The 144,179-nt window shown below is 30.9% G+C and overlaps 2 protein-coding genes and 3 long non-coding RNA genes across 6 annotated transcripts in view; 3 read left to right on the top strand and 2 right to left on the bottom strand.

Annotated features, from left to right (window-relative positions):
* LOC147806496 (uncharacterized) overlaps window positions 1-1,497 on the top strand; it is an 18,022-nt gene extending 16,525 nt beyond the window's left edge. Inside the window, exon 4 of the long non-coding RNA XR_015428561.1 lies at window positions 1,373-1,497. This is a non-coding gene — a long non-coding RNA (uncharacterized LOC147806496). The remainder of the gene's footprint in view (window positions 1-1,372) is intronic.
* A 3,864-nt stretch (window positions 1,498-5,361) lies between these two features.
* On the top strand, window positions 5,362-25,540 carry LOC122270294 (uncharacterized). The gene is made up of 7 exons (XM_071180897.2): window positions 5,362-5,547; window positions 8,275-8,373; window positions 11,867-11,966; window positions 14,877-14,952; window positions 17,646-17,694; window positions 19,302-19,379; window positions 25,097-25,540. The coding sequence occupies exons 1-5, from the start codon at window positions 5,362-5,364 to the stop codon at window positions 17,656-17,658; spliced, it is 474 nt and encodes a 157-aa protein (XP_071036998.2). The 3' UTR covers window positions 17,659-17,694; window positions 19,302-19,379; window positions 25,097-25,540.
* An 8,225-nt stretch (window positions 25,541-33,765) lies between these two features.
* Window positions 33,766-90,157, bottom strand: LOC107442477 (epithelial sodium channel subunit gamma). 2 transcript variants are annotated; one of them, XM_087169278.1, is made up of 13 exons: window positions 89,919-90,157; window positions 76,601-76,872; window positions 71,658-71,781; window positions 65,402-65,514; window positions 64,549-64,667; window positions 61,341-61,522; window positions 59,188-59,286; window positions 49,969-50,062; window positions 45,752-45,833; window positions 42,076-42,124; window positions 40,502-40,521; window positions 38,254-38,329; window positions 33,766-34,021 (listed from the first exon to the last, which is right to left on the bottom strand). In XM_087169278.1, exons 2-13 carry the CDS (start codon window positions 76,747-76,749, stop codon window positions 33,854-33,856), a joined length of 1,275 nt encoding a protein of 424 aa, XP_087025404.1. In that variant the 5' UTR covers window positions 76,750-76,872; window positions 89,919-90,157; the 3' UTR covers window positions 33,766-33,853. The 2 variants fall into 2 exon arrangements, with proteins under 2 accessions (XP_087025404.1, XP_071037218.2); XM_071181117.2 differs by lacking the exon at window positions 89,919-90,157 and adding an exon at window positions 88,951-89,195.
* A 34,217-nt stretch (window positions 90,158-124,374) lies between these two features.
* LOC139425575 (uncharacterized) lies at window positions 124,375-129,531 on the top strand. Its single transcript, XR_011636782.2, has 3 exons — window positions 124,375-124,400; window positions 127,017-127,092; window positions 129,042-129,531. It is a non-coding gene; the product is annotated as an uncharacterized LOC139425575 (long non-coding RNA).
* Window positions 129,532-133,756: 4,225 nt separating this feature from the next.
* LOC147806497 (uncharacterized) lies at window positions 133,757-136,712 on the bottom strand. The gene is made up of 3 exons (XR_015428562.1): window positions 136,508-136,712; window positions 136,295-136,405; window positions 133,757-134,042 (listed from the first exon to the last, which is right to left on the bottom strand). It is a non-coding gene; the product is annotated as an uncharacterized LOC147806497 (long non-coding RNA).
* Between the last annotated feature and the right edge of the window lie 7,467 nt (window positions 136,713-144,179).

Raw genomic sequence — 144,179 nt, forward strand, 5'->3', positions numbered from 1 at the left:
AATATTTTCGTAAGAAGATTGCCAGATTACAAAAGTTGAAAACAGAAGCGCAAATTCAGGTAAAAGCGTAAATAGAGGCGTTTTGTTTTATAGTGTGTTCTTACTACAGTGCTGATGTGCGTTCGATTCGTACGCTACCAAGGGTGGGCCCGAAAATGGATGTGCGCAAGCCAATATTATACTGGATAATATAAAGAAGTTGACAATTAATAATTTTAGAAAATTAATAATTTTAGAAATTTAACTTTTATTTAAGAAAAAAATATAAGGTGAATTAGAAAAGAGAAATAAATTCTTTTAAAATGAAAGAGTGATTTCCCCTACTCAAAAAAGAGTGAAATTTTTTTAACTCAACTTGAATGAAATACACCTGTATTTGAACGAAATTTTTCCTTTGCGTTTAACCGAACTTAAGCGGTATATATTTGAGCGATATTTGTGCGGTTTTCTCTCAAACTTGAGTGAGTTATTTATTATTTAATCATGTGCGAGCTATAAGATGGAATTTCCATCGTTTTATTTTAAAAAGCAAACGATAATAAATCTAAATAAAAAAAATTTGTTCTGTGATCTAAATAGATTACGTCTTTGCTTTAATTTTACGTTAATTTTTTTTTCTGGAGAATATGTCACTTAATATTTTAAATTGAGAAGAATTAAAACAACTTTTAGTTAACAGCGGTATTTAAAAAACTTAAATAGCATTTTGAATTTTTCTGTTTTCATCCGGTGTTAAGATTTTATTTAATTGGAATTCAGAATTGATACTATTTTCGTATTTCATAAAGTATTTATCACATTATACAACATATTTTTCTGTTGTTCCTAGCATAAAATTTCTTACAACTTTTCTTCGAGTTCAGTTTTCGAGGCGAAATTGAAAAGAATTAATTTTTGATTAAAAGTACAATGCTAATTAAAGTATTTTATAGTACAAATAAATTAGAATTTCACAATAGTTATAGATTAATAGTAAAAAAAGGGGAGCAGTATGAAAAATAATATTTATTAGGAGATTGAATTCAATATATATATACACACATACTCACTGTTAATAAAAAATTTGTTACATTTTAAAAAGTTAAAAATGTTTAAAATTTTGTACTTAAGTCTGCCACAAAGCTTAGATTATTTATTAATTTTTACATGTTCATGCTTACTTCTTTCATTCTGAGTTTTGACACTGACGAATATTCTTCATTTCAGAATTGAAATTATATTATGTCTATTTAGGTTACATTATTTGTGATCTTTTCACAATGATTAACTGTATTCATAGGTAAAATAATGAAAGAACTTTGAGAACATTTTGTAAAACATATTTTATGAATGAAATAAATCAGATAACTATTAATTTTTTTAACATTAATAGGTTTCGTCTTGTTCCTTTTCCAAGTTTGAAAAATCACCCTACCTATTGCACTACTATTAATTCAAAAGTTGGTGATCCTGAAGCCAAAGATGTTATTTATCCGAAATCACTGGGCAAGTAAATTTTTTTTCCATAACGCTTAATACCTATCGTACACTTATAAGAAGTTTCTGGATTCTCAGACGTCAGTTTGCAACGTGTCAGGTTAATTAAAAATGTTCTAGTATTTTCTATCCGGATCGAAATTTTTAGGCTTGTTATAATAAGTCTCAACGCCTTTTGACTATTTAAAAAATTAGTTACTATAATCCTAGAATTACAGGGGTTTATTACAATGAGCTTTGGCCTCTGCCGTTTCTTTGAATTGAGAGTCAATGTAAAATAAAATTTTTTAAATTATATATTTCGTTTGAATTCTTTTTTTATAGGTTGTTTGAATTTTTTACTTCGCTCGGTTCATTTCTATAAAATTTCCCGATTTTGTAGACTCATTTGAAATGTGAGCACAGTAAGAGAGAGTGGGGTCAATTGTAACATTTTTTACTTAACTATTTTTAACTAACAAAAATTCCAATATATTATTAGTATTAATTGACAGACGAGTAAAGTAAACTATCCTCTACTAGAAAAAAAAAACCTTATTTTAAATGTTATTATATTAGTTATTAACAATTTTTGACAGTCGTGCACTTGTTACAATTGTCCCCACTTACAGGGTCAATTGTAAAAGTTCATAAATTCCACTAAAACATAGTTAATTATACATATTATCATAGTTGTGAAATATTTTTTTATTAATCAAAATAGTAGTGATATTTTAGGAGTAAAAATAACAATGAGCAAAGACCTAAAGGGTTAAACTTTTTACTTTAAGGGGTTAAAATTTTTAATTTATGCTGTGAAAGGTAACAAATAAAATAATGCACATGCAACATAATATAAAAGATATAAGAAACTAATGGTGGTTCTTAAAGAGTTAAGTAATGGTTTGTAAACATAAGATTATTTATTTTCAGCTGTTACAACCGTCCCCAAGACGCCATTTCAGCTTCATTTGTTAAAAAAAATGCTAGTTAATTAACAAAACTAATCTTTTCTTTTTAAATATTAATTAAGGTGTCCACTTGCATATTCGGTTAAAAATTTTTATTTGTTTAAGCAAAATTACTTTGTTACAAATGTAATATTCTAATACCAAAAAAAAGTACTTACGTAGCGTGAAAATATCTTTTGTGATGTAACTCTTTTAAAAGTACATAAAAGTGGTAGGCAACAGGGGTGTATATGTTGATTTACTAAATACACCTTGTGTGCCACCTAGGAACCAAATCTAGAACCCGACACTCGAAATTTTTGCTCTGTTACAATCGTTTAAACCTTAGAAAGTTAACAAAATTTTGATTGAATTAAAAAGTTCACATTCTATGTTTATCTCTAATTTAGCTTTGGCATTAATTGAATTTACAAAAATATTTTTCTGATATAAATCTGCAAAACGCAGAACTTCAGAGTCGAATATAGTTTTGTAGAGTTTAAGACGAAAAGATTTATCGATTCCAAAGCTGCTTAGTTAAAAGCTATTACTTACAGGTAAAAGAGAAAGTCAATAAATTTTTAATCTTATAAAAATTGTTTAGACAAATATTTATACTCCTGTAAATAAAATATTACTCAAATGATTATTATGAAAATTATCTTTTTTGTAGTTCTTTTTTCAAAATTAACATGCTACATTTGTAAATGTTTGAATCTTTGCTTGATTGAAATATTGAAAAAAAATACGGAAAATTGTATAAACTATTAAAAACATTTATGTTAATGAATAAGTTATTAATTAATTTCAATTTGAATATTTTTAGAATTGAGTAATAAATACCAAAATGAAATTTATTAGCTAAGTTTCCGATGACCCTCAGAAATCAACCTCTCTTAGATCAACCCCATTGAAAATTTAATAAAAATAATTTTAAAAAAAAATTAACAAACAACAGCTTTTCTAACAGTTTGAACGAAACTGCATGAAAAAAAAAACACTTGGGGAAACTTATAAGAATCAAGCTTATATAGTCTTGGCTATTTTTGCATTTACACATTATGTTTATTTTATCTAAAGTATTTTCGAAAACCACCAAATTTTCATTTGCTTAAAAATTTTTTATGGAAAATTCTCGTAACACTTTTTATTGTTCAGTAGTGTAGGAAAATTTTTTTTACCTCTGACCTCATCATTATTGTGTGAAAATAACATTTCTTTAAATGCCAACATTCATTTTTATTTTCGGTACCTTTTTTGTTCAGATCGGTATTTGTCGATTACAGCAAGACATTACAGTTCTCTTTTGACCTCTATGCGGCCACAAGAAGCCGAAATTCATGGGTAGCCATTTCCAGAAAGCTTTATGAGAGACTGCTGTTTGCAAGAAGACCCGCTGTTTGAGTCCTTGCTGACTTCTAACAGAAGAGTCATTTTTTGGATGGTGCAGGAATAACAGAAACAGGAGCATGGATTAATGATCAAATGTTTTATTCACCGATGAGTTCCGTTTCAGCCTAACCACTGACTCTAGACGTACTTTTATATGTATAGAGATCCAGAGACTCGATACCAGCTCTCCAGTATCCGAAAGAGTGACTGACTTTTTCTGGTCTGGGCAGGCATAATTCTGGATACCCTCACTCCTCTTCATGTCATTGTAAGAAGCAATTTCCTCAAGAAATTGCAATAGCACAAAAAAACTGGTTGGGACATTGAAATTATTTTCTTCTACTCTCCTCTGCTCATGGATAACTTTCAACGTGAACAACTGTTCAACTTTCTTATATTGCAAAATTTCTGTTTTATATATAAAACGAAACAGTATATAAAAAAAGGTAAAATCTTCTTCAATGAACAAGGTAAGAGCTTATTGATAGTATATGGGCGTGCTTTATTATGGTGGTAAATAAATTTATTATAGTATCACTTTGTTTTTCTTCTGTGTCACACAAATGTTATTCATTACCAAAGAAAAAAATGCTAGAATCTCATTTACTGATTTTCAACAGAGGGAACTGGTAGACCAAGTTTGATTTTCCAACAGAAAAACCCCTTTATTCATATTTCTAAATATTGCTATTATTTTTATGTTATAATATGTTCTTTCCCTTGACCATAATCCCGTACAATACTTGAAGAGGCATCCTTAGTAAGACTCTATATGTAAAAAGAAATAGTTTCCATCTGAGTCAGAATCGAACGCTGACATCAAGACATGGCATAATATTGGTACTACTGTCCTTCAGGTATCAGTAAACTGTGTACAATATCGAATATTTCAAGCTATCAACAAATATGGAGCATATTTTAGCTATTCTCAAAATTGGCTTTATTTCGGAGGGACTTTCTTCCTCCTTTTGAGTATCGGATTTTGTTTTTATACAGATAGAGAAGGTGAGTTACACCCTTGGAATGTGTATTTATATATACACTTCCTGAATGTACATATTTCGATCTTATTAATATTCTTTGTGTCTAGGTGAAGTACAAAATCAATGCAGATTTGTTTCATTGGGACACACAGTAATATTTATTTTTTATCCACTTCTGTTAAGCCTTTTCGAATTTGTCTTCATATGTTAATTCAGAAATTTAAATTGATTTTAAAAATTAGTGGATAAATGCATCTTAAACTAACTGTTCTTGATATTAATTGCATCGTAAAAATAACAAACTGACTTTTACATGCGTTACATCATGGATTATTACAAATATCGAACACCAAAATTGGGGAAACTTAACTGCTTTCCTCTAATATGTGAACAATCCTGGACTTTCACGGAGCTAAAAACTGTCATTGAAGTTCGATTACACAAAGAAGTTTCCCTGACTTTTTATAACAATACTTTTGGGGTAAAAACCATAATTTATAATGATAAGATACTCTAAAAAATTATACTTTGAACCCACGTGTTTCAATTGGGAATTTTCATTGTTATTATGAGTGAATTAAATGTATTTTTTACTCACTTCTGCAGATATTGATATCTCTCTTCTCACACATCCTGAGGACTACTATCTGTATGAGGATGAAGTTTTTTTCTACGCAACGGTACAGGAGAGCAGACAGTTAATCAATCCTTTCAAAGAAGGTTACGAATTGTACGGAGGACAGGTATATGAGGCCAGCGTTGCAATGGTAATATTTTTTTTTTAATCTTAGTAATACCGTTCAACTTTGTGACGCAATCAAGCATATTAAAAAAATAAGAGTTTGAATGTTTGTCTTTTTTTTATTACCAAAACCTCTTGTGCCAGACTCCTGAAATATGGCCAGCAGATGCGACAATGATCATTATTCTTCCGTCCCTAAACATTTCACATATTTCAAATGGATCATTTAGGATAATTGTATGAGAAATGTACTTTTTTCATAGGTTTAGCATTAATTATTGGTTTGTTTTTTATTTTCAAACATTTAAAACACAATATTAGTAATGTTTGCTATTTCTAATAAACTTTATACTCAACTCTAGTCTTAACTCCAGTTAATAAAAAAAAGGAGTTTATTTCACGTTCATATCACATATATAATTATCTTTATCCAATGTCAGATCAGCTCAATGATCAACAAGAATAGGGTGTCATGTACGAAATACGTCAACAAAATGTTCTTCAATGGTTATCAGAATTCACAAGCAATATATTAATATTGATGGCAACGCATTTAAAATTATTTTTTTTTAAAACTATGTAATTTAAATTTAATGGAATTTAAATTAAGAATAAAACTGGTTCAGTGCTAAAAATAAAATAAATGCAGAAAAAGTATAGTTTGTTTACTGTAAAATCTTCCACCGCCACGAAGTCTGAGACCATCTGCTGTTATTTAAACAAGAATAGCGCATTTCAGGGAGAGTAGTTTCTCTTCACTCTTAAAGACTAATACAATAGACCGATGAAAAATATTCCCTTTCCCTCATCGAAGTGCCGAAACCTGTCCTAAACAACGAGCCCAAGTCTCTACTTAAAACAGTTATACCTCGGTAGATACTGTCACGGGTCTAGCCGACTAGCTAGGGGAGTTATTACTTTAGATACTTTTCGGAGAACTTTAAGATATAGCCATAGAATTATTGCCGCTGATGACGCTTAATTAATTTTGATAACCATGTTATTATAGTATGTTATTATAGTACCAAATCATTATGTTAGGTACTAATAAAGGAACTTAATTTAATTAAAGATACTTAAAAATACTTACCTAATTGTCTGATATGGGTAATGAACTAGACTTTTCTTGGTTTCCCATAAAAGATAAAATTCCGGAAAAATGTCTTGATTATGGCAAATGTGAACTATCATTAAATAGGCTCGAGCTATAGTATTGCGGCACACGAATGTATTGAACTTTAATTTGATAGAGTGAACATGTTTTGCTCAATCCAATAACGCAGAACCACCCTAAGGAACAACAAATAAAAATAATAAAAAATAGCAATTATTTTATCTTCATCTATTATGTTGGTTTCAGTTTTGTGCAAGATTAAGTATTTTCAGAAAATATCTCCTGTCAAAAACGGATTTTAAGTTAGTCCTAAAGTGAATGAAGCATCGATATTGTTACTTCAATAGCAACCAGCAAAATCTTTTTTTTCCTTTTTTTTTGTAAAAAAAAAACAGAATAAGGTAACTGACAAACGATGCAGGAAAAAAATATGGAACAAACGAAAATATGGAAATCCACGAAATTACAGATATTAAACCAAACATTTAATAATTATTTAAAGCAGAAAAAAGTGAAAATTCTCTAATTATTTTGTTTTTAATTTTATACACAAAACAGAAAATGTTCAAATTGCTGTTAAAAAAACTATTAGATGCGGTGATCTACGAACTTACAGTCTCAGTACCGACTTTCTAAAACAACATTATGAAAAATTTCAATTTTAACACCAAATGGGAAATGGCACATTTTAAGTTAAAAATAATCGAAAATTAAATATTATCTCTAAGTTTAAAAACAATTTGCATTTGCATATTTTGAACCATTACATTATAATTAAGTAACAGTCTTAAAATTGTATTATGCATAGATAAGATGTCTAAATGAAAAATAAGACTTTCCAAAAGTTGGAAAAGTTTTGCAGTTATTTAATTTTTAGTGAGTGACTTCATGCGAAGCTTTCATATGCACTGCATCTTTTTCTATTACTATAAGAAGAGAAGTAAAGTTTCACCCCTAGCCTCAAAAGTGTAAAAATGCAGAAAGTATGTATTCTCTGCACAATCTACGTTAATGTCGGAATTACTTTTAAACTTTATCGGGGAAGTTAAACTTTGCAGTAAAATATATAAATAATAACAAAAAAAAATAATAAAATATCAGTTACATCTTTAAACGAAAAATTACTACTTTACTAGGATTTAAAACAAAGAAGAGAAGAAAAAAATGTTGAAGTTTCAATCTGCAGAAATGAATAATTTGAGAGATTCGTTGGCATCAAACTTAAATCAGTAATTGACATTCCTAGATATCATTGTTTTTTAAGTGCCTAATCTTGACTTTCATTTAATGAAAAAGAAATTTGATAGATTTTTTTTTTATTACAAAGCAATTTGCCAGATTCCTTTTTTATTACAAGGCAATTTGCACGATTTTTCTTTTTTGCGTAATAGTTTTTGAGGTTAGTGGGTTTTTCTACTTAATAGAAATTTTTTGTTGGTTACTTTATTACAAAGTTCTTAAAATGAGTATTTTTTTAAAGAAAAAATTAGACTGTGCAGGAAACTTTTATTGCAGTGAAAATAAGTAGGCTCTATTATAAAAATCAAGTAACACAACGCATATGTTTTAATCATGCGAGTATATATCTTTCTTTTCATTATTATATTTTTAATTTCATCAAAATAATTTTATTTTCAGACTCAAATTGAAAGGCTTCCACCTCCATACAGTACCAATTGTTTTGACTATATCAAAGCGTGGAAAGAAAATAATGGCAGTGGACCGACAACTCAAGCAGTAAGTTAGATAATCGAATGAAAAATTAAGTAACCCCTAAAGAAATCTGGAATATTATATTATATTGCATTCGTTGAACAGCCGACCCAATTTAGAATTAACGGCTACTAATGTTCCACATCACAGCCTTGTCATTTTGAACCCGACCTAGAAGACAAGGGAACTCCCGGATCAAGTATTGGGAGAAATTTGCCTTCGTAGAGGACATTTTGATGGAACTAACCGGCATTCGCGTTACATGGAAAGGAAAATCACCAAAACCTTATGAGGTTAATCTGACGGCAAAGGGACTCTTACCTATGATACGTGTACCACTGAGGATATTTTACGTCAGCACAGAGGTCGGTGCGAGCCGGGTGCGGATTTCGAATTGACCAGCTATTGCTGCTTTCGAACCCGGATCACCTCATTGGGATGAGAGTGCTCTATCCCCTGAGCCACCACGGCTTAGAAATATGGAATAGTTTAATTTAATACCATTCGCATTTGGACTTCTTGGCAACCAAAATTCTGTTAGACAGTGATTTCACGCGGCTTTGTAGGTACTGCGCATCCAGTTTTAACCACTCTCTGAGACTGTTGATTGCGTAAATCCATAAATTTTCAGGTATAACGTCGTTTTCGTGGTTCTAATAAGTATTACAGATGAAAGAGAGACTATTGATGCAGCTCAAGTCAGGTAATTATTCACGTTGATCGAGCTGTTATTGGATGAGCGTGAGTGCCAATAAAAACAGTTAACTCTCCTTTCGGTCCGATGAACTTTGCTGTTGTCATCTTGAAAATCTAGAGGTATCAATAACGTATTCATTCTGAAGACGTTGATGGAAAGACAAAACACCTTTATCCATAATGATAAAATAAACAGTATTTCATCAACTAAGTGAGTAAGCCCAATCCATAATAATTAGAACACCCCCAAAACATCACAGACTTCATGATGCTTTTCACAATTTCTGCAGGTGGGACATTAAAAAACTACAATTTTCGACAGGTATTTTCTTGAAAGGGAAATTTTTTTTTATATTTGTAAAAAAGATATTTCAAGCATTGGTACGTGCTTACGGTGTGTTTTTTGAGGAATATTTTAATAACAACTGTTGTAGTGTGATAAAATTGGTGGAGCCGTTTTGAGTGATTTCCTTTACTTTAAGTAATGCGTTATGGAATCCTCAAATATCCACACAAAGCTTTTTCAAGCCAATTAGTTAAATTATGATGGATGACAACGTTACTTACTTATAATTTCAAAAGTCTTCATTTTCTAAATGATAGTCTATTTTATAACAAATAATTTTCTTAGAGTTTACATCATAAAATCAATTTTGCAGCTAATTGTTTTGATGAAGCAATTATTTCTCCACTACTAACTCGCAATGGATTGAACACCTTAAACAAATTTTTAACTTTTCCAAGAAAAAATACTTAAAATTAAAAAAAATATCTAAATGCATTGTATAGCTCTCATGCTGCAAGATTTCTCGGGTCCAATAATGTCAATAAAAAATTTATCATTGATTATGCACAAATATCGAATCTAATAAATATTTTGTTACAACAGATTATACTCTTTAGCAATGGACTAAAATATACTTGTTAAAAACATCATTAATTTATAAACACATACACACATTGAAACTTTCTCATCCATGTCATGTTATATTTAATTGAGTCTGTAAAAGTGGTGTTAGAGCAGTTAGTTTAAAAAAGGTGATATATCTGGTGTGTGTTATTTATGCTGTGACTGACACTATTTATGAAAAAAATGGTACTTCTGAGCTGGAATGAGGGTTCTATTTCTACAGATACTGAAGAGGATTCGTTAAACAAATTTCATCATAAACTATTCGGGTAAATTTAAAGCCGTGGTGGCTCAAGGAATAATTCGAATTCCAGCGATGGTTAGTCGAAAAGTATTAAGCACCCGTACCACGACGACCACAGTTCTGATTCAAAATATTTTCAGCGGTAGACGGATCATGGGTTAGAATCCCCCTGTCACCAGGCTAATATTGACAAGTTTTCCTTTCTATGTAATGGAAATTCATCAAAAATTCTTCTACGATGGCAAATTTGTCTGAATACTTTATTCACGGGTTCCCTTGTCTTCCGAATTGGGTTCAAAGTTACAAGGCTACGAAGTTTAACATCGGTAGTCGTTAACTCAAAATTGGGTAGGTTCTTTAACGACTGTTATAAAATATACACACGGATCATGCAACATTAGTTGGGCTTAATTACGTAAAAATATTTAAAATAAAGTTTGCTTCAATGGTCCTTACGTTTACGCTCGTATGATAATAATAACAAATATGCAAAATGATCGACAAATATTGAAACAGATATGTTTTTGCAAAGAGACACCAGATCAAAAATTGAGTGCAAATAATGGTGAAAGTCAGGCATTACATCGTTTCCAATTAAGTTAAATTACTACGGCTTAAAAAAAAATTTCAGGAAATTTTATAGAAATTAAAAAATTCTTATGCCATCGTAAAAATGGTTTACAAAAACTGTAGTACATTTTTTATTGGGACTAACTTTTTTTAAAGCTACTCGTAAAAATTTAAATTTCCTTGTATATCATTATGAAACAATTATTATGTCATTATGGTCAATTATGAAGCAATTAAAAAATATTTTCCTAACATATACAAAATGTGATCTTGACCAAATTTCAATAATGAAAAGAAACAACTTAAAAAAATCAGAACTGGTAAAAAATTTCAAACAGTTTATCGTAAATTAGTAAAATATCAAAAGAAGTGTGAATTAATAGAATCTGAAAACAAATCCATACAGGTACATTTTACTTTAAACGTTTAAGTTTACAATAGCCCAGCAGCAAAATGGGGAAAACCGATAAAATTTTATTTGAATAAAAGTAAATTATTGACGTTCACAAGCATACTGCTTGTTTTGGAGCTCAAAAAAATTTAATCTAAAGAAAAAGAAAATCAGTTCAAAATAATAATGAAGAACTCAAGATTCGTGTATTTTAAAGCAAACATTATAATTAGTTTTGAATATGTTTCGAATTACAGTTTATATTTTTTGTAATATATCATTCTTTTTGAGGGAATTAGAAAGTTTTATTTCGAAAATGAGGCTTATTTTGTAAATGTGTTTACAAACATGGACGCAACAAGGTTGCTACGGGTTATTACTAGGCAGCTACGGTGGAATTTACATTTTTAAAATTCGCGTCATCGCTCAGTGTTCTGAATAACGAAGACATCACTTGAAAAGTTTCAACTCTAATACAAAGTTAGAAAACGAGTAATAGCTCTGACCCCGAAGGCAGAAACTCTTCGTTAACATGCATTTCGAGTTGCATTCATCTTCGTAAACATGCATTTCGAGCAATGGTAAGCTTCTTAAATACGCTTGAATGCTTACAAAATTAAAAAAAAGCTCTATGACGAATTAAACTAGACTTCTGTATTTTATGATATGTTATTTATACATCGATATTTTCTAATTTTTGTTAAAGGAATGTATTCAGTATTGCAATTTGGAAACAGCCTCTACAGAAGACCTCTGTATAACTGAACGAATTTACATTTCACATACTAACAGAGTTTGTCCTTTTTGTAAGTATCAATAGTGTTGCCATTCTACGATTTTTTTATGTTGTAATTGTTGCAATGCTCAACAAAAACACTCGAATTCATTTTCATGGATGTCGCAGATTGTAAATAAACATGTTGCTCTCATATTTACAATTGTTAATATCCTAGTGTTGATATTTGAGTAATATTGATTTCGCTTTTATTTGCTGTGAATTTGCACAGTCAGTAAATAATGCGTGATTATAGTAAAATTTATCATAAATAGAGTGCTTTCATGATTTTGCTTTATTCTACCAAAAACACTATCTATTTTTAAAACAAGCAAGTTATTAAAAATAATACGATTTTGCATATAGTTTGATTTATATTGTAAAATGAATTGTTCATGAGTCTAATTATGTAGTGATTCCAGTGAAAAAAATTGTTTTCTTAACTTTTAAGTAAAAATTATCTCAAATACATACTGTCCCCTCTGTTACAATTATTCTTTTAAGTTTATTTTATTCATTACACAAAAAACTTTTTAACTTAATATTTGTTTTTTGCAATAAAATCTATTAGTACAATCACGTTTTGTTACATTTTTGAAAAAATTTAAACATTTTAAAGTCTGTCATACAACAGAGGGGACGTAACAGAGACGACAAAACTAAATGTCCCCTCAGTTACACAGAATTGATAGGCTGACCATTAAAGACAAACTGTAGGAATGTATACAAGTGCTTATGAATCTTGATTTAACTAGTTTCAAATAGTTCCTCTACTTTTAAAGCACACCTTTTTACACAAAGCTGTGCCATTTTTATTTAATATTAGTATTTGAATTTAAAAAAAGGGGGGTTGGAATTTTAAAAGTCTTATAAAACTTTATTTTACCTTGAAATGTGATAATTTAAAAAAAAATTACAGATAATGTTTAGGATGGTCCAAATCACAGAATTTAGAATAAATAACAGTGCCTGTCAAAAATGTGGGATTTTATTTGTCCCCTCTGTTTCAAGTACTTTTACTTAACTTGCAATTTAATTATGAGGTTCGTTTATTATTCTATGCCAATTAATAAAACATTGCACCCTGAAGTAGCATATTCCAGTAGAATTTTTGTTTTCAAAAACATTTAATATATTTTTTAGAATGAAATACTTGTGCGATTTCCCCTCTGTTACACTTGGAATTAAACTAAGATTATTGGAAGAAGTTCTAAAATTTGAATAAACAGTATTTACAGTCAAGTGTCAAATCGATTCTTTCAGAGAGTGAAGGAAGCTAAATTTAAAAGCTCTCTCAATAAGAGTAACGGGTATGTGTAATGTTATGTAGACTAAAGAACGAAAACAACGTAACTAAAGTACGAATGGAAATAAGCATACTATAGTTTCGGTTCTATAAACAAGAATATCACCGCAACTTGTTCAAACAGTTTTCTCCACAATGAAGATCTTTTTTAGCTTAAAATAGACATGGTTTTCCTACAAATATTGCTGATTTTAAATGTAGAAAAGTAATCTCGCAATCCACTATATAGCTCGTATTCGAATTAATAGTTTGATTGTTTCGCTTTGTTATCCGAATACTAGTTCGTAAATTGTATCTGGAATACATAAGAGTTAAAAGTCGCTTTGACCCTTTAAATAATGAAATTTTAATAACATTAAAGACCCTAGTGCTGAAATTACTAAATGTTTTTTTCCTTACCAAACTTTGTGTTAATGTGGCGTTGCGTAGATTGGAAAAACATAACCTACCCTTAAACTTCAGTTTAAAGAACACGAAAGATACTTAAAAAATCAGGACATTAACCGATCTTCCCCCAGCTTACATGCTTACACTGTTACTTCGTCAGTGACCAAACTTAATTTCTGAGAATCATGCAATATTTGGAAAAATTCTAATTTTTAACTTAATGATCTTTCTAGTATCTCAACGTTTCCAAATATGTGGAAAAGTATTCCAATTTAATCTTTTGCCTTCTGGAGCTCCATCAAATCCACTTTCACCTGTTTTTCCTTCTCCATTTTTTCATTAGCTTGTTCCCCTGTCCCTATTGGGTTAAACCAGCTTGCGCGTGATTGCGTCTTTGCTTCTCGTCTAACATTTGGTGTTCAGATACCAAAGACTGTTTACAGATGCGAAACTATAGTATGTTTTTTTCGGCACTTTAAGTTGTGCTTTTTTCTGCGTCGTTGTTGTTTGCTGAGGTTTTCATAGAATAAAGTATACCGTATAATAATTTGACGTAATATAATTACTGTACAATAATTTGACGGTATTGTCCTAAAATTTTATAGTGGAAGTGAACAATAACACATGTTTAACACATTTATAACAGCCACAATTTATTATATTTTAAAGAAAAATATGTTATCTTAAGAAAGGAGATTCCTACTCGGGTAAACGCGAATTTATTACTTAATTTACGACTTAAATGTTTCATTGAACATTGGGTTCTCTGGTAATATTGAACTGTTCACGCTTTCTCCATGTAATTATTTGTTCTTATAAATTAATTAAAGGTAAATTAGAGATTAACATACCAAAGTGATTATTAAAATATGTGACACTTTATCTCCCATAGTAAAAAAAATGAATAAAAATAGTCTATTAGTCTAAAGCAAAAATTAAGAAGTTGCTTTTCCACTAGAAAAACCTCGTTTTTTAGTCTGCTTTTTCAGTTTCTAGAGTTTCGTATTGTAAATATATATGAAAGTGTAAAATAGTTTTGCGAATCAACTAAAATTTACATAGAATGATAGACAACAGAAATATTCCTACTCTAGCTCAGTCTGCCTAACTTATACAGTTTGGTAGAAGCCATTTTTAAGTACTTACGGAAAATTAAATTCTTGAGTTTCTCCCCTTACAGACATTTTGTTGATTACATTATTTTTTTAAATATCTTATAAGTAATTAATTTAACGGAAATATTTTCAGGGTTAATAGCTACACCGGTAACATCAGAAGATGATATTATTAAAAAATGTACCCAGCGTTGTCAGCCAGCTTGTTTGTAAGTATCAATCTATAAAGTTGCTTCCTTATAATGTTTCAAAAATCATTATTTGAGTTTATCCCCCAATCACAATTTTTTATACCTTAAGCAATCTATTAGAAGAAACCTGCCCATTCGAATGAATTATCACAAAACACCATAAAGATGCATTTTGCAGTGTAGATGGCTTTTTCTTACACGAAATGTAAAATTTTTTTATATAACTTAGTCATTAAGTTAGGAGTCTTCAGAATTGTACTTCCCTATATACCTTTACATGCTAGTATTAATATAGAAAAGCAATCGCGTTGGTTATTTTAAACCAAATAGATATTACATTTTGGTGATCTCACAATACCGTAATATTTGCTGATGCAGATGGAATGGTTAGATATAGATTTATAAACTGAAACTTAACCCTTGCCATTGGGCTAATCATGGGATGTTTGGGCGGTTTTCCTCTTTATTTAAATCAAATGCTAATTAGTTCCATCAAAAAGTCCTCAACGAAAGCAAGATTTGCCCCAGTGCTTGATCCAGAAGTTTCCTTGTCTTCTGAGTGAGGTTCCAAATTACAAAGTTTAACATTGATCGTCATACTCAGAATTGAGTCAGCCGTTCAACACCAGTTATAATATATATATATATATATATATATATATATATATATATATATATATATATATATATATATATATATATATATATATATATATATATATATATATATATATATATATATATATATATATATATATATATATATATATATATATATATATTTATATATATATATATATATATATTGTTTTATGATTTTGCATCAATAAAGCCAAAGCAAAATATATTAATACAACAGTGTTAGGAGCACTCAAAAAATTTTTTATAAAAATTACAACAAATAAAATAGAGCACAAAAAGTAAAAATAAGTAAAAATAACATGTAAAAACAGAAAATAAAAGAAAAAGAAAAAACAGTAAAATTGGACTGTAAAGCGAGTAGCGAAATCAGATCAACTTACATGGACGGAAATTTTTCAAGAATGATTTAATAATGTTTTCGCAGGAAGATTGCCAGATCACAAAATATGAAAACAAAAGCGCAAATTGAGTGTAACAAGAGGGTTTTAAAGTGTCGTTCTTACTGCACTGCTGAAGTGATTTGTTATTCTGTGCAATGATTTGCTAGTTACTAAGGATGGGCCCGAAATGGATGTGCGCAAGGTAATATTATACTGGATAATTTTAAAAATTGACCATAAATAGTTTTAGAAAATAGATGTTTATTTAAGAAAAAATATAAAATAGAAAAGAAAAAGTATAAAACGGAAAAGGGAAACATAAATTGCCTGTTTCGCAAATAATTTTAGTCACGGATTTGCACGAAATGGATTAGCGCATGGAAAAATTATATAAATTATCAAAGAAAAAATTTTAATAAATAATTTTAACACGGAATTGCCCGAAATGGATTTGCACGTGGAAAAATTAACAAAGAAAAAATTTTAGTAGATAATTTTAGCCACAGATTTGCCCGAAATGGATTTGCACATGGAAAAATTTTATAAATTAATAAAGAAATTTTTTCCCCTGATGTCGATGTTTGGGTCGGCATACACTCGCTCCGTTCTTTTAATTCCACCTTGTGTGAGATGTTGCGCCATTACCTGGTGTGAGATCACTTCGGTACATCTAACTTTTGGTCTTAAAATGTACTACAACATTGATCTAGCACTTAATACACCTTCTTGATATTGAAAAAATTAATATTAACTTTTTAATAAAAGTAAAAAGAATCAAAATAAAAGTTTTAATTTATTTTTATAATTTTGATTTAATGTTTTAATCTTAATCTCTGCCTCTGGTGCTAAGGCGTCTGGAAAAACATTTTCTACACCTTTTTTACCTTCATTGTCAAGATTAATGCCTGTATTATGGGTCAAAACATAACCGAAAACCGAACTAAATTCATCACACCGGGAGTAGTATTTTTGGCTTTCATAATTTGCAAAAGAAATTAAAACTTGAAGGTTTATAAATAACAAATAAAAATTCGGTCTTTTTATTAGAAATATGAATGCAATATATGATGATTAGATTATGATATATGATGTTAAGTTTATGATATCAGATTAGAGTTTATAAATATTTTATAAATATTTTTGCAGATCAACATGTATATTATATAAATGACAGCTGTTTCACAATCTAATACTGTCCTTGAGACTAGTACTGCCCTTGAGAGCAAAAAAATGCTAGAATAAATATTTTTTTTTGTTATTTTAGAAGTCATTTAACTCAGAAAACTTGCGGGTCAAAAAGTAGCCCCATTTCACAGGAGTTCTATGTATGCTGGTAAAGTTTGAAAAATAGAATCAATGGATAACTATGGGATTTATCAAATTTTTCTTGATAAAAATTTTCAGGTTTTTGAAAACCCTACATAATTGTGTGTGCATATAAAAATTCAATATAGATCCGAAATAGAAAACTTTTTTAAAACCTTTTTTCGTTATTTGCACATTTTCTCACTAGAGTTTAATTTATCCTTCAAAAATAATAATGAATGCATGTTTGCAAAGTATAAGGAATAATAAAACTGATTTTATTGAAAAAAAGTTTTTGTTGTGTACTCTTTAAAGTATTAATGAATTTTTAGATCCGTTTTAGTATTGCAAAGTTAAAATAACTATTATGTTTATTTTTTTAAGGGAGAGAATATAAGAAATCGAGTATCGAAATTTACATGAACGCCAACAAGTAAGTGATTACCATCTTATAATTTTTCGTAACAGGAATCATCTTGATTCATTGTGCATTTCTTTGCATCTAAAATATTCTGCATACTCGTCAGAAGAAAGCATTGGTTAGTACAACAAATGAAAGAATGCAAAATTATCTTACTGTCTAAAATTCGATAAAATGTTTGGAAGCAATAAAATTTCAGATGTAGCAAAACGAAGCATATAGTTGAAGCAAACTTACAAAGGAAGTGGGCATCTTAAACCTATTAAAACAAAACCAAGCTTAAATCAAGGAACATGATTAAAAACAAAGGATGGATGAAACAAATTGCAAGAATTGTGGTCTATGGGTCTAGATACGACATCACAAAGCTCTAGTTTATGGAACATTGAAATTAGAAGAAAAGGCGAAAGATGCCTGGTTAAGGCATCTGACTCATAGTTTAAATGACACGGGGTTTATTCCGACAGGCGATTATTTAAATCATCTTCTTAATTAAAGCGTATATTTCTACAATTTTAAGTTCAAATACTTTCGCTAAATTAATACTTTCGAAACTAAAATTACGCGATTTCAAGTACTTACGAAATTTTCGGGTTTCTTCCATTTTAATGATATCGGCAATTCATTAAAAAAACGTAAAATCAGTTTTCAAAAACTTCAAACTTTTAAGGCAGACATTGTTAAATTTTAGGAAACGAAATTTATATGATTTCAAAAATCTGTTAAACTTTGGAAACCTCACAATTCTTTTACATTTTTTAACTCTTCAATGAAGATGTGGTCTTACATTAGAGTCATGAATTCAAGACTATATGGTTTTTCTAATGCATCGCGTCCTACAAATGCGTTCAACACAAATAATATCAAAGCATTCCAAGACATAAAGACATGGGAAAACCTATAAAAAAAAATTCAATGAATAAAAAAAAAAGTTGTATTAAAAACTTGGCATCGAACTTAATTGGATTGAAGACTAAAATTCTATAATGGTAAATGACTAGAAAATAAAGTCTCGACTTAAATAAGGAATATTTAATCTCAACCTGACTGCTATGCAAGATTTATACCGACTACTAATGCAAAGTACAAGCTTACCATAGAGTTATTTCCTGTTGAAGTACTATTCGAAGCTCTGAGAACCTCTGTAATGTACCTCTAAGATTCTTCGTAGAGTCTCACACACCTGTTCAATTCATTTAGATCCGGGAACCTTACCGGCAATCAAAGGTTAAGCAACCGGTTCTTTAAAAATTGAAAAAACGATTTATTTCCAGAATAAACTGCACAAATATTGTAACTAAAAAATTCTATAATTAGCAAAATAACTATATATTAGTATTAAACTATTGACTATTAATTATTTAACTGTGAACTATTTTAAAATATACATTTACTATATGTCTCAAATTCAATATTTTTTAGTTGCGTATCTTTTTAGTTACCATTGTCAAACCCTCTTCAGTTTCTATTGCACACAGATATCATTTTCTTACAAAAAGTATTTTAAAAGATAAAGTTTTAAAAGTAAGATCTATCAATACAATCATTTCAATACAATCAATACAATATCAATACAATCATTTGTCGCAAATATATTAATTCTCATTTATTTATTTCAGAGTGTAAGCTTAATACAGATTAAATATTCCTTTCTGCAGTTTAAACTGAAACGACAAATTTACCAGCCACAGTATAATGTAAGTATAAAAGTTTTAAAATATTATATAAATTACAATTTTATATATATATATATATATATATATATATATATATATATATATATATATATATATATATATATATATATATATATATATATATATATATATATATATATATATATATATATATATATATACAGTAGAACCCGTTTAAGAAGTTTTTCAAGGGAGTGGAAAGAAACGACTTATTAAACGGGAAAACTTATTAAACGGTGAAACTTAAAAACACATTAATAAAAAACTAAAAAATTTGAAATTGTGTAACTTATATTAAATTCTCAGCCTAATGAAATAAATATTGAATTTTAATATTCATTTAGAAAAAAATTGCTAATAAATAAAAACAAAGTAACCTACTTTATTTTTTGTTTCATACAATGTAATATACGTTGTTACAATAATTGACTAGATTTCTGTGAGAAAAAATCGTGTAAAGTGGTTTGTTTTTGTCTTTTCTCACCTACCTTTAAGTGAAAATTGTCCAACTGCTGTAAAAATTTAAACATTTCCGGGGGTACATTTTCAACAGTGTAAATAAATTTCCTAAAAGTATCCAGCCCTTTCCTGGCATCAGAAAAGCTAGGTGGTTTAGCAATATCTTCTTCAGTTTCACTGAATTCTTCTGTATCATTTGTAACATCACAAATATCCTCTAATGTCCTCGCAATGTAACGCATATCACAAGGTAAAATTTCGTCGTCAACGGATACATATTCTTCAAACGATGCTGTGAAATTAAGTTTATTTTTGAATGACTTCCAATCATTAACAAAATTTACGTTTGTTTCTTCGTCTTCATCTGATATTTCATATTCAGCTTCTAAGAGATATTCTTCAGTTGTATCTCCGTCAGAGAATCCAGCTTTCCGAAAACAGTTAGCAATGGCAGATGGTGTTATTAATTCCCATGCTGATACAATTAACTCAATCGCTACTAACATATTGACTTTTTTTAGCTCTCCAGTATTTTCAAGTCCTTCCAGCATCCGTTTCACAAGTCGCATTTTATAATGCTGCTTAAATACCTTAATAACTCCCTGATCCATTGGTTGTAGAACAGAAGTAGAATTTGGTGGTAAGAACTGCAACTTGATGTTAGTGTACTTATTCTCCTTGGAATGAGCAGCGCAGTTGTCTACGAAGATTATGATGTTTCGTTTTTCTTTTCGCATCTTACTGTCTAATTTTTTCAAATACGTTTCAAAAATTTTAATTGTCATCCAGGATTTTTGATTACTGTCATAATCACAAGGCAGTGACTTAACATTTCGAAAGCATCTTGGTTTTTTCGATTTACCGATAACTAAAATCGGTAATTTTTCTATACCATTCATACTGGCCCCAACTAAAATTGTCAAACGTTTTTTACTGTTTTTTCCGCCATGACAGGGTTCACCTTTAAAGGCAAAAGTTTTATCTGGTAAAAGATTGAAAAACAGTCCACATTCATCCATGTTAAAAATGTTCTTTGGTTGATACCCTGAAATAATTTCAGGTAATTTAGCTTTCCATTCTTCAGCTTCTTGTAAATCAACGCTGTTACAATCTCCTTTAATTGTTTTATAAACTAGACCAGCTCTTTTTTTCATCCGATCAATCCATCCATTGGAAGGCGTAAAATCAACATTCAATTTCTCCGCAATCTCTAATGCTTTTCCTCTAAGAAGAGTTCCGTTGACAGGTATGTTGGCGGATCTTGCTTGTTTAAACCATATCATCAGTTTCTCTTCAATATTTTCGTATTTTCCTTTCTTCACTTTTTTTACTTTATGGGATGCACCGGAACAAGAAGAGTTTAAGATGATGTCTTTCTTAGCAATAATGCCATTTAACGTAGTAACAGGAAGATCTAAATATTTTGCTATTTGAACTCGTGTTAATTGAGGATAGCTGTCAACAGCTTTTAAAATTTTTACTTTGTCATCAATAGATAGAGCTTTACGCTTAATGCCTTTACAGGACATTTTCCACAAAAATCAAACTTTTTACGATGATTTTTAAGATAACATAAGCGCCTACACTAAGAAAATTTTCAACGAAATGCTGCTAAATGTTTAGATGTATCTTTCTCTTCAGTTATTGAATGGGTGTGGACAGCAGTGAAGTTCGTGAGTCACCAGGCTATTCATTTAAGGTGGACACAATGACAAAGCTATTCCCTACATTCTTATCAGTTTCATAGTTCATCTAAAGGTTCACATTCCTTTGCTCACACCTGTTCCTGATAAGTCACCTTTCTTTGTAACAAAGGAGTGATGGAGGTCAGTGGTCAGTACCCATACATGTGTTTGTAAGGGCAAGTTAAAACTAAATAAGACATTTTAAATAAAATTTTAAAAAATTGAAATTAGGAGTGGAAACTTCTTAAACGGGAAAAAAACTTCTTATAAAAGTAAATTTAACATTATGGTAATTGGTTTTTTTAAAAAATAACTTCTTACGCGGGAAAACTTCTTAAAAGGGAACTTTTTAAGCGGGTTCCACTGTATATATATATATATATATATATATATATATATATATATATATATATATATATATATATATATATATATATATATATATATATATATATATATATATATATATATATATATATCCAAGATCTAATACTATACTACTAGAAGAACTTTTTTAAAAAAAAAAAATTATAAATAGCATTGCTGTTAGCATTTTAAAATGACTTTGCACTAACATTGAGTGTTTTGTATAATTTAAAAATTTAATTGAATATCAAAATTACGTGTTGTAATTTTCCTGTCCTTTTGAAATCATTGATTTAATAAATAATAATTACATTTACCTTTGTTATTTCGAGAAAACCTGATGTCTTCTGTCGAAAGTAAACGTCTTGAGCCAAAATGTTAAATTAAAGTAATGTTAAATACTGTATGTAGTGTGTCAACCACTACAAAAATACAATTTAAATTCACTAGTGTATAAGACATGTTAACTCGATTCTATGGTGGAGTACCTTTTCATAGATGAAGGTAGTCATTGTCGTTAACAACTATTCCCCACATTGGTGACCCGCACGTGATATGAACAAGCCTGCCATGAAGGTAATTTTCACTTTGATAAGAACACGACTATCTTGACAGTATCGCCCACTTCTATGGATGGCCCATATTGAACAGTTGACTTACTACTTGTGACTGCGACATTATCAATGACCACTATCTCCACATTGGTGACCTCCTGGACGTGATGTGAACATGCCTACCTTGACTGAAACTCCTACTTTGATATGAACACCCCCAATCTTTACAGTTGCGCCCACTTCTATGGATGGTCCACATTGAACAGTTGACGTGCTACTTGTGACTGCGACATTATCCACCTCCTCGCGCAGTTGCTACTCAGTCTCGATCACATTCAACGTCGGCCTGTATACACTCGACTTCTAATGGCAACATAGGAACGACCACGACCGTGAACTTAATACAGCTCTCACGATCAGCACTCAAAAGTATGGTGATCTTAATACAGCTCTTCCGGCTTCTCACAAAATAGTAATGAATAAACTATTGGTATCCATTTATCAAATTCTATCACATATATAATTCTGGTGGAGTACTGTAGTGTATCTACCACTACAAAAATATAATTCTAATTCACTAGTATATAAGACACGTTAACTCCATTCTATGGTGAAGTATCTTTTCATAGACGACGGTTGACATGGTCGATATTAACTCTCCTAACACTGTAAAATGGCAAAATTTGCATTATCCTGACTGTCATTTTCCTGACTTATAAATTCCAGTACATTAACACAGTAATAAGAAAAATTTTTAAGCACTATAATGTGAAGAGGGAAAGCAAATATTAACCTAATACCCAGTTCATTGTGATATGTTCCTATGTAATTAAAGTTATTTATTGATTGATTAGTATTCACAATTTTATTCTGTGCATATCAACAATAAAAACATTTTTGATTCTTTCTGCAGTGGTTAAACGAATTAATTTCAACAATTCATGGTCCATCGAACGCAAAGGCGTTAGAGTATTTTTTTTCAAAACATAGATAGTTAAAAATATAAAGGATAAACTAAGAACATTACTGTACAATTTAATTCTGACATAGTCTTTGAGCCATGCTTGGTAGTACGTATAAATTAAGGAATGTAAGAAATGTTGTAAAATAAAATGATTTGAAATAATTTAAATTTAAACAATATTATTAAACAATTTCCGATGCAAATTATTGTAAAAATAATTTTAGTGAAAAGTTGTATAAAATTAATAAAAAATTCCTCAGATTATTAATTTAATTGCAGGAGAAGTTTTTGAAGTCCTTTATAAAGATATTAAAGTTAACTTTACTATTCCTGCTGGCTAACAGACTGCTAATCACTTGAAGCAGCCCGGGAATAAAGAATGTGTCAAAATTTCTTAGAATATTACATATTCAACAATGTCTGCTCCTTACCCAATATCTTCCAGGCATTTTACTACCTCTGAAAGCTTCAAGATTAATGAGATTTTACAAAATTATTTTGCTTTCCGTGTTTTAACTGTTTCTTTGCAAATTAAAGTGAAGTAAAATTAAAAATTGTGTCTCATGGATAGAAAATTTCATTGTGCGTGTTACTCTCTAACTTTCATTACACTTAACTAATTTGTTAAAATTGTTCACTACAATCATTTTTGGAATTTATTTAGATAAAAAGCTTAAATTAACTTCTCAACTTTGTCTTTTTTCTGTTTCTTAAGTTGAGTTACTTGCTAATTCTATTTTTTTTTCTTCAGCAAATATCAATAAACTATACTGTACTATACTATACTATATATATATATATATATATATATATATATATATATATATATATATATATATATATATATATATATATATATATATATATATATATATATATATATATATATATATATATATATATATATATATATATATATATATATATATATAACGTGTCATGAAATATTGCTTTATTTTCGCTTCGATTTTCATAATTTGAAATCGAGCAAATTTATTGCAAAATTATTTTAAATCATTCTTGAAAGATTCCGGAACGTGTAAGTTCATTTGAATTCTCTACTTGCTTTTCTTATACTTTTTACTTAATGCGTCCTATTTTCGTTTAAATTTTCTTCGGGTGATCCTCATACTATTATTTTGATGTATTTTGCTTTGGCTATATTCATAAAAAATCGGCAAGCACTCCTTTTCACGGATATAATTGTGTGCTCTGATGATGAGAGTATGCCTTTTCATTATTCTGTTTTTCGACTTTTTAATTTTTATAAAAGTAAAAATCATTATTTTCTTAAAAATTATTTTTTTAAATAATTTTTATCCTTCTTTTTTCCTTAATCTTTATATTATTTCCCATGTTTTCTCTATATCTTCAACTTATTTTATGAGTTCGATATGCTTGCAACCTAAGAGCTGTTAGTAATATTATTATTTTTCTTATCTTTCTTATTTTTTTTCCTTAATTTTTTTTCGTTTTTATCTCGTTTGACTCTTTTCACTGAAACCTTCAATGCAAATTTTCTAGTAATCTCTTATCTTTCCAGTAACAATATTTTCTAACCTTGTGCTTCATCCTCATTCATTGCATTTTCACTTTAGTTTTTAGAAAATAGCTTATTTTTTATATTTTTTAAGAGAGTTAAATGATGCATTTTAACCATGACTTGAATAATGTTTTTATTTTTTATAGAGTGTTGAACTATTCAGCTACATAGGAGGCTATTTGGGACTATGGCTTGGAATAAGTCTAGTTTCAGTATTTGATTTAGGTGAATCGTTAATCAGAGTTTTATGCTTTTCACTTAAAAAGAAAACTTCAAGAAGAGTCACTAAAACCTCTTAATGGAATAAAATCGTTTAAATAAGCTCCCTATTTAATCCCCAGTATGTTGTAATATAAAGTCGTCTAGTAGGAGCTTTTTGTCTAGAAAATAAACAATGTTCGTGTAGATTACAGTTATAAAGAACTATTTAATTCCTTCACGTATTCAACCATTTTTTTCTGCACTTTTGCCATGTATGCAGCAAATTGTAACATAATGTGAGGCGAAAAAAATGAATTAATTCGAATGAAATAAATATAAATGAATTAGGCATACGGAAAATTAAGAATAGCTTAATTTCTTCCGTTCATGCATAGAACTAATAATTAATGAAATTATTAAAACGAATGCGTTTTTTTTTACATTTTTAACATTTAATTATAAAAATGTTTTAATATGTAATAATACAAAATATTTGAAATAAATATGTAGATATAGTCCTTTCATGGCTTGAATAAAATAAATAAATACCGATTAATAGTTAAAATGTCTACGTTTGTGCAACGTTTTGAAATAATAAGATGTTTACCAATTTATTCTTCAGTTTCACTGTATATATATTCGTTCATTTTGTTAGATCAGAACAACTGGGTTAGGGGCCGCTGCGCGGCCCAGGCACCCAGCTTGATTTAAATAAAGAAAGAAAGATCAGAACAACCTAAAGTGCATCAGCTCGAGGTGATTGTATATCGAACTCTACCCACACTCTACCCAGCCAACTCACCAATTTTCTGCTGGCAACTCATCAGATTTTCCCAGAAGGTTTTATTTTTATATTTAAAATGGTAGCGAAACTCATGTTATTCCATTAAACTTTTTGAATGACAGTAACAATTATAAGTGAGTTTAGCCACCACTATATATATATAATTATAATAAATATATAAAAATATAATAGTCCTTATCAAACGCAAAATTTTAATCCGGTTAAAGTATAAATAAATTTAAGAAAAGATTGTTTTTCAATAATAGTTTTACTACCACTTGGAAAAGCCATTCTCGGAAAGAGTGAAAGTTATCAGGTATGCATTTACATTATATTTACAGCTATTAATAAAGATTTTCAACTGCGCAAGATTCTTCTTTTGTATAATTAAGGTTATTGTTTATGCCTTCAACGTATTAAAAAATCTTTTGAAGAGAAGTTGCATAACTAATCTAGACTTAAGAGTTTCTCGAATATATTGCTAGCTTCACAGCCACATACTCTATTCTTGAGTTGATAAGTGATTTAATATTATCTTCAACCTTCACAGCCCCACATACGAATTTCAATTATTAATTTCAAAGTAATCCAAAAGTTGAAAGATTTGAGTGAAGATGATATATTAAATTACTCATCAATTGAGACGTTAGGTGTCAGAGCTAATGTCTCTCTGTTACTCTCAGACAATTGAAATGTGTGTCAAATTTGAGACAATGAGTAAATGATTATCTAGTCATACATTCGAGCAACACAAAAGCCTTGACGTCACATTTCTTCAAGAAATCAGACTTTAAATTTATAGTGGATGAAAAAAAGGAAATTTTAACAATTTGGTGAGCCCAAGAATGCTACTTAATTGAAATTTTTAGTAAATAGTAGTTATGATACGCAAATACCATTCCTGAAAATTGGACGATTTGTAGGTTTGGGTGTGGTTAGAATTGGACAAGCAACCATCTTCTGTTCTAACAAAACTTTTTAATGGATCATTCGACAAAATGACTGTTCTTTTCTAACAAAATACACAAAGAGTATTATACCAAAAATTAATAGGAAGTTGCGAACTTCTGCTTTTCTGTCCTTGGTTTTCGGAGGTTACTAAAAAAAATATAATGTTGTTATTTCAAATGGTTTAGCTAACGTATAACAAATAATTAAAAATAAAGCACGTTTTTCAATGCGGTGCGTGAAAGAAAAATAGCTCATTTAAATTTTTTGTGCCATTTATATTATTTTTTACAGTAAACATCTCCTCCCATAAGAGCGTTCCGAAACTGAAATTTTTTTTTTTCGATGAACCTATTTGAAACAAGTTGAAGAAATCCCTAGCGGATAAGTTTACCATTTGACAGTTTTTCAGGAATTCAATTGTTTTTCCGTTAAGAAGTTGTTCAAATTGAGAAAGAAGGGAGTGTCAGTAGGGACAAGGTAAAGTGCATATGGAATTCCAATTCGTGTAGTTTTGCCGTAATTATCATAAAGGATCACATTTGTTTCAGAACACAAAACACCAAACTTCCGGTTCATAGGTGAATATTTTGCTTTGAGGCTTTGGGTTATCTGGTGAATCATTCTCGCTCAACCGACACTAATGACTTCCAACACTAGTGGCTAATGCTCTAATAATATTTTGTGTGTTGTACTTTTATCAGCTAATTTTCTAAATATGTTTCTACAATTATAGTTCAGTTGTGTTCAAATTTGTTCAAAATGTAAAAAAATAAATGCTTTCTTCTGTTTCCAAGAAAATGTCTTTACTTGAAATTTGTTTGTTTAGATTTAAATAAATATTTATAAACCATTAGTTGTTTTCCTTTTATTTGATATTTTAATCCTGAGTCTGTTTAAATTTCGAACATTAAATCATTCAGTGAAACAATTGATAGGAATTGGAAATGAAAGCAGATAAAATATTCCAAAAAAAGTACCACTTCCTTCTATTGCAGTTTCATAACAAAAAGTCCCATTTGTTACATATATTAAATAAGAATGCTTGAGAAAAATTAATTTACAATTAACAGTTTGCTTCACACGTAAATTTACTTTTTGCATGTGTTGCAGCACGGCAAGAAAAGTGACACAAGTAAAAAAACAGCAATTTTGCAATTAATGAATATGTATGAAGTGCTCCATCCAGCTCAAAAAGTGACTCATCTCTAGATTGTGCTATTTCAGATTGTGCTCAGGATTGTGCTATTTCATAATAGGTTTTATATTATTCTTTAAGTTTATTTTTCTCAAATGCCGTTTTTTTTTTACTTGTGTAACTTTTTCCTGACGGAGTGCAATATTTATTTCATATTTTACTTAATTACCATCGTTAAACAAAAAACACATTTTTGAACTTACGATTTGCAATGTCCAACTCTGCAACCTTATAAATTCTAACCCCATCCCTGAAGGCAAGGAAACTCCTGGATCATGAATTGGAGCAAACTGACAGACGTGAAGGACATTTTGAAGGAGCAATGGTATTCGTCAACCACTGAAGATATACGTCAACACTGTGTTTTAATGTACTCAAAAATAATAATATAGTATATTTTAATGAGTTGATATTATATTGTGGACATTAATGAACAGTTTTTCGTAAAGTTCGCCTTTTTTTATGCATTTTTAGAACCCATATTTAAAAAAAATAGTGCGTGGAGTCCCTCCGCGCGGAAGAAGTTAAACTTCGCAAACTACGACGTTAATTGTTGAAGAATCAGCAGTCGTAGAAGGATCACTAGTTCTATTCAATGACTCTTTTTCCTGCTCCGCTGGCTTCCGTGCTCTGTAATAACGGTAATATTGTGCATTTTTCCCTCGTGGACCACTTGAACCAGTGGAAGTGCTTGTGGTTGCCTCATCGTCTCGCCCTGGAAAATGTATTAATAATGTATGTGAATGCGTCATAATGTGATTTCAGAAGAGAAACAATCAATTGATGTTCACAAGAGACGTACCTTGACATAATCTTAAATCCGTCGCATTGTCCGTGGGATTGTTTTCACTCATTTTTATACAAGTGTTATCCATTAAATTTGAAAATAAAAAATACTACCCTATTAAATTATATGTGTATCAAAACAAACTAAAAAAATATTTATAGAAAAACAATACTTTTATTATTTTTATGCTAGTCAGAACGAAAACAATATGGAAATGAATGAGGGGAAACTGGATCCTACCACGTGATTTCCCGGCCAGTAAAAATGTAGCGTTAAACGTTTAACGCAACCTTGTTGGAAGTCGCATTAGAAGTATAACTTCAAAAAAAGTAACACGTCAGGACATTTTAAAGGAGTAAAAGGATCCGTTAACCACTGATGGTATTTTGCGCCAGCTCAGTGATTTCAGGCATAGTTTTAAATAATAATTTCGTTCATATTTGTAATATTGAATTACAATTTGCCAATGAAAAAAACAAAAAAGTCTATCACAGCACAGAAAGACAAATTATGTAAGATAGAATTGATTGTGGTAAGAAACAGTTATTAACAGAAACATTATAACCTCCAATTATAACCTCCAATTAAATCTCTTTTATTACATTCGCATTCTTCAACTGGAATTTTTTCTTAGATTTCAGTTGTGTTTCTGTATTTCTTCACTGAAATATTAATTTTCTACCCTTAAAACTGTATATATTTTTTATTCTCCTCTTTAATGAGGATTAAAAAATTATTAATTACATAAAATTACTTTGAGGGCGTTATTTGCCAATTAACCAACATTTACATAAGAATGCATATGCTGCAAATATTTTTGATGCATACACAAAGCTACCAACTTGTACGGCCATTAAAAAAGATTTTATGAATTTGTAAACTAACAATAATAAGAGTAGCAAGAAATTTCTAAAAAATAAACTACTTCGCCGTTACTTAAAAAAAAATTCTCATTTTATTCGTTTGACACAGCACTTAGTCCCTTAATGGATGTTGATTTGAATCTTGAAAATCATGACTGTGAAACAACTATACATAGCATACTTATGATTAAATTATTAATTGATTCTAGCCCGTCAAATATTTTTTTAATAAAAATCATTTTTCCAAAACTGTTGCTATTTTATGAAAAATGCTTTCCAATGATCGTAAACTTTGACAGCTATGCCTGAGATCACATTTTGCATTGATGATACTATCACATGCTTGTACAATGAGTGGAAAAAAAGCTAATATCACACTGAATAACTTAAGTTTGAATGATCGGATTTTCACAAATTAAGTGACAATCTTATTTATTCCAAGGGATGACCCAAAATACGCTAATTGATTAGTAATAATTATCAAATTAGCCACTTAAGTACATACGAAAACATTATTTCTCCAAATAACCATGAATTTTTTTATCGAAGGATTTGGACTTTTAACCATTGAAATAGTTGGTTATCCTTAATCTGTAATACATGGTCTTAAGAGTTTAGTTAGGAGAGCGGTAGAAAATTAGAATGATAATTTCTCATCTCACTTTGCAATAATCAAGACATTTTCGAAACAAATCGAAAAATTTTTGCACTTAATTATAAAATTCATTTGTCAAAATATAATACTGTAAAACAACATTTATTGTTGTTGCTAGTGATTAACTTTTAATAATACTTTTATATAGGTGATTTAAAATCCGCAATCGGTGTCTCTTTCCAATCTATAGTTGTTGTTTTTTTTTTAAATTGACATTTTTATAAAATTTTTTGTTGAAAAGTAAAAGTTTACTATACGGGACTTTTATTTACGTCACATTAGAACTGCGCAATGGGCTATTGCCAACCACCTGGAAAACATCCTTGTGGGCTATTGCCATCCGAAGACTACATACATATGTCACATGCCGTTTTACATGGAGGACCCATTCACACACCCTCCATGCATCCGCAGATCGTAATTTTGACATGAACCAGATCACGATCAATCTCCAATCCAATACTTCCAGAGGTATTGTTTTATTATGGGAACTTCGTGGACTCAGTGACTCCGACATATTTAACGTGCGCTAGTCACAATTTTGTACACGGAGAGTAGTCGGCAGTCGGAGATCGAACTCACAACTTCTCGGACATGGATCCAACGCCCTACCCTCCAGGCTTTCCCAGCCTTTGCATTAGCTTAATAACAGGGTGTTGTCCCTACACCCGAATCCGACGAGATTAAGTATTTGTATTAATGCAACAAAAAATTTGTTCCCTAGTGTAATTCTATGTTAAAAAAAATTCAACCATTACTTATTTTTTATTTTATTTTATTTGAAATTTGTCAAAGAAGTTATAAATTGTTAGGAGTACAAATTTTTTTTAGCATTAAACTTTATAATATAAAAAGATAAAATACAAAACTTGGAAGAAATTAGTTGAACAGCTCTTGAGAATTTCAAGTTTAAAAGTGCAACTGTTACGAAAATTTGTAATTCATAAGCCGATTATATTCAAATTATGTTTTTTGTCATAGATAATTGGATTATAAGCTATTAATGAAGTAAAAATTTGCATACATTGCTATTTAAAGATTTCTCGACTCTTAATAAATTGAGTAAAAATTATAAAAAATTACTAAAAGTATTTTTCACATTATTTTTCATTCAAAAAATTTTAAAAATTTATTTTACATTATATTTTATATTATTAAAAATTATTTTTCCCATTTCATTTTCGGATAAACGACATTTATAATTGTGAGAAATTTTTTTCTCGATTAGTTTGAAAAGTTTCTCTGATACGGTGAAATAAGCAAACGTTTATATTGTCTTTTTCCAGTCTAGGTGCTTTTGCACCCTTTAAATTGCATATGAGTGCTCTATTTAATATTAATTTGAAATAGAATTGTTGTTTTACACAATAATTCGGATTGATCAACATCAGATTCGAATAGATATTACACTACAGTTTCTTTTGGGTAGATACATTAACTTAATAATTAGAATTAAAAAACGAATTCTATATTTATATCACTAACTATTGAACTATTCTAATAATCGGTGAAATTATTAAACAATCTTACTACTTACAATTTGTTATAAATATGATTATGTATACCAAGAAAAGATTGCAAGCACTGGCATTCAAAAAAATAATCGTAGTGAAACAAGTACCATCTCAAAGACTTGAAACTAATGGCCCAATTTATCTTGCAGTGGTTGTTTGAATGGCTAGTTTGATTGCCAAGCACGGAAATCATCTTGGTCATTATCATCTTGGAGTGCACAGGCAGAAGTGAGTGGGGTTCGTAATCTTAAGTTTATAAATTATGAAGCATATTATAAAAACATACTGTGGATCTCAGGGCAAGTGCCGAGTAGCTTTAGGTGACCAAACACGCAATGACACCAAGCAAACGGTACACTTTATGAACTGCTTTACAACAAGTCTAACCAGCTGCGTTCATCACTCTCGTCTCCAGATCTTTACCCAATAGAGAATTTATGGTGAGTCAAGATGCATGGAATGCTTAACGAAATGCTTAAAATTCTTGTAGTGGTAAAGTGGAAGCAAAATAACCCCCAAAAAGATATCTGAATTTGTTTAACAATGTATCCTTACACTATTGTATTGATAAGTTTTGCTTTTGCTACATTAATACGATATCAGAAAGCACTATTTTTAAGGATATAATCGCGTGAGTTGATGGAGATGATTATATCTTTTTGTTACCAATTGCTCTAATTTTAATTTAATTAACTAGTTAATTAATCGAACAGAAAAGGACATGAGAAATGCTTACGTAAAACGGTCATGTCACGAATTTTTCAGTTTTTTATCGCAAAAAAGGTGCCGACAGAGCTATGTAAGATTCAGGGAACTAACCTTGCGCCAGAAAGGTTCCTTGTTTGAATCTCGGGCAAGGCATAGATATTCTTTTATTCTCTGTACCATCTGTCCTTACTGTGCGAGCAACGTTGGCCCATCTAATTTGGTGCCCCTGCAAGAGTGGCGTACAAATCTGCCCTTCAGAAGCCTGTATGATGAAAGGTCATTCTCCTGGTGGTCATTGGGAAAAATTTATTAATTACTGTTTTTTTTAAAGATTTAAAATTTTTTTTTTTAATTTTAATTCTTTTTGGGGTAATTTTTTTCTAATTTTGTTTCGTTAAAATATTTTTGAAATTTAAAATGATTTATAAAATGATTTATAAAAAGAAATTCAGATAGCTTATTACTTAAAATTAGTCTGATTCTTATGACCATTTTTTAGATGAGAAGTTGGATGGGATATACAACTGTTTACCTTCTGTAAAGAATTTGAATATTTATGCTTATATATATAACTGGATTTATAAAATAATTATGCTTATAATTAAAAATAAAATCGCTGACAAATAATCAAATGGAAGAAGCTATAACGCAACAGAGAAAATATCTCCTCAGTGCTGGTTTATCATCTTGATTCCACGCCAACCTTTACTTTTACCCTCATTTATGTAAAAAGGCCCTTTATTGCTTTTTATCTTTTGTATTTTCTGGAGTCTCTCTCAGCAGATGGCCTTACCAGAGCTTTGCAAACAATAAGTGAAGAAATAGCTTCCTATAACTAAAACATACTTTCAAGAAATTAATTGTTATATAAATATTTTTCTTTGTGCGTTTTTTTTTGAACAATGTAGAAAATAATATTGCATTACTGTCTCGTCATTTTCATGTAGCCTGGAATAATGAAACTAGCTGTTTTAAAATATAAAAATTTATTTAAAAAATGTAGACCACTATTTTCTTGACATGTAAAATTTTTCAAGAAAATGTAACAGCATTTTTGTAAGCCGAAAAATTCTATACATTTTAAATGTTTTCTACATTTTTATCGATGCGTTGAAAAGAACTTTGTTATTATGTAACACAAGAGACAATTCTGGAAATAGGGCAAATCTAATTCTATTCCAAGTGCAAGAAATTCATAAAAAGTTTTCCTTTTGAAAATATTCCTGAGACATGCATTTAAAATTTTTAATTCATCCATAAATCCTTATCTTCCTTCGTTTCCTCCTCTTTCGCTTTTTTCCATATAGCTTTAAAACGATTCAAAATTTCAAAAGCAGAAGAAGACGATGACCAAATAGAAATTCCCAGCCAGCATCCCAGAAATCCTCCGATGTAACTAAATAATTCAATAGCCTAAAAATAAAAGAAATGAAAACAATGACATCTTTAATAACATATCTAACTAAAAAACAACATACCTGAAAATACGCTTAATTGAAGGAATGAGCAATAAACTTCATTGAATTACTGCTTTCCTTAAATACCATGTTTTTCACAAAGAAACTTTATTTTATAAAGCTAATTTCATTGAATATGCAGCACATTTTAAAAAGTAATCGAGCATCTATAATGATATAAAGAGCATTTCGTGTGCTTTTCTTTGAATCTCATTTAAGCAAAATTTGTGCAAAGAGGGTACAAGGGATAGTATTACTCTTCTGTTCTGAAAATCGTACATAAACTTCTATTACTCTAGTTTGAAATGGGAATGTTTCGCTTAGCACTGAGCATCGTTGCAAATTATTTGTTTCCAAGGTTTGCCTCCAAGGTTCCAAGATATTTTTGCTAGCTTTCAACTTTTTTTTAATACAAAACGGAGTTTAATATCAAATTTTTTAATAATTATTTAGCTTGGACCAAAGATGCCAACTTGATTCGCGTCGTTGAAAAATATTTTCTAGTGGGGACCTTATTCAATTTCTACTATTAGTTCAAACTTTCATTATGTATGTTTGTATATCTTGTTCAAATTTTCAATTGTTAATAAAATACTTTTTACCACGTTTATATTAACTTGCCTTCGTGTATGTCTGACCGGGTGGAATTTTGTAATCGATTTTAAACTAACTTCCCGAGTAGCTACAGACTTCAAATTTGGCACATGGTTCAGAATCGGATGACAATGCATGAAAATGAAGAGAAAGAAGACATACAAAGTAAAATAAAATTAAAATTAACCCCTTAACTGCCGAGCAAAATTAACGTGATTCACTCCCCAGTGCCACCGTTTTTCGCTCAAGTGCACTTTCTTACACGGTGTTTTGGTGGGAGAAAGGATGCAGGCTTTGCAATTTAAAAACAGTTTAATTTTACAAGACAAGAAAAAGGAAGGAAAGAAAATACAAAATTTAAATTAAATAATAAAAATTCAATATAAAACATGTTAAAACTTAGCTGTTGTATGATAAATCCTGAAACAGGGTTGGACACATTCATCGCACTGATAGTGGGATTCACGACGATTTTTTTTTCTTGAACAAACAGCACATTTTCGCGATGAATTTTTCTTTGAAGACGTTGATGGAAAGAATAAAAACCGCCAAATACATACGGGAAACAAAAGCGAAAAAAGTATAAACCCGACCTTACTCAAATAAATACAAGCGATTAATACGATATCACTTTTCCATAACATCCTTTTCCCATTCCCCCTCCTCCGAAATGAGTAATACATTCGCAAAGCAAATACTTTCAAGGCCATTTTACTGCATTCTGAAGTAGGGGGTGTAGTTCTATTTATAGCAGAGCAATGCAAAGCATCGTACTTCGGAAAAGCGTATATATACGCCTGCGGCAGTTAACGCATCGTCTGGCCGAGACGTATATATACGCCCGCGGCAGTTAAGGGGTTAAGGAAACATTAGTATTTTCGCGATTGTCTTTTGTTGTCGATTCGATTATTTCAAATTAGTGTCGCATATCAGTTGAAAAGTTTTGTGTACAGTGAGTGAAAAAATTGAGATTTTGGAAGCGAGTACAAAAAAAATCAAAATAAAAAATAATATTTTTAAAAACCCGGTTTTAGTAGTGGAAAATAATAATTAAAAAATAAAAATTTGAAAAACGAAATACGTGGGGCGCATGAAATATATAACAGTACATATGCACATACATACACACATTTTCTTACTCATGCACATGCACAGCCACATCCACATATACATCCACTTACACATGCATGTACACAAACATATTCCTCATACACATCCACATTCAGATACAATTACAATTACAGATATACCATACACATATTCTCAAGAGCACACATACACACACTAATATAACATTACTGTTATGTATTTCATGCGCCCCACGTTTTTCGTTTCTCAAATTTTTATTTTTTAATTATTATTCTCCACTACAAAAACGTGGTTTTTAAAAATATTATTTTTGATTTTTTCTATTCATTCAATCAAGTTCAAATACAGTTTTTCGAACATGTAGTGGATGACAATTGATGTTAATACAGTTTTTTTTTCAAATATTAATTCATTAATTAAATTTAATTAATCAAGTTTAGTTTTTAATAGAAGAAAAAATTGTAATCATTTAACAAAAAGTAACTAAAATAAAATTTTCCTTTGTTGACTTAAGTAGGAATTCACGTTAGAAATACTTTTTTTCATATTAGTACTTCATACCTGCCTAGTCCTAGTGTTTTGATTTTATTGGGCACCTGGGCCGCGAAGCGGCCCCTATCCCATTCATCTGGAATTTTAGAACAGTTTTGGTTGAGCAATGAGGTAAGCAGGCAATGGAGTTGCTTTTATGAATGTTTCAAGCTCTTTGCTTGAATACTTCATATCTGCCAACTCTTCCGGATTTTCCGGAAGATTTTATTTTCATATTTAAAGTGGTAGTAGTTATATACTATTTTTTGTTCTTTTATAATCTTAATTTTTAAATGATATTGATCACCACTATTCTCACAAAAATTAAGCACATATATTAATATGCGTTACTGTCATGGTTGTTAACTTAAGTTTTCTCAAATACAACGTATTTGTTTGCTTAAAATTGAAGTTTTAATTCCATTTTAATACCACTGGGAAAAATAATAATGGAAGGGATTAAAAGTTGGCAGGTATGGTACTTGCTTTTCGTTTAGTAATTCTTATTTGAAGTAGTTTTTCTACCGCTTGATGTGGGGATCGGTAGTTATTGACCATGCCAACCTTCATCTATGAAAAGGTACCCCCGCCTAGATTCCAGTTAAACACGTCTTATATACTAGTGAATTGTAATTGTAATTTTGTAGTGGTAGATATCCTACAGTACTCCCCCACCAGAATTATATCTGTGATAGAATTCGATGAACGGATTACACTAGTTGATTCATTGCTGTTTAGTGAGAAGCCGGGAGAGCTGTATTAAGAACACCGTACTTTTTGAGTGCTGAATGTGAGAGGTGTATTAACTTCACGATCGTAGTCACTCCTGTGCTGCCGTTAGCTGTCGAGTGTATGCAAGACGACGTTGTGTTTAATCGAGACGAGACTGAGCAGCAGCAGTGCGAGGAGGTGGATAATGTCGCAGTCACAAGTAGCAAGTTAACTGTTCAATGTGGACCATCCAACGAAGTAGGCGTTACAAATCGAAGTGGGCGTTACTGTCAAGATAGGCGTGTTCATATCGAAGCGGGCGTTACTGCCAAGCTAGGCGTGTTCACTTCACGTCCATAGGTCACCAATGTGGAAATAGGTAGTTATTGACCCTGCCAACCGTCATCTATGAAAATCGTTTGAATATTACTTCAATTATGTGTTTGCCGAGGTCAATAAAGTTATTTTCAGTACCGGAAAATAGTGAGTAAAATACAATTTTACTTTAATTTAATTAAAAGACGAATCTCACTTAATACAAAACGCTAATTCACCAAAAAGGCAGCAAATAATTGAAGGATTTTGCAAGATGGAAAGTTTTCCCACAGAGTCATTTGAGCTCTGCTGAGCATGCGTCAATATTTCTTATCAAAATTGTTAAGGAGTAGAAAAAAAAGACTAGCGTTAGATGAGTTGAGAAAAAAAGGTTTAAATATGACAAACACTATGCAAAAACTCCCTAGTACATAAAAAATGGATTTTTCATTACTTTTTTAATTGTAAGACAGCGTCTAAGTCTGATACTAAAAAGCCTAAAAAATTATCTGGCAGCATTTAAAAAGATATATTTACAAATTGATATATGCTATTAATGAGTTTCGGTAATAAGGTATCATCTCACTAAGGTTTGCATCTCTCAAAAACAAGCAAGATATAAAATTCTTTACCAGTTGTATATCTTTCTAGGTTCACAAACAGCCCATTTTTAATTTATTTCTCATCACTCTTACAAATTTGCAATAAATGTTTTTCGGAATTTTATGATTCGATACTGATTATTTTATTTAAATTCTACGGGTTTATCCTTAACTACACAGTTTTTTTTTTCTAGATCAGCAAAAATTACAATTTATCATACCTTTTTATTTACTTTTATAAATAAACCTCATAGTATTCTCAGTTTTTTTAAAAAAGTAATGAACATAAAATTATTAGTGAGAAATTTTTTTAATTAATCTGAATTGACTAGTTTTTATTACTTACTAAATATTGAGGTTTGTGAGCAAGCACTAGAATTTCTGGTTCATCGACGACCAGACCAACTTGAATTCTTGCAAGTCTGAAATAAAAAGTTTTTGCTAATTAAGTTAAACGAACACTACAAAAACTGTGGTGTAATATTTCGCCGAATAACCCCCCAAAAATGTGTGAAGAAACACTTTATTACCAAGTAACACTGAATCGACCTTTCATATACGATTTAAAAACTGTGATTTAAATCTGAACAGTCATAAGATCGTTCACCAGGAGTTAGCACTTGACTCCGCCTGCATCCCGTGGAATGCGACGATACTATTTCGCTGTTTTTGGAAGAAGGTTGCGATCAAGGTTGCTATTTGGCGATCGTATGGTAAAAATATTTATTTCGCAAACTTTATCTGCATTTTTCTAACATTGAATATTTCATAAATTTGATAATATTTCGCGCTATTTTTTATGGTATTTCACTCTTTTAAGTGAACGAACTATTGGCAGTCGCAACGCTCGAATACACCATCTGGGGAGAGGCGGGTTTCATCATACCTTTGGCCCTTCTCCCTTCCCTCTCCTCCTCTTTTCAGTTTCTTAGGAATGTACTACGATATTTTCCCTTTTCTTAATGTTTTTCCTTTTCATTTAATGAAAATATCTTTTTAAATTTCCGTTATACTTTTCTTCAGAACTATGTTAAATGAAATTTTCAGTTCCATATAGTTTTCCAACTTAAAAGATTTTAATCTATTTGAAAATCAAGAGAGAAACTAACGTACTTCCTTCCTCTATGACTCTCCACACGCTAATGGTGAAAGCATGCAATGTCTTGCCATAGGTAGAGAGTTCTGCTCCACGCCACCTGCAGCCCATTTCGATCGCCAATAGCTTGCACCAAATTCTCACCCATTTACACAAAACGAGAACTATTTTTCCTTCTGAAAACACCAATGTGTCGGAACGTTTTTTTTTTCTTCTTCTTTTTTTTTTTTTTTTTTAATCGATAGAAGTTTGTAATCGAAAACAAGTTAGTATAGTGGTATAGCGGAACATCACGTTGATGCGTAAAATTTGGTGTAAAGTGTAAAATGTTTAAACTGAAAATTTAAATATTTAAGAAATTATCACGCTAATGAAAAGAAATTACGTAAAAAAATCAATTACGCCAATGAGCAATGATTATCTAAAGAATGTTTCTTTAAGCAAATTAAATGATTGAATTTTGTAGACACAGAGTGTTCTCTAATGACTGTTATTAAATTCTTGTCAAAATTTAAGTCAGAAAAGGAAATAATATTGGAGATCGCAACAAAAACTCGCAATAGTATGAAACAATAACATATTGTTTATAATAAGCGTCATTCCATGCAGTAGTTGAGCTTTCGAATATTATTGTATACATATTAGAGATTGCAACAAAAACTAGCAATAGTAGAAAACAATAGCATGCTGTTTATACTAAGCATCATTCTATGCAGTAACTGAGCTTTCGAATATTATTATATAAATATTATATAATTTTTAGAGATCGTAGCAAAATTAGCAATAGTAAAAAACAATAACATGTTGTTTAAAAATAGCATCATTCCATTTAGCAATTGTGATTTCGAATATTATTGTATAAATATTACGGTGATATACTATATGGATGATATTATGGAACACCTCAAATAAATATTTTAATAGTGGAACCGGTAAAGCTGAACACCTGTCAAGATTGAGCACTATTAAAAAGAACCGGATTTATCCTATATTACAAACGGGTATCTAAACCATAAAAAACTTACAACCTATCAATCTTGTATGTTGAACGCTGAAGTAAATCAAACTTGTTAAATAGGTATAGTATGAGCTATTCAAAATCTCTTATAAGTTGACTAGCAAAAAAATCACATTTTTGTTTTAGCAATACAGTGAATTGCTAGAAAAATTGAACAATGTATACCAGGTATGCATCACAAACTAACTATGCATATTATTGTGGATGGGTTTTTAAATCTGGAAGCTGCTCGTAAACACTCATTTCAAGCTAAGTCCTAATTTAAAAATTCACACACGTAATGTGTGCTTTAGAACTATATTCGATAAATATTAAATTTCTATAACAACTGTTTTACACACACAATTTTAAATAGATCACCTTTCTCAATAAATATTAAATGTCTGTAAAACTGTTTTACACGCGCCATTTTAAATAGATCACTTTTCGAAATAAATATTTTATAAACATTGGACCATCTTAATACGAAAAATTACTTACTCTCCGTCCCAATCTTTAAACTTCACAAAAGCAGCATATAGAATATAAAAAATAAAATTAAATGTGTAAGATAAACACAAAAGGCTATGAAACTTTAAAAACAAACAACATACTCGATTTTTCGTAAAATATTTTAAAAAACGTAGAAAAATAAAATCATTTTATAACATATATAATTTTTTTTAAATATTAATGTGTATACATATATTTTTTAAAAAGTTTGCTTTCAGTTAGTATAATATTTTATTAATGCAATACGCTCACTGTAGAACAATTAAACAGTTACATGTTCAAAATATAGGATTATGTTCTAAATCATAAGTTACTAAATCTAGGAATCAGTTCACGAAAATCAGTCAAAAAATGAATTTACCATCTTTTCCAGATTCTTAAAACACAGATACAGATTAATGTACATCTATTCCTGTTACAATTGTATACATATTAATATATATTCGGAACTGTTCCGTTAAAGTGAGGCCGTAAAAAAAACACTAAAAATTCTCGCGAATTTGGAGCAGCAAAGGTAACCCTTAACTTCAACAATTCAGCGAAAATTGTTGACAAAGGCAATTGGAACAAATGGATTAAAATTGGACAATGACACTTAACCTTAAAAAATAATTAGTGTTGGGTGTACCGAATAAACGTATATCGGGTAGGGACACTTTACCTTACAAAAAATCAGTGCAGGTTATACCGAGCGAATGTATATCAAGCACCTTAAAATAAAACATCAGTGTAAGGTATACCGAGCAATTGAACTTAAACTTAATCATCAGTGAAGGACATACCGGAAAGTGGCACTTGACCATTAAAAATATCAGAGTAGAGTATGCCGGGCAAATGTATACTCGGCAACTGCACTTAATCTTAAACATCATTATAGGGTTGACGAACAATAGCCCTCACATCTCTAGATTAAACAGATACTTGAAATACTTAAACATCGATTATTATTCTTTATTTATTATGTTTGCGACTTGATATGGAGAAAAAAGTTTAACCATAGCGAACGGCCCCCTTTAAAGGAAAAGTACCACATATTATACACAGTGTCTCAAAATTTAATTTGTTTTCAATGAAAATATAAATTGTAAAAGAAATCAAAGTAAGGTATGATTTAAAACTTTGTAAATGACATTTTCTTACAATTATTTTCCAAAGAGAAGAAATTTAAAAAAAAAAATTTATCACAAAAAATATCTCACGCTAAAAATATGCAAAATTCTCTCTCCATATTTGCTGATATCAATAATTTCTAAAAATAATTTTGGTAATAGAAAAAATAAGTCTCTCGTTTCGGGATTTTATAGGAAGACATTGGTTATTCCTATGTTTAACCGCAAAGGCTCAGTAAATATTCAAAATGGAAATGATTAATTCACACTCCGAACTTATATGAAAAATTTATAGAAAAACAGCAATAAAACAATACGAAATGGAGCTGAAAAGGCCGAAATTTAAATGAATAAAGAAACAGATACTACGCTAATTTTTTTGCATGGAAAGGAGTCTCTATCACAAGAACTAAATAATTTTAGAAAAACTAGAGAATAATTTAGATTAATTACCCTGTTCACATACGGCTGCTGTTGAACTTTGTAAATGTATTTCCTCTCCCTATAAAATCAATAAAATTTGCATCTATTAAGAATTTTTATAAAAGTTTAAAATCATTTTCATTGCTTTTAAATATAAATCTCTGCTTTTATTCAATAAAAATAACCAATCAAATGCAAAATTCTGTAACTGTAAAGTTCTGCTAGGATATGGAAGAAGTATTATGTTTTGCAAAGTTTTTTTTAACCTAGGTTCAGGGCAGCGACTGTTTTTTCTAAGATGTGGAAAACGTTAAATTATTATACTTTTTTTACATTTTTAATAATCAATGTTTAGTGCTGCTAACAAAAATGTATTGAAACGTGGAATCGGTTTCTTTGCTGTCGAGTCCATGGCTGAGAGTTGTTCACTTGATGCCATTAAAGGAGCTTTTGACTGCAACCACCAGCTCTGGCACCTCGGAGCTTTTAAAAGGATTTCCTGAAATGGTAGCATACCTATCCTTAAGACTCTTGAAGTAAAAATTGGGCATTCAAAGATTTGTTTTGGTGTTAGTTGGGAATCTGGGAAAATCTTTCAGTTGATCTTGTATTATCAGGATGGATTTTCATCCCCTTATAATGTTTTGTCTTTAGCCTGAATAATTGAGAAGTAACATCTCTAGAACAATCAAAAAAGGGTAGAATTAAAATTAATTATTGAATTTTTTAAGTTTCCATAGCCTGGAATTAGGGCTCCGAAATGTGATGAGTGCTTTAAATTATTATATTTTTCAAAACCTGAGTTTAGTGTTACAAAAATTGTATTGATACGCTGAGAACAAATGATACTTTATGATAATTAAAAAACTAAATGATCTTTTTAACTTTTCATATTGCATGGTTTTAGTGTGGCAAAACATTTTGTTTGTAAATGGGAGACGTTCATTTTTTGTCCCTTCTATTCTTGATTTGGTGCTCTAAATTTGGTGTTCATAAATCGGTGCCATTGCTGAGAAAATTAAAATATTTATTGCATTTTCTAATTTTTTTATGATATACATTCGGTGCTACAAAATATTTTCTGATTAAAAAGGGATATTAAACCAAATTGATATATTTTAAACTTTTTATGTAAAGAAAAATCTTATTAATTGTCTTATTAAATGTGAATAACATGAAAGTTTACAATCTCTTGAATCATAAGTAATAAATTAAGAGAAGCGATTTCCAAGAACACATTTCAATTATTCCAAATCCATGTCTCTCAGTGGACTCTTCATAAGACACGGTTCCCACACTTTAAGAACTGTGGTGTCCGAATTTGATGTTGAACAAAGTTGTGTGAAAGCCCAACACCAAATCGTACTTTGATATACAAAAGGGTGTATGAAAGTTCTTAAAGGGTAGTAGAAATGGTGTATGAAAGTTCTTAATCAAAAAATATACATTGGGGGAGAAGTAATGATGTAAGCCAGTCTCCCAGAATTAGGTGTGGTCCCTGCGTATAAAGGAAAAAAACATTTAGGGGCGCAACAACAAAGGTTCTTTAAATTGGGTTTGAACCCTTCTCTCTGAGAAAAAAGTTTTCCTTTTTATATACAGTTGGTTTGCTTTGCATTTTTACTCAATTGCAAACAGCATTGTACTATTAATTAAAATATTTCCTTGAGAATACATCTTTATCATCCATCTTGATTAAATCTGCTAACATATTTGCATAAAGAGAAAGAATAAAATGGCGGTTGGTGGAAAATAGTGTACCCAACCAAGTAGTGTCTAACAACCAGTTCACAGTTGACGTACCTCTTGACTGTCACCTTGCTTCTTATGCTCATTTCCTGGATCTTAGTTCAAATGACACCCTGCTAAATCTTAGTATGCTGCTCACCCTGTAAGTTGTTTTTCTGGTACTGCGCACCATACCGATAAGTTCGCCAAGTTAGTTACGTATCAGGACTAATACTATTTCTCCTTTCCATATTCTTTATCTAAATAGCCGAATATTCGAAAAGTTTAAAACAAATTTACGCGGTTTTGACTTCGCTTTCGATCAAGGTTTCGCTTTTCGCTTTCGAGGACTCCCAATTTTGGCAAGTTTTGATTTAATCTATGGTTGTTTACTATCGATACCAAGTTGCCGAGTGTTTGCGGATGGCTTCAGAGTTATTTTCCATCTGAGGAAATTAAAGTATACTGTTTAAAAAATATGTATTACTGTTTTTAGTTGTGTGAGAAGGATATTTACAATTTACTTTAACTTCTGCTTCATTGAGCCACTCTCGAACTCGTCTTATTATTCTCTCGCGTTTATTTGATTGACAAACTCATTATATTTTAAGAATCAGTGTATGTATGCAAATTAAATTACTAATTCTTACTTTATATTGTCTCGTTAAAATAATTTTACTGATTCTCATGTGTATCAGATCTTAATGTAATTATAAATTTTAGTGCTACTAAAAAATAAACTTGATGGTTGGTTACTTTATACCAAGTGAATGTATACCAGGTACCAACTTTATACCAGGGGTTTCACCGCACCAGGAACTATCCTTGAGTTTTGGTGCAGTAAAACACTACTTTGGTAGAATGAATAGGAAATTATACACGCGAAATTTTTTACAGTGCAGTAGATCATCTACATCAACGGCTGCGGTCAGCCTGCGAAAGGATAAGGGATAGTTATTATTCTCATTCTACCGTAAATTACCGTATACTCGGGCTAACTAAGTGGAAGAGTCATCCCCTCAGCAGAGGACCAAAATTGTGATGGCGTCTTCTGATCATCCTCAATATCCCCAACAGTCACTGATAGCCTGTTGTGCAGCTCTAGTGTGAGTACTACTAAACAGCCAATAAAGGACTCCTACTAGTACAACGTACTACTACTAGTACTAATACTATTAATAGTAGTATACTAATACTAAGGTACTACTATTAATACAAATATATTTATATATTAACTTTGCTAGTATGACAGCGACATTTACTGTGTTACAATGCGTAATGTATTTAAGGTTTTTCTCTACAAAAAGTACATCTTTCGTATATACATAACGAAATATATATGATACTACTATTAAACTAAATATTAAACGAAATATATATGATACTGCTCTGGGGTGCAGGCGCAGATGTTCCGGTCAGGTGGTCTGACTATACGGGTAAGGGTTTTGCAAACCTAGGTACGTGTCCACATCTGGAGGAAAGGAAAAGAAAGGCCAGGTGGTCAGCTGAACGCGGAACCCCCAGTGTTTAATTACCAAGCATGCTTGGTACCATTTTTCGCCCCACTGAAGGGACGAAAGGGTGAGTCAACCTTTGCCCGGCCTGAGGATCGAACCCAGGACCTGTGGTACGGGAGCACGAAGAGCCCCCACTCAGCCGGCGGGGGTCATATAAATGGTATATCTATTTTTAAATTATTCCCCCTTACTCACAAATAACTTGATGTTTTTAATCGAATAGATAAATATCTTATCCTTTTGTCTGTAGAAAGATTAATATCTGGGTATACATATATCTCTTTTATTATATAGTATATGGAATTTTGAATTGAAGTTAAATAAAATATTAGTCCATAACCCTAGCAATAGCCATACCAGAAGGAAGAAGTGCAATTCTTTAAAAAAATAATTGGTATTTATTTATGATCGAAAAGATAAAATATTATTTTCAAATTCAATGAATAACGAACGAAACTTACTTGCAGGCATTCTTACAAGCTGCTAAACATTCTTTTACAATATTTCCGGCTTTCTCAAGGTCACAAGACGTTTGAACCAGAGCTATAAAACGGAAAGTTTAAATTACAAAATAATATAATACTATGCCCCCATTCATTACCGGCCAGAGTAATATTTTTTCTTTCTTCTCACAAAATGTTTTTGAATGCTTATAAAATAGATTGAATACGGCTTAAAAACTAATAAATAAAATTAGTAAAAAATAACAATTGTTGGAAAAAATGAATAGGTGCATACTTTGCATAGTCTAAAGTAATTACACATTACGAAAAAATTCTAAAATAATGAGACACAAGATAATGTGCATGCATTTCACTCATATTACATCGGAAAAAAATATTTACAGTTATAATATATATTATATATTTTATATTATATATTATTTATATGAATTGAAGATACTGAAAGTTAATGTATAGAAACATAATTTTTTTAAAAGGTTTCAGGTGATTAAAATATGCTACATAATCATTATTCTTGTTTACGTATTTTTATTTTTAATTAAAAAGAATGTTCATAATTTCGAAAAAAAAACATTGTTATTAGAAAAAAGTTCTGTACCCGTGACTTCGAAAAACATATTCAGAAAGTTAAGTTCACGCATCTTTGACCAGACATTTGTTAAATAAAAAGGAAAACAAATAAATGAATGAAATAAAAACTAAAATAAAACTCGTAGTTTCATTCAATATCTGGTATTTTTGGGTTAAAATTTGTATTAAATATTATTGGTTATAATTTTTGCATGCTTCACCTGATTTGTTTTAGCTTATGTAGACTACAAGAAAGAATATGTTTTAGTTGCCTAAATATCTAAATTCAGCAGTCTAACCAGCAGTGTTAGAAAAAAAAGTATTCAAAGTGAGTGCTATTCAAGAAGTAACATTTAATGGTTCAAAGCACCATGGTGTGCTTTTGACCAATTCTTTTTATTATCCATTGGCAAAATGGGTGTTTTTTCGGGTTTGATGGCGTGCACACCTAATTTGGACGTCATCACACTTTTCAATTGTGTTCAAGAGTAATAGTAAACAGTGCACATGCGTCGTCACTGCATGCGTTGCTGTGGTGACAGCTGTTTGATATTTTTTTTTAGAATTCTTTTTTGTCTGTTAATTTTGTTATGCATTAAGTTCGTGAATTTATTTCTTAGATATGGGACCAAAAAGAATCCATAAATACCTCTTGAGTTATGAATAAAAGAGAGTTTAATAATTTGAATGATATTTCTGTTTTTATTGTTTTAATTACGAATTAGAAATTCTAACCTACAGTTCAAACTAGATAGTTTTCAATACTAATTCAGGTGAATTTATTATTATTTTTACTTTTACTAGCTCATTTTAAGGATTTTCCATAATATTAATTTAAAGTATTTATATGCTCTTTATTATAAACTGTCATGTCATAATTACTGTCATGACCGGTGGTTCAATGTTTATATTTGAAAATATATAATTGCATGAAAAGAAATTCAGCCCTTCGGACAGCAATAGCTCTGTCGTGGTGGCTTAGGTGATAGAGCGTTCGCCTCCCATTGAGATGTACCGGGTTTTAATCCCAACGACGGCTAGTCGATACGAATTGAGAACCAGGCTAGCACCGAGCACAGAGCTGATCTGAAATATCCTCAGTGATAAACAAATCATTTTTCAGAGTCTTTAATTTTTTTTGAAGTGTATAGGTTAATTTTCATTATTATAATTATAAATAAGCAAACATAACAATTATTATTAATGGACAAACGTTTAATGCATTTCATATAAATAAACAAAGTTAAAATTATTATGTTCCTCACAAAAAATAAAAACTCAAAATTGGTCGAAGGTGCAACATATTCTCTATTTTTTTAATGGATCCAATTCGGATACCGTCTTAGCTTTTCCGTTTTCTAATTTCAATTTTTTATTTCACATCTTATCATACATTGGAGAAATGTGAATCAAAACTGATATTTTTTCCATTGTAGCAATTCAATGAATTTTAATGCGAAAAGAAAAATAGTAATGAAAAAATATTAAAATACTTTAAGATCATTTTCAAAAAATTAAATTCATTCTCCAAGTTGTTTCTAAAAGTTTAATTTTTTATCGAGTTTTGTCGGATCAACAGCACGTTACAAAATATTCGCTTCAATGCAAACCAATTAAATAAGAATTCAATATTGTTTGACAATAAAGATAAAATGATATAGGTATTATTTTTTTAATAAGATATCATTTTATGTGAAATATTTTACTTTACATAACGTTATATCTTAAAATTAGCAATGAATAAAAATTCAATAAATGTGTACTATTTATAATAAAATTTCTCGGAATGCTTTTGTTTAGAACAATATTAGTTAATAGTTTCTCTCCCAATGGAATTTTAAACTGAAAAATGCTTAAAAAATTCTAAAGCATTTCGATATAAATATGTATTAAAGGATTTTTGTTTTTTTTGTTACAAAATATTGTAAACAATAATTGGAAGATATCATGAAAGACATTCTGTAGAGTTTTTTTTTTTCAATTTTGACTTCCCTATTCTTCTACTCTTTAACTAGCTGAATAGCCGTTCTTCGCTAGAAGCGAATAAATATAAAAAAATAAACAAGAATTCAGTGCTAAATAACACTTAAGTGATGCACGGAAATGAGAGACGCATACCAACACAATTAATGAAGTTAAAACAATTTCAATTTTGTATATTTCTTATTAATTGTTTCATTTCTTGTTCGCTGCACTCTATTTGATTGAGCAAAACACATTTGCGGTATTGGTCCTTGATAAAACGTTCAACCGTAAAGTGCTCGACTTCGCTTCCAGGTCGTCGGGCTACCGAAGCGGGAGTGCCATGCACTCTGCAGAGGATCAAAATTGTGATGGATTGTTTTCGGATCATTCTCAGGGATGTTTCCCAGACCGTCGCGAATAGCCCATTGTGCAGCTCTAGTGCGACGTAAATGAACTACAACTACAACAATTACGTTTTTATTAGTCCGTAGAAACAGAGCTATTTCTCCATTAATTTTGTTTTTAAGTATATACCCCATTTTTTAAATACGTTTAGCCCCTATTATCAAAATGAAGCATCATTGGCATGAATTATGGTAAGATGATTTTTTACGTTTCTCTTAAATGAATTAGTATAATTTCCATATTAATTTTTCTTTTCAATACATAACATATTTCTTTTATTTCAACTATCGTTGATTTCAATTTATTAAGTTTAAAAAAAATCGCATTTTAAAAGCATAACTACAAGCAAATCAAATGCGTGGTTTCAGATATCCAAGGACTAATCGTGAGACACAATTCTCAGTAGATCACCGAAGTAAGGAACCACTGGCCTATGGTCAGTGAGCGAAATTGATCACTTTCATCGGCTGAAGATGTTCTACCGTCAAATTCTATATTTTAAGCACAAATCGTCGGGCTACCAAAGAAGAGGAGCCTTTCTCTCAGCAAAGTATCAAAATTGTGATGGCATGTCATCGGATCATCCTCAAGTATGTTTTCTTGACCGTCGCCATTAGTCCATGGTGCCATTAGTCTAGATCAGCGTACATAGAGTCCTACTTTTACAACAATAGTCAGGCGTATTGGTTCGACAAATCTGTCTTAGGCGTAAATCGCTTTGCCATGATATGCGTCCTTCACTGCATTACTTTGGTCATTCGTGCACACTTGGCAGGGACTCTTAGTGATTGCCATACACAGCAGACATAAAACGATAAATTGCAAGTGCACAAGTAAACTCTGACACCAATTGTATGCTCTTTCATTCTCGATTTCCACTGCTGGATTAAAACAATTTTCACAATGACCATCTCTGGCGCAATTAAGTAGCAACGTGTAGAAATTTGCGCTGTCGAAATGATTTGCGTCTACTCTACAAATTTGTTTATCGTAACAACAGTTTTACCAAATTAGGCAAGGGATAAGTTTTGTAGGTGCTTGTTTTTCAATTGACTACCTCTTATATTAATAGTTTGGAACACTTTATGATTTGAGTCTTACCAAATTTTCCTTAATTACAGCAATACAGAAGAAGAAAGAGTAGTCAACCCTGAGATTTCCTTTAATCAGGATAATACTGCAGATGTAAGTTTCAAAAACTGAATACCATGGGTTATGAGCACATTCTGTACTGCAACATTTTTTAAGGAATGAAGGGTGATTTTTATACTTACTTACGCAAGTTGCTTGAAGTTGCCGCTTCATCAATGGCTTTGAGCAGTTGAAGCACTTTAAATTGTATTCATTCCAACAACTGTTGACGCACACCTTAAGATTTTAAACAGAAATGAACAACTCAAATAAAAGATGTAGAAGGTTTTAGACTGTAACAGTCGAAACAATGAACTATATATTTCAAAACTTCTTAAAGAACTACCACAATTGAAAAAAAAAAAACAGAACCAAAATAGATCTTTTGTGGGCTTAAAAAATATAATGAATGATAAATTTAGCATAATTCAAATTCAATCATAAAAAAGGTATCTTGGGGTATAGTATTAAATAAAGTGGAAAATGAGCATGTACAGTCCGCAAAAAAAAAAAGATATCACCCTGAATAACTTTCGTTTTAATGATCGGATTTTCACGAACTAAGTGTTAATCTTAATGGTTCTTGGGGGTGACCTCAAATATGTTAATTAATTAGTGCTAACTATTAATTAAATTACGAAATCAGACACAAAAACGTACTTTCTCTGAATAAACATATATTTTTTCTTACATATTTGGATTTTTAACCTTCAAAATATAGGGGGTAGCCGCAATCTGGGAAATATGGTCCCCATAGTTTGGTCAGGAGAGCGATCCAAAGTTCGTACCGCTTAATGTTAATTTCACTTTTTACGTTTTTAGTCATATTTCAAAAACTAATAAAGCAATTCGAAGAAAATTTCACCCAGTCATAAAACTCATTTACCCAAAGATAATTTCACGAAAAAAATAATTTTTAATAATTGTTAATTATTTTTTATTATTTAATTAAATTAAGGATAAAAATTTTTTGAATTATAAGGTATGAATTTTTTTATACCATATTAATCTACATATTTTTCAATTGAAAAATCTAAAGTTTCAACTGTTTTTAATTATTAGAAGCTGAGAAAAATTAAAATTAATTATTTTTAAAAAAATAATTTGGCGACAATGAAGAAATGATTAAATGGGGCGATTAATATTAAAATGTGATAAACTTGCGAGGAACTTGACTTCGCGAGCTTAGCATAAAATTTCATTCATATTTTTTTCGCTAATAATCGTTTGCTTATCTTTTCATTTTTATTTTTTTAAGCTATAAAATACGATGTTTCTTTTTTAGTCGTCTAAAATTCTATTTGCAATTTAGTAAAGAAATTTGAATAAAACATTTTATTGAATATAATACATTTTATTCAGAGAATGTGGAGTTTTATAAAAGCATGCTTCTGATAGAATATGATTATACAACAGATTGTGCTTCTTTAATGTGTTTATTTTTTATTTTTTAGTTTTTTTTTCTCAATAACTGATAAAATTTCAATAATATACATACGAATGAATAAATCTGGAATAAAATATTCATCAATTTCTTGAATATATATTTTATAAATATTAATAAAAATACGTAGTCAATATTTTTAAGCATCTCTCACAACATCGCAAATCTCTCAAAATCTTATAGGGTAAACTAACCAGTGAAGGAATACTTAAGCTTAGCTTGTCTTTAAAAAAAAATCATAAAAATTTCAAAATTTGTAATTTTAGCTAAATGACGTATTTGTTATTAAATGCATGTCGACATATTTGTTATTAAATGCAAATTATGTAAAAGAAATTTAGATAACTTACATAATATTGTTTTAAGCTTTTGGTGGTTTAAATAATAAGTAGTAAGATAACCAAGTGAAGGAACAGTTCTTAAATTGAATAAACACTAAATTTTCCAGTGAATGAATGTTTGATGCTCGTTAGGAATCCTTAGGCCACACAGATATCTGTCGCCCTGTAGATGCCTGAATTGACGGATGTTAACACAGGCGGGCATTAGGTAAAAAAAATCTTTTAAGATTTCGTGCCCCCATTTCAGTATCTTAAGGGCCTTACGAGCTCTGTTTAAAAAGAGAGTATCATATCAGATATATATATATATATATATATATATATATATATATATATATATCCCTTAACGATACTAGAATATTAAATTCTAGAGAAACGACACATTTGTGTCCTTTTCTTATTTCTTTCATTCACTTTAGAAATATATGTGAATAATGAAAGTCTGTTTATGTGTTTTTAAGTTTATTATTTCTAATTTGTTTTCTTTATATTAACTTAAAAAACAAAAAGAATCTTCACTTACAGCATTTTGTGGTGTTATTAAACAGAATTTTTCGTAGAAAAAAATATTTAATAAGATTAGAGACTCTAAATCTTTTTGTTTATGTTTTTGCTATATGTTTATGTGTGCATAAATTTTGATACATTACCTATAGAAGATAATTTGATGTAAACATTACATAATGTTATACTTAATAGCTATGCATGTTTTCTTGTACACAGCTTTTACTTTACATTTGTTATTTTTGTTGTGCTTGAAGGATTTTTATTTGATCATTTAGTGTGTGTTTTGTTATAATTTTATTGAAAATTCTGATGGAAGGGGTTGCAAGTAATTAACCATAATATTACCCTAAATTCTAAATTTAATATGAATAAAATTTTTTTGGAGAGGGGGGATGTAATATAGAATTTCTCATACGAGTCATTCTATATTAACTGGTAAGCTTAAAACATATGTTTCCTATCAAGTTTAAGATGTAGAAGTCGGTCTCTCACAAAGAGCCATAAAAAGTCAATATGAACCAGATAAGGCCAGATAAAAGATTATTTTCTGAAGTTAATGGACAATAATTCATCGATGAAGATAGTCCCAGAAAGTTCCCACCGTCAGAGTGGCGAGATACTTTTAGCGAATCAAAACCTCTAAATTTTATAAATTGAATGACGTTTCATTCAGATAAGAAGATACTTGCAACCACGCCCTCTCAGAATCTCACTTTAAAAACTCAGGACAGGCAAAATTGCGTGTCTTTTTCATATTTTCAATGGCTAGATAAAGCTGGGCCAAACCCAAACAATCCCTGCAAAGGGGGAAACCTGATGTAAATATCCAACGCATAATGTTTGCAATACTCCATCTAACGAAATAAAATGCCTTTTTAACAGAAGCAACCGAAGTCTCTTCAATTATCTAGCCCATAGGTCACCAAACTTTTTTTTATCATCGACCCCTACATAATTTTTCGAAATCTCCATCGACCCCCATAAAAAGTAATTTTCTGTTAATTAAAATAAAACTCTATTAGATACTGTGTTTGTACACTTATTTAATGATTTTAAACATTTATTCAAGTAATAGTACATTGTGTAACAATAGTTTTATGAAAAATATATTAATGTTGAAATTTAAATACTTTAATATTTATTAAATACTAATAAGTAATTATGAACAAGTAGAAATAATAAGTAAAGTAACTGCAGATATATTGCTTCTTAAACAAGGAGATGGGTGTGTCTGGTGTTCGCTATATTGAGTTCAAAATTGGTCAATTTTAATCTTAAATCCCCTCGAAACACCACATTTAATTTATTTCTGTTCTTAGTTAAGATTGAATTTACGTGACTGAAACCGGCTTCAACCATATAGGAACTTAGAAATGCTAGCATAAATGGCTGAGCTATTTCGTAAAGTTTCACATATTTTCGCATTATATTTATATTTGTCCAAAATTTGCTTATTGTTAAATTTTCAAAAAGCGTCTTTGCTACAAGATCCGATAATAATTCAGCAAGCTCATCTTGCAGATTGATGTTCACGTTTGCAATTTGAGCAGAAAATAGCGAAATAATCCAATCAGGGATGTCAATGTTTTCCAAACTACAAAGCACAGTTTAAAATCGTCGCTCAATTTTTGAAGATGATCTGCATATATTTCCAAGTCTTCTTCTTTTATTCCGTCTGTCGCAGATTTGAGAAGTATTGATAATCTTTACGCATCAATGAAGATCTAAATAAATTTAATTTTACTTGGAAGCCTAACAGTATTGTTCAAGCTTCGATAATTGTTACATCTTTTCCTTGCAGCTTTGTTTGGACATCATTAAATTTTCCAAATAAGTCCGCTAAATAAAAAAAATGGTTCTTATTGTTTTGGAGTTCATCACTCAGAACAGGGTTTATTTCGCTGAGAAATTCGGTCTTGGAGTCAAATAACTCAAAGAGCCTTTGCAAGCATACACCTCTAGACAACCATCTAACTTCGGTGTGCAGAAGTAATTGGTTAAATAACTCGTCGTTCTTTTCGCAAAGTTTGGAAAATATTCTTGATTTAACAGGTTGGGCTTCAATTTGATTGATACACTTAATACAAAACTGCAAAGCTTTAAGTAACTCTGGACTCACATAATTTTGCTACTAAGTTGTTCCTTTGCAACACACAATAAATAGTACATATACCGGGCACTTTTTCTTTGAGAAATGTAGCAAAACCTCGGTAACGCCCTATCATAAAGCAGGTGCCCCATCTGTGGCTACCGCTATTATATTTTCAAGCGGAATATCATATTTATTAATTTATTTAAATATTCTTGTAAGCATCTAAAAATTGTCTCTCCTTCTCCATCAGTTTCAAAATATTTAGCAAATAAAAATTCATCAATGACTTGTCCTTTGATTTTACTGAAATATCTAACGTACATCATATGTAGCAGAAACGCCAAAAACAGATTCATCAAGTTGAATAGAGAACTTGCAATTTTAAATACGTAAATACTTGTTTCATCGCAATAAATATACGTTTCTTAATTTATGTTCTATAAAGAAACTGATATTAAGTCAATTATAAAAAAAATTCACAAATTTCACAAACTCAACTAAGTATGTGTGATTTGCGTATTAAAAACTGTTATTATATAACTATTATGTAACTGTTATAATATATATATTATATATATATATATTATTATTTTACGTCATTGAAAAAAGATTTTTACTGCAAACCTTTTCGTGACAATGAAAATAAAGTTAAAACACAAGGTTGTCGTAAGGTTACATGCTTTCTGGGTATATATATATATATATATATATATATATATATATATATATATATATATATATATATATATATATATATATATATATATATATATATATATATATATATATATATATATATATAAGAAAACAAAAATAATCATAGTAGCAGTATTTGGTGGTAAATGTAGCTTATCGTAATTGAAGAATATGCTGTGCGACATTTTATGGTGAATTTGGGAACGTAAGTTTCAGAATGTATCGAAACATGTGGATGCTATTTGCTAATCATCTTTATCCAAAGAAAACCAGAGTTGGCCGTTGATTACAGTAATCGATTACAACTGTAATTGATTACAGATAATTACAGCTATGTAATCAATTACTTGTAATCACGATTACAAGTAATCAATTACTTGTAATCGTGATTACAACTTTCAAAAAATTTTGATTACAGCTGTAATCATGATTACAATTTTGATTACAGTAATCAATTACTTGTAATCGTGATTACAACTTTCAAAAAATTTTGATTACAGCTGTAATCATGATTACAATTTTGATTACAGTAATCAATTACTTGTAATCATGATTACAAGTAATTGCGATTACAAGTAATCACAACAAAAACAATTACAAGTAATTATGATTACAAGTAATCAAAATATATGATTACATGTAATCATGATTACATGTAATTTGATTACATGTAATTGTGATTACTTGTAATCAAATTATACGATTACAAGTTATTACGATTGTATACTATAGTCAAATTTTATGTAAGTATTCATGTGTTTACATATTTTTATGTGCATAGACTGTACGTACGCATGAACGTACAATTTGCGATTCCTATACATACAATGTATGCACAAACGTTGTTTGTACGTACAATATTCACAATTATATTGTAATATACTTAATGCAATGCGCATATGCTTAGTACATATAATTATGCATTTATGATACATGCACGCATGTATGTTAGTTTGTACAAAAAGGCAATGTTTTGTATCTTTGTATACATAGACAATGTATGTATGAACGTATATGAAAATAATGTTTATGCGTTTGCATGCTTTTATGCACTTAAGTGCATATATTGTATAAATTTACGATAATAGCACGTATATACAATGTACGTTTGTATATAAAATTGTACGTATTTGCGTACAATATGTAAAAATGTTATTTAAAGGTACAATATATGCACATAGTTGCGTAAATAAAATGCGTACATGTATACATGCATATTTATATGTACATCGATATATGTGCACGCAAAGTATGTACTTATGTACAACTTACGTATGTACTTGTATAACTACATACTTTGTTAATACTTATGCGCATGTAATGCATGGATGTACAAAAAAATAGTTATATGCACAATGTATGCATGTGCATACAACGTATACATGTACATAAGTACAAGTTATGTACAAATACGTGCGTACATTTAAATATATGTAATTACAATATACACATACATTGTGCATACATTAAAAAAAATTATATGAGTAAAGTTATTAAAAAAATTTTTTAAATTATTCTAAGGTATATGAAACTCGACCTCATATTTTTTAGAAAGCAAACGATAATTTTATTTGGAATTTCTAAATATTAATTCCGCACATAAAATTTACCGTTTTTCTTATCATTTAAAAAATTTCTATGAATCATGCATTATGTTATAAAAAAAATAAATCTGTATTGTCAAACATTTCATGAAAATACCTGAAAATAATTTTTTATTCAGAGAATTTCAAAATGATATAGAACAATTAAAGCTGAAAACTAAATTTAAATATCGTTTGATTTTGTCATTTAACTTGCTTGAGTCATTAAAAGTTAACTTACATGCATTTTATTCATTGCATTGTACACATATTTAGACATAAATGTAATGTACATATGTATACGTGTAATGTATGTACGCATGTACAATGTATGTACATACATTCATGTATTGTACGTGCATAGATAGTACATATGGATATGCATACATGGAACATACGTGTATTGTACATGTGTGGATACATTCATTGTACATATATACATTGCACCATATGCATAGATAGGGATAGCATGCATGTACACCTGTAAAATTTGTACGAAAGAATTATGCCCAATATATTTATGCACATACGTACTGTATATGTACACACATATGTACATTATATGAACATTATATGTTCATTTCATCATATGTACATTATGTGAATATACCTCTGTACGCTATATGTATGTACATCTGTACGCTATATGTATATACATCTGTACCATATATGCATCTCAAATGTGTGTACGTACGTTATGCATGTCGAATGCATGTATGAATATATGTGAAATATAAATACGCCCAATGTACGTACAATAGTTCACAAATGTATTATGCATATTTGGATACTTACATTGAGCATGAACATATTATGTACAAGTACATAAATACACTGGACATGCATATCATGTACATGTATACATACATATATTGTACATCCTACAGATATACCTATATTGAACATGCATACATATATTGTACTGTTCATAAATAAATTGCACATACATGCATGGGACATGCATTGTACAGACAATGTATGTATGTTCGTACAAACACAAGTACTTGTATATACATGCGTACATGAACATAGATATACATTTTACATACACAAATATTTGCATAAAATGCATATATTCATTGTGTATAAATGTACATGTATACATGTAGAGTGTATGTACATGTGTGTGATACTAAAATGTCTGAACATATGCACTAGATAAAATCATATGTACATACATTTCAGTTACATTCATTTGTACGTATACAAATACGTACAAAATGCAGTACATGTTAATACGTGCAAAATGTATCTTTATAAAATACATTCTACTATCTACTGTGAAATATAATCATTTATAAGAATACAATAGTCTTGTAATCGTGTAATTAGATTACATGTAATCATGATTACATGTAATCAAATTACATGTAATCATATATTTTGATTACTTGTAATCATAATTACTTGTAATCATAATTACTTGTAATCATTTTTGTTGTGATTACTTGTAATCGCAATTACTTGGAATCATGATTACAAGTAATTGATTACTGTAATCAAAACTGTAATCATGATTACAGCTGTAATCAAAATTTTTGAAAATTGTAATCATGATTACAAGTAATTGATTACTGTAATCAAAAAATGTAATCGATTACATTTTTGGCCAACTCTGAAGAAAACCATGTAACGTAAATATCTAGCAAAATGAAGCAATTTTTTAAACAATGAATCATACAATATGCAACATATTATTTCAATATCTTATTCTTAAACATAAAATATTTCAATGTTTTTAAAATGTCACTAAACATTCAGCAATTCATTGAGTTATAGAAAAAAGAAATATCGTAAATTATAGAAAACCTTGTGAATGTGCATTAGAATTACTATACAATCTACATTTTATTTTTCAAGCACTTTTTTTTTCTTCAAACTTTCATGCCTAGAAGATTCGATTAAAGCTGTAAAAATCATTATCCCTAAAATTTTGTATATAGCTAATTTTGTATATAGCTAAAATTTTGTATAAGTTATGTTAATTTGATTTTAGTATGAAATCCTCGAATAAACATAGCAAAAATAGCATAATCTAAATAATATCAGATAAAAAGTTCATGTATTTAAATTCTAAAAACTTATAAATCGATTCAAATTTTCTTTTCAAAGGAGAATAAAATAATTTTTTTTTGCCTAGAAATTTCGAGATGTTTTCTATTAACTATTAATTAAACCTCTCAGAGCAATCACAAAACATTATTTCAATTTTTTTACAGTCAGAAATTGGTTGCCTAGCAACCTAGTAAAATTAAGCGTTTCTCTTTTGAATCAGTCAATGGGTTATCTTAAAATATTTATTTGCGCAGGCGACTTTTTTTGGCGGTTTTCTGGACTATCGCCAAATATATAAACCTTTATTGCAACCCAATTTACGACCCAATTGTTTTAAAATTTTGTCTACCCCCCCTAATTCAAGTATCTAGATTCCAAATATGTAAAAAAAAATATATGTTTATTCAGAGAAAGTACGTTTTTGTGTCTGATTTCGTAACTTAATTAATAGTTAGCACTAATTAATTAGCATATTTGAGGTCCCCCCCAGGAACCATTAAGATATACACTTAGTTCGTGAAAATCGGATCATTAGAACGAAAGTTATTCAGGGTGATATCTTTTTTTTTTGCAGACTGTACATTTAAAACTTACAAGACTTTTAAATGATGATCGTTAAGTAATAGATAATTGATTGTATGTACCTGTTGTGATCGAGGTCCAGTTCTTCCGTTTTTGATCCACTCTTCCTCGTAGTCCCTACAATCGGTTTTATATGGGAGCTTCAACAAATGATTTTCTTCCTGAAATAACAATACTTAGCTTAATCTAACCAAAAACTTAGGAATTTTGATTTGTTTTTCCCTTATTAAGTTGCAATTTTTCCGCCAAAATCAGGGGCTTATTTCAGTTCCAAATTAGACTTCCAATAATTTTAAAAAACAGATTATTATTTCTATGTTTTAAAAGAGCACTTATTTAATTACAATACTTAATTAATTCGAAAGTGTGTTTGCATGCTTGATTTAAAAGCATTCGCCTGAAATTTTGAGTAAAAGTATAAGGAAATGAAAAAAATTGGTTGCGTTAATATAAAACTGTACCTTAGTAAAATAAAATGTTAGCATTACAAAATGATTTAATAAAAATAGTGGATGTATATTAGTATTAAAACTATTTGTGAACAGTGTGCAAAAAAGGACCACCCTGAATATCTTTTTATCTAATGATCGGATCTTCGCATTCTGGGATTTTATATTAATGATTCGGAGAGAGACATCAAATATGCTTATTAATTAATGCAGACGATACTTTAAGTTACGAAATTAGAGGCAAAAGCATACTTTTTCTAAAAAAACATAACCTTTTTTACGACGAGTTCAGATTTCTGAGACCTAAAATATTGTAGGGTAACCGCAATCTAGGAATTATGGTCACAATAGTTTGGCCCGGAGAGAGGCCCAAAGTTTTGAACTTTCAATTTTAATTTTACTTCTTGCGTATTTTGTCACATCTCGAAAAACTTTTAAGTGAATTGAATAATTTTGAATACAATTATAAGCTTAGTTTAGTCAAAGATAATTTTATGCAAAAAAATTACTTTAACGCAGAAGTATTTACTAATTTTCGTTATTTTCGTAATTTTATTAAATAAAAGTTGACAAAACTTTGCACTGTAGTGTATGCAACTTTTACGTCATTTTTAAAGAGTGTAAGTTTGCATGGAAGCATACAAAATTTGAGCAAAAGTAGCTAAATCGTTCCTGAGAAATGACATTTTTTTAAAATCCTATTTTTTTACCCTTCTCAAAATTCAATTTCTTAGAAACTATTCGACAAATCTTGCCCTTAAATATTGCATTCTTTCTTAAAAATTATGTAAAAAATTGCATACCTTGAAATTCAAAAATTCTTCGTATATTATTAAATAAAATTGTATAAACTAATAAAAATATATACTGTTGTTGTTGTTAACGTATGCCAGTGTAGGCAGAGGGGAAGTGATTGTTCTTGTTTTCCAGTGGCGCCATCTATGGCCAAGAATTCAAATTCTGCCCGTTACACCAGTTTATAGGGCGGACCCAGTCATACATACACAGATCGTAATTTTGACCTGAATCAGAGAACGATCGATCTCCAATCCAAGGTACTGATTTGTTATGGGAAAATGTAGGACTTTTGCGACTCGACAGGGGTTCGAACCCACGAACTCTGGGACATGGACTCAGTGCCCTACCGACCAGGCTATCCCTAATACATGCTAAATGTCATATATTGCATTGAATTATCTTTGGATAAACGAATTTTATAGTTAAGTGCAAAAATTTTTCAAATCGCTTAAAAAATTCTTGAAATATGGTGAAATACATGAAAAGTAAAATTAACATTAAGGGGTCGATATCTTAGATAGCTTTCTTGACCAAACCAAAGAATATACATGGGGGGAAATAGTCTAGCTTCCATAGGCGTAATGTAAATTAGTCCCCCAAGGATGTGTGTGATCCCGGTGCATAAAGGAAAAAATAACACTTAGCAGCAGAGGTACTTGAAATGGGTTTGCACCCTCCTCTCCTCCCAACCACTACCATGGTTGTGATGAAGAAGAAAAAATTTCTTTTTATTGTTTATTGTTGGTTTGTTCTGCATTTTTACACTAATAATAAACAGTATTATATTAATTGAGATATTTCTCTGAGAATTCGTAAAATTTTGTAGAAAAAATATAGTTCCGCCTTAACGACATTGTTTCGCTAGTATGCATAGTAAATGGATCTATATTTATTTTAAGTAAAATTATATTCATAATTTCTAGTAAAAAATGGAAGATTAGAGCTAAAAGTAAAGAAATATGGCGTACCAATCGGATGTGTACTTTGTATTTCTTATTAGGCTCCAGAATAACTCCGTCAGATCCTGGATCAACAACTTCAAAAGGTGAATGAACCGAAAGGAGGGCTCCCGGCTTTGAAGCATAATCAAACACTTCTAATTCATTCACTTGTATTTGAACTTCTTCAACTGTTGTGCTTTTCCCCATGCCTAAAATTCAGTAACACTCATTGAAGTAGTATTTAACTAATATCAGCGCCATCTGGGGAAGAATTTTGAGTTAACATTCATATCTCAAAAACGGTACGTGATAGAAGGTAATTGAATTACAAACTTTTAAAGCATCGTATATTAAGTGCGGAAAGACATTTTGAGGACATTATTGCGGAAAACTGTACGATTTAAGTGCACGTTTGTTTGCTTCTGAATGTCATAACTGTGACATCATGACACTTAGAAAAAAAAGCAAGAAAGTGATCTGTTTCTTGTTTCAGTTTTGAAAATCACTAACAAAAAGTGAACAAAGGCGCTTTATAAGAGTTCTGTTTCTAGAACAACTACAAGATATTTGTTTTCGTACTAAATTCATGATGCTCCATAACTTTAAATTCTTCTTTTACTCTTTATTGCGTGACATTTTAGAAAGAAAAAAACATATTTCCAACATGTTTGCCATGTCCACGATGCTACACGTTCTTTGATGGCGCAGTAGATAAAAGATGTCGCTGACACTACTAATGCAAAGATGAGGCAACGAATATACGTAGGGCAAGAAGTTTAGCTTCCATTTACATAATGTAAACCGGTCTACCATGGTTGGGTGCAGTCCCTGTGTATTAAGAAAACAGCAACATTTAGGGGCACAGCAGCAGAGGTTCTTGAAACGGGTTTGCACCATCTTCTCCTTCTAACCAATACTGGGTTTGGGGAAGTGCACTATTGATAAACACTACTGTATTTTTGCACTATTGATAAACACTACTATATTTTTGCACTATTGATAAACACTATTGATAAACAAAATCTGCTAACACATTTTGTTATCGAAAAAAATAATAAAGAGGCAGTTAGCGGGAAGCAGCGTAGACAACTATGCGTGTAGAGTATTCCAATAACCAGTTCACAGGTGGAGTATCTTCTAACTGTCACTTTGCATTTTATGAGCATGAGCTGGATCGTAGTTTAAATGACGCTCTGCGATATCTGAATATGTTTCTCCCTCTGAAAATTGTCTTTCTTGTATAGTATACAGCACTGAGCAGTTCCCCGCGTTAGTTACGTTTTTGAAGAGCTAATCATTTTCTTCAGTCTATGTTCTTTGGATGAAGGTCGTGAGTTCAATACCAACAGGTAAAACAAGCGGCATGTATACGCTAAGTTTGCACGTTAAGTTAGTCGTGGCTCAAAGGGCTTTCGTTGGTTACTGTGAGAAAGTTTGGGTATCAGCTCAGGTACAGTCAGATCGTCTAACTAGAGTCAACATTATTTCAAATTCCTACTATGGCCAATATTTTATATTTTTATTTTATATTTATTCTATATTTTTTAATTCTATATTCTATATTTTTTAATTCTATATTCTACATTTTTTATGCTTTTATTTCCTTTCTTGGTATTTTTATTGCGATAATTAACCCCGATTTCAGAAAAAAATGTGTGAGGACAAATTACTTTTTTAATCACAAAAGGTGATCAGTCTTCACAGATTTTGCATTACACCTGTTTAACACAGTTAATCACTAATTGAAATCAAAAACAAAGCTTTCTAATTTAATATGGTATAAGGTAAATCAGTTTTTTAAAATTTGACTGACCTAGCTATTTTCCTTATTTTTAATCTGAAGTGCAAGTTCGGTTAAGTTGCAAATTACCTTTTGTTTGTTTTCTTTTATATCTTTTTTTTTATTTTTTGGGCACATAATTTTTCGAAAATATTTGTTGTGTTTATTTTTAAAGTACTACCTGTGTTAGTATTTAACAATTTAACAACATAGTTTTCTTAGTCACAATCGGGTATTTGTCACCTTTATTGTTTTTATTTTGAATGTATCTTGAGTGTATCCGGATACTATTCATTGTCAATTTGTGGTTTGGTCACTTTATCTTTATGTTAGATTTGACTCTCTCTCTTATAAACTTGGTCTGTTAATGGAAATACCAGAACCTTCTCCGGGTATATCTTCATTTCAATTCAAATTTTGAAACTTTTTGGATTGATAATCAAAATTATTTGTTGCACTATTTTTGGTAACCAAGTTTTAAAAAAAAATTCAACTATTTGAATAGCATATTTTTTTCAAACACCATAATAAAATAAAAATTTTAATTTTACTTATGAAATCAATAATTCATATATACTGCGATATATAATGCAATAAAAAGATAGTGATTTCTTAAAATTTAATTAAAATTATAATCATACTGAATCCAAACTGAAAGGGAAAAAATATATAACGAAAACACTAAATTTTAATATTATTATTTCAATTTAAACAAATAATATGGTAAACCATTGTATAATAATATCAATAAATAGAAACATTATCAAAATATAAGTTCCGATCAGGTCGTCAGCCGAACACGGAACCCCCAGTGTTTAGTTCCCAAGCATGCTTGGTACTCATTTATCGACCCACTGAAGAGATGAAAGGCTGAGTCAACCTTGCCCGGTCCGAGGATCGAAGCAACGACCTGTGGCACGACAGCGCGAAGCGCTACCGCTCAGCCACCGGGCTTGCAGAAAAGGAGTAACATAAAAAGTGTTATATATACATTATATTAGATATATATATATATAATATATTAGAATATATTATTACAATAGATATATATTAGATATATATAAGATATATATTAGAACAATATATATATATATTAGAATAGATAAGATAGGGGAATATGCATTTTTTTATCTTAACAATATTTGTGATAAACATGTAATAAGTCTCAAAAAAAATAATTGTTTGAATTTTTAAGATGCTTCTTATTGTCTTTTAGCTCCCCTCTGTTGCCTAAAGCAATCAAACCTGATTTGTTGTTCTTTGCTTGCGTCTTTCTGTACAGCGATTTGTCAGATCTGGTTTACGTTTTTTCTTCAGTTAAATAATAGTTTACGACTGCCAATGTGCATACTTTATTTTTGTTTTCTTTATTGATAAGTATTCTAAAAATACACGTTTAAGGATGGTACTTACGGAACACCCTACATAATTTAATGTTAAAAACATAATACTTACGTGATTTTCTTAAATGTTTCAGAAATTCACCCGTATTCGGTTCTTCATTTGAAAATGCCCTATTATTTAAAGTGTAACAGGGAAGAGCTGAATCCATATAGAACGGGCCATCATAATCACTTGGGAAAGTTAAGGAAAAAGTAATAAACACAAATAAATAAACAGTGAAATAATTATGAAAAATTAAAAACATGTTCATGAAGAAGTAAACAGTTATTTATATAAAATAATAAATCCCTATATTTTTTTCCAATATTATTTGGATTGTAAAAATTCAAAAACTGAATATAAAAAGTTTTGTATTTGGAAATTTTAATTAGTTCACACACAAAAAATATTAATTTTACTCCTATTTTTTTTTAATTTTTTCCTCAATTCCGTAAATAAGATTTCTAGAATTGGCGATTTTTCGCCTGTCCTTACATTTTTTTCGCTCACTGTACTCTTGAATCTAATGAATCCTATTTTGTATTTTGTATCTTTTGTATCTTTTGAATCCTATTTTATATTCTATCTAATGAATCCTATGGTTAAAAATAACAATATGCAGAATAAACAGAATGATAGAATATAATGTTTAAATGCTATGTCCATTTCCTCCCCCTTGGGTGCAGATAACCGATTTAAGACATCCTACTTTTATAGTAAATTTGTCCAAACCTGACTCAAATTTGAATTAATATAAACAAAAGAGTCAATGATTGAAAAGGGTAAAAAAAAAGTTAAGCTCCTTTTTGTTACATACTGAATTTTTCAAAATTACGGACGTTTTGAGACCCAATTTTAAAAATTAAATTCCAATCATGAAAAAAAATATTTTAAAGCGGTGAAAATAAATGCCTAAAATTCTTACTTTCCGTATCCCATCTGTGATGCTATTCCAAAATCGGTGAATTTAATGAGATCATCTAACATTTTCCTGCTTTTTTCATCTTTGTTGAAACGAAAATCAGGGTCCTTAGGTACCTGAATTCAATCAAAAATTAATTATCATTTAATTTTAGTTGACATTTTTTTTAAAGACAAGTAAAAAGCTGCAAGAGAAATAGCTTGCTATCGTGTGAGTTCATTTGTCACATTATCACAAACGGGTTGGTCGCTATGGCCTCCGGCCCCGCGCCAACCAACCAAAATCACCATAGATATTTTTCCTTCACTTGTTGCTGAGGGTGGCAACAGGTGACTGAGATGGAGGCCATGTGTTTAAAAATGTAGCCAAGTGTGTGTTTAAAAGGGAGATTAAAAAAACTATCTCCTACAATTGTACCATGAATAAATTTTGTTTTAACATTTTTTAATAAAGTCTTATAACTGAAGCTTTTAAAAAGTGTTATAATGGCGCACCAACTAGAGGCCCGGATCCCCGATAATCCGATTTTATGTGTGATAGCGTCACCCGAAAGATCGTTCTTCAACGGTCTTTTCTTTTTATTTTGTTTCTTCTTCCGCTCGCTGCAGCTGTGCGTGTGTGTTTTTTGTTTTGTTCGTGTTGTTGACATTGAATAACTGTGATTCTTTTTTTTCTTTCGCCTTTGGGGAGAGAAAAATGTTTCTTCGGTGGTTTGAAATAATAACTTTTACAGCTCTTTCAATGATTTAACATAAATATTTTGATTTGTTTTATTGCTCTCAATTTATAAGAATGCTTAATCAGTAATTGTGATGTTATTTAAGTGTTTTAAGTAATATATTTTAAAATAATTTTGGTTACTTGCATTACCTATATATGTTTATTAGAAATGTTTTATAACTGGCTAATAATTTAAAAAGTGCTCATGTATTTCATTTATGTGATGAAGGTATTATATTTACTAAAATAATTCTGATTAAATTTTGTATTGTAAAATTTGTCAAGTATGCTATACAAGTTACCTCTCTAATATCATTTTACCATAACAATTACAGTATTATTTTAATTCTCTAAAGTATGCCCTTGTGCAAGAATCGCCCCAGTGTTTACATTAAGTGTTACTAATCTAAAGTATGCCCTTGTGCAAGAATCGCCCCAGTGTTTACATTAAGTGTTACTAATCTAAAGTGTGCCCTTGTGCAAGAATCGTCCCAGTGTTTACATACAAAGTGTGCCCTTGTGCAAGAATTGCCCCTGTGTTCACATTTATAATCTGTGCTCTGAAAATAAAAACGTTTTCTTTTGTTTATTGAAAGATGACGTTCTTTGGAAAAGCTCGTAAGGAGGATTTAATTCTCCTTGCTAGTGAGTTGGGTGAAGATGTCACCCCTGATTTTAAAATTATTGATTTGAAGAAAGTTATTACCTCTAGTGATAACTATGAAGAGGAGTTTGTAAAAGAAATGCTTAACACGATCATTTCCCAAAGACAGGATGCTGCTGAGGAGAAAAAGAGAGCTGCTGAGTTAGAAAAGGCCAGCATCGAGAGCAACGAAAGAATCAAGACAGAGCAAATGAAATTGGAACTGGAAAAGATTAGACTCGAGATAGAGGCAAGACAGTGTGGACCCTCCACCAATACTGATGGTTTCCGAAGAAAACCTGTGATTGATTTGTTGTCCTTAATGCCCCGATTTGATCCAAATAATAACGACATAAACCTATATTTAGTGCTATTTGAGCGCCAAGCTCAACTCAGTGAAGTTCCAAAAGAATTTTGGGCATCCAATCTTATTGGACTGCTGCCCTATGATGTTGCTCAGCTAATTGCAAGAGAGAGTGACGAGGTTGCTAGCGATTATGATCGAGTAAAACTACTACTTCTAAAAAGATTTTAATTGACGGCGGAAAAGTTCCGTCAGCTGTTTGTGAAACATAATAGGACTAACTCATCGTCTTGGCAAGATTTTGCCTATGAACTTAGGAACTTTTTCCAAGGTTGGGTTAGTGGTCTGGAAATAACCTCTTTTAGTCAATTAGGAGAATTGATCATATCTGACCAAATTAAACGCAAAGTGCCGGCAGATGTAAAAGATCATTTTATTGATGAGTGGTGCCAGTTGAACACTGTGGAAGGGCTTGTCAAACGGCTTGACGACTATGAAGCTGTAAGAGTGAAGAGGGAACCAGCCGCTTCAAGCTCCACTGCCCGAGTTGAATATAAAAGATATTCGAAGCAAAGTAGAAGGGGATACCCTGATACAAGACCGAATTTTCAAGAACGTTCTAGGCCGGAAAATTTTGAACTTCAACCAAAGTTAACATGCTATGGCTGTGGAAGGCCAGGATACATCAAGGCAAAGTGCCCTACCTGCTCTCCAAATGTTTGTGCAAGTGCTATCAATCTGCACGCTTGTCATATTTCTTCCTCTCCCATAGCACTGCTTGATGTTGAGATTTCTGACATCAAGGCCAGAGTTTGTGCTGATACAGAAGCAACCCGCTCCATTGCTGGAGAGACATTGTTTAAGATGCTGAAAGAATAAGGAGCCCAATTCCAAACTAAAGAGGTAGTCATGACTTTAGCTGATGGAAGTCAGACTACAGTTGAAGCATGCGCCACCCAGGTGCTGGTTAACATCAAAGGTAGAAAATTCAATCATGAACTGTTAGCCCTGCCCGAGGCTACTGGAAATAGAACTCTACTGGGGAATGATTTTCTGGAAAAGACTGGTATCGTCCTAGATATCCAACGTAAAAGATGGCACTTTGGTGATGAACCTCATCATAAAATCTATTTCCGGAAGGATATCCATAAACCTGGTTTATCCATAAGCAACATTGTGGCAAATGAATGTAGCCTACGAGAAAATGAAGGAGAGCCTCTGACCCCAGAGCAAAGACGAAGGATTTCCATACTTCTCAGTGAATTTGTAGATACCTTTAAACCAGGGGGAGACCCTACTCCCTTTGCCGAGCATCGAATTAATACTGAAAATCATGCACCAATATCAGTTCCGCCATACAGACTGTCACCAGCCAAGAAAGAAATTCTTAAACAAGAATTGGATGATTTGTTAAAAAAAGAAATTATAGAAGAGAGTGAATCTCCCTATGCAGCTCCCGTTGTGTTGGTTCCCAAACCAAATGGCAAACACAGACTCTGTGTCGACTATAGAAAGCTTAATGCTGTGACTGTCACAGACTCCTATCCTTTGCCAAGATTAGATGATCTCTTGCATGATGCTAAAAACATAGGCTTTATTTCCACTATAGATCTCCAGTCCGGTTATCATCAGGTGAAAATTCATGATAATGATAAAGACAAAACAGCGTTTGTAACTCCTTTGGGTGCTTACAGATTCAAGAGGATGGCATTCGGGTTAAAAAATGCCCCTGCAACGTTTCAGAGACTAATGGACCGTTTTAAAAATGGACTCCCCTCAGTAAAAATTCTCATTTATTTAGATGACATAATCATCATGTCACCTACTTTTGAAGATCATCTAAATGATCTAACTCTTGTGTTCAAAAGACTAGCCCAATTTCAATTGAGAGCTAACCGCCTAAAGTGCAATTTTGCTTGCTCTAAGGTAAAATACTTAGGTCACTACATAACTACCCGAGGACTGGAAGTAGATCCAGAAAAAGTAGAAGCTATAACCAAGCTTCCTGTCCCTAAAGATATAAAGCAGGTTAAATCCTTCCTGCAAACTTGTTCATGGTATCGTAGGTTTATAGAAGGCTTTTCTACCCTGTCGAAACCATTATGTGAACTGACAAAAAAGAATGCTGCTTGGAAGTGGACTGAGCAGGAACAAAAAGCTTTTGCTGCCCTGAAAGAGAAGTTGGTTTCTTCTCCCATTCTGAAACAAGCTGATCCCGACCAACCTTACACAATAAGAACTGACGCCAGTGGTTATGGATTGGGTGCTGTTCTCTTACAGGGGGAAAATGAAAATGAACACCCTATAGAATATGCTAGCCGTCTTTTGACATCTGCAGAGCAAAACTACTCGACTACAGAGAGGGAAGCTCTAGCTGTTATTTGGGCTTTGAATAAATTTAGAGGGTACATTGATGGTGCCCAGGTGACAATATCCTCTGACCATCAACCCTTGAAGTGGTTGTTAAGTATTAAATCTCCATCAGGAAGGTTGGCCCGATGGGCCTTGCAACTACAATCTTACAACCTGAATATACAGTACATCCCAGGAAGAAACAATGTCATTGCGGACATGCTGTCTCGCCCACCTTGTGTTCATGAAGAGAGAAATCCTTGTTGTCTCTGTTCAGTTACAATTGATCTTCCAACTCGATCACCAAGTGATATACGCACTGAACAGCTGAAGGATAATGATTTACGAAAGATTATAGAAGCATTTGAAGATCGCTCAGATGAAGTAGACCTTAATCGATGGACTGAACGTGGATATATCATGAATAGGGGAGTTCTCTATAGATACTCCCATGATAGTGACTCGGACGAAGCTCAACTAGTAGTCCCTATGCAAGAAAGAGGTCAAATCCTTAAAGAATTTCACGATGCGCCAACTGCTGGCCATTACGGTATAGAAGGTACCCTGGATCGAATCTCCAAAAGATTCTTTTGGACTGGTATGAGAAGATTTATCACCGAATATATTAAAAACTGTGTCGAATGCAACCGCTATAAAGCTTCCACTCAAAAGCCAGCTGGTCTTCTTCAGACTCCTGTACATAATCAAAGATTTGAAAGCCTATCCATAGACCTATTTGGTCCATTGCCCGAAGGTAAAGATAAAAAGAAATGGATCTTCATCGTTGAGGACTGTTCAACTAGATGGGTTGAGCTATTTGCTTTAGCCCAAGCCACAGCTAAGGAGTGTGCAATCACTCTGTTGGAGGAGGTGATCTTGAGATATGGATTGCCTAGAAGAGTTATCAGCGATAATGGCTCACAATTTGTGAGCAGTGTAATGCAACAGCTTTGTTTTCTGCTTGATATTAAGCAATGTTTGGTGCCGGTATACCATCCCCAAGCAAATCCTGTAGAAAGAAAGAACAGGGACCTGAAACCTCGCTTGGCTATTCTTGTTGGCCAAGAGCATAGAAATTGGGTTGACCACCTACCAGTCATCCGATTCGCTATGAACACATCAAAGTGCGAAACGACCGGGTATACTGCTGCATACCTTCAGTTTGGACGAGAGCTCAGGACAGTTCAAGAGGTAAAGCATGATATTCGAACGGTTATCCAAAACGATAACTTTGTCCCTGAGATAACCCCGTATCTCAGAAAGTTTTCTTCTATCCTTTTGACTGTTAGAGATAATGTAGAAAAATCCCAAGATCGGCATAAAACATATTTCGACTCAAAACGCCAGCAAAACCCCACTTTTGCTGTAGGTTCGAAAGTGTGGGTGACTCTACATCCACTCAGTAATGCTAAGAAAGGAATTACTGCCAAATTTGTACCTAAAAGAGATGGGCCGTATCTCATACTTCGAAAGAAGTCGCCTACCTCCTATGAACTTGCCCACCCAGATAAGCCACGTGTTCCTGTTGGGACCTACCACACCTCAGCATTGAGACAATGCAACTCTGATACACAAGCAACAGGACCTATTTTACCTCTCCGAAGGAGAGGCAGACCAAAGATGAATTCTGATTCCTCCCCGGGACGTAACCTCGGAATCAGAGGGGGAGAGTATCACAAACGGGTTGGTCGCTATGGCCTCCGGCCCCGCGCCAACCAACCAAAATCACCATAGATATTTTTCCTTCACTTGTTGCTGAGGGTGGCAACAGGTGACTGAGATGGAGGCCATGTGTTTAAAAATGTAGCCAAGTGTGTGTTTAAAAGGGAGATTAAAAAAACTATCTCCTACAATTGTACCATGAATAAATTTTGTTTTAACATTTTTTAATAAAGTCTTATAACTGAAGCTTTTAAAAAGTGTTATAACATGCAGTAGTTGTCATATTAATTCCAGAGTTTCCTTAGTTTCTCAAATTTCTACTTCATATTCAATTGTGTTAAAGGAACATTTAACTTATGTATGTCAATCATAACTTACCCATTCGTCTATCTGGATAATAATTTTTATTTAAGATTTAGAAATGTGATATAATAGTTTTGTATTTCCTTCAACTTTAAACTGCTTTCAAATATATTCTGAAACAAAGTTCTTATCGAGAGCTTCGCATCTTAAATAAACTAATGGAGCTCACCATATAACATGAAAATCAATAAACCATACACTATATAAGAACTTACCATGAAGTTGTACATATTATTTCCTAATCGACAGTAGTGGGGGCTTTCAGAACAAAATGATTTAATATCTTTTACATGTTCGCACATTTCTGGGAAATTGATGCAAAATGCAGTTCTCTTTACTCTACAAAAAGAAGAGAAAAACACTACTTACATACTTTGAAAGCAAATATATTTGTCTAGAAAATGTTCAAACTATATTGGTGATCTTCATAAAACAACAAATGGCTTAATCATTCGTCAATATAAATGTACACTCAAATTAGATTGAGAAGAAAAAACAGAGAATAAATTTCAAAAAAATATATAAACTTTTGAAACTTGTAAAATTCTTTTATGAGGTCTACTAATGAGAAACAAAAAGTGCCTTTTTCCTGAGGGGGCGATTCTCCCCGTTTTCCTTCTAAAAGTATAATTGTTCGGTACTTTATAAATGAAATATTTTAATACTTTTTTTTATTTATTTATCTTTTTTATTTCTAAGCAATAAATAGCTGCAAAGTAAGACATATAGATTTTAGACTAGTTGTATCTTTATTACTTGAGATACAACTCCTGCTTCATTTGAAAACAGCACGCAAGTGATTATTATTAGACAAGTTGTTGATCCCATCAAACTATTCAGAACTCATGCCCCACGAAGGAAAAAAAATTCTTCTGATGAAAGATGGGAAGAGAAGGGTAAAAACAAGATTTTGAATTTCCAATGACTTGCAGAATTCTTCCATTCTTAATGAATAAAAGGATTTGATCTTATAGCTTGATAAAGTAAGTGGTTATGGATTATGGTACTTATGGTAGGGTGGATGGTACTTATGGTACTATGATCTTGATGTTTAAAAAAGAAAAAAAAAGTGAAAGTGGTTCATCTATTTAACCGAGGTTGCCATCTCAATGTTCCAAAAAGTGTCAATAATCCAAGCTCGTCTCCTAGTTCAGTTGAAAAAGCTGGTGAACATCTAATACTTTCAATATACAACAGACTTGGAAAATCATAATGCAAAACCTTAAAAGACTACAATTTTCATGCGCTGGTAAGTCAGACAAGCAATACAATCTTTTTTTCATGTTTATCCCCAACAACTGATGGTTTAAACGTGGTTTGGAAACAATTTGAATTCAAAGAACTGATGATCTAAAGTAAGCAATCGAACATAATATCTCGTTTATTCCGCACAACAAGGAAAAAGCATTCACTTTAACTTCCTGCAACTGCAGCAATAGTTATGATGGAAAAAAATTAAATGTGTTCGATCAAATTTGTTGCTCATAGATATGTATAAAAATTGCCATGGATAAACCTACACTTAAAGGAAGCAAATGGTAGTGGCAAAAAAGTTGAAAACGATTTTTTTCATATTTTCAACATTGATTATAATTATGCTTTTAATTAAAAATTAATTTGTTTAAGATTTCGCATTAATTTTTCATTGCTCATATTTAATATTTACTTACATTTTCCTAAGTTTGTCCTTTTCTTATTATAAGTGTGTTATTTTAAAATCACGTAAGATAAAGGGTAAAAGATGTAGATCTCTCCACATGAGTCGGAGCCATTTATTATCACTGCTAGAATCTACACGAGTTCTTTTCCCAAAGGACTATTTGCGAAAAAATTGAAAAAGAAAGTGTGTAAATATTTTAATTTGGCAAGTTTCACGAAATTAGAGTCTAAAAGGGGAAACTGCTCAAAAGCTGGGAATTATTTTTTCAAATAAAACGTTTTCAATTCATAAAATTTTTATTTTCCAACTGCTTAAACAAAAATATGAATGTGGAAAAATTTCATTAAAAAACAGTACCTAAAACCTAAGATTTTAGTAGTTGAAAACTAGGGAACGGGATCTATTTTGCTTTCACTCCATATAAGTTATAACCTAACATTAATTGTTTAAAAATGAAAATAAGAATGTTCTTAAAAATTTTACTTGGAAATAACTTATAGTATTAGGGACAGAAGAGGGAAAGATAATTCCTTTTTTACTACTATTGTTCATATTAGCTTAATTTAATTTAGTTACTTAAAATTTGAAGAAACTAAATCAGGATAAAAATATTTTTTAGAGAGTACTTATAATTTTAAGGCTCTAAAATAAACGTAGAATATCATCTACAGAAAGTGGAAACTAACTTTTTATTCATCAAAAATTAGAATCAAGTAAATTATGTTTTAAATCTTAATAGCTTAACATTTTAAATAAAAACCTGCACAAAACTTCATTTTGCTAACGGTTTAGAATTTATAGTTTGACTTAGGGAGGGAAAAATTATTCTTTGGAAGGGAAACTAATTTTTTTGACTACTAAAATCCGTATCAATTAGATTTCAACATTTAAATACATGAAAATAAAAATAAATGTAGAGTTTTATTTCAAAGTTATCTAACACCTTTAGAGATTTATATAATTTAAGAGATTTAATTAAAACCTTTGGAGTTTATAGAGAGGTGTTTTGTTTTTTATAAGGTAATATCATCCTCAGAATAATATGAACAATTTTTAATTCATTACTGCGACCCATATAATTTATGTTTTAATACTTAATTGCTTAATTTTTTTTTAAAAAAAATGCGCAAAACTTTTATTTTTAAAGTATTTAAAACTTATGATTTCAGGGGTAATGTCATGCTCAGATAATATGAGCTATTTTTAATTAATTGTTATGATCCAAGTGAATTTTATTATGATATATAATTGTAAAATATGAGAAACTCATTAAACTCTTATTATGGTATTGAAACTCATTAGTTTACATCCACATGCATATGAAAAGTGCATACCCCAGGAGTACGTAATATTTTTTTTAATCACAGAGATTGAAACAAATTATTTTCGAACATTTAATTGTCTCAAAGGTGAAAAAGAAATGGTTCGTAAAAGCATTATTTCGAAAGTACCTAACTTATGATTTTCATTACTAGCATCTATCCCAGATAGCAAAACAAGGTTTATTTTCACTCAGCAAAAAACTTTTAATGTAAACCTAAAAAGGTTTGTTATGTGGTTTACGTGTAAACCTTCTAACCTTAAAACGAGATCTGTGACAATCTGCTTTATTCTACGCACATTACCCTAATCCAAAACCTTGGAAAACAACCTTCCATATAAAAACCTTAAATCGAGGTTGATTTAGGGTTTTCAAGAGTGAAAAAAATCATTTAATAAAGTTGATCTCAAGGTGAATATAATCTTAAATATAGGTCAATATAAGGTTTCTTTTCGCAAAGTCTTGTATGCTCCGCTAAAATGCAGTTTGACCCATCTCTAGTGCGACGCCAGCTAAAATGTCATTATGGATTTCATTTCACCTAAGTGACAATACTTTTTAAAAAAGTTTTAAAAATAACTTTTCATTTCTTTTTGGGATGAAAGGTTTGAAACTTCAATATTTTTGCTATATTGAAAAAAGGTTTTTGGTGACAATGAAAAGATAAATCCGACGCAAATTTGCCGTAAGGTTACATGCTCTCTGGGTAGAAGATTAATTTTTAAGCATTCATTTCACTGAAAAAGACCCTAAAAGTACGAATTAATATTTTACATATAAAGAATCGAAAAATTATAATTTTAGGGAGAAAAGAGATAGAAGTACCCCCTCAGGAAAAGGGAAACCTTTTTTTAAATACAAGAACCCCATATGAGTATTCTTCCGAAGTTACAAAACTTAATTTTTTTTCCTTTATTTTAAATAACTTGAACATACTAAAAGTTTCTGATTTGTATTTGCAAGTCACTTGTGTCGTCTTTTATTTGTATAAGATGGATTTTGAAAATCTGAATGTTTCGTTAAAAATGTTAAACCTCTCTTCAAAGTTGAACATTAGTTTGCATCTTAATGTTATGTTTTTTTCTTCTTATCTTATCTTTTCTTCGTATGTTATCTTTTTTGCATCTGAAGGTTATCTTTTTCTAAAACTGAAAGCTTAGAATTACGTTTTTAGGTGTTTTTACTTTAACTTAATGCAGCTCGAGTTTTAAAAACTAAAACTTTTGTTAGATAGTTCATTATTCGTCAGAAGAAAATCTTTAAAATACCGAAGACAAAATTAATGTGAAAGGCTTTTAATGGAATAATATCAAATAAATTTAAAGATTTTTAAAAAAATGATGATATTAAGAATGAATGTATTCGCGTACCACGTTTTCAGCTTTACTTAAATTAATAGAGTCGATTGACAACCGATAAATATAAACAATGACACGCTTAAGAAAAGCGAGAAACATTTTGAATAAAAATTTAAAAAAATTCTAATTAAAGTAATTTTCTACTTCTTTTTTTGTCATTTTGAAATATTTTAAAAGTTAAACTCCATGATAAAGCTTGCATATTCTCTGTTGTTGTTGTCGACCATTAAGGCAGAGGGGATACGATTGTTCTTGTTTTCCAGTGGCGCCATCCATGGGCAAGAATTTGACTTCTGCCTAATGATTCACACCAGTTTATGGGATGGACCCGTTCATACATCCATTCATTTATCCACTAATCGTTATTTTGACGTAAACCAGAGAGCGATCAATCTCCAATTCAGTACCACAAGAGGTATAATTTTTAATGGAACATGGAGGACTTTGTGACCCGACAGATTTAACTTGCACCAGTCACTACACTTCGGCTGGTTGGATACGAACTCCCGTTTTCACAAACGTTAGTCCAACGCAACTACCAAGCAGGCTATCTCGGCCCGTCTACATTCTATTAAAGATTCATATACACTAGATATAAAAATTTAAACTCGTTTCTTATGAAATTTATTACCAAACGTTATGCTATTATTTCAAAATGTGACTTTTCTGAATGGAACTGAGATGAAAAATACTGATTAAAAAATTTTGTTCAAAAACTGTGGCTATTTTATATTACTTTGGCAAATGAAAATGCAAAGAAGTGAATAATTTTTTACTATCAATAGCAACAAAAACTACAAATAACCAAATAATACTCACGGGCTGAGATAACAAATTGTTATTGCCGGTTTGACGAACGAATCAGGCTCTTGTAAATCTAATGTGACAACTGTAGGGTAAGTGTAGAAATGTGTTATAAACTCCGTTATCTGATATGAGAATCCTCCTACACAAGCAACGAAGACCATGAATTTTATAACTATCCAAAGAATTTTCCTTATTTTTTTCGGATTCCCTTTCTTCTCGTCGACTGCCTTACTCTCGATGTGGGAATTCTCCAACGAAAAACGAACAATGCTTTCCTTTTTTATCTGAAAATGAATTAAAAGTAGATTTTTTTAATCGTCACATTTATTTTCATTGCCAATAAAATAAAATTTTCACCTGCAATAAAAATAAGTTTTATGAAGTAATATTAGAAACCCTGAATTAGCGAGTCCAACTCTGCCACCATTTTGGATCAGAAACTTTCACAAATGCGGAAAGGCTACGAGATTTTGCAAATTATCGCTAATCTCACCTAGGATAATCCGTAAAAAAACAAGTTTGCCTGCATCGATTTACACTGTTTTTCAGAAAATCAAAATGAAATACTATTAGAAACAGGTAAACATTTATTTTGAACAAAACAAAAGGAAATACTTAAAATTGAATACACAATTTAGCGATTCTGAGGTAAGTTGCTCATTCAGCGTATCTCTTGCCTTTGTTTACTTGGCTTTATACCACGCAAACACTCAAAATTGTAAAATAAATTATTAAATGTTGCTTAAAAGTCATATTTTAATTAAATATTTAACTAATAAATGCAATTTTCAATAAAAATTCTTATATTTTATGTATGGCTAGAACTGAACAAGTCAAGTAACCACAAAAAGTTACTCGCTTATTTATTTTTAAATAAAGAGACAAAAACAAGCTTTCCGAAACAAATTCCAAGAACTTAATATCATTTATATACTGCATACGTATATAATTGAATAAATTTAATAAATTATAAATAAATGAGTATTTATTTCACATAAGCGAGCTTCACTTCCAAGCTGCTAGTTACATTTTCTGCAATTTATTATCCATTTCTTTTTTCTTTCGAAATATGATTGAAATCTTAACATTAGAACTGTTGAATTTAACTGTTTGCCCAATTCATAGCTGCACAGTTACTCATATCAAAAATTCTATTTATCTAAATGGTCTTCGAACTCTTTCGCTAATGTTAACACCACGTTAGTAGCGAGCTTGTTTGCTCCATAATAGCGGACAGTTCAGCTCTCACTATAAAGGAGCTTTAATTAATATGTTTCTAAAAAATACACAATTTGATATATGCAAATGACGTCATTGTAGGTTAATCAATGGTAGAGCCCCTGAATTAGACAGGCCGGCTTATCATTTATTTTGGAGCAAAAGCATTTCCTTTAATAATGAAGAGCTACAAGATTTGGCAACTTATCTCTAAAAACGACGTTAACCTCAACTATAGGATAATCGGTAAAGAAAAACGTACAACGATTAACATTGTTTTTCGGAAACTTTTTCTTTTACGCTTATACAAATTCACTGGAAATTTTATGACCGATTTAAAATTTTAAATAAAAAATCTGTGCATGTACTATATGCCAATTACATCAATTTTTTTTATAAGTGATTTCAATGTAAATTTGGTACTAAATTTTTTATTTCAGTTAGATCTGAGTTTTTTAAATTTCTTTTCAAATTTTTTTAACAAAATTAAAATGTGAAAAAAAGCATGCTTTGACATGAAATATTTTTAAGTATGTTTTTAGAATCAAAATAAGTAAATTTCTCATTCAATATTCTAAATGCAAATGTTTACAATCGTGAGAAGCAAGAAATTTTGTTTCAAAATCAAGAATTGATTTAAATTTAGTGTTTTTAATTGAGACATTGAATTTTCTTTAAAACATTTAAGGACAAGATGAATTAAGATTTTTAGCCATTATTATTATAGAAATAGAATTAATAGAATAAATAGAAACTAGAGTTTCATGGGGAGGAGAAGAAACGACGCATGATAAATTTTTAAATAATTTATTTAAATAAGCATCTTATTTCAAAACACATTTTCAAAACATTTTTTTATTTAGAACATTGGAATTTGTAGGAATGGCATCAGATCTAAGTATATTGTTTCCATCTTTTTTATTTATTTCTCGTTGAGATTCTTTAAAATGAACCTGAAAAAATATTTAGAATACTTTTTAAATTAAATCACATCAAAAAAAAAAAATTAGAGTTTACAATTTACAAACATACTCCTATGAAATTTTCTAACACAGAAACTAATTATTTCAACAATTTAAAACAACAATTTAAAACAAGAAAAAAAAACATTGATGGACCCAAAACATATGAAAGATCGCATATTAAATAGATTTCTTATGATAAATGAAAACCGTTTGAATTTCAGGCGATATATTACCATAAATAACTAAAATTCAGACGTAAATTAGCCAAGATTAAGAAAGTAACTCTTTGATCTCAGTGAAATAAAATGGAATACAATAAAAAACAGGTAAATATTTGCTTTTTTTTACAAAAAGAAATACTTAAAAGTGATGACAAAACTTGGCGATCATGAAATAAGTTTGGCGAATACTTATTTAGCCAATCTCTCGCCTTTATTTATTAGTTTTATTGCACACAAACACTTAAAATTGTTAAATAAATTAATAAATGTTGCTTAAAAGTCATATTTTAAATAAATATATGCTTAATAAATGTAATTTTGAATGAAAATTCACATATTTGGTACATAGTTAAAACTGTACAATTCAAGTAACCCTGCAAGCTATTCGCTAATTTTTTTTAAATAGAAGAAAACAAACATTTAAAAGCAAATTCTAACAACTTAATATCGTTTATATACTACATATATAAGTAAAGAAATCTAATAAATTATAAATAAATGAGTATTTACCTCAAATAAGCGAACTCCACTTCCAGGCGGCCAGCTGTATCTTCGGTAATTTATTATCTTCTTCTTTCTTTTCCCATTTGAAGGAAATCTGAACAAGCGAAAACCTTTTTTTGAACTGTTTGTGCAATTTAATGCCGCACAGACACCCATATCAATAATTTTTGGTATCCAAATAGTCTTCAAACTTTCACGCTAATAATAACAAAACGTTAACTTGCGAACTAGTTTGCACCAATTTAGTTGATAGTTCAGCTCTCCTAGTATAGTAGCCTTAATCAATGGTTATTGCCGATTAAGAAGTCAATCAAGTTCGACATACACATGAAACGTCGTTTACAGATATATATTTATATCTGATTTAAATCACAGGCTTAGGCATAATCACTTCACAGGGTTGCAAGTACCCACACTTACAATAGTTTAGGTATTGCTATCAATATGTTAGCCAAAATAACGGAACTTACTATTTAAATCAATTTTTTTCTCATTTGCTTTTTTGTATCGGTATCTGGTTTAAAGCTGAAACTAACGTAACACACACGATTACTTTCACTTAAACATTTTTATGTATATATAAATTTAATTATTCGTTTTGACTTGTAGCTTTCATAAAGTATCGGCGTCACGCAACTTAATTTTGCTGAATTAACTTGACCGCAATCGACCTCTATTAACATATACACAGGGGAAAACTACATCAAACTTCACTGTTGCGTACTAAAATAGCTCATTAATAAAATGAAAATTAACAAAAACAGAGTTTCTTTTGTTAGACGGGCAACGCCCATTTTGTTAGCAACTGCTAAAGCTGTCTACTGCACCTCGATACGTCTAGTTATGTGTGTACAGTGCGCAAAATAAAAAAGATATCACTCTGAATAACTTTTCTAATTATTGGATTTTCATGTACTAAGTGTCAATCTTAATATTTCCTTGGGGTGCATTTAAATATGGTAATTAATTAGTCCTAACTATTAACTAAGTTATGAAATCGGACACAAAAACACACTTTCTTTGAATAAGCACACATTTTTTTTTTACATATTTGGATTCCAGACCCTTAAAATAGGGGGATAGACAAAATTTCAAAAAGTTTGGGTCATAAAGGGTAGGGGCAAGCTATATGTATTTGATGATGGTCCAAAAAAACAACAGCCGAACAATGTCGCAGTCTCAAATTAGTAATTTAAGGTAACAATGAGCTAATTCAGGAGATCAATTCCTAATTTTACTCCTTTGCAAAGCAGCAAAGTTCAGACAGTGAAAAAGAATGAAATTTGTGTCTGTTTGGAGTGGTTTATTTATTAATGGTTAATAGAAAAATATCTCGAAGTTTCTTGGCATTAGACATTTTTTTAAATGATTTCTGACCGTAAAGCAAAGATCGTTTTCTTTTTAACCAATCTTCATTGAAAAGAAAATTTGAATATATTTATAAATTATTCCCTGAATACCACTTCTTCGCACGGGGAGGGTGAAAAAATAAATAAAAAGTATAAAAATAAATAAAATTTAACTTCATTAGTATATTTGGAACATATTGCATAACCCTTCAACATTTTACTCTAGTGAAAAAAAACATTTATCAGTGATAGCCAACAAAAGCCGAAATTAAAAAAAAAAAAAATAGAATTCTCTTTAGAATTTGATAAGATTTTTGGAGTGTGGGCCTTTCTCTATCTGACCTTTGTTGTTGTTGTTCATTTTCGTCGCACTAGAGCGGCACAATGGGCTATTGGCGACGGTCTGGGAAACATCTCTGAGGTGGATTCGAAGACATGCCATCACAATTTTGATCCTCTGCAGAGGAGAGGGCACCCCGGCTACCTGCTCGCGAAGTCAAGCACTTTACGGTAGAACAGTTTAACGAGGACCAATACCGCACACCCTCGGTTCCTACGCAGACTAATGCAAGTGGTCATCCATCCGCCCACTGACCGCAGTCAGTGATGCTTGACTTCGTTGATCTGCTGGGAACCGTGTCTTAACGATCACTGCGGGACTTATCTGACCTTTAATTTACTATTAAAATATTTATGAATAGTAAAAAAGATTAATTCTTTATATTCTAATCCATTAAAATATTAATGCACTATCTCTGCTACCACTGAAAAAAATATTTTCTGAAATTACGAAAAACCTGTTGTAGAATTGTTATCAAGACTGCACCTATTACCATAACACCGTAGATTAACGCAACCAGGCCAAAATTCGCATAAATCGCCAAATTTGGCGTAAGTAGAAAAAATTGAAATCAATTTTTTTTTATAAAACAAAGTATTTTATAAACAAAATTATAAGCATATATTTCAATAACCTTTTAGATTACATATTACTTCGAATTCACATAGTGCATTATTTCTCATAACAAATACAGTTTTTTATATTATTTTGTTTTAAAATATAAAATAGCAAAATAATTTGTTTACGAAAAACCACGTATAACACGTAGGGTTGCCGTAAGTAGGGTCGCCAAATTTGGCGATTTATGCGAATTTTGGCCTGGTTGCGTTAATACGTAAGTATATATTTTCTGAAACTATAAAAAACCCGTTTTTGAATTCTTTTCAAAACCAATTCGCAATTACCATAATACTAGTAGTACATATGTTATTACCGTCAGTGATACATATGAATTAAGTGTCTTCTGAGAATGGCGACTTTCTACGGTTTTCTAAAGCGAATTTCCAAATACATTAATTAAGCATCATTGTCGTCAATGATAGTATGACAATTTCTAACGGTTCCTTTAAATCTAGACAAATAAATATCTTTACTCCATTAATTTTGCTTTCTAGTATATTGCTAAATTTTTTTATTTCAATATGCATATATTACCTTAGTTAATTAATCATGATTGGCGTAATTAAGCCTCATTAACTTCAATTTCTTATGTTTTTCCTAAACGAATTAGTAAAACTTTCCCATTAATTTTAGCTTTTGATTACATAAATATTTAGTTTCTATTCAATTACGGTTGGTTTTAAAAAAGTAATTTTTTAGAAACACTTTTAAAAGAATTAATATCAATGTTACCGACAAAGTATGAAATCCGGCATTGCATTGTATAAAATGCCTAAAATTAGCCAGCAAAGTATGAAGTGATTTATATTTCACACATTTCCTAGGCATTATACAGATTGTCAAATGAGAAACCGGCAAAGTATAAAATACATCTCCCATTCGTTACAAATATCACTCGGCAAGGCTCATGATTTTTAACGCGTGAGTTTCAACGCGTGGCTCGTGACTTTTGACTAATAACAAAAACTAGTGGGCTGTGCCCCCTGCTCGCTAACGCTCGCCAAACCCCGAAAATTGCTACGCAATCTTATATGGTTTGCTTCGCAAACCAATCTCGCTTCGCTCGCTACTAACTTAGGCACATTGCAAACACACAAAATTCTAAGAATTCAAAACAATCATTCAAATCCATATAACAACTTTTTTTTTAAAAAAAAATTGCATCTTTTTAGTAAATACTAAGTCATTAAAATAAATTTGAATTCAAATAAATGACACGTAATTCGTTAAACCTATTAGAAATGTGCTATAGTATAAAATCTTAACATAAAATTTCTAAAACTGATATCTCTTTAAAAAGGTTAAAATTTTGGCTATGATTAAGTCTATTAAAAATTTAAATAAGAGAAATTGCAATGGAAAAACCCTGCATAAACAAAACATTGAATTTCGGAAGAAATCTCGTTTGGTGAGAATGCTCTCTCTTGTCAAAAATACAAAATAAACTGACCTCAAATAAAACTCCAAGGACTTCGAATCAAATAATTAAGGAAACTACTATCACGTTTAATATAAAAGGAAGATTTATTAACTAAACAATAAAATTACAGCATCGCAGTTCCAAAAAACAAATCTCACACTCACTCAAAAACACAATTTACCTTCTAATTAGTCACCATAGCAACCACAAAACTCTTCTCGTTACCATCTATAAACTGATATATAATAAATAAATTATTTAACAAAAAATACGATGCGCATAAGCACATAATATTTTACACTCTGGTTATTTCCGTTTCCGTTTTTAGAAGCGCTATATGTTGAGCCACCCAATCTAGATTTGGCATGTGACATTTTTAGCGGCAATTATTGGTTGATTTTCTAGCGTTGCCATTCGGAGAGTTGTAATGAGGCTTTTTTTATCGCCGTGTAAGAGAAATATATATATAGATAATTTTTTTACTGTGCTACATGAAAATAGAGGAATTTAATGAAATTTATATGGAAAAATTTAATGAAATGTAATTCAAAATGTCATTCAAGCCTACCATGTTGCAAGAAGTTGGTTATTTTCATATTTTTTATATGAAAATTTTGTTTCTCGTAATAAAAAAGGCTTAAACTTTGGTTTGCATAACTTTTTAATTTCCTTTCCATATTTTGAATAAATGTTTTTCAATGGCACTCTCAGTATTTTTTCAGAATAACATTTTTATTTTTGAGAAATGCATGTTACTGTGAATGATCGAAATCGGTAGTTTTACATTTATTCGATATTTTAATACTTACTGACGGTAGATTAAAAGAAACATCAGTGTGGGGTATACCGGGCAGTGGTACTTGACCTTCAAAAAACATCAGTGTAGGGTATACCGGGCAATGTATACCTGGCAAATGTATACCGGGCAATGGCACTTAGCCGTAACTAGTATGACGGAACCTTTGGTATATGTCCGAAATATATACTAGGTCTAGTTAAGCGTCATTGTCCGGTATACCCAACACTAATGTTTTTTTAAGGTCAAGGGTCACTGCCCGGTATACATTTGCCCGATAATCCAAACACTGATGTTTCTTCTAATCTATCGTCAGTAAGCATTAAAATATCGAATACATGTAATTATATCCACGAATAAATTAATATCAAATCGGATGTAATAAATATTTCAGGCATTCACCAAAGCGACTATGTGATTGTCAACATTCACCGGTAAAAGTCAACAACCACCGATTTCGCTCATTCACAGTAACATGCACATCATTTGCATAATAATCTCATCAGGACGTTTATTTCATACTTTGCCTAAATAGCATCCGGCATTGTATGCATTACTTCTCACATTTCATACTTTGCCTAAAAACGTCAGGCATTCTATACAATGCCTAGTCATTCTTTACAATGCCGGCGTTTCATACTTTGCCGGTAACATAAATATAATAAAAACGCGTGGTATCAGACAAAGTTTAAATTTGGTGACGTAGACCACGCGTAGTTCTACCTAATGCTCATTAAATTCATCTGACATAGCGAATATAAAATAATTAAATATTTAAATGCGTGCAATAAACCATTTTTTGATCAAATAAAGCTATAAGCTAGCAATTATCACTAATGTATCTTTAAAATAAGTTAAAATTGATTGGTTAAATTACAAAAACTGTTTAACTCTTAACCAATCAGAAAATTCCATTTCGTTTTTCTCTCATCCTATTAGAAAGATTTGTCGAAGAATGTTCTAATATCGACAGTGACCTTCCTCGTGTTTGAAACTATCTGTATGCCAAATTTCATAACTTTCGGTCGGATGGTATAGGAGTCTATAAAGGACACACAGACAAACATTCATTTTCATATATATAGAGTTATGTTTTTTCAAGCTTATTAATATTTGAACACATGAATATTTTTTATCTGACATTATTTTTGTTTTTTATGATGTTTTATACTCCATTTATATGAGGATTTCATACTAAAATTAAATTTAGGTAACTTATTATAATTATATACAAATGTTTAGATTTATTTTTACAGCTTTGATAGAGTCTTATAGGCAAAAAATTTTAGAGAAACTAACAACAAGAAAAAAACAAAAAAAAAGTTCCTGAAAAATTTTTAGAGTGTATGGTAATTCTATTGAGCATTCACTAGGTTTTTTTTTATTATTTACGATACTTCTTTATAGTTACGATCACTGAAGAAATTGGTGAATGTAAAGTAACATTTTAAAATCATTGAAATAAGTATGTTTAAGCGAAACATGTTGTAATAATATGTTGTATATTGTAGGATTCGTTGTCTGAAAAATCAGTCAATTCTGTCTAACATTTGAGGTGCACAGTTTTGATTGGTTTGAATAAAGATGATTCGTAAATAGCATCCTGATCTTTCGATGAATTCTGAACTCATTTTCACAAATTCACCACAAAATGTCGCTGAACATGTTATTCATTTACGATCAACTGCATTTATCACGAAATATCGCTACTATGATTTCATTGTTTTTTCCCTTAATTTACAAGCTTATTTTATGATTCTCACCATCACTATATACACCGAAGAGCCATTACATTATGACTACCCTCCATCTATAACAATGGGCTCACCCAGGTTTTCATGATTTCTCGCCCAGGAGCAATGTTTTCATGGGGCACATTAGGACCCATAATCCTCATAGAACAATCCCTGACGTCTGTAAGCTACTTGAAAAAAGCAGACCAGGTTCACTCATTCATGGCAACAGTTTTTCCTGCGGGAGATGGTGTTTACCAACAGGATAATGCAATATGCCATAAGGGTCAAATCGTCGAGGAACATTCCAGTGACTTCCAAGTCATGTCTTGGCCCCCAAATTCACCTGACCTTAATCCAATACAGCATTTGTGGTCCTACTAGGAAAACCAAATTCGTGCTGCCACGCTACCCCCTTGCAATGTGAAGGAATTGCAGGACCAGTTGGTGAACGCTTGGTACCAGATACCTCAGACTACCTATCAGCACCTTGTGGAATCAATGCCATCATGGCGGGTGCTAGCAATTTTGAGGGCGAAAGGTGGTCCTACATGTTATTACCGGGGTGGTCATAATGCAATGGCTCTTCGGTGTATATCTGATACGATACTCCTTTTTTAAATGGAGCTTGTAAAATCCTTATGGTACTGAAATGGTGGCAGCAATACTAATAAAGTAAAATGTAATTTTTTACATTTACATTCACTAAAATGTTCAATTTCATTTACTCTAAATATTTGGTTTCAGAATTTTAAATTAAAAAAATATAGCTTTATAATTACAATATTGATGCTACGGTTCTCCTACATTTTTAAGGACTGCGTGAACCCTATTAAAATATTAAAATACAAATGTTTATTTCTTCGAACAGCCGACCAGCCTTTGTAGATGTAAGGGACTTGCAGCAGAAAGGTTCTGGGTTCAAATCCCGGGCAAGGCATTGTTGTTATTTCCTTCTCTGTACGGTCTGTCCTTACTGTGGGAGCAACGTTGGCCCACCTAGTGTTCCCGAAAGAGTGCCAGCAAATCTGCCCTTCAGACGCCATTTGTCTTACTCGAAATTATTTAAAAATGTATTTTTTATTTATTGATTCTAAAATTTATTTAAATATATTTTGGGTAAATTTTAGACGTACTTTGATAGAGTTTACCTTTACGCCGTTGTTTGCTTAAAATTAAAATGAAATATTCCACTTAAAATAAATTATTCAAGCTTATGATTTAATGCATTTATAGTATCACATTTATAAACGGGGCTTCCAACGTCTATCCTTATCATTGATACCACTATCGAGAAATTAGAATAGGCTTAAATAAATAATAATAGTAAAATTGTTTCTCGTTTTAGCTTTCAAGCAATAATATGTTTCGTTCAAACTGATTTAAATTCTGTAAATGATGAAATTATTGAGAGGGTTGTTCATTCTCATCCTCTAATGACGAAATATGGGAAACATTTGTATTTATTTTTCTTTGCAGAAAGTAATTTAATCCTCTTGCTGCGATTTTTTTTATTAAAATAGGTTCAAAAATTATATATCTTCTTATTTCATATTTCAAATGATTATGTTTCTAAAAATAGAATCTTTTTACAAATTTCAATTTTTAGTACTTGTTGTTTAAACAAAGAAGGCATTTTCCAAATACTATAATAATATCTTGTGAATTGTGCTAAATTTGAAAATAGTTTTAACAAAAGTATATTTTTTAAAATCTTTTTTTAAATCTCGGCTTCCATAAAGTTATCGGTGTAATATATAAGTTTAAACGTCAAAAATTGCGGTTTGAATTTGTTCAGTTAAAAAACAAAGCAAACAGTTGCGGTTTTTTGGAGTTGCACCTATATGTATTTACTTTACACAAATCAAACAAATAAGAAACAATAAAGTAAATAAATAACTAGTTTGTCTGTTCTTAGGGAAAAAGGTTGTACTTATTTAATATAATCAATGAGACGTTTCGAACCGAGTTATTAAATTCTTATCAGTTAACTGGCATTAGCTAACATTGTTCTGAGACTCGAGAAGGAGCTTGACAATTATTTAAAACGAGTGTTAATTCAAAGAAAGACTTTAAGTACTAGTAAAAATTAAACGAAATAGATTAGTATATTATTCAAATAAATTGAAGTGGCAGTTTTAGAAAAACAGAAAAAAAGGATATAAAATAATTGATTAAATAGTTCCGTTAATCACACGTGGAAAGTTAATTAAAAATTTAATTTTTAAAATTAAGATTTTTCGTAAATTTGGTTTAGTGGAAATGTTGGGTAGTAAATTTTAAATACCATACATTTTGTAAAAATACGATGTTTTTAATTTCTGGTACAAAAACTTGATTATCATCGCTCTCCTCCGTTCGTTGATTGTAACATAATTACAAACAAGGTAAGGATCTACACTTTCAGCTGCGGAACCGTTTTTCTGAGCTATATAATAAGTTAAAATATGCTAAGAAAAAACATATTTCCATGCACTAAATCTTGAATGGTTTTGTCTTAAAACGTTAACCAACATTGTTCGTTGCAACTTTCTAATTAAATTAAAAAAATGAAAACGTACTTTCTCTAAATAAACACAGCTTATTTTTGAAGGATCCGGTACTTCAAATATGGATATACATATATGGGGTTCTTTTGCACACACGCCACACGAAATTTCCTCGTCTTCAAGAAGTTTACATACAACAATATTCGCATACACAATACATAATATTTTAATAAATTGTATTTTTTTGATAATTGTTCTTGTTGTTGTAGTGGTCTTGTCTATTTCACTGCTTTTTAGAAAATTAACTGTGAATAATACAATTTCTATTTATCTATGGTAAAATATTATTACGTATCTGTTATAATAAAATAACTCTTTTATTGTGTTATTTTTCTGTGATAATAATTCAGCTTTTTCGCAATAATAATATGTTAATAATTATATATGATATTAAACTTACAATTTATTGAGGGTAAAAACGAATGTTCGACTATCTTAATAAAATTACTAAATATTTATGGTCATGAAATAAGTAATTAGCATTAAAAAAAATTATATTCTACTAAAAAATTTGTTTTTCATTTTTACTGGAACATTGGAATAAATTTATTGAAATATCAAATTAAACATCATCTCATTCCTCTTGCAGTGAATACTTAGCAAAGTAAAATATCCTTACAATATTTATTATAAACAAATGACTTACATTGTTAAAATCCATAACTCTAGTCTTCGCTGAATTCTTGAGGGATATATGGAGTATTATTTAGTTTCTATGATCATTGCATGTTTGTCACCTTTTTGGCAAAGAAATGCGATAGGAAAGCTCGCAACGTTATGTGTTGATTTATATTTAATATATGAGGATAAGCGCCATCACTCATTTATTATGAAATAGGTCCAGAAAATAGTGTGATGATTTTGACATCTTGCGTGTTTTTAGCTGTGGAATCAATTAGTGTGGATGAAAAATCCATCCTCGAAATAAAAAAAAGTTGAGAACAATTTATAAATTAATAATAAATTAGACAATATTTCATTTATCATCTAGCAAAATTATTACATATAAGATGTGACGGAACGAAAAAAATATATAATTAGAACTCAAGTGAGGTAATTAAACAAAGAAATTAAATGAACTAATTTTTAAATAACAATATAATGTAATTAAAAACATCAGATTACGTACAGCGCTCTTTAAAGGAATAAACTGCTTAATACAAGCAGAATTTTTGTATCCTTCAATACTTTGCCACTTGTAAATTGGACACGTACTTCAAGAAGCAGAAGAAGTCTTCCCATATCCACACGTATAACTAAGACGCCAGTTAATATTTATCAGCAAAATCATCAATATCAGCAATATCAGTATTAAATTTGACCTACGCTTCTCTACATAAGTTACAAAGATAATTAAACGATAAGTTGATTAAATACAGAGCCATATCGCACATATAATAATTTATAGTATATATATATATATATATATATATATATATATATATATATATATATATATATATATATATATATAGATTTTGTTAAAAAGTTTGTCGTGAAATATTTTTACAATAATTTTGAAAATTCGTCAAATTTAGCTATTATAAGCACTATTCAGCAAAACCACTAAAAATGGTGTTAAAAAGGAAGTTTTAACTTTATTAATTCACCGACCTGGTAGCCGAGTGGTTAGACTGCGTAGCTGCTAGTCGCTGGTTCGATTCTTGCTCGGGACATGGATGTTTCTTTCTCTCTGCGCTCTATGTTCTTTCCCCTTTGTGTGCGATAGTGTGAATGTGACCCGCTGTATAAACGGGTTTGTGGTTGTGTGACGTGGGCGACGCTGCTCCACCGCCGTGACTTCGCCACAGGTGCCCACTGGGTAACGAGAAGAGAGTAGCAGTTCTTACATTTCTGTGGCCAATGGGACAAACCATAAGAGCCTGCCATTAAAAAAAAAAAAAAAAACTTCGGTAATTTTCAAAGGTAAGCTTTGCTGTGAGTATAGAAATAATTCTTCTGACTTAAACAAAGCAAATACTTGTGTTTTATTTAATTTTAAAAATATAATAGGAAATTGGTACAATGACGCATGTTCTCAAACCTATTCTCTCATAACTAGAGAGAAAAAAATGTATAGAAAAAAATATGGTGAAAACTACCAGAATATGGTAAAATACTCCAAGTTTCTGGCTCAATGGGAACAAAATGGTAAAATTTATGATAATGAGATAAAATTTAGTAAAAGTGGTAAAGTGTGGTTACTTTATCTTGATTTTTAGAGCAATGCATAAAAACCATTTTCAGTTAAATTTGCTTTTCAATTTTGTATTTTCTACAAAATGAGTTGCAAAAAGAAATGTAGTTACAAAAATCAGAACTTCTGTTTAACCGTTACCATACGTACAGTATAATTGAGGAAAAAATCAATTAAATACAGTATATTTTAGTGTTATTATAGTGAATTGTGTTGTTTTTTCACCATAAATGTCATCGCAATAACAGTAATTTTACTGGAATGATTTTCTCCATATCCTAATCTGTTTTTCCTTTCCACAAATAGTAAAAAATAGCTTAATTTTTGTAGATGTGTGTCTCCCTTTATTTGTAATAGTATTATGCTTTCTTAAGTTTGTTTACTATTTAATATTTTTATGGTATTACTCCTATTATATATTACTTATATTATATTACTTATATATTATTAATATTACTTAATGTATTAGACTTTATTATTTTATAATTTTTTTAAAATTTTTTTTTTGAAATTTTGGAAAACAATTTACCTGGATTAAATGATACATGAAATGATGTGCCAGAAACATTTTTAAATTAAAAGTTGGAGAATCATTACAACTTTCAGACTTTTTTATTCAAGCATTGCGCAGAAATGCTCAGACTTGATCAATGATTACGTTTATTGTAACTATTACATGTAGATGATATTTAAATTATTCAAAAGTAACACGAATAATTTAAATATAATTCAAACTTTTCTTTTAAAGAAATTATTCTAATAAATATATATATATATTTAATTCTTCCAACAACATCATTCAATAATATAAAAAAAGTACGGCTTAAATTCATCATTATTTTATAATTACATTACAAAAAATTTGATGTAACTGTTATTGAAAAGTTGTTAATATGAAAACAATTTTGGATTAAATTATGTTTATAAAAAGGAAAACAAATCAAATTTTTCTCTTTTCCGGTTATTGGTAAAATCTGTTAGTGAAGAGATAATTTAAAATGTCGATTTTGTCAATAAGAAGAAATAATTTTTTCTCCATAAACATGTTGTAATTCATACTGACTTCAAAGTAAATTTCTGTCAATATTTGCTAAGATATACATTCTCAACGTATACTAAGCGAACAAAACTATAACGTTTACAAATCGAATATTCTAAAACCATTCCTTTATATTTAATTCGATGAATAGTAATTATTTTAAATATTATGTTTAAAAAATTACGAAGTTTATGTCTCATCAATCATCACGCAATTTACAAAAATTAACTCCAAGCGGTTTAAATGTAAGGCAAACTTTTTATTCAAAAGAAATTACTATTATAAATGCATAGTGATTTTTTCTTTTTTCTTAGAAAACACAATGTACTGCAACAATAAAAAAATAATCATAATTTCTCTATTATAACACAATGCATTCTTTTCCCAGAAATCCTCCTTCTTTTATTATTTCCTTTACTATTTTATATTTGCTTTTACTATTGCAATAAAATATTCATAGCATGTATAAAATATTCATAACATTATTTTCAAAGCAATTTTGAATTTCGTTAAGAAAAAGAGGAAAAACAATTATAATAAAAAAAACTAGTCAATTTTTCCACAATAAAATCTAATTGATATCAATTGATTTAGTTCAATTTGAGAATTCAACTGTTTCCTTTTTTTACTCATTTAAAACTTCTCATTGTAATTATTCAATTTACGTTGCCATGTATGTTTAAATTATTACGAAACCTATTTTCCGTGCTTCGATTGATTATAGCATGCCTGCTTTTCCAACTAAGCCTGGAAACACTAGTAATCAATAAAAAGAGATATACAATTAAAATGAAAGGAATGATATTTTGTATGCTAAGTTGGAGAACACAAGTAAGTTGAAATGAAATTATTTATACTTCTAGACTAAGATATTAATAGTATTTTTTGAAGCTCTTTGAGCCTCGAGATAAGAAAAAATGGACAGTTTAAGCTTCTTTCTCTCGAAGCAAAGCTGTAATCTGTCCATCTTGTCATAATCTGGGCATTGAAACAGATAAATGACTTAAAATATTTTAAAAATTATTAAACTTTATGTAAAAATCAGAAATATTTTCCACCTAGATGGATAATTATCAAAATCAATGAATAACTGAAACTTTTTTTTTTCAAATTTTTATGTTCCTAGATAATGCAGCATTGAAGTAACTTTTTAAATATTAAAACAATTGATCTTAAACACTTTTCATTTTCATAAAACCGAGGCTTCTGTTCATACCGACTTTTGATCCCTTTTTTTTCTTTCAAAATTAGCGTAGAGGACACTGGTCGAATAGAAACTAAACTTGACCTAACTGTCGTGAACAACTGTTACATAGTCATTGCGACTGTTACCACTGTTAGTCATTTTCATAACTTCTATGATCACTGCAGTGAACGCGTTTGAGAGATAAATATTCGCAAAAAAAAGCGTCATTTAACTAAGGCCTAATTCACTCCCCTCCTCACGGACAGAAACATGGTCAGGTCTACTAGAGTATGGTAAAATTTACCGTAATTCTGGCTATATGGGAACAATAAGAGGCTCAGTAATTTTCATTCAAATGGTTTGGTAATGATTTTGGTAAAATTAACCGAAAATATGGTTTTATAATATGTTATAAAATTTGGTATAATATAGCCTAATTATAACTACATGGTATACTTATATCCTTAGAACGTAATAATAATATAATACTTGTGTATATATATATATATACATGTATATAAGTTCAAAATGAAGAATAAAACAAAGAAAAATTATAGACATATGAATAAAAGGGGGTGGGAAATATCTTATCTTAGTGTTTTCTTGTATTTATTATATATATATATATATATATATATATATATATATATATATATATATATACAACAAAATCAATAAATACAAGAAAACACGAAGAAAGTTAAGAAAAACCGAAAATTTCATTTTTTTTAAAATCAGTTGTTTGTTATTTTTTTCATTATTCCCCCCTCCCTTTTGCATATATATATATATATATATATATATATATATATATATATATATATATATATATATATATATATATATATATATATATATATATATATATATATATATATATATATATATATATATATATATATATATATATATATATATATTTATTTATTTGTTTATTTATTTAACATTATTTTATGGAAACAGTTTCCTTTTTGTGGTTGTATTAAAACTGTTTTGAAATATATTGTATTGTTGTTGTAGAATTCGCAAAGAGGAAGAAAATGGGTGATTTGTTCTATTTTCGGGAACAAAATGATACGTCCTCTATGGTACAGGATGAACCGAAAATTGTAAGTAAAGTTTTTTATTTATTTCAGTTTTCTGTGTCATTTTAATTTTACTTTTTTTTTTATCATTTTGCGTTTTCTCCAAAGTGATAGCTAAATGAAAAATTGGTGTGAGTCCAAAAAATGATGAAATAAAAGAAAAAGGATGAGGCTTAGATCTGATGGTAAAATTAAATATCTTAAACGGAGATGCCAACTTGCTCCGCTTTTTCTTGCTCTAGCAAACTTCGTGTTTTAATGTGTGATTCCTGGGTTACAAAAATTCGATTGAAAATTATTTTATCATTCCCTACTCATAAACAATAAAAAAGCTCATTTAAAAGAAACAAAGGTAATTTCATTCTTACTGTCTCGAATGCTCCTACCGTACTTTCTACAGTCGTTCCTACTGCAAATGCCAGAATAACGGGAGTACTGTATGACAGTGTACTGGAGTATTCGAATGCGCAATTTGAAACATGTTATAAACTCTGAGTGAAAAGGACTTTTTGATTAGCAAGTATAATTTTTTATATTGCCAATTAGTTGAAATAAAATTACGAATAATTTTTTCTAAAACTAAGGAAATTTAATCTTGCAAGAATCATTTTAAGTGATTCGCTTTTCAAATTTTCATCCTATTTCAAAATATTTTTTAAGTATTCATTTGGTGACTAAAATGTATTTATTTTCGACAGAAATTTTTCAATTGCTTCAATTAGGTCAGTTGGTATAGTACCAGAGATCATGTCCACGAGGTCGAAGACTACTCCCCATGAAGCAAATGGTGACTGATGCATGTTAAATCTGTCGAGTCACAAAGTCCTCTATGTTCCCATAACAAATCATACCTCCTGGATACTGATCCAGGAATTTCCTTGTCTTTTTGATTGGTTCAAAATTACAAGGCTACTAAGTTGAACATTAGTAGTCGTAAACCCTAAATTTTGTCGGCTGTTCAACGACGATTGTAAAATAAAATAAAATTGCTTGTATTAAAAGTGTATAGTAGCGAAACTAACAAGAAAATTAACTTCAAAAATCTCTTCTTATTTTACGTTTTTAAAAACTTTTTCCATTTTACAGGTAACAAGCAACAAAGTAGTTCATACTTGTGTCACAAACAACGATCTTGCAGAACGTTTGAATAAATTAAGAGTAATTGTCTGGGAAGCTTTAAAAGGCATTGTTTTCATTGTTTGTTTTGGTGGATTCGCTTACCAGATTTCAGAGTTTCTGATCCATTTCCACACCTATCCGACGACTATGGATATAGAAATACAGGAGCCTGATTATGTCATAAGACCTGCTGTGACCATCTGTGATACCAATCCGTAAGTATTATCTCTCAGTTGTCCTTACTGAAAATTAAGTAGAGAAAAAAGAAGCACGAAAAGTAAATGTAAAAGGAAGAGTTAGTCTGTGAGTTTCTCTTAGAGCTTCAGAACTGTTTGTACTAATGTCCTGAAATTTAAAATTGGAGGAAAATTGTATCGCAATATTTGAGAGAAAGATTTCACGGGGTATACTTGGTGGTGTGAATGAAAACAATAACTGGAGAAGGAGATTTAACTTTGAACTGTACAAGATTTATAAACAACCTGATATTATTAAATACATAAAAATAAATAGAATGAATTGGATCGCCCACGTGATTCGAATGAGTGACGACAACACAATAAAAAAGATACTGCTTTTTAGACCCACTGGAAAAAGAAAGCGGGAAAGGCCGCGGTTGAGATGGGCTGACTCAGTGGAGTCTGATTTTCTCGCAATTAATGAAAAAAATTGGAGATCAAAGATAAATCGGAAGTCGTCATGGAGAAATCTTCAGAGGAAGGCATTGGCTCACATTGGGCTGTCTGGCGAACTATGATGATGATGATGAATGTCCTAAAATTTAGGAATCGGATACAAGGCTTGATTTCAGGCCCTGATCCAAAAATTTGTCCAAAAACACTATTAGTTCGTTCGGGAGGAAAGTTTGAAAAAGGAACTTTTTTCTCATAGGTTATTTTTTTAAAAAATCAGGCATTTTTATAAATTAAACTATAGATTATTTTTTTTCTCACATACGTAAAGGCATGTCAATTTTCAGGACAATCGTGAAAGTACTGAATCGTGAAGTAAATTGCTAATGCGCAGTTCTGTTCGTGGAATGTGACGTCATGTTCAGTAGATCCGAAAACAGAAAGTCAAATTGGTGGAAAGTAATATTATTTGATTTCTACTACTGCGATTTATAAATTTTAATGGATTGGGAATACTATAGTTGAGCTATCTTAATCGAACTTGTCATCAAAGAAATGTAAATCACGGTGAAAGAAACATTGTATTATTATTATTTAATGATACTAAGTAGACAATGAAAAGAAAATGTTTTGTTTATTTTCTTTACTGTTTGCTTTCATTTTTGAAACACAAATTTCACTGCATTATGTAATAAGTAATATTATTTTTTAAAGTGAATTCTTACTTATGTCAACAACGAAGAATTTTATTCTAGTTACTTTTTATTAAATAATTAAAATTATTTCTCTTATATAAAACCAAAATTAATTAATTAAATTTAATTAATGAATTAATATTTAAAAAAAATAGCGCGTGGAGTCCCTCCGCACGGAAGACGTTAAACTTCGCAACCTGCGACGTTAATTGTAGAAGAATTAGCAGTCGTGGAAGGATCACTAGTTCTATTCAACGACTCTTTTTCCTGCTCCGCTCGCTTCCGTGCTCTGTAATCACGGTAATATTGGGCATTTTCCCCTCGTGGACCTCTTGAACCAAGGGAAGTGCTTGTGGTTGCCTCATCGTCTCGCCCTGGAAAATGTATTTGTATTAATAATGTATGTGAATGCGTCATAATGTAATTTCAGAGGAGAAAACCTAACAATCAATTGATATTCACAAGAGACGTACCTTGACATAACCTTGCATCCGTCGCATTGTCCGTGGGAAAGTTTTCACTCATTTTTTAAAACTGTTATCCACCAAATTTGAAAATAAAAAATACTACCCTATTAAATTATATGTGTATCAAAACAAACTAAAGAAATATTTATAGAAAAACAGTACTTTTATGACTTTTATTATTTTTATGCTAGTGAGAACCAAAACAATATGGAAATGAATGAGGGAAAACTGGATCCTGCCACGTGATTTCCCGGCCAATAAAAATGTAGCGTTAAACGTTTGACGCAACCTTGTTGGAAGTCGCATAAGAAGTATAACTTCAAAAACTGTCTTAACATTAAGTGTCTTCCACTACAAGTTTAAAAAAATTTATTTGAACTTCAGTGGATGAATAAAAAGTATTGTATTAACGATTAAAAATTTGAACAAGATATAAGGAAAGTGTGAACGAATAGTAGGAATTTAATAAAGCATCAGTACAGGAAATAATGGACGAATGTTTGCACTGACAATTAATCTTTATTTGTTAGAAAGTGATATCCGGTCATAAATTTTTACCGATGAATGTCGCCGGGAGCAAGATAGGGACAATATACCCAATAATCAAACAACTCCAAGAAAAACGTCTGCCGCAGATTTTACTGTCGAATTCATCGTATGGCGCCGATTGTAATTGTAGATTTTCACGTCATCATTTGTTGGAAAGTGATATCCGGTCGGAAATGTTTTATAATGAAAGTCGCCGGGCATAAGATAGGGACTACATGCTCGATGATCAAACAACTCCAAGAAAAACGTCTGCCGCAGATTTTACTGTCGAATTCATCGTATGGCGCCGATTGTAATTGTAGATTTTCACGTCATCATTTGTTGGAAAGTGATATCCGGTCGGAAATGTTTTATAATGAAAGTCGCCGGGCATAAGATAGGGACTACATGCTCGATGATCAAACAACTCCAAGAAAAACGTCTGCCGCAGATTTTACTGTCGAATTTATCGTATGGCGCCGATTGTAATTGTAGATTTTTCACGTCATTATTTGTCGGAAAGTGATATCCGGTCAGAAATTTTTTCCGATGAATGTCGCCGGGAGCAAGATAGGGACTACATGCTCGATGATCAAACAACTCCAAGAAAAACGTCTGCCGCAGATTTTACTGTCGAATTCATCGTATGGCGCCGATTGTAATTGTAGATTTTCACGTCATCATTTGTTGGAAAGTGATATCCGGTCGGAAATGTTTTATAATGAAAGTCGCCGGGCATAAGATAGGGACTACATGCTCGATGATCAAACAACTCCAAGAAAAACGTCTGCCGCAGATTTTACTGTCGAATTTATCGTATGGCGCCGATTGTAATTGTAGATTTTTCACGTCATCATTTGTCGGAAAGTGATATCCGGTCAGAAATTTTTTCCGATGAATGTCGCCGGGAGCAAGATAGGGACTACATGCTCGATGATCAAACAACTCCAAGAAAAACGTCTGCCGCAGATTTTACTGTCGAATTCATCGTATGGCGCCGATTGTAATTGTAGATTTTTCACGTCATCATTTGTCGGAAAGTGATATCCGGTCAGAAATTTTTTCCGATGAATGTCGCCGGGAGCAAGATAGGGACTACATGCTCGATGATCAAACAACTCCAAGAAAAACGTCTGCCGCAGATTTTACTGTCGAATTTATCGTATGGTGCCGATTGTAATTGTAGATTTTTCACGTCATCATTTGTCGGAAAGTGATATTCGGTCAGAAATTTTTTCCGATGAATGTCGCCGGGAGCAAGATAGGGACAATATACCCAATAATCAAACAACTCCAAGAAAACGTCTGCCGCAGATTTTACTGTCGAATTTATCGTATGGCGCCGATTGTAATTGTACATTTTTCACATCATCATTTGTCGGAAAGTGATATCCGGTCAGAAATTTTTTCCGATGAATGTCGCCGGGAGCAAGATAGGGACAATATACCCAATAATCAAACAACTCCAAGAAAACGTCTGCCGCAGATTTTACTGTCGAATTTATCGTATGGCGCCGATTGTAATTGTAGATTTTCACGTCATCATTTGTCGGAAAGTGATATCCGGTCGGAAATGTTTTATAATGAAAGTCGCCGGACATAAGATAGGGACTACATGCTCGATGATCAAACAACTCCCAGCAAAACGTCTGCAACAGATTTTACTGTCGAATTCATCGTATGGTGCCGAGCGCAATTATAGATTTACAACAACAATGATTATATCACTGTTTCTGTTAAGACTTGCTCGTTGTGTAGTAACATTAAGCATTGCTCACTTACGTAGAGACCCGTGCTCCATTTTTAGAAGCCCTTCCCACATCTGAAATTTGCCTCATACACATACCTACATCCATATTTCCCTGAAACCTTTTATAAATTGAACTTGTAACTCGCACGAATTGTTGTCCTTGTCGTCAGAGTGAGGACAATGGGCACATGTAGATTTCGAGAAATTAATTTTTATTAATCGTAATTTACTGATTTAGCAACCAAATTAGTGAGCGTCGCAAGTTAGTCGCCAAATTATTAAAGTACTATATAAAAGCTAAATCTGAAATCATTTTAATGTGGTTTTGGGCTATAGTTATTATAAAAAAAATTAACATAAAATTATGATCACTTAGATTTAAGTACGATTTATATGTGCACGAGCAATTAGCCAAGCAAGCTCCCAGAGAAGCTAATGAAAACATTTACGGCCACGGGTTATCTGAACCTTTATGGTGCGTATTATGCTCCAAGTTTGAAACCGCTGTATCAAATCACTCTGTATACACACATCATTACAGATACGTTTAACCGTTCTACAATACGAAATGTTTTGTTATTTTTCTAGAGTGAAGAGAAGTGCTTTTTGTACCAGATACCGATCTGATTGTTATCACATTGAAGATATGGAAAAATTCTGCGTCGACCATCCTCTCTATTGCGGAGAGGAATTAAAAATGTCGAATTTTTATGTAAGTTTTGTTGTTATTCTACAATTTCTTAACACTGAAAGGAGTTTACCGCAATCTTCTTCGTCATTTATTTTAGATTTTGAATATACATTGCGTTTCAAATAAGTAAATAAAGAAATAAATGACGACATGCACGATGTGCAAAACATAAATTTAAAAAAGAAACCCAGATTTTCACGTACAAGGACTGATTTGTTAAGACGACATTTAAATGCTTGAAATCATGCACAGAAACATATTTGCTTACACTTTTTTATGTAATTTATTCGAATTTTCGTTCTTACAGGTATGGGAATATACCGTAGTTCGGGACAATATGATCTTCATACTACACCACGAATAGAAGCAGTCGAAAGTTTAGACCCCTTGATACTAATTTAGTTTCTATTGTCGCGTATTTCGTCATCTCAAAAACTATTTGACTGATTTCCTTTAAATCCAGGTTTCTATTAATATTACGTAGATTTAATTTATGTAACACTTTGCATGCCTTACAAATCAAACTGTTTTTGATATTTAGTAAATTAAATAGTAATATAAAATAAGGATAATTTATTTTTTAGATGGAATTGGCAGTTGTTTATGCCACGATTCAGCACCACTCGGATTTGACAAGCACTTACGTCACTTATAAGTATCCAATTAAATATGATCCGAAAATTGATTCAGCGCGATAATAAAGCAAGACAATCAAAATAGCTGTAACGTTAACACGTCAAGCACAACCACGATATTCGGGCCAACAAGATCTATTCTTCTTGAGTTGCAAGTATTAAATTATTCTTGAAAAAATATTATTTATAATTGTGGGCAAAATACTTTTTGATTCTCGCTATTAGTTCCAGAGATATATTGAATAGAAGATAATGTGTGAAATAATAAAAGAGACAGTTACATTTTTCAAAAAATACCGATATCAGGTATAAAGGGTACAAAATAAAGTTCTTAGCTGCTAGCAGTTAAATTATTGATAAAAAAGTTAAGTAATTTTCAGTGCCATTGCATGAAATTTGAAATAAACGGGAAAATGGATTCCTCAGATATAACAGCTTAAGTTCAAATAAAAAAAAGTGGAACTTTTTCTTATTTGGAAATCTCTCTCTCTTTATATATAAATGAATGCGTGTCTGTATGTGTCTCTTTTATAGACTACTGAAACTTCCGACAGAAAGCGATGAAATTTAACAAATATTTCAAAGCACGAGAAGGTTACGAACAACATTGAAATATTTTACGACGAACCGTTCGAGCGAGATGAGTGAAAAACGAAATGAAAATTTCTGATTGGTTAAGCGTTAGAAATTTTTTAAATTTAACTATAGACGATTCATTTTTTCGAACAGTTTAAAGATAATATGCTTATATTTGATTACATATCAGTGCTGGTTTAGCTCTATTTGGTAAAAAAAGTTTCGTGCACTTACTTCCTTTAAGTATTTATTCACTTTGTCAGAGAAATTCGATAAATTCAATGAACATTTACGGGGACGTCACCAAATCAATATTCCTAAAGTTAACTGATACCATATGCTTATTTTGTTTATAGTAACTCGTTTAAAATGTGCTTGTATGAAAGTCGATATTTTAAAATCAACGGAAATTGGGTATTTGCAACTCGATGAAAATCCTATTACTGATACACAGACATGTGATCAACCTATGACCCCAGCGTCAGCTGATCGTTTATAAACAAGATGGCGTGTTAAAATTGAGCTAAGTCTCTCCACGTAAGTTAAACTGTTAATTAACGTAAATTTAATTAAATACAACGTCGTATCGCCCATCGAATTTGCTAAAAAATATTATTTATCTTCTACGCCGATTACTGAACTAAGTTTTATTATTTGTTTATGTATTTTATTACAACCATGATATATTTTCTGCTTTTTGTACCTGGCAATCTGTATGCATAATTAGTTTGTTTACATTCTTCATGACTTCGTGTCTGTTTTTGTGTTGAGTAAGAAATATATAGCGGAAGAATTGAAATCTTTGTGTAAGGATATTTGTGAAAGAAAATAGTGCGTGTCACTTAAGAGAAATGATATTTGTCGGGCTTGGCTTACTTGGAAAAGAATGGAAAAAAAAACTATTGACAACGTAAACAACTCATATCAACAACCAATATTCTCTATAATTAAAAAAAATCGTAAGCTAGGCCTACCCCGCCGCTGTTTGTGTCTACAACTAAATGTCACATTTTGTTATGCGGCGCAAAAACTATGAGATCTAAAAACTTAAAGTTACTATGGTATGTAAAAAAATGTACAGGGATTACGAAGGAATAAAAATTTTAACATTCGATATTTTGTTCAAAAATCATTGGTTGTTAAACTGATTGGAAAAAATACCATATGGGCCGCTCTACAGATAACTGTAATGCAACTATAGAGTTAAAATTTGGCATACTGAACAAATCACATTTAATTATAAAATTAATACATAATTTTTTTCTGGAATTTTAATAACAGTTTTAAGTACAAATTTAAGTTATTACAATTTTAAGTGATTTTTTTGGGAATTTTTTTCTTCCGTTTTTTCTTTGCTTTACGTTACATATTGCTTTGCAACTCAAAATCTGAATGTCTTAGAAACATGATACACGAAGGTGAGTAGAAAAATCTGCAAGTAGTTCGGTGAACTGAAAAAAAAAATATCTAATTATCAATTTGAGAATTATAAGCTGTTCAACATGTAGTAAATAAACACCATGTTGGTCGATCTATTGTCCGCTGAAATGCAACTACAGAGGTGAAACTAGACGATCTGATAGAGCCATTTTGTCCTATGATTTTAACTCGAGTTTCTCGAAATTCTTTTTTGTTTAAAAGCTATTGAAGGTTTATGTGCTCTCATGTGATTTTTTCAACTAATTTGCTTTTAATATTGACTATTTTTTTAATTGTAGAAAACTAATTTCTTTCAACAGATCTTCATTTCTTTATTTTATAAACTCGTACTTGAGTAGATGTCAATAAAAAATACGAAAAAAAAGAGAGAGGGGGAGAGGTATTACACGTTGCCAAACATAAATTTTAACATTCATAATTAAATTTTTGAAAACAAAAACAAATCAATAAATAACGATGAAGAACTTTCCCGTTTTCAGTTGATATCTTCAACGAGTAAAATTACTTTTCATTTTATTGAATCTCACAATTTGTATTCATTAGGTAATTTTTTTTCAAGTGCGGATAATCCTTTTTCAAATCAAGGTAATCGCCCATTTTGTTACGATAAACATAACAACAAAATGTTTGTATACATAAAGCTACGATAATAGTATATTTTGGAACCAAAATTTTTTTGCGTTTTCGTGGGAAATTTTGACATTTAAGAACAGATAAATAATGACGAATGAGAGCTGTTACGCGGGATGGCGTGTGGAACCTTTTTGTAAGTTTTAAAAAAATATATAAAAGCACAACCGACAACTAAAAAAAGGCATACATTAAAAAAGAGCTATATTGAGGAGATAAAAAACATAAAAGTATTGAAAATTGTTTCAGTAGATACTGAGTAAACATTCGCGAAATGCATATATAAAGTTTTGCAAATGCTACAACCGAAATATAAATTGAAGTTGGTCCAAACTACAATCAAAGAAAGTAGACTACTTTTAAAGGATAAGACCAGCGATCCGGAGTAGCTTGTTGCAAGCAGCAAAGCTGCTGTAGTCTCTACTTTTTTCCGTAGTTTGTGTGTAGCGCGCTACTTTTTAAAAGAAGTAGCGTAGTGAGTAGGGCGATGCAAAACAAACAGTATTGTGGTGATTCATGGCAACTACCTTTAACGTTAATTCAATAAAAAAACGCAAAAAAAAATCGAATCTGATTGGTGCAAATACTTCGACCCGTCTACCACTGAGGATATTTCTACGTCAGCAAAGTAGTTGGTCTGAGCCAGGTGTAGAATTCATATCAACCAGCTAGTGCTGGGATTCGAGCACTGTTCATCTCATTGGAAGACGAGCGCGCTATCACCTGAGTCACCACGTCTCACCTTTCATAGTTTGTTAACTAATAATTGTATTGTAACATATAATTAATTTATAGCTTCATACAGGTACCTGGGCAACCATTCTTAGGATTTTACTACTCGCCTTTTCTCCAGAGACGAGCTGATTTCTTGAATACCGACGAGTACAGAGAAGAAGTTGTAAAAATAGAAGATTCTGAAAAACGGTAAGAATGTAAAAATGATGCTTTAAAGAAAATCAAAATTTTTTGCTGATTGTGTGAGTAAAAAAAAATTGTTTAATGTTAACTTCACATTCACTTTTAAATTAAATTCCAGCTTTGAATTGAATGCTGGGGAGAACCTAATTGATAGTAAAAAATAACTTTTGAAGAGCAGTATCACTATATCAGACTATATCACACTATATCAGTATCACTATACAGAGACAAACGCGTCGCCAACGTATCTTCTCAAGCATAGGAATTTGATTAATTCAAACATTTACTTTACAACTTAAATATTTCCTAGTCATTATTCAATTTTGAAATTTATTCAGCTTCATTTATTTTTTAAAAAAAGCATAAAACAACGTAATTTTAGTTTCGAAGAATATAAATAAAAACTAGAATTTTACGTTTGAAGTGCTCTATTCTGTGCCTCAAAGCATTTTCTGTGGTGTATAGTGAGGGGGAGGAACGTAACATAGCTTCCAGGATCTGTTATATCGCAACTAAGCACCGTAGAGACGTTCATGAGAACAACCCACAAAGCGTCATACCGCCACCACCAGCTTTTGTTTGACTTCTGGGCTCCATATCAATTTGTCGTAGCGATGATTCATCGTGCACAATCTGTCAAAGGACTATCCGTCGTGCGCACAATTCGTCACAGAGATAATTTATTGTAACTACATCTCGTGGCAAAGACAATTTGTCGTGAGCACAGTTCATCACGGTGGACAATTCTTCGTGGAAGCAACTCGTCGAAACAATTCATCTTTGGCACAACTAGACGAAATAATAATTTGTAGTGACACAACTAAAGTAAGTTCACCAGGAGTTGGCACTTGACTCCGCCTCCATCATGTGGTATCCAACGATATTATTTCGCTATTTTTGGGAGAAGAATGTGAACAATCCTGAACAAGGTGGCTATTTAGCGATCGTATGATAGAAATATTTATTTCGCAATCTTAATGTGCATTTTTTTAACGTTAAATATTTCATAAATTTGATATTTCTTTCTTTTGAGTGAATAGTTTGTCCCTTTTGAGACATTTTGCTGCAATATATTTAATTAGTAACGAAAGGTATAATAGCAGATGATAAGTAAGTCACTGAACAAGAATTCACTGCTTGCGTTTGGCACATATTAAGGGTACTTCGTAATTTTCTTCATTGAATTCGTCTAACACAGTGAATATAAAATAAATAATTAAGTATTTAAATGGGAGCAATAAACTATTTTTTTGCTCAAATTGAGCTATAAGTTAGAAATTATCACTCATGTTATTTTTAAAATATGAGAAAAAAACTGAATCACTTATAGTAAAATTTAAAACTAATGACTAACGCTTAACAAATCAGAAAATTCCATTTCGTTTTTCGCTCATCCCTATTTAATTAATCAATTAACATTTGAGAAAAAATTGCATAAACATCATGTGCCATCCACTAGAAGCTTAAAAAATGTATTTGAACTTGAGTGTTGGAATTAAAAGTATTTTATTAACAATTGAAAACTTGAACAAGATGTTGGGAGAGTGTGAGCTAATAGTAGGGATTGAATAACAAAACAAACTACAAGATAAAATGTCTCCCCCCCCCCTGTTTCACTCCTGTGGCCAAAAAATCCAAGAATTACATCCACTCTGTAAATGAAAATCGTCGAACTAGAGAACGGTTTTTTTTATATAGGTTTTACAGGTGTGATATTTTACATTTCGGTTTACTTTATTAAAGCAGTTTTTTTCTTTCAACAGAGTCCGTCTTGAGGGACCATTCTATCTAAGTTGTGTAATGCATCATTGTTATTCTATGAATAATCTGGCTATTTCAAATGAGCAATCTAAAAAAATGGACATTGAGAGAAATTTAAAAATATTTCGTAAGTATATCTTTATCAATTTAATCACAGTACAAATAGTATACAGTACAAATACAGTATACAGTAAAATGGGTATACAGTACAAATAGTATATAAAATCATTAACTCCATCTGTTCTTAACTGTAAAAAGTATTAAAGCTGCAATTGTATGGCTAAATGCGCAGTGTTACAATAATTCTTTATTTACATTTTTCTATCATGAAAGCGATTACAGAAACAGAAGTAAACAGAAGTGTGTAGGATTATTGAAACAAACTATCTTTTCTGATTTCAAAATGAGTGCAGTTATAACAAAAGTTATACATAAAGCATCCAGCCAAACTTGAGTCCTTTGTTTAGAGATACACTTCCAATTTCAAAATGGCTATATATCAAAATGCATAGGCTTCTTTTTACACATCATCTTATAATGATAGTGATTACTATTATTAAAAATACATCCATAGGATTACTTAGGTTCGTGTACCCTTTTGACTGCCAGGCGGTTTCAGTTAAAGTCATCTACAAAGTGTAAGCTTCCTTAAGTTCCTCACTTGTACTCTCTAATCATCAAAATGATTGCAATTGAGTACTTGCACTCCAAGAAGAAGACAACTCATGCACATGTGACCTATGACGTCAGCTCGATCAGTTCTTTATCGGCAAAATGGCGCATTAAAGTTGAGCTAAGTTTCTCTACATAACTTAGAATGATAATTAACGTTAAGTTAATTAAAAACAGAGCCGTATCACTTATCGAATTTGCTAAAATATAGTGGTTCCTCGTCTACTTATTTTACTTAAATTAGATTTATTATTTGTTTATGCACTATATTACATAACCGTGATATTTTTTGTTTCATGCACCTAACAACTTCGACGCATTCGTTTGTTTATGCTCTACATGGTTTCGTGCCTGTCTTAATATTTGTGTATTTTTTTGTTGTTTTGTACCGTTATGTAATTTTAATATTGTTGTTATTCGTAAATATTTGTGTAAATATATTGTGAAAGAATTGAAATCTTTGTGAAAGAAGAGAATATAATCTTCGTTGCTTAAGAGAATTGGTAATGACTGGCTTGGCATATTCGAAATAAAATGAAAAGAAAGGTTGCTAACGTAAGCAAACGCCACATTTCAACGACCAATCAGAATCGAGATACCGACCCTACGTCACTTGCAGGCATCCCATTCTTCTCATACGCAAAAGTGTGTATTTTTTTAAACCGAAATAGTTATGAGATATTCGATTATAATACTTACATACAAGCAGATTCTTCTGTATATGGATGCATTTCATTTGACAATGAAAGCAAAGTATTCAATGATTTTTCCAACTATGTATATTAATGACTGAAGACTTAACTAAAATGATTATAAAACAATTTTGACGTAATCGCAAGTATACATAACACAAATCACTGTCTTATTTGCAACTACGAGTATATGGTCTGAGAAAGAAAAGCAAGCACCCTTCAATATCTTTTGATTCAGTAATATTCTATCATGCACTTAAGCAGCCTTATATATATATATATATATATATATATATATATATATATATATATATATATATATATATATATATATATATATATATATATATATATATATATATATATATATATATATATCAAGATCTAGTATAATTTAAGTGGAAAAAAAATTAAAAGAAATTGGTACATCTTTTTTTCAAATAATTTAAAAGTTTTTTGATAATTTGTAAACTAAATGGTAAAAAAATGAAAATTTGTAACGAGCACTTATTTTGTATGGAACTGTGTTTGAATAAACAAGTTTTGTTACTTTGAGCAAAAAGTTTTTGATCCGTTTTATTTATTCCGGAGATTGGCGAAAAACGTAAAAAGTGAAACTCTTGTAAAGTGGTACTAACTTTCAACCATTAATTAAACTACATTTAATCCTTAGCCAATTTTAACCAAACTTTAAGCTATTGAAACCAAATTTTCGAGATTGAGGCTACCCCCCCCCCCTCCCAATGTTTTTTGAATTTGTGTAGGCAGATATGATTTGAAATTTCGCTCATTCATTTCATTTCTTTTTAGCATCCCAAGAGCCTGCACCAGAAAAAATGGGTAAATATGTTCTATCTATCTAATGCAAAAAAGAACAAAATCTAATATAGTAAATTATGTAATTGTTATAGGTAGTTATGTTTAATTTGTTCTTTTTCTTATATTTTACTTAATCTATGTATTTTGATGTAATTGTTTTGTTAGAGTACAGTGTTGAAGGTACTACATTGATTTAACTATATTATTTAATTATTAAATGATTTTGATACTGCTTATTTCAAGTTTTTTTTCTTTCTTTTCTTTAAAAAAAAATAAGAATTTTTAAAATAGAATTTTTTGTAATAGGTATCCAAATTTAGAGATAGAGTTATGGGTATTTGAGTGATATTTGTTCTAACTAGTGAAATTTATTGGTTTAAAATTTGTGAAATTTAGTGAGTTGTCCATACTTATTTCTTTTAACCTAAAGATGACATTATCTATATTATATAAAACGCTAATACGTACGTATGTATGTAGGTATGTATCAATAAAACCGATGATATTTCTTTTCTCGCGCTGGCAACAGTTTTCATTTTTAATTGATTGAATTCGGCGCGCAAGAGCACGTAGTGAGCAACCAGATAACAATAACCAGAGTGAGCATTATCAGGTTGTTCAATTCAGATTCATGCACTAAAAACATGACAATATTTAATGTAAACTCAATTCGCGATCGCAACGCTCGAGTACGCCGTCTAGCGGGAGCCTGTAAATATCGGACATTAATTTATCACGTTTTCATTTAGTTCCATCAAAGTCATTGACTGAATCAGATGCCATTTTTTAGCAGCAAATAAGAAACAAAATTTCCCTAAAGAAAAGGCCGAAGAACTTGAAAAAAATCTCCAGAATATTAGTAAATCTTTCAGGAACAGAACACGCCAAACATTTGAAGAAAAATTCCTCAATAATTTTTAATTTCTATTATCAACAAACTTGCAACTGATGACTTCCGATTTCGGATACTGTTACAGATGTGTGTATTAAGGTAAAATGCATTTCTTCTGTCTTCAATTCATTACGAATTAAAGTGAAGTCAACATTGCTTTCGTCATTCCAGTGAATAAATATGAATTCAGAACATACAGAATTGTAATAGTTATAGCATATTCTTCTTCGTTATAGAATAGTATATATTTCTGTATCCATATAATTCGGAAAACAACAATAAAAAATTATCCAAGTTACTTGAAATAGTGCCATTTGTGCTGATTCTTAATTAATTTAAATCGTTTTCTTGGTAAGTTTTTTTTAATTTTGAAAGAATAAGTTCAACTAGAATTCAGCTATTCTGTTTTTAGCTACATATTCAAATTCATATCAATTATAAAATTTTGCTGTGTAGTATGTTATCTAAAAGTAATGAAGGTATAAACTATGTATCTATTATTTGAGAATAAAGTTTTCAAACAAGGAACTTATCATTTTGGAATTCTCCGGGAATCATAAATCAGGTAAGTGCAATGATTTTTACAATAAAAAATTTGCTTGTAAATATTTTTTTTTTTCATTTGATGATGGTTCTCTACAGAATGGTTTTTTACGTCTGATTAAGAACTATAAGAATAATAAAAAAAGAAACAATATGAAAGTTTTTATTTCAATGTTAATAATTCTTAAAATCGTTTTCTTTTATCCTAAGAATTCTTTATTTTCCGTTTTTTAGTTTATAATTTTTTGATAAAAATTGTTCTCAAAATACTTTTGAAAAATTAAATGGTATAACATTATGTGTTTATGTATACTTTTTGTATATTCCAATGTTTGAAATAATATGATTCAGAAAAGTATGGAATAAACATTCGGTACTTACGACGTATTAACGCCACCGCCGCTACAGATTTGGCGGTTTTTAAGTGCCGCCAATCTACACTTAAAATTTTTGCGACAGTTCATAAAATAAAACACTTTATTTAAAATCAAAATAGTTAATTGGATTTCGGTGGAAAATGAGCCGATATAGAGTTTAGCATAGATTCAAAACAATCATATCGCCATATGAACTCTGATGAATAAGATTCCAAATGAAATAACATTTCCAAAACGTACGTTTGCCAAGATAAAGTTTTATGTTGTGGGAATTGGTACATTTTCGTTTTTTCGGTAAAATATTTCCCTCCTGAAAAAATAAAATTGCATCTTGTTTTGTTTTTGGCAAATCCCAAAGACGAATATTCGTAGCACTAAAAATGGCGACAAAAAAGAATTGTTTTTATTTTTTATTTTTTTTTGTTTCGTCAGCATTCTTTATTTTACGTTTCTTAGTTTCTAAATAATGATTTTTATTGAAACTTGAAATTTTTTGATAAAAATTGTTGTCAAAAAACGTTGTTTACAAAATTAAATTTCATAAAATTATGAGGCTTATGTATACTTTTTGTTCATTTTAATTTTTGAAGTAATATGATTCTTAAAACTATAGAATGTAAAGTTTAAATGGGCCTTTCATGTTATATCATTAAATTTGGTAATACTATTTCTCGGGCATTAGGTTTTAACTCTTATAAGAATATACATATTTTTTTCTGTTAATGTACAAATATTTTTCCGATGTGTTTTGGATATTCCTTCTTTAATAAAAAGAGATGCCATTTTGTTTTCGGTTGTACAAGAAAGAAGATCAAGCATTTTTCTTTTTTAAATTTAATAAGCCACATTAAAGAAGGAATGTTGCAATGCTACACGCTACATTAACGACGTCTCCAGAGTAACTGAATGACGGTTCATATGGAAATCGCAGGTAAGCGTCTCATACAACAACGCCCCCTATAGTTCGTTGCGATCGCGAATTAGTAATTAATTAAATAATTGAAGTGAGAATGCTTTAAAAGGCCGCTGTTGAATTGATATTTTTCTACTGGGAGCTACCTTAACGTCTAAAAAACGTTTAAGTGTTTGTATTGAATGCATTGAATTTTTTTATATTTCGCGTTTGTTTATGCATTGAATTTTCACGCTTTAAAATGCAGAATATTAGTGAAGCAATATTTGATAATTTATTTTGCTAATATGTTTCTTATTCAGCTAATGTTTTGATTTTTTTCACCATGTACAATCTAAATAGCTAATATACTATAGCCAATAAGAACATTGGTAGAATTCTTCTACATAGGTACAATGCTATGTCTTTGATGATAAAATACTATGTCTTTGATGATAATATAATATGTGTTTGTGCTAGAACATTCATTGGCGAGCGAGCGCAGCGAGCCATCGTTCACGGCGTGAACCACATAGGATTGCGTAGCAATTCTCGGGGGTTGGCGAGCGTTAGCGAGCAGGGGTAGAGCCTCCTAGTTCTTTTTTATTTCCAATGGCAGAAAACTTGATAAAATGATGTAGCAAATGAAAACAAAGAACGAGGAACAATGAACAAATAAAAAAGTCATTGTCTCATTCGGTTTCTAGCCTCCAACTACCGCTCGCAGCAGGACGTTTTAATCCTTCCTTTTTTATCTTGTCGTTTTAGTCCCGCTAATTCGGTCCCGTTACTGTTTTGTTCCCGCCATTTTTGTAGCGTTAATGTTCCATCCCTTTCTCTTTTTGTTTTTCTCTTTTAGATATAGAAATTTAAATATTTATAAGTATCCTACTAATATTTTCCTAAATGTATTTATGTGTGTTTTTTTTAACTTTTTCTTTATTTCCATCGCTTTAGTAAACTTAATTATAATGGTATAATACATGTTTTGGTGGTTTATTGATTTTACATTAGTTTGAATATTTAATAATTTTTGTTGATAGCATCAACTTATTTCACTTAACGTTAAACTCACTTATTTTTGGATATGTCAAATGCAATTCTTATAGATACGTTTGAAAAAGTAAATCGAAACAAACTTGAACTATATGTACTATATTTTGCACATTTAATAGTTTAATGTACCTTTCTAATATATGCTGGCCATTGTTATTCTAAAAAATATCTTAAATAGCCAATTGTGAGAAAACTATTGCATCAAACTCAACTCAATTTACAGCAGATACTATTTAGACCAGGGGGCGACAAATTATGACCCGTGATTAGCCTCGTGATGTTAGATAATAATGAACTATTCCAATGATATAATGCTTTTTATTTTCTGTATTGCAAGATAATGCTTAATATTAAATAGAAGTGATGTGATACACAAAAATTTAGTTTACATTGCAGAAAAAAGTAAACATTTTCGATCCATAAGTGAAAATTCAAAAATGAAAAATGACCAGATTTAAGGAGACATTGAAAACATGAGAATTTTATTTCTGAAAGAAAAGAAAAATCAAATTTTCGCTGCTATTAGTTAAAATAGCGCTTTATGGCCATTTTTGGAAACATCGGCATAAAAAATTTAAAAAATTTAGCATTCTATATGCATGCTGATAATAACATCACATTCTATTGGTCTAAAAATGTTGACTTACTAAAGTTCTGGACTGTGATAGAGACGGTCACAAGTTCATGTCTCAAAGTCAATGAAGAATTTCTGCTCTTATCCTAACTGTAACAGAAAAGATTGAATGTTCATGCTTCTAAGGTCACTGAAAAACTTATTTCCACAAGCGAATAATAAAAAACAGACTAAGAAGTAAAAATAAAACTTTAAATAACCTCATTTTTACGTTACCATATGCATAAAACACGCTACTGTTAAGGGCTACGCGCTACCGCAACTGCAAAATGTTCATTTCTTGCATTTGCTATGCTTATTTTACTTTCCTCGCCTCAATAGTATATAGACTGCTCATATCCAATTTATATTACACTGTTAAAACTTTCCTTCTAAAATTACGGTAAAATAACTGGCAGCTGTCTGTCCATCCGATTAACCATACAGTTTACGGAAAATAATTTTTTTCCCTTTATGGTATTATAACCATTTACAAAAATATCGTTATAAAACCATGAATACAAAACTATACGGTTATTTAACCATTTACAACTAGCATTTTTTTAAAACGTAATAATTTTTTAACTAGACATAGAACCTCGGCTTTTCGTAAGTTAATGGTCATTGGAGAGTGCCGGACACTGGGAATTCTTCACGTGTTGAACGGAATGGAGAAAATATTGTAGTGTCAGTACTAGGACTCGAACTCCAGTTCTGATGGTCATGAGATTGACAGATGAGCCCGCTCGTCTATGATATGTACGCAGTAGCGAAGAACTAAGTAGCTTCATCAGGTGGTTATAGTTGGTGCAATAAAATTCTGGTTGTTTAACCGTATTAGGTGAAAGCAGTTAATAAACAGTTTTTCTTAAACTTAACAGTTTGATTACCATTTTATTTATGGTTATTTGACAGTGTTGATTAAATATGGTAAAATAACCATTCAATAAATTGTTATTTAACCATTTCCTCCGAGAAATTTCTAGCAGTGTACTAATGTGGATGCAACTTTTTGAAAAATCATGTTCATATCTCACAAGTACTTTCGAAGACAGCCTTTAATTTACAGCGTTCAATTAATAACTCCTGAATAATATGTGAATTACATACCCTCTTAATATGTTTCGAAGTAACCTCAACCTGCTGTAATTCACTTCTATACCCTGCTGCAAAAGTTTAAGAAACAACTTTTAAAGTCTTCAATCCGAATGCTCATCTACACTGTTGAAATTTTCATTCTAAAATTATGGTAAAATAACTGGCAGCTGTCTGTCCATCCGATTAATCGTAAAGTTTACGGTCAAGAACATTTTTTTTCTTTATGGTTTTGAAACCATTTAAAAAAGTATGGTTATAAAACCATGAATACAAAACTATGCGGTTTTTTAACCATTTACAGCTAGCATTTTTCAAAAACGTAAAAATTTTTATTTTTATTTAACAAGACATAGGAGCTCGGCTTTTCGTAAAATAATGGGCATTGGATAGTGCCGTACACTGAAAATTCTTCATGTGTTGAAAGGAATGAAAGAAATATTGTGGTGTCAACATTAGGATTCGAACTCCAGTTCTACCAGTAGTCATGAGATGGAAAGATTAGCCGGCTGGGCTATGACATGTATACAGAAGCAAAGAACAAAATAGCTTCCTTAAGTGATTCTAGTGGGTACGATAAAACTCTTGTTGTTTAACCATATTAGGTAAAAGCAGTAGATAAACAGTTTTTTCTGAAACTTAACAGTTTGATTACCATTTTTTATGGTTATTTGACTTTTCTGATTAAATATGGTAAAATAACCATTCAATAAATTGTTATTTAACCATTTTCCCGAGAAATTTCTCACAGTGTATTCTGGCATTCTTACTGAATTAAACATCCATAAGCCTGAAGGTTACTTCGATACGTATTACATAGATGTGCAATTCGCACTCTACGTTTGAGAAATATTAAACGAGTCCATGGAATTAATGGAAAAACCTTGCATCTTTTAAAATCTACTTCTTAAATTGTAGTCTAAAGAAAGCAAAACATCCTTTAGATGCAAGACGAGCAATTGTTGCTGAAGCCTTTGAGGTTCTATTAGATGAAACGGACCATTATGATTATTATTCTACGCCAAGTGCTCTTCTTTCTGTTCATTCACCATTCACGCTAGTTGAACCACATTTTGACGGAGTTGTTCTAGAGCCAAATAGGGAGTATAAAATACATGTTAACTTGGTAAGTTATTACTCTTTCATTTACTGGTGTTACTTTTTTATGTCCTGAGTCACTATGTACTACCTTTCCTTGTTTCACGAGGGTACATTGCTATTCCCCTATTTTAAAAGTTTAATGATTATGGGTCTGTGAATGCAGTTTCGAAAATAAATTTTTTTCCCAAAATTTCTTTGCTACTAACCTGTCTAGTTAAGTAACATACTAATTTGCAAGATTGGAAGTTAAGGTGCAAAGAAATATAGTTTTTAACTTTGGGTGTCATATTTGATTTACACTTTTATATATATTTGTCATTATAGTCGGAATAAATCTTTACTAGAAAACATTACAGACGGGATTAAAAAGACATTTCAAGAATGAAAAACGCTATTATAATTAAACACAATTCATAAAATGTTATTTTAAATGTTGCATATTTCCAAAACCTATGGCATGAAGCATAAAGTATAGTTCTACAATGTAAGGATAAGTATGGTTTTTTGATGTGATTGCTGAAAAAGTAGCAAAAGTAAAAAAGAGAGCATAGAGGGTTAAAAGGAAATTTTTTTCAATGTTATAAGATTCGTGAGACGTTACGTGCGCAAAAAAATGAATGCCTTTAATAATTTTTGATATAATAATCGTAATTTTATGTACCAGTACTCATTTCTTATGGTGTGAAAGCGTATCTCAAAATATGCAAATTAATTTATGTAGATGATATTTTAAGCTGCGAAATCAGATATAAAAAAAAATTTTTATTGGTTGAAAAAAATTTTTGGGACGGATTTACTCCCAAAATAAGGGGTAGCTACAATCTGGTATATATAGTTCCAATAGTTTAAGGAGGGGAGCAGATGAAACGTAGGGCCCTTTAAAGATTATTTTACTTTTTGTATATTGAGAAATATCTTTGTAACAAATAAACTGAATTCTGAAATTCACACGCAATTATAAAACTTGCTTATTCCTCGTAAAAAAATATAAACTTGCTAGAGATTATTCCGAGTAAAAAAGTATTATTTTTTGTTTTTTTATTTTTAAATTACTGATGGTCGAAAAAGTTTAATGTTACACTAATTTAATTTATTTAATTTCAAACGAAAAGAAAATAAATCTGATAACTCAAAAAGTTCCTGAAATATGAAAATTGATAAAAAAAAAAAAAAAAAACGACTTCTTTAATGCGGGGAAAAACGGAGAAAATAAAATTAATAGTAAGGTGTCCAAATTTTCCGAAGTCGAAACAGTTTACGTTTGAAGGAATTAATTGAATTTATAAGTTTGAGTTTGAAAATAAGTTTATTTTATGACGCTAAATTAAAATAAATTGCTCAAAATGAAGTTATTTGGTGAGAATTACAAACCACAATTACTTTTCTGAAGGTTGCGAACCACAACCTTAAGAAAAGACTGTAAAATTTAAAAACTGGCATCAAATTGTTCAAGAAATAACTTCAGAAAACAAATGTTTCGAGAAAAAACATTTAAAGACAAACATGAAACAGTATCTATTAAGAGTTTCGAGACGGTTGGAACTTTTGTCTTAACACCCATCCTAAACTAGCGAGATCAGAACTGGCTGACATACGCATGTCATACTGATTAATATGCTGCTAAGCGAAGACAAAAGTGTAATTTAAAGAGGCCAGACGTCTATATACTGCTGTTTGGGACTTAATACCCAAATTTAGATAGAATGGTCATACCAGCTTTACATTTTCGAATGGTCGTCTAACCACAAAATAATATCAAAATAATCTAGCGACCTTGATACAATCTTGTGGTTTACGTTGGGTGTACCAAAGTGCCTTATTCAGCAAGAAAATGTCAGCGTAGCGAAATCTGTATTAAATAAGGTGGCTTACGATTGCAAAACATGTTTTCTAAGCAACCCTAATTCTTTCTACAGTTGAATGCGACAAATTTACTTTTGTCACTGGAGTTTTTTCCCCACTGCGTTAGTTAAATTGGCACATCATTAAAAAAGTGTTCTTTTTTATATATCGTTGTGAAATTATTTATATCCGTTTTTTTTTGTTGTTTTAGACTATAAATATACATAAATGCTTTTATCTATAAGGAAGAAGACCATAAGCTGAAGTCACCGTACAAAACAGCTTGCCGTGACTATGAAGAAGAATGGATTAAGAATCATAGAACTGGACCCACATCACAACAGGTATTACTGTAATCAATATAATTTTCTTAGATTTGCGTCTTTATATTAGCTTTCTTATGAAGAATAAGTTTTGAAATCCAATATTAAAACAATTTCCTCCAGGAGTGAAAGACGTCTTGAAATATTAAGAAGTGTGGGCCCTCTTGAGGAGCAGAACTCGCAGAACAAAGACAATGAACGTCCTTCACGGTGCTCCACTGAGAGGTCTGCTACACTACACTCTTGTAATCAATATATGGCCTTGTTAAAATATACATTCGTATATGAGAGACCTGTTACATTACACTTTTGTAATCAATGTATGGCCTTATTAAAATATACATTCGTATATGAAAGGCCTGTTACAATACTCACTTGTGATCAATGAATGGCCTTATTAAAATATACATTAGTATATGAGAGGCCTGTTACTATACACTCTTGTGTTCAATGTATGGCCTTATTAAAATATACATTCGTATATGAGAGACCTGTTACATTACACTCTTGTAATCAATGTATGGCCTTATTAAAATATACTTTAGCCCATCAGTACCCAATTGTCATAATCGTTATTAATAAGGCATGATGAATTGTTAGGAGTTACATTTTAGTTTTTTCTGACAAATTCGGAGACAAAATTTATAATGTTCTCTAAAGTTTATAATTTTTAACAACGCACATTAAGCGGTCCGTTAAAAATGCAGCATATTTATTCTCGATTTCTAATCGAAAAAAGGTTTTTAACAAAAATAGCGTTTTACTCGTTCTAAAATTTTATTAAGAGCGACGAGCATAAAGAGTTCCGCTATAAATATAGCGGATTTATTTTCAAGAAAAAATACTAAGTTTCTTTAATTATCTATTGAATAATATCTAAAAGTAATTTAATAAAATTGTAAATGCAAATTTTTACGCAATCCAAATAAATTTAGATTTGGATATTAATACAAAATTAATTGGATTGATAGATCTTTCTTAACTGTGCATCAAGTTACAAAATTTTACGATTTTCTTCCTTTTTTTAAATAAAAAAAAAACATTTTACCGAAGAATGAATGGTTGATTTATGAAGCAATTATAAATTACTGAAATTTAATATGGATTCTTAATTTTAGGTTAAATACAGTTGGGGGGGTGTAGTACGTTGGATATAATATAACCGTAGACAATAATGTAACAACTTTACATTTGTGAGAAATGTATTTCACAAATTATTAATTATAATTATACTCTCTATTAAAATTATAATTAATTTAATTATAATTTTTATAGAGTCTTCTGATTTTTAAAAATTGTTAAGTATGTTTTATTACTGCCTGTAGCAATAAAAATATCTCTTTTATGGCATTAATTTCTTCAGGCGTGCATCTATGACTGCCTTAATATGTTTTGGAAAGAGTGCTATAATCGTTCACACCCACGAACGTTTTCAACTATTACAGAAGCTTGTTCTTGTAAGTTCACTATAAATATAATTCTTCTATTTTCACTATAAATATACTATGTGGTCTCATAAAAGATGATTTGAATACAACAATTCCCAAAGTATACATAATGTACATGTCATATAGGCTGTCTCACAATCATCTCACTTAATATATATCTTTCGATTCTTGATATAAAAATTAAGTTAAATGTCTATGTAAGTTAAGTCAAATTCATATACAAAGTGTGTCAAATTCATTTATAAATTTAGACTAGTTCATAAATTAAAATTTATTACTTTTATTTTCACTTGAGATACATATTAGACATTTGAAATTGAAAATTTCTAATTAGAGGCAGAGTATTCTTGCTATACAGGGTTTTCTGCAATAACTGTTCTTAATATATGTTTTTAGATTTTTATTAAAAAATTATGTCAAATTAATATACAAACCAAATCAAATTCATACACATAATACGTCAAATTTATAAGCAAAGTTGGTGGAATTCATTTACAGCTTGAATTAAAATCATTAGCAAACTAAGTAAAATTCGTATCCATTACTTTTATTTTGTAACCGTCGTTGAACAGCTGACCAAATTTTTTGGGTTTAAGACTACTAATGTTCAACTCCGATGCCTTGTAATTTAAAACCTAACCCGGAAGAAAAGGAAACTCCTGGATCAAGTATCGGAATTTTGCCTTCGTGGAGGATTTTTTGTTGGAACTAACCCTCATTTGCGTTACATGGAGAGGAAAATCACAATATTCTCCCACGTTTAGCTTACCGGAAAAGGGACTCTAACCCATGATCCGTCTACCACTGAGAATATTTCAAGTCAGCACTGTAGTCGGTGCAAGCCGGAGTCATCAGTGCCTTTATGATCTATTTTATGCACGATATAAGTAAAGAAATAGTTGAAATTAGATGGTTCTAGTTACCAAAACATGTCGTGGAGCAGCCGACTCAATTTCGAGTTTACGACTACCAACTTTCAGCATCGTAGCCTAAGCCATGTAATTTCGAACTTAGTCAAGAAGATAAGAACTCTTGGATCAAGTATTAGGAAAAATTTGCCTTCATGCAGGACTTTTAGATGGAACTAACCTGCATCCGAGCTACATGGAGAAGAAAATCACAATATTCTCCCACGGATTGAAAATTTCTAATTTATAGTCACGGATTCTAATTTATAGTCAGACGGCAAAGGGACTCTGACCCATGATCATCTTTCCACTGAGCATATTTCAAGGCAGCTCTATTGGCGGGATGTTGGATTCGTATCGACCAGCCACAGCTGGATTCAAACCCGGTTCGCCTCATTGGACCGCGAACGCTCAACCCCGAACCATCATGGCTAGCTTGCTGATATTTTATTTCATAACCGTCGTTGAACAGCCGACCCAAATTTCGGATTTACGACTACTAATGTTCAACAACGTAGCTTTGTAATTTTGAACCCAATCCAGAAGACAAGGGAACTCCTGGCTTAAGTATAGGGATAAATTTGCCTTCGTCGAGGTCTTTTTGATGAAACTTTCCCGCATTACCCTTACATAGAGGAATTTACCTCCCACTGTTAGCCTGACTGAAACGAGAGGCTAACCCATGATCCATCTATGACTGAGGATATTTTATATCAGCACTGTGGTCTGTGCAAGCCGGATGCTGAATTCGTATTGACCAGCCATCGCTGGGAAGCGAACCCGGTTCACCTCATTGGAAGGCGAAAGCTCTATCTCCTTAGTCCTCACGGCTCTAATTTATTTTATTTTCACTATAAAATATCAGACAATTTGGGTAAATTGAGTCACATTTTGCAATTATTGTTTCTGCTCCTAATGTTGATTGTACTGTAAATTAATAGCCAATTAAAATGTGTGATATAAATAACACCTCTTTCTGTTTTTCGTTTTTCCGTCATGCGCTTTTTGTAAGAAATAGAAAAACAATACGAAAACTATAAGAAAGACAAATGGTAAAAAAAAATTCGCTCAGGTTTCGTTCTCACAGGGATAATTTTTTCTTCAGATTCTGAGCCTGGATTGCCTAACAGAGTATGCAACTTTATGGAAGAAAGGCATGCATTAATGAAAACTTGTCAATCTAAATGTAGAGTACCATGCAAGTAAGTGCCTTGCTTACGTAAAAATGTTTGTACTGATTTGTTTCAAGGACAGTAAGAAATCGTCAAACCACAATTGTCGTAAAAATACGTACAGATATTGTAGTAATGGGAGCTGAATAGATTAATATAAGTACCTATTGTGGTTACAGGCTTCTTACGATTCTCCAAACAGATTAGTACCAAATGTTTCAAAGGGGTTTTGTATGCCGGAATCTTTTTATTTAGCTTTCAAAATTATATCGGATGCAGCTATATATTTCAAACTTTGGTACTTAACGCATTTTACAAATAACTACTAATTGAAAGATGAAATAAACATAAGCAATTATTCAATCAATGCACTTATTGAAACATTCTATAATAAATTAGCAGTGTGTGGTGACAAAATTGCCCGCTTAGACGAACTTCCCGCGTCACTATTTCATATCGTCATATACCACTAACAGATCATAAATCCTCGTCTTTTTAATGGAATGGCATTAAAATCTTTTTAAGTCCTTCAAGAAAGATCAATGATTAACTATCTAATATGATTAGTAGCCAAACACTTGCTTAGTTATTGCAAAAAAATGTTCTAATAGTAATCTCCTCAACAAAGAGCTCCTTTTCATCAAGGTTATCGCGGCTGACCTTGATTTTCCTTCTACTATTGATTCTCATACTCTTGGCTGTTGTTATATTGAAAAGTAACCACGCAATGTAACAGATTCTATTATTCGAGCTACAAAAATTTGATTATTTTACCTTGTTATCCATAAATCAATTACCTAATTGCTAAAGTTTTGAATAAATATCGGTCCGTTTTATTTCCTTATTAAACTATACAAATATGCTTTCAAAACGTTATAAAAGCATTTAAAAATTAAGCATGTTAGGCAGAAATTAAATTCGCGCTACCTTTTATAATATGTATAATAGAATCTTTAAAAAAGGGTTATAGTTTCGTTGCCTTGACGAAAGATTTCGAAAAAAATAAAGAGAACATTTGTTCTTGAAAACGAAGAAACTTTATGGTGGCGTTGCAAGAGTATACGATTTAATAGGATCACTAAATATGGAGCGTTATATGCTGACATGCTCTTAACAAATCAAATGCGAGGTAAATAATTTTCACCTTTGTTTTTCTGATGAAGAAAATTGCCTGCAAAGAAACACTATTTATTACTTTTTCATCAGTTTCTTTAAATGCAAAAAAAAAAAGACGTATATTTGTTTCGCTTTTTAGATATCATTTTTATTTATTCTTATTACTTGCTAAATATTGTTGTTGTTAATAATAATTATTATTAATAATAATTATTATTAATAAGAAAGCAAGCAAAAAGGAGGCGGTGCAACGTCGTTTCAAGACTTTGCGACATTGATATATGCTCGCACTGGGGGCTTGGCATCCATTTGGAGTGCACTTAGATGCCAACAGACTCTTTCCATAGGTATTATGGTTTTTCTTAACTTGCAACTGAGTATAGTTGACGTTGAGTTTATGAGTACTCATATCCCAATAAAAGAAGAATTTCTAATACAAGACACTTTTGAAAATAAAAGCGAAAACATAAAAATTCACATGATTTTCAATATTATTATATCTAATGTAAAGTGCTCCAAATAAAACGTTTCACCCTGAATAACTTTTGATCAAATGATCGAATTTTCACGTCCTAGGACTATTACTCGAGGGTATGACCTCAAATATGCTAATTAATAATGCAGACGATATTTTAAGTTACAAAATCAGACACAAAAACATACTTTCTCTGAATAACCATATCTTTTTTACGACGGATTCGGGTTTCTGATCCCCAATATATAGATTGTAAGCTGGGAAATATAGTCCCTATAGTTTGGTAGGGAGAGCGCTCCAAGGTTTGGACCTCTTAATGTTAATTTTACTTTTTGAGTACTTCACTATATCTCGAAAACTTTTCAAGCGAATTTAAAAATTTTTGTGCACATTTATGAAATTCATTAAAAAATAACTTTTAACTTTGACTTACTCATGCAACTTAATTTATTCCTTCATGCATAATCTTCAACTCTTTACTGTAGGGAGAGAAAATATAAAATCAGAGTTCAAGAAAAACCTTTTAAGGACTATGTAAGTACCAACAGCATTTATCATTTTCTTTAAAAACATATATTTTCTTGAATAGTAGCGTGCACAAAAAATATTATTAAATTATAGCTCATTTTTTAGTAAGTAGGCATTCTATTAGTTTTTTGTATTTCATACATTGGAAATGCTTGCTGTTTTTTTAGAAAAAATAATCAATATAATATCTAATTTTAGAACGAGACTAAGTTGTTACACAAATACAAGGCATATTTATTCCTATTCCTTACTTACGTATATGGTGCGTCTAAAAATTTGGTGAAAGGTTTGATAACTCATACTTAGCGTGTGCTTAAAATGAGGTGCACACTGCTGAGGTGGAGAGTAGGTATGCTCGAGAAAATTACACAGGAAGTTTGTTTGGGTAGTCAAACGTAAGATTGTAAAATAGGTAAAACACGAGAAACTTCTGACTTTATTTAGAATCGTGTCAACACTGGGAGTGAAGTAGGAATGTTTCTCAATATTTTTGCCGGTGTGCTAAGAAATGCAAGATTATTTAAAGCGAAAAAAAATGTCGGGTTGAAGCAATGTGACAAATATCAAGAATAATTAAATAGATATTCCGTAATGCTTTTTTTTTTGGCGTTTCTGTCTCTGTAGCTAGTTCTGATAATGATTGTAAATAATATGAAAAATGTGATTTTTATTTAAATGCTTAAAGGAGGCATTGCAACAAAGTTTATTTTTCACATCTATAACACGTTCCACTTTGATCGCTTTTGACGGTAGCTTTATCTAAATCTACAGCATTGTTAGCAGATAGCATTGACTCTTTTCTCGCAGCATATGTGTTCTTTGATCAGACAGATTGTGTGTAAATATTCTTTCGTTGTTGCTGTTGCACGCCCCCATTGGCCATCAGTGCTAGACCATGTCCATGACGTTATACACCCTCAAAAAATCCAACACCTTCCATGGATCATCTGCTAAATCTCGCTTGGTGAGCCCCAGGCACGCGAAGATGTGGTGAGACGAAGCCTGCTCTGAAGAACAGTTGTTACAAATTTCAAAGTTCTTGGATCCTTCCGAAAATTTCATTGATTTAAGGTGACCACTTCGAAAGCGGGCAAGAATAGTTTGTTCCTGTCTATTAAAACTTTGGGTCAGGAAGCCTTCAGGTCGAGAACACTGATACCATGGGTGCTTTGGGGGGACATTTTAAATGGTCTTGTTTCTGTGTTTTATTTTTGAGAAGATTTCCCAAAAGGTGAGGGGTGCCGACGACACAGAGGCCTCGCAAGCACCAGCTTTAGCCACAGTGTACGCAATCTTGTTACCTTCCAGATCGACGTGGGAAGGTATCCACTGCATATGAATTCAGATGCAGCGTTAGACAAATAGGGTGTACTATTCATGGATGGGGAAAAATTGCTGCCTCTGTTAGTCCCAAGGACCAGAGCGCCTGAAAGAATAGGCAGAGGACCGACTTAGCTCTTGGTAGTATCCCATTTAGTCTGGCTCCTACCCACGAGGACCTGTCCGGCTTGGGAAACCCAACCGGTAGTTAAACATCCACCGGCATAGCTCCCAGGGTTGTCAGAGTACGCAAGCCCCTCCAGCAACGTCAAGCTAGGGATACCAATGAAGGGGTGAATATTCTTTTAAACGAAAGAACGAAACAGTAAATAAACATGAGCAAGAATGAGAAAATGAAATAATAGGACAAATTTAGTAACGCGCGCAATGATTGTTTAAGTTCAAGGAATAGATATCATAAGCACAAAATAATTTTAAGACTAATTTAAACATTTCTAAAAGGAAATGAAACCATAGATGATGAAATCACAACAATAATTTGACTCCATACTATATTGATTGTCCGAAACAAATGCTGTTGCAGGATCGTTAATTGGTATCAGAATATTTTGGTATTTGCACCAGCACGCGCAACGATTTTAGAAGAGAAAAATTCCCAATAATTTCGGTTTACACGAACAGAAGACACTTTTTTCTCGAAACATACCAAACAAGGACACCCATTTATTCATTCTAGTAGTTCATAGATAACTAGTTATAGTTAACTTATAGATAACTAATTTAACCAACTTTTTGGACTCATTTGGTATGAAGATAATTGAAAGATAATTAATCTACATCATGCTTTTTTCTTTTTGTAATATTTACTAGAAGTCTACTGCGGGGAGGATGAAAAACGCATCGTAAGTTGATTCTTCAATTTAATTTTAATATTTTTCAGAATTGAATTCAAAAATAATCGCAAGAGAGAGAGAGAGAGAGAGAGAGAGAGAGAGATGAGTGTATGTGCGTAATAGAACGCTTTCTCAAGCTTAATGTGCATTTTTCCCTCTTTTCTTACATTATATTGATCTCATCTGTATGAATGATCATTTTCTCTTTACTAACTGTGAGAAACACTCTACTTCCCTAACCTATTTAATTGAGCTATTAGAGAACATTAATAAGTGTACTTAGTACCTAATTATATTTTTAAAATAACACTTAAAGTTAAAGTTATATTGCCATTACAAATTTGATGAATTCAGAGTCACTTTTTAACTATTTTACTGATCAAATAGGCTGATTTTTAAATACTATTTGAGCATGTATCTTATTGTAAATGTAATCGATAAGTTCTTAATCAATTAACTAATCTTTTAACTGTGATAGTATATTAATGTAACTTTCACAAAACAATAATTACTGTATAACATCTACTATGTTTAGACTGTGATTTAAATATGTTTGTCTCAAAATGTAGCGTAACGGCTTTATATACGTTAAAATAATTAAATTTTTAAATTAGAAAGGAATCCAAATAGAAAAGGTACAAGATAATAATAAAAAGAAATTTTACTGTTCATCTTTCAGCTAGGGATATAAATATATTTTTATAAACAATAATTTATGACTTTTTATAAGTTTATGGAAAGGGGAAGTTAATGTGGGAAAAAGGAATCATGTCATCTGACTTTCCTGCCAAAAAAATGCATCGAGAACAATGGAAAACTCAGCCATACCATTTTGCCTTAATGCTATGTTATTTAGAGATAAGTCTTGAGAATCTGACCAATCAAAACAGTTGATAGAAATGAAAGAAAAGAAAAGGAAAAGAGAAAAGAAAGGGAAAAAAGAAAAGAAAGGGAAAAAAGAAAAGAATGGGAAAAAAGAAAAGAAAAGGAAAAAAGAAAAGAAAGGGAAAAAGGAAAAGAAAGGGAAAAAAAGAAGGATAGAAACTTTCTGATAATTTTGCAAAGCAGTCAGTTTCAACTAAGCATCGCATTAGTGTGAAAAAAACAAGATTGAATTTGTTGCATTTAAAAAAAATCAGATATGGTTAATACAAAATATTTGTTGCGATTAATGATCCTTCTTACAAAAGTAACAACCTTAAAATCATCAGTTTATTTACAATAGTAAAACACATATTTTTGTTCTTTTTAGCGCTTTCTGACAGCTTATTAGTTTAAGGTGAATCAAAATGTATCTTATATGATTTTTCGAGAAGAGAATTTCAGGGAGGGGAGTCAATGCGATCAATGCAGATTGGTATAACATGCTCGACAAATGAATTTTCGAACAAGAACCATTCTAAAATAGTCTAAGTCCGGACAACCTAAAACCCTTCTATCCAGTGACCTCTTCTTAGTATAGGGTAAAACGCTTACGATCTCGAGCGAAGGGTTTAAGCGGTAAGGGTAAGATTAAGTGTCTGCTTGGATAGCACTTTGATATTGCCCTTGAGTTCCAAAATCCACTAAATTCCTCACAAGAACCACGGTGACTCAAGGGATAGGGCGTTCGCCTTCCGGCTAGGTGAACCGGGTTCGAGTCTCAGCTATGGTTGGTCGATACGAATCCCGCATCCGATTTATACCGACCACAGTGCTGACGTGAAATATCCTCTGTGGTTGACGGATCATGGGTTAGAGTCCCCTTGCCGTTAGGCTAACCGTGGGAGGTTTTTGTGAATTCCTCCATGTAGCGCAAAGGTTTTCTGTGTAAGTCAAATGCGGGTTAGTTTCATCGAAAAGTTCTCCACGAAGGCAAATTTCGCCCAATACTTGATCCAGGAGTTCCCTTCCAATTTCCATCCGTTCACCTTCCAATGAGGCGAACCGGGTTCGAACCCAGCTAAAGCTGGTCGATATGAGTCCAGCACCCCGCCATAGAGCTGACTTGAAATATGCTCAGTGGAAAGCTGATCATGGGTTAGAGTCCCCTTGCTGTCAGACAATCCGTGAGAGAATATTGTGATTTTCTTCTCCACGTAACTCAGATGCAGGTTAGTTCCACCCAAAAGTCCTACATGAAGGTAAACTTTTCCTAATACTTGATCCAAGAGTTCCCTTATCTGCTTGACTGGGTTCGAAATTACATGGCTACCAAGTTTAACATTAGTAGCCGTAAACCCATAAATTGGGTCGGCTGAATTAAAATAAAATAAATTCCTCCCACACTATATAACCACAGGTGGTTGCGCTGCTGGGAAATGTGGTGCTCAGGCTAATTGATTAAGGCTAATTGATTCCGGCTTTCAATCCAAATCGCGGTAGTTTAGTTTACGCAAGCACCAGTATTGCCAAAATTAAGAACGAATGAACCCTCCAGCGCTAACAGCCCATTAATACACATGCATATTATATTAGAATTTATTAGTATATATACTGCACTAATACAATGTGATCAATCATACCAAACCAAAGGATGGACATGCGTGGTTAGGAAATGAACGCAGATTGAAGAAAAATGCATAACGTCAAGATAATCACAATTCTTTCTTTATTTCATTTCTAATTATTATTATTATTTTTCAGTCGAGCGAGAATTCCTGTAGAAATAATAATTGATGAAACCAAAATTCTAGTTTATTCTCTCTCACCCAAATATTTGGTAAGTGACAAGGAAGAATTTTATTTCTATTTTAGGTATTAAATATATGTACAGGGTGCAAAAAAAAATTTGAAAGCGTTCAAATTTGAAATATGAAACTATACACATTCTATATTTTTAAAAGCTATGTCATAATACTGAACTATATCTTTCAGTCCCATCTCCAAGGGTGGGGCGGGAGACTTCACATTGAAATATTAAATATGAGCCTCTATTTTTTTTTTGTTGCAGATTTGGATTTACCAGAATAACCTTAGTTGAGTTGCAGATTTATGCCTTTTGCTACACAGATGGGGCTATCTTCTTCTTCCATATCTCCATAGCGCTTGTTGAGCCTTGGCTTGTTCCAAAATTCTTTTCGATACTGCCTCCTGATTTGACTTCACCCACCTCCTACGGATGTTCATTATTTCCAAGTCGTCAATAACGTCGTCCCTTCATCTTTCATTGTGCGACTTTCTGGCCCTTATTCCTATAGTTCCCAGTTGAGGATCTTTTTCACTCCTTAGTTGTCGTCTCTCCTCTCTATGCGTGCCAGCTATAAGAAGCCCTGGGATTCAAGAACGAGAACAATATATTTTCCCTCAATGATTTTCTCCTTTTCTAGGTTTGACCTATTTTTCCATTCGCCTCTATCATTAACAGGTCCTATTATTCTCCTCAGGACATTTCGTTCAAAAACCAGAAGATCATTTTCCTTATTTTTCATCGTTGTCCCGGTTTCACAATTGGTCTGATAATAGTTTTATAAAGTCGCATTTACACTAGAGGGCGTAGATCCATAAAATCTATCAGAGGTCAGGGGCACTCCCCGGATGCAGAACGCAGTCCTTACAAGGGTGCTAAGCATTCCCTAGCTGCCGGTTGATAGAGAGAGGGATCTAACCTCCTTCCTTGCGTCTAGAGTGAAACACGGGCTAAAGAGCCCGCAATCTGAAAACTCCAAGATAAAATGGCCTCCTTGGGGACTTCACTTTTATGAAAATACAGACAGGTAACTCCACGATCTCCTTTTCACCTTTACGATACGTAGCACACGGCAAACAAGCTGGTCAGAATTAGGCAACGTTGTTAGTCTGAAGGATTTGGAAAAAAAATTGGTCATTTTAGATGAAGATGTGCACCAAAACGTTGGATCAGGAAACCCTATAAGAAACCAAATAAATACGTGAAAATACCTAATGTGTAAATAATAATAAGTGTTTTAAAAGGTAATAAATAACATTCATTCACCAGGTCAATGTAAATATTTGGTGAAATGAAAAAAATTCATTCCGCAAGAGAGAGAGGGGAAAATGCTGAGGTCCAGCTTGAGACCTCGGGACCGCCATACCCGTGACACAAGAGTTTGCCCCTAAGGGGGTGACTCTCGAGAAGTAAGAAAGTAAGAAAATAAAAATAGACACGTAGAAAACTTGTTATTGATTTTTTATATTTTTTAAACATACACACAACTTTTGTTCAGAGGATATTCTATAGCAGCGGGAAAGAAAACAATTAATTCACAATAACTCGTAATTGGATATAAAACAAACTGCTGACAATATCCAAAGTGCGCTAACATTGTTTTTGGAAGCTAAAATAACTTATGCATGCTTGGTGTACCTTTTTCCCTCTGAGGTGTTTATATTTAACTACTCCTTTCAAATTGCATATGAAAGCTCTATTTGGTTGCAACTTAAAATAAAGTGTTCTTTCACACAACTTTCTTGATCAGTAAGAAATTTGAAGAATTACTACATCGCATTTTTTACTGTGTTAAGATTTGAACCACTATAATAGTGTATGACTGTAATATGAATAGACTTACGGTAAGATTTCTCTTAGAAATAAATGAAAAATTAATTTAAGAATTTAAGAAGAAATCAATAGTGTACTTTCTATTTTTTTCTGAAAACGAACTATATACGACATATTTTAATGTGTGATACATATTTTTGTTGTTTCAGAGCATTGAATTATTCAGCTATGTTGGTGGATTTCTTGGTTGTTGGTTGGGACTTTCCATTTGGTCAACGTCTTTATCAATGATGGAGGCTTTCATATATTTAAGAAATAAATTGAAAAATAAAGAAAACTGAAAAAGAGAAAGAAAAGAACTAAAAGAACAATTTATCTATTAAATATGAGTTAAAATGTCTTCAAAATGCAAAACTGTATAAATATATTTCGCCCTTCGCTTATGGTAAAATGCAACTTATTTTCAAATAGATGGCTAATACTTGAAAGGAACTGATATTATTGTTAAGAGTTTCTACCTGAATATGCAATATTCTGTCGTTCTCTACTAAAAACTACTACTTAACTAAAATAAAATTATTCTGATTCCATTTTTGAAAGAAACAGGAAAAATATCACTTTATTTTAACACAAAAAAATTTGTTCTAAAATATCACCATAGCAGTCGATGATACAAACTCTAACTTACAGCTTGCATATACTCCAATAACAAATAAATTACAATCTGGCTTACAGTTTACATATACTCCAATAACAAATAAATTACAATCTAGCTTACAACTTACATATACTCTAAAAGCTAATAAATAAAGTCTAGCACTTATAACAATTATATTAATTTCTAACAGTGTTTTCAATAACGAAAATTTCAGAAGAAATTGAATTTAACTTAAAAAAATTTATACAATATAATCTTATTTTATTTCACCAATATTTAAGACTTTTGTCATATGGAGGGTGACTAAAATTTAACTTATGGCACTTTGAGGCTCCTAGCTAAGGTTGTATTGCATGTGCCTAAACGATACTTGGGGTAGCGGAGGTCAATATGTGCTAAAAAAATACAGCGCCACCTATAATTAATTCTTTTATATTATTTTGTTTTTATTATTTTATTATTGTACCACTGAATGGCAACTTCTATAGTTTTAAGTTTTTTTCTTCTCTGATGTGAAATAAATATACAGTTCTAGAATGTCAATTTTTATTAATCTACTAGCCGCCTAAGGCGGCCAGCTGTCCGCCACGCTGAAGGTTTTCACAAATAAAGTTTTTTAAAACATAGCAGGAAATCTGAAGATTAGTGGACAATTAAAGTGTTCCTGTCCAGCAATTTTGTCTTCATATCCAGTTCTGCTGCAAATGTATTATAGCTCTTGAGGATGTTTGAAATTATATAGCTACAACGCTTAAGAAAAAAAAACTAAAATGCTAAATACATGAAAAGAACACGAAAACGAATAAATTTTTTATGGTATCAATTTCTATTTCTATATAATTTTTTATGGTATCAAATTCTATTTCTATATCTGTTACGTCAAGCACTCAGGTATTATAATTTGATCTAGTTGTGCTTGTATAATTTTGATCTAGTTGCGCTTTCTACGTCATTTTGTTAACATAGTTTGGTTTGTTATTTAACATCGTTTGGTTTGTTATTTCTAAGTTAACTTTCAAAAAATTGGCTGGCATCAGCATTTTTATTCTTTAAGTTGTTTATTTTTTCTTTTGGAATTCGTTCCTTTTTAGCGAAATGTTTTTCAACCTAATCGAATTCTTTGCCGACTGTTCTCTGTATATATAAAGAAAATAAAGTAAATATTTTTAAAGTGTTGTGAAAAGAATTTTTAGTTGTACAAAGTACTACAATATCGCTATAAAAATTATCGTCTTCGCTTCAGAAAAAAAAAATAGAGCGTGGAAAGAAGAAGAAAAACTTATTATAACAATTATGAACAGCGACAAATATATCAAAGCGAAGCGTTCTATTTACGTATCGAATATGTTGCCACATTTTTAATACGAAAGTTAAACTTTTCTCCACTTTAATAAATGTAAACTAATGCGAACTTTACAATTAAATTATTAATTTCTTCGTATATTATTGGTTTAAGTTGTCGAAAATTAATATTTCAATTGTGAGGTTCGCATTAGCATACTTTTATAAGAGTGGGGAAAAGTATATGCATTTTTTAATAATTTATTGAATATGGCTCTTTGAAGACGAAAAAGCAGACGAAAAGCATAGACTTACAAAATGACTGATAACTAAATAACTAATCAAAATTTTTGAAAAAGAAAAAAAATACTTCTTCATTATGTGAAAACACAATTATGGGCCGAGTTTCGTGCCCGGGCGAGGCTTCTGGGGCGATATATTGTGATTACAGACACACACACACACACACACACACACACACAGCCGCGTTTATTATTATGTACTAGCCGCCAAAGGCGCCCAGCTGTTCGCCAAGCTAAAGGTTTTCACAAATAAAGTTTTTTAAAACATAGCCGGAAATCTGAAGATTAGTGGACAATTAAAGTGTTCCTGTCCAGCAATTTTGTCTTCATATCCAGTTCTGCTGCAGATGTGTTATAGCTCTTGAGGATGTTTGAAATTATATAGCTACAACGCTTAAGAAAAAAAAAACTAAAATGCTAAATACATAAAAAGAACACGAAAACGAATAAATTTTTTATGGTATCAATTTCTATTTCTATATAATTTTTTATGGTATCAAATTCTATTTCTATATCTGTTACGTCAAGCACTCAGGTATTATAATTTGATCTAGTTGTGCTTGTATAATTTTGATCTAGTTGCGCTTTCTACGTCATTTTGTTAACATCGTTTGGTTTGTTATTTAACAACGTTTGGTTTTTTTTTCTAAGTTAACTTGCAAAAAATTGGCTAGCATCAGCATTTTTATTCTTTAAGTTGTCTATTTTTTCTTTTGGAATTCGTTCCTTTTTAGCGAAGTGTTTTTCAACCTAATCGAATTCTTTGCCGACTGTTCTCTGTATATATAAAGAAAATAAAGTAAATATTTTTAAAGAGTTGTGAAAAGAATTTTTAGGTGTACAAAGTACTACAATATCGCTATAAAAATTATCGTGTTCGCTTAAGAAAAAAAAAAAATAGAGCGTGGAAAGAAGAAGAAAAACTTATTATAACAATTGGGTTTAATATGAAAAAAACACAACTACTTCGATTTAGTAGGAACAACATATGACGCAATGCTAAACGAATGGAATTTAGTTGTTGTTTATTTAGTTATTGTTATTAGTAGTTGTTGTTATTTGTTTTAGTTGTTGTTGTTTATTTAGTTGTATTTAGTTTCAATAACTTTTCTTTATAATGCAATAAAATCTGGCGAGCAGCTATTTAAACGATCGAACACTTCGTTTGTTTATTTGTGGCTTGAAGTTAGGCTCGCAGAAAATGCCGTTCATGGGTTAAATTTAGTAGGAACAACACAACCTGTGACGTAGGCTATATTATACCCAATTATGAACAGCGACAAATATATTAAAGCGAAGCGTTCTATTTACGTATCGAATATGTTGCCACATTTTTAATACAGAAGTTAAACTTTTCTCCACTTTAATAAATGTAAACTAATGCGAACTTTACAATTAAATTATTAATTCCTTCGTATATCATTGGTTTAAGTTGTCGAAAATTAATATTTCAATTGTGAGGTTCGCATTAGCATACATTTATAAGAGTGGGGAAAAGTATATGCATTTTTTAATAGTTTTTTGAATATGGCTCTTTGAAGACGAAAAAGCAGACGAAAAGCATAGACTTACAAAATGACTGATAACTAAATAACTAATCCAAATTTTTAAAAAAGAAAAAAAATACTTCTTCATTATGTCAAAACACAATTATGGGCCGAGTTTCGTGCCTGGGCGAGGCTTCTGGGGCGATATATTGTGATTACAGACACACACACACACACACACACAGCCGCTTTTATTATTATGTATAGATATGTAAATACAAGAGAAGGTAAGTTAATTTTCCCTTACCCTTCACTATGCATATATGTTACTTAGATCTTGTAACTGAGCTTCTGTTCGAAAAAAAAGTAGTTTGAAGTTTCGCCAATAGATAGTGAGATTCTCCTAAAACCATGTGTTAATTAAATATGCATATTGCTGACCAACGAAGTATGCACTTAGAGCAGTTGCATGTTGTAAATAAACAAACTATTCAGCTAAACTTTACATTTTAGTGCTGTTTATTGTGTCTTTTTTTACTGTGTTATAACGCCACCTGATGTCAAAACTTCGAACTATTATTTTTTTATAGAGAACCAGGCGATGTGATCTAACTAACTCTAAATAAATGTTTCATTTGAATTCATTCAGTAGAACCGAAGAACTTATACGCTTCGCGTAAAGAAGGGAAACTTCCTATACTATCAATGTTAAGTCGTAAGGATCTTTCCCCCAACTTGGGCGCTGAAGGTGTAATGCAGGAAAGCCACCGTCAAGAGCGATTGAAGAACAAGAGCAGATCATTTGATTTTCTCCCAATGCAACCATATTTTCTCCGTTAATTATGATCGGATTCGATTTTGCTTTTAGATTTTTTTCAGTTCACAAATTTAGCAGGATTATAATTTATTGTAAAGTAGTAAATATTTATCTAACAAAAGTAATTTATATTAAAAAATAAAAATTCATTAAAACTTTAAAAAATTGAGTAAAATTTATTTCCCCTTGAAAAAAAAACTTTTTCGCTTTGTTAATTTTTCCATGTGTGTATATGTATAAGAAATGTGCTATATATAAATAAAAATTTTCAATTATACATATACTTAGAGTTTTAAAAAAATAAACAAGACACTTGTTACAGAATTTGTTTTATCTTTATTAAACTTATCTAAAAATATTCTTTTTGGTTATATATTTTAAGAATATACTTTTCAATAAAATAAAAATTACAGAAATAAAATTGTATACATTTTAAACAATAAATAAATATTTGAGCAAGTTCATGAAATAAAATAACATAAAATTGAAACGATGCAATATTGGTTCATTGGAACTGCACTAGGAACAAGTCTGCATTATTTTTGATACATAATCTTTAATTTTAGAATGTCTTGAACACAATCTACATCTGTTGTGTAGTCAGTCTGTCAGTATCAACATTCAGTAACGATACAATTCTGCTGGCCTCTAATCATTTCTTGCACCTAATATAAAAAAAAAATCACACAGTAAGATTAAAGTGCTAATATGACATAAGAATGCTGTCTAATTCGAGAACGGAACTTAAAATGTATGGCATTAATAAATTATATGTATTATTTTTCTTAAGTATTAATATTTTATTAAATAGTTTTAAAAAAGCAGACAGTGTTTCAGGAAAATATTTAGAAAGGAAATTTAATAACGAAACAATTCATTGGGTGATTAAATAACAAAATCAATTAAATTTATGTTTTACTGGCAGTATCATCTTCATAGCATGCAGGAGCCAAGGGCACAAAAATATTTTAGACCTATAATGTGTCGCAATGCTTAAAAACAAACTAAAAAACTTCACATACATCATTTTTAAGATACAGTCCCTGGCCAAATTATTAGATGCTCTTCAAGATTCTATGTAAAATTATAATTATCAGGTAATACTATACAGCTTTATTGTTTTTACGTAGCTGAAACTGGTTTCCACTTCTTTACGTTAGTGTATCAGTTGTTTAACAATGAAATGAAAAACTTAAAAAATAAATTCAAATAGGATGTGAATAAAACATCTCCTGAATCAAAATCCATTTGTAAGTTTAATTATAAAAGTATTAACATGTATATTAATACTTTTATAATTAAATACATTATATTAATAAATTAACGCGTATGTTTAATTATAAAAGTATAGTATGTAAACTCGTGTAAATCATGTCATTATTAAAAAACTACAGTGCGTCTATTAATTTTATTTTATTTTATAACCGTCGTTGAACAGCCGACCCAATTTCATGGGTTTACGACTACTAATGTTCAACTCCGTAGCCTTGTAATTTTGAACCAATCCAGAAGTCAAGGAAACTCCTGGATCAGTACCCCCAGAGGTATTGATTTGTTATGGGAACATGGAGGACTTTGAGACTCGACAGATTTAACGTGCATCAGTCACCATTTACTACACGGGGAGTCTTCGGCCGGCGAGGATCGAACCCACGACCTCTTGGACATAGGCCCAGAGTCCTACCGACCAGGCTATCCCGGCCCGCGTCTATTAATTTGACCTAATTATTATAATATATAGTACCTGATACAATAAATAATCTGTATTTTTATTACATTTTGTAGAATTTATATTACATATCGCCTAATTTAACCAATTGATACACAAACGTAAACAAGTACAAACCGGTTTCAGTAGCGTAAATACAATAAAGCTGTGTAGTATCACCTGAGTAATTAAATTCTACTTAGAATCTTATAGTGCGTCTAATAATTTGGCCAGGGACTGTATAATGCAATAATTTTAACTAATTTTGATTACCACAAAAACTCAAATAAAGTACTTTCAAACTATGCATAGTTTAAAAAAATTGATACGCTAACCAGTTGTAATCCTCATATAATAAAATAAGAAAAATAGTTTTCGGTTGACTTTTTAAGTTTCCTTGGTGATAAACTACTCCAAATATTGGTGTTTGATAAGCAATCACCATTTGTAGAAAAAAAATGCATACTCTATAAAAAAAAAATATATAATATATAAGGTAATGTTTTTAGTCTTAAATTCTTTTTAATGCAATTTTTCAAAAAAGTACGATTCTCTAGAGCCCCCTGAGAAAATGGGGTCCCCGGGCATTGCCCTGTGTGCCTATAAGTAAAGACGGTACTGTTGTTTACTGGACATTTAGAGCTAACAGATAAATAAAATATATATATCTACCAAGAGCCCCCCCCCCCAAGCTCTTGGGCGCATTCTTGCGCAAATTCTAAATTCCTCCCCAAACTATTCGTTTTATTTAGTGTAAAAATTCCCCCCCCCAAGCTTTAAGTGGGCGCATCATGCGCCCCCTCCCCCCTGATATCTACTATAAACCACTCTATAAATATTATATGAATAAAAAGTAACACTTTTTACACTTAACACTATTTAAATAATTTCATATATGTAATGAACTTTCAAAAATTTAAAATGTCAGATTTATAGATCTTTTACACATTTCTTGAAAAACATTTAAATTTTTACTTAGTTATATACATAAATTTCATTTGTAAATATTTAATTCCGACCAAAAAAGATAAACGCACTTATGGAATTATACAGAATTTAAAAACCAAATGAAATTAAATTAAGTCAGACACTATAAATTAGTCACACATTTAGTTACAATTCTAAGTGAATCTTATCTAATAGGTTCATATAATCAATCATTGAAAAATAATTTACCGAAATCTTCGAAATGCTTAACTATTTACTTACATTTCGATATTTTGAGGAAAGCGAAACAATTTCAAATTTGGATAACCCGCTCTATTTACATTGCAGTAAGCACATCTATCATAATTCTTTGCTTTGCGCACAGAAGAATCACTGAAAAATATTGAAAGAAAAAAAGAGGATTAGAATCTTTATCAAAACTGAAAATAAGGAGAAAAAAATCAACAGAAGATATATTATACAAAGCGCACTTACTTGTTAGGGATAATTGTCAAATTGACGTCCGCCATTGATTGATTTCTCATCTGCTTCTCTCTCCAAACTCTCCTTCCAAAACTAAGGATGATATTGCGCATGCGCTGCATTGTGCCCCTGGAGACAAATTTCTCCGCCGTACACGAAGCGCTGGCATTGTGCCAAATTTTGTTACGACTTTCGCGAGTTTCCCATCTTTACACTTATACAATCTTTGGTAGAACCAGAGTTACGAGCCAATGAGTGCCGTCAGTTTAGTTTTACCAATCCCGCATGTTCTTCCCTTAAAGCCTAATTTACTGGAATTTCCTAAAACAGACTAAATATACTCTTTCCAGTAAATAATAAAAATAAAATGAAAATGTAATTATTATTTAATAACTACTCTCTTGTCCTATAGTTAAGTAACGAATACATTTTCACGGAGAACTCAATAAATATTGAATCAATTGAATCATCTAATCAATTGAAATTTAACGTGAAAAATGTGACAACAACAATAATAACAAAAATATAATTGAAAAAAACTTATGAATTATTATATATTTAGAGCTGGGATAGTAAGTTAATCTAAAACTTATGCAGGAGAAGAATATTTATGGAGAATTAAATACGCGAGATGATTGTGATGCCACAATTGACATTACATATTTATTTAATAAAATCCAAATTTCAAAAAAAAAAAAAGAAAGAGATAAAAAAAAGTATACGTTACATTGATCTATAAGAGAAGAATAAATATTTTATGTTCGTTTTAAAAGATTAAGTCTTTGATTTATTTTAAATATAATTCTATTAATAAAAATCAGCTTAAGTAATGAAAGATATTTAAAAGGATGGAAAATAAATATGTAATGCTAATTGTGTCATCACAATGATCATCCAGGGTGGCAATACAGATCTTAAAACGAACTCTCAAGCATTTTGGGACAATAAATCCTACCCTTCCTTTAAAAGGACACTATACTATGAGAGAAATGTTTCATGACAAATTCTGTTTCACCTCCATTGGAATTTTAAAGTTTAGAAAAAAGTGAGTTCATATAAATTAGGTGTACACCACGAAGCTTCAAATGCTGAGAACAATGGTTTCTAAATACTCATTTTCAAACAAATTACTGCGTGATTAATTCTCTCCAGAGCCATTTTGAGTTATCCTACCATAATTTGTTTGCATTTTAATATTTTGAAGAAAAAAAAATCCTACTTCAAAGCTATATGGCTAACTCAAAATTTAGGTGAAGTCACTTTTTCTATTCTTTAAATTTTAAATCACTTATATAAGTGAAAGAGAATTTGCCATGAAGCGTTATTACCGCAGTATAGAGTTCGCTAAGGGCAGATCCTAGTCCTGTAAGATGTATTTTGAAAGTGCACATAAGGATAAACAATGGGGAGAAATGTGCATTGCTAATGTGAGAGCAAAGCAACCTCAGATACTCACCCTCTCCCAGAAACCTATGGGAGCTAACAACTGTCTTCAGAGAACAGATTATTATCAATAAACATTTTTAAGCACGGTAAACATCATGATAGTCCGTTTTAAATTCTACTTTGCCTTCGCCAAAATAAACCATCACTGAGTGACATTTTGCGACAACAGTTTCGAACTACCTTACTGTGGTGAACATAAACTCATAATCTTGAGTTTATGGTCGTACCGGCATAACTTTTGAAATCATCATTTTTGTCTTGTGCTATTTTAAAACAAAGTTTAACTTACTATGCATTATTAAGTTTTCAACTCGTCCGTGGTAGCCTAGTTGTTAGAGAATCGGACTCCGTTCCGTAAAAAACTGAACTCTCCACTTCGACTCCATTAAGACACACCGAGAACATGCGATATACCTGCTCGCAAGATTTTTGGAATCGAAAGTCCTGTAGTAGGGTCTCTCGATGAGCAGTACCATAGAAATAGTGATCTGGAGAAAATGTCCTTGCCTTTCAGATATATTTCTAAACAGAGGCAGTAGCCTCGCGAATGAGCGATGCTACCATCTATCCGTGAAGTTTGGTGCCAAGACGTGCTTTCACCCTTGAGGTTGTCTCTTGTCAAAAGAAAGGCGTACTTCTCAGTCTTAATTTGTGAAAGGTTAATGGCTCGCAAATTTTAGACACGTTTTCAACTGAAATGTATTTGGTCCTCAACTTTTGTTCATGATTATACTGGCATATCTCGTTTGTTCGCAAATTTTATGAAAAAACGTCGTTGCACCTTTTAGTACCGAAGGTATACCCGCAATCCAGTATATAGACACACATGCAAATTCTCTATTTTATAATGCGTTTAGATTCATTATCCTCATCGAATAGTCAGGTTGGAAAATAAAGAAAAATCTTTCTTTAAATATGATGCTTGCATTTAAAAATTATCTGTATTATACATACCATGTTAATGTTATCAATAAATAAACCTTAAAAATGAATGCGTTGTTTTAATTTTTTAGTTATATGTAGTTAAAAAAGGATAAACACTGCAGTGTTTATCCTTTTTATACCATGGTATAACTTTTGCTATAAATAACGAAGTTTTTATGCTGTTTTATTTCATTTATAAAGAGTGAATCAGATCATGGCTTAGAGTCCCCTTGCAGTCTGGATAACCTTGGGAGCTTTTCTCGGTTTTCCTCTCCATGTGACCCGCATCCATCAAAAAGAAATTTCCTCCTACACTTGATCCAGGAGTTCCCTTTTCTTCTGGATTGGGATCAAAATTACAAGGTTACGGAGACATTACAACATTAGCAGTCGTAAATGCAAAGTTGTGTCATAGGTTTAACTACGATTATAATATAATATTAAGTTTCCGAATGTTTACACTGTTAAATTAACCTCAAATTAAAGTTACCAAACCTCATAAAAGAAAGAAAAAAACTCAGAGATGCAGAAAATAATACAAATAAGTTAAAATAAGTAATAAGTGTTTTGGTCTACTCTGTTTGCAAACAATATAATCTATAACAGTTAAGAGATTGAGAAAAAAGATGCGTTGAGTAAAGGGAGATTTAAAACGTTGCATGATGTAGAAAGCAGCACTAGAAAGGTCATTATATTTTACTGGCTGTCAAGTAACGACTTACATTTTACTTTTGAAGTGTAAATTTTTCTGAATATCATAGTCACGTATAAGTGTTTCCATTGGTGAAAAAGTTCTGCAATATTTCATGATATAATAACAACCAGAAAGAATTAGTTAAAAAAAATTTGCACTATGGAAATTAAAAATTTTTTGTAAAAAATATTTTCTTGTGCTCCTTTTTCTAAGACGAGCGCAAGCTTTAAGAGGCCAAAGGAATGTAGACTTCAACCAATAATTCTTATTAATTTTTTTTTATCATTTTTCGTTTTGCAATTTTTTTCTACTTATTTAAGAACTGAACAAAATGGATCTATGTCCCCAAAATAAATTGAAATTGAAAAAGTAAAAAAAAAAATTTACAAAAGTAAATAAATTAATTAATTAATTAAAAAATCAGAAATAGTTAAATTTCCTTGTGCTCAGCTGACCGATAAGTACCAATATTTTACTATAAAACTTTTTTACTAGTAACTGTGTTAAAATAGTAGTAAATTTCAATGGACAATTTTCAACAAAGCCAAAAATGTTGCCTAGCTACCTGATTTTTCACTAACAATAGAAAACTTTATACCAAAGTCGTGATTATTATTTTGAAGTTTTTCATTGAAATACCTTTTTTTTTGTTTTTAAATATAATTTTATTTAAACTACTTTTATGCTTAGTTATTTTTGCAAATAAACTACCCCACAATTTTTTATAGCATGTTCTAAGAAGTTCAGTTCAACTTCTTTTAATTAATTTTAACACCCACTTAATAGACACTGGTTAGAATACGGAACGATTTTTCATTAGTTTTGCAAAATTGCGCCAACTTTCTTGATTGATTTTTTAGCTTCTAATGAGATGTTTGATAGGTTTAAGGCTTGTATTCACAAATCCAACATTAAATTACAGATTTGATACAAGATGTACAAATCAAACATCCTCTTTTGATATTTCATTGAGAAACTCTACCACGACGAACCACGATGAACATCAAACTCAGATTCCGCAGTTTTCTTTTTCTACTCCGACCAGCTTTTCTAACTTTTAAAAATCTGAATAAATTAATTATGATTTGTTTGAAAATTGTTTAAACAATTAAGACAAAAACGCAAGCTAATAAACGATTCCATCTCCAACAATGACTGAATTGTTAACAAATATGACCTTTATTAAAATGGACACAGATTAAAAATCACCACTTCTTTTCGAAAGGCAATAGTTCACTGTGATGGGACTTGAACTATCAGATGAAAATTTGAAAAAGTTTAAATGTGAGTTAATATTATCTTTTTTCTACGTATGTTTAAAACAAAAGGAACCAATTTTTTTTGCACTATGGCACCTAAAAGTCACCTTATTCTTTTATACTAACAGTTGGATATTTTACGAAATATCAAAATTATGCAAAAACATTATAAGAAAAGAATATCTCACAGCACGCTAGCACAAATATAAACGTCTGACTAAATAACTGTTCAGTAAAATCTCATGAAACTAATTAATTCCTTTGTTGAATTAGTAACTTAGCTAAATAAATTTGGCCTGGTAATGAATAAATTAAAAGATAACTGACAAATAATTTATTGATTAATCTCGATGTTTCAATAACTTTAATGATTTTCCGTGCTCTTTTTTTTTTCATTAGTTTGGTTAAATGAAAACGATCAAATGTTATAAATAAAGATTGTGCTAAGTAATAATTTTCTCAAATTCATTACAATAATATTTTTGTTAACAACAAGTAAATTATTCCCAAACTAATTTTTAAAATCTTTAAACCTTTCTTTCTTCTTTCAATCAACAGGACCTAACTTTTAACTAGCCGACGTCCGAATCAAGCAAATTTTTTTTTCCGACTGCGGCTGCTTCAAGGATTTCTTTGACTCATAACTCCACAACCCTTTTTGTAAACACCAATTTCTTTTACTACTTTAGGGCAAATCTATGACCTTCTCAGACACAATTTCTTCTATAACTTTAAAACAAATCTATGACCTTCTCAAACACAATTTCTTCTATAACTTTACGGCAAATCTATGAACTTCTCAGAAACAATTTCTTCTATAACTTTAGGGTAAATCTATGAACTTCTCAAAAATAATTTCTTCTATAACTTTAGGACAAATCTATGACCTTCTCAAACACAATTTCTTCTATAACTTTAGGGCAAACCTATGACCTTCTCAAACACAATTTTTTCTATAACTTCAGGGCAAATCTATGACCTTCTCAAAAACAATCTAGGAATGTATTAAATAATTTAATATTCTGTTAAAAAACTGTTGTTATATGCAAAAAGAATATTTAGTTGAATTAAAGAAGCTTAATTATGTCATTAAAAATACATTTTTAATTGAACAAAGAAATATCAATGGAGCCCAGATACTAATACCGTTTACAATAATTCAACAATAGTATGATCATTAATTGCTTTTTTGCAACTCCTGTGAGGTACATATCTAATTTATGAAAAAAGATGACAGATTATTTATTCAGCGTTAATAATTTGTATGGGGAGGGGGGGAATACTCTGTGTTCCCTCCCTAGTATGATTATTAATTGCTTTGTTAGCAACTCCTCTGAGGTATATATCTAATTTATGAAAAAGATGACGGATTATTTATTCAGCCATATTCAGTCATATTCGGTAGATGGAGGAATAATATTCTGAGTTCCCTGCCCCCTGTGATGGAGTTTGCGAGGTTTCATTATTTAATTCGCACACCTCTATAAATAAAAAGCATAAGAAAAGAAAAAAAGATTTAATAAAACCATCCATCACAAGAAAATATTCATTAAAAAAACTATTATAGCATAATGTTTCACCTGTCGTATTCAGTGTTTCGTTTTTTCTTTACAAAGTGAGTCAACATTTTTAGTATTATGTTTCAAAATAAAAGTAAATAAATAATTAACTTTTAATTAAAAACGGTGTATTTAACTAAATAAAACAGTTAATTTGGTAAGTGCTCAGCTAATTTACTGCAGTGACACTTTGCTAAAGAACATGACAAACAGATAATGGGAACTTAGGGTAGAGAGATCATTGTATTAATTTAATGCTAGAAACAACTATTTCATTAGGAAAAAACGAAGTTTTTTTCTTCATTTTTTCTATATGCACCCGAATTCATCCAAACTAAATTGATAAAAATATGTAAATCAATGTTATTAAAATATTTGAAAATATATCAAAACATATAAATTTGCAAGCCATAACCTTTGATTTTACAAAAAGTTTTATTTAATTTTGGAAAATTAAGGACTAGCGGATTATTTAAATAAAAAATGTAAGCAATTTTCATGTAGTTTTAGAAAAAAATTAAGGACCCGTTTTCGTCCTCTTTTGATCTGCATATTTTTGTTGACCAGTCAATTATTTTATAATTTATTTTATAAACGGTAATGGACAGTCGAACCATTCTTGAGCTCATAGCTATCTATGTTCAACTTGATCACGTTGAAAGTTTGAACCCAACTGAGAAGACATGGGAACTCCAAGATATCTTATGGTAAGCTTGACGTCAATGGGCTCTAAAACACTGAGAATATTTTACGTCAAGCATCAACCAATGAAGATCAAAGCTTAACCACGTCTCGCCCCCTTCAGGGGGCATCCGGAGAATACTGTAGACTCTAAGTGTGCGTACGTGACGCCTCAGCAAAAGAAAAGGAGGATTTAAAAAGGTAGGCTTGGTGGCGATCCATGGCAACACCAGAAGGCCTCAAAGAATTTAGTGAAATCTAAAAATTAACAATAGTAGTTACTCAGAAAATAGAATTTGGGAGTTTGAGTGTTCAAACATAGTAGGCGAGGCAATGAAAAAAAACATTCAAAAAAGGAAACAAACATATTGTGATGATGAAAAGTACCATTGAGGATATTTTACATCAACCGTCAACCACTGAGGATGTTTTACGTCATCACTGCTGTTGATGAAATCCGGGAATGGAATTTGAATCTACTCGCCATCGCAAACCGGGGTCACCTAATTGGTAGGAAAGCATTCTTTTCCCTGAGCCACCGGGACTCCAGTTGACCCTAGCTCGCGATGGAGGTATGATTTGTTAAATTAAATCATTCAGAAATAAACATACCAGTAGAACACGCAGCTGTGCTTTTATATTGTAAGCCAGTCGATAGTTATTTGCGTTGCTTGCTCAATAGCGTTTTTAATCTAATTGAAAGATGCAATGATCACTAAAAAGTCTTAAAACTGGTTCGTAAATACACTGGACAACTGCCGTGTAAGCAAATGAATGAATGAGTATAATTACGAGTTAAGCATCAATTTTCTTAAATACGTATTTCAAGCTATATTCCTTTCCCTCAACGCACATTTCGAGCTACTTGCATTATCGTAATTATGAATTTTGAATACTGAATAAACACTTTAGTTTATTAAACTAAAATTAAGTTCAACGTATATATAATACAAAATGAGTGGTGTTAGAGATATTTTACTGTTTTTAACACTGTTAATAGTACATAATCTTATAATTTTGAATGCATTTAATGTGCCTTGGTTTAAGACACTAAAATTCGAATCTAAATTCAATTCAATAGTTAGAAGAAAGAAACTGGCTATTACAGTGTTGATGTGTGA

Source organism: Parasteatoda tepidariorum, chromosome 8, assembly GCF_982258835.1.
Source record: "Parasteatoda tepidariorum strain Cologne lab strain chromosome 8, Ptep-v5.0, whole genome shotgun sequence".
Lineage (NCBI taxonomy): Eukaryota > Metazoa > Arthropoda > Arachnida > Araneae > Theridiidae > Parasteatoda > Parasteatoda tepidariorum.

Bases quoted from the DNA above. Each gene is read 5' to 3' on its own strand.
- LOC107442477 (XM_071181117.2), bottom strand. The intron at 65,515-71,657 runs GTAAGTTCTTAT...GATTGAATTCAG, and splicing joins ATAATATGTACAACTTCATG to GTACCTAAGGACCCTGATTT. The intron at 45,834-49,968 runs GTAAGTATAAAA...TCCGTTTTATAG, and splicing joins ACTTCAAGCAACTTGCGTAA to CTCTGGTTCAAACGTCTTGT.
- LOC122270294 (XM_071180897.2), top strand. From the start codon at position 5,362: ATGTATTTTTTACTCACTTCTGCAGATATTGATATCTCTCTTCTCACA. The intron at 8,374-11,866 runs GTAAGTTAGATA...TTTTTGTTAAAG, and splicing joins GTGGACCGACAACTCAAGCA to GAATGTATTCAGTATTGCAA. The intron at 11,967-14,876 runs GTAAGTATCAAT...AAATATTTTCAG, and splicing joins TAACAGAGTTTGTCCTTTTT to GGTTAATAGCTACACCGGTA.